Source organism: Physcomitrium patens, chromosome 14 (genome assembly GCF_059467195.1).
Source record: "Physcomitrium patens ecotype Gransden chromosome 14, ASM5946719v1, whole genome shotgun sequence".
In the NCBI taxonomy this organism is placed as follows: domain Eukaryota; kingdom Viridiplantae; phylum Streptophyta; class Bryopsida; order Funariales; family Funariaceae; genus Physcomitrium; species Physcomitrium patens.
Genome location: NC_143423.1, coordinates 17207678 through 17351856, shown reverse-complemented (window position 1 = coordinate 17351856; position 144179 = coordinate 17207678). Strand labels below are relative to the sequence as shown.

Here is a 144179-nt window from a genome sequence, read left to right as displayed (position 1 = left end):
GTGTTAACAAGCTTGTAAAGATCTGTAATAGTTGCAAATCTATTCACACTTCCACTAAGAGTAGCATCCATAATCTTTCTTTCTATAGATAACTCAAATATATTCAAAAAATTAAATTGAAGGAGAATAATCTATAACCTCTAATATTAAATAAAATTTTCTACCAAATCTTTTTAGAAAATATTATGAAATAAATTTACTTTTACCTTCTTCTACTTAATTATATAGGTAAATATTAGAATAGGTATGTCCATGACACACATGTATAAGGAATGATAAATTTCATCTAACCAAATTTATTTTATATTTTAAAAATGTACCTATTTATATATTATATAATTTTGTATTATAGAATGTTTTGACATCTCTTTTTTTTATTTTTATGTAAATTTTAGTTTTTATATTTTTTTGCAAAAATATCTTTTTTTAACATGATTTAATACTTTAGCTGAAAAATTACACACAAGTAAAATCTTGGCCCATTAGGAATCCAAAATTTATCCTTTTCTTGTTTGATTTCCACATGAATCTTGTTGTGTCCTTTTCAAGTGATTTTGTACTTTGACAATATTTCTTTTATGGAATATAAATGAAATACAGTATAAATTTGCTTAGTATATCACTTCAAAAATATATCCAGATTTAGAGGCATCTTTATGAAGCTTACGTGAACTATTGGAATTATTATCCTGTGTTACAAACATTTATTGTGAACTCAGGAAACACTAGTAAAAACATTAGTAAAAGTTTGACTAATGAGAGTCCTGTGAATGTCCACTGGGTCCTTTGTCATTTCTCTCATATGAAACCTATCTTTACTTGTTACATTATGTAAGAAGTGCACAGAAATACTAGAAACACAAGATGATACATAATAGTCAATATATAAGGATAAATAAACTTTGGATTTGATTACAATGATTTATGCAATTACGACAATCAGGTTCAAATATTATGTTGAGGTAACCATGCAAAATTTTAGCAGTAACCTGCTACACAATGGGCATGGTGTAAGCAGCTTATAGGCAACCCCTGGTGGAACAGTGACATCCTTATGAAGCAACTCATTATCAGCATTCTTGTGTTAATGCCACAAGCTTAATCCATTGCTCACTCATCAGATGACAACAAGATCTTCTGGTAGGAACATGATACCATACTGAAGAGACCAGAATACTTAAAAGAAACCATTTGGCTTGGCTCGACTGTAGAGTGTGCTGCAGTGCTGTGGAATGTGTGATCCCATTACACCTTGTCATTCATTGTATTGCTGTTAACGCAACATAAAATGACACCTAGCAGTGATGTAAGCTCAGTAAAAATGAAAGTAAACATCGCAAGAGTATTCATGATCCAGAAAACTTTAGAGTCTAAGACAATGTTGGCAGAGAACAGAAGGCCTCAGTTCTGAATGTTTACTCGAATAGGATAGAGTGGCACTTGTAATTGGTCTTAAATACAGAAAATGGGTCCTGCTTTTACCTACTTGCTAAACAGACAGCTTAGGGTACTGACTGTCAGAAGAGGTGAAGATATATCGTTGGCAAGTGCAACTACCGAATTTCCTACAGCTGCATAAAGTCTAAATGGTTGTCTGTTATGGTGAGCTTAAGGACAACAAAACGACTTGTAAAACAGCCATTTTCCTTTGCCAAGTACTAATCACTAAGTATCAATCAATGAAATCAGATCCGGAACTACACCAAAGTCACATGTCACTGTTCATCCGACTCTGCATCACCTGAAAAACCAGAGCTCTGAGAAAGCCGGTAGTATAACAGCATCGCAGTAGCCATACATGACCTGTTTAAAAGTTCATAAAAACAGAACGGTAAGCGATGCATTTAACAAAGTTTCTAAACTGTAAGGCTTACTAAACAGCAAGTCCAAACCAAAGTGAGATACACAAATACAACCGAAAACTTCACAAACATTAACATCTACTATCAAACGGTAAACCAGAATTTTAGTGACAAAGATGGAGGATGATAGAGCAGCTCTCTTATGCCAGGAAAAAAAGAGGATTTAGTTGTAACGTACATGATTGCAAATAAAAGAATCAATTTTCTGACATCCATTGTGGATGAGCGATACCGACGCCGTCGGCGATCATCCATTGCTTCTTCTCCATCAGCGGCAGTTATAGGTAAAGTCGGCAGTCCATTAGAGAAGAAGGGCACATACTTCAAAAATTGTCTATACGCTGGACCTGCACGTGTAAGCATGTTGGCAAGGTCAACGACCATGAAAACCAAAACGATTTACTGTTATTCCACACCATGCAATACTCACTCGCATGATCAGGTGTTACAGATCAATAACGACACATCCAATCCGAAGTGACATGTATAAAGTCAATGTCCCGGTACTATTTACCTCTTTTCGAATATTTATCGTCGTGCTCCTCATGATTTTCGAATTGTGATCTATCTACACGGATGGCATGCTTGCGTGTGGTGGCGCCTGGTTGGGATTGCTACACATAACAATTAGAAGATTAAGAACTAAGATGATGAACTCTTGATTCAAGCAATTGACTGCATTCAAATCTAAGAACCAGCAGCTTTTTTCGACTTGATATTATTTCATAATTCTCAATCGAAATGTATAATACTGTAGTACACATTATTGTTACGAAAATGACTTGGAGAGGAAAGCTTTCGAGCGCATTTACATTTGATGAAACTGACTTGGAAAATCGAGAATCAGGAGAAATTATATTAATGTTTGTTGATGCAAAGGTTGGGCCAGTGGTCTTGCTTGTTGGACCCGAATCTTGTGCCATGTTGGCCCCCGTAGACAACGGAACATCGCTAGTGTTAACATGATTGCTGTCAACAATGTTAGGAACCGTCGAGGAGCTTGCATCAGCAGCTGCAGCAGTGGGCACTCCGTCGCCCTCAGACGATCCAACATCAGAGATTGAAATTTCAGCTAGTGGACCGGTGGAGAACGCCAGAGGAGTTTCTCTTGACTGAACGGCTGCATCAGATCCAAGAAGCACTTTTGCTGAACTTACCTGTACCAGTCCAAAACATCAGCTCATAGTTGACATGACCTCATTTACATACTTCAAGTTAAGCTATTCAATTAAACGTGCACATCATCTTGTACTCGGTAGGGGCGGACCTCGAATGACATGCTAATTGGAAGAGCCTTGATAAGACACATCTTGATATGATATTTTAAAAGTAGAGGATCACAACGAAAATCATATTAGGCTGTACTAATCGTGCACACCTGAGTTATTACTTCCTTGAGATTACTGTAAAGAGCTGATCCAGATTCCTTAAAATACTTGTTTGGGGGCCACACCTACAACAAGAAAACATGTAGAAAGTTTAAACAGATGTCTCGAGAGACAAATTTCCCGCTCGAAATTTAGATGAACGAGATGTCAGCTGCAGAACAAAACTCCAAATCTAATGAAGCAGGAAAGCGATTAGACTCTACAATAAACATGCCACTGAGAACCGCACCTCTAACCTATTTGAATTGAAAAGTTCTAGCATAAAAGCCTGAAAATCGATTGTTACGGCACTACAAGTCTTTGTCGATTATAACAGAGAAAAAAACACATTAGCCATCCTAGCGTAACTTACAGCTGTAGGGCATGATGGGCAGACAAACCCAGCAGGGGCTGTATGCGGTGGAAAATTTCCCAAATGAGATTGCAGACAGCTGGTGTGAAGATTATCTGCGATCCAGTTAAAATTCCAGTCAGTTTGTAGCTCTCACCATGAAGGAACAATAAAAATACGTAGACATTGCAAGGTCTAACTATAGGGGATTGAAAATGTTAAAAAGGTAAGTTTCGGGAGTATACGTAAAACAGATACTAGATGATGCAAATATGAGGTCCAAATCGACCATTACGCCCACAAATTGGAAAAAACTTACGCAAACATCCAAGCCGTGTTGTAATTGTATCTTCATCCTTCAGATCATTCTGGCATGCGCCGCATTTTGGTGGCCAATCATAATCGCCATCGATGACCCAGTCTGAGTATGTTCTGATCTGCAAGGTTAGAAATACGGACTTGGAAAATTAATAGCTAACTCACCCAAGAAAAAATAGTAGCAAAGACTTTGCAACTATCACAATAAGGAAGGTCACATGTTCTTCTCAGATGATAAACTTGAAGAATGTTTTTAAAAAATTTATGGTCAATCACATGAGGGGTCATGTCATTCAAAGTCACTCAAACATTATCCAACAGAATTAGGTTTTCGATGACCTACATATACTACATCATATGTCAGTTTCACTAATGCAGCAGCAAAAATAAATAAATACCACGCAAAGTCGATGTTCGGGGAAGCATATACAATCGGCACATACTGGTGCCTTGTGAACAAAGCAGTACACCTTGGTAGCCTGGCCATCAACAGAACAAAGAACAGTATGGTTAATTGCTTGCAGAAGTCGATTCGGTAACTAAATAAATCCAGAAGACCTCCGTAACACTCCATGGTTAGAAGTAGGGTACAAGCTATCCAAAAAAGGAGATAATCTGAGGGATTGACACTTAAAACATGTTATCGATTCGCCTACTCAAGGTCCACGGAATTGAGAAAGCACAGATACAAACAGGATATACACAAAGAACTCTTTTGCCACACGACAATATTTACACCCCTTACACCAGTACAGAAACAGCGATAAAATTTTATGGAACATAAAAAAAGCAATGCGACACTGTCTTACAACGGGGAATTTGTTTTCAAACAAGACGATGCCTTGTAACTACATGTCGGAATTAAAAGCAAGGGTTTTCTGAATGAACATGCTTCAGCAAAATCCTCAGTAAATAGTTTCAATGCAAGTATCAAGAAAAGCCAGTGCGGACCCCCATCGGCGAATTTGATGAAATAATCGTCTGAAACCCGTCTCTGATTTGATGCAATTGCACATCAAATACGCAAATTAGTGGAAGGTCCAACTTCCTCATGTCAATGAAAACCCTCTCACAGTCCATTTTCTAGATCCGCTGTAGCGACCAACAGGATCAAATCGAAACAGTGTGTGTCCATGCCAAGAGATTCATTGCTTCAAGCATCACACGTTTATTTGGAAAGCGACGAAGACATATTAAAACTAGGGTTGGGGATGAACTAACTAACCTTGCGGCATCTACACACCACCATGACGACGTCGTAGCTCCAGATCGAAAGATCTGACCATCAGCAGCACTACTTCTCAAAAAGATGTGCTTTCCTTTGGAACCAAACTACTACTAGTGATGACGCAAACACAACATCCAAGCTGTTGTCAATGACGCCCTCGATCCTCGTGTCCTGGTTGCGAAAGGGAAGCAAAAATCCATGTTCGCTCGCTCGCTCTCATGCTGTGCTGGAGCAGAGAGAGGAAAGCAGTTCCACTCCAGAATGGATTCCTCTATTGGCCCTATCACCACAAGCCCACGTCAGAATAGGTTCAACTGAAAACAGTGGATGATGAAAACTCAACTCGACTGTTATTCATCCATGACGCTAAGGTGAGAGAGAGGGGGATACCCCATTCATTGGATTTGGCCATGGCGACCACGGTGAGCTTCTCTGCACAGACCGGCGTTGTCTGCAGCCGAACCATATGGAAATGGTCTTATGCCTCGCGAATGCAGTGCGCTTGATTGTCCACATCGCCTGTGGGAAGTGAGAGGATTTCTATCTTCGTCGGGACAGAAAGGTGTCGAGAGAGTTAGTTACATGTCAAGGCGGGTGGAGAATGTAGGGTTTTTAAGTAGACTTCGGTATCTTCATTATGGAATTATCCTACAAACTCTCTTTCTGGACGTCCTTCATAGGCATGTTCTACCTCAAACATAATTACTAGTGACCTATTACTAGGTATCCTTCAACGTCTTCATGATTCAAGTGGCTCTTCATCTTGGAGTCGTCTTTACGAGCTACTTGGTTGAAATTGTATGACAAACAAGGCGTCTATTTCTTGACTATCCATATCATATTAAGTAGACAAGACCAAAAGAATATAAATAGGCTATAGTCGTGAACTCAAACTACTCACTTATACTATTCTAAATATTTGACAACAACTCCCTCTTCAAAGGTAACTTCCTCCTCTTCTTTATGAGACCAAGAATTAAGAATCTTCATAGTGAAGCAATCTTACCAAGCTAGTGTTCTTCATTTTGCTGATTTTAATCTAGATGGATGTCGTTGATGGAACCTTTGAACCTTTATTTGTACATTTATAAGGTTGCTAGCTGGTTCCCATGTGCAATCATTGATATCATATCTGCGCTAATAAACTAGATATTCAAGCCTTCCATGTCTTATTCTTGAATCTAATACCTCTTCTACCTCAAATTCAACATGATCATTGATTTCAACCATAGAAGGTAGTAATTGTCTTTGACCTAATATGGTCAATTCTTTATACTTTTCTAAAAGTAAAACATGAAAGACTGGATGAATCTTCATGGATGAAGGTAACTCTAAGCAATAAGTTATGTAATAAATTTATTTCTGAATCACAAATGGTTCCAATCTTTGATAGTCCAACTTATCACATGGCCTATTGGTTTTTATATTATACTGAAGAAGCCATACTTTGTCACCAACTTGGAATGGAAGATGTTCCGTCCTTAATTCATCTACTAGTAGCTTATAATGTTGTTGAGTCCTTTCTAAGTGAGTCTTCGTGGTTGCTTGAAGTTCGGCCATCTTTGTAAAAAATTCCTGTGCTGCTGGATTTGCCGACTTTGAAGGCTCTATCATATCCAACTTTGGATAATGATTGTAGTTTGAGTAGAATGGCATTTGTTGCGTAGATACATGGATTGTGTTGTTATATGCAAACTCTACCAACAATAAGTAAGAAGTCCAATTATCTTGCTGATAGTTGATGGTACACCTCAAATATTGCTTAAGAATTTTATTGACTCGTTTTGTTTGGCCATCAGTTTGAGGGTGGAAGATAGAAGAAAGGTTGATGTCAATCTTAAGAATCTTGAAAAGTACCTTCTAAAACCTTGATACAAATTATGGTCCATGATCTGGCAGAATATCTTCTGACAATCCATGGTAATGATAGACATTGTCAATAAAGAGTCTTGCTATTTCTTCACCAGTAATTGACTTCTTGCAAGGTATAAAATGTGCCATCTTAGTCAATTGATTTACAACTACAAAATAGTGTCAAATGAGTTTGATGGTAGAAGATTTGTAATGAAATCTATAGAGATAGATGACCATAGTTGTCTTGGAATAGGAAGGGGTTGAAGAAGTTCATATGGCTGATGTTGAGGGTTCTTTGACCTTGAACAAGTATCATATGATAGTACAAATTCTTTAAGATCCTTCCACATTTTAGGCCACCAAAAGTCTCTAGATAGAAGTTCTAAGGTCTTGTTGAATCTGAAATGTCCGGCTATAGGGAAATCATGGCGTGTTTGGAGAATGCACAAGTGAGTTGGTCCTTTAGGAATGAACAAACATTCTTCAAAGAACAAGAGGTTGTTTTCATACTTGAATTTAGGAGATTCTTTAGAAATGTTATTAACAAGACGCTTGATATTAAGAATAAGAAGATTCATATTTGAGGCTTTACGAATCAAATCAAGAAATTATAAATCCACAAGCATTAATACATTGGTTGTTTAATGATGAAATTGCTTAGGTTTTAACAAGGTTGCCCATTATTGATCATATGTTGCCTTGCCTTCTTTTGGTTCAAGGTAAGAACGTCTTGATAATGCATTTAATAATTCTTATTGACTCTTGGATGGATATGTGATGTAAAAGTCAAATCGTGATAAAGATATATTCTAACGTGCTTGGCAATGATTCAATACTTAGGCTAACATGAAGTATTTAAGATTCTTGTGATCTGTATATACAATCATGTGATGAAAAGGGCCTTCAAAAAAATGGCACCATTCTTGGAAAGAATGTATGATAGCAAGTAAATCTTTATTGTAGATTTTATAATTAGTTTTTGCAATTGATAATTTTCTAGAATAGAATGCAATTAGATGAAGTTTGCCATCTTCTCCATATTGTGACAAAAATACTCCCAATTCAAAGTTTGAGGCATCCATCTCCATAAAATAAGACTTGTTGAAATCTAAATGTATCAAAATTGGAGCTATTGTGAAAGCATCTTTTAAGCTTTGAAAAACTTTCTCTACTTTAGAGCCATAGTCTAATTTATCCTTGCATGTCAACCGCGTAAGTGGAACAACAATCTTGGAGTAATTCTTAACAAAAATCTTGTAGAAGTTTGCAAATCCAAGAAAGCATTGGACATCACATATAGTTTTTGGCTTTGCCTAATTCATGATTGCTTGTACCTTCTTTGAATCCATAAAAAGACCTTTATTGGAAATAATATATCCAAAAAATTTGACTTGATGTGCATAAAATACACACTTTTTTAATTTTTCATATAGCTGAGTACTTCATAGCTTTTCCAACATAAGGCGGACATATTTTTTGTGGTCTTCTGGATTCTTGGAAAAGATCAGAATATCATCTAAATAGATTATAACAAAGTCATCAAGATACTCACAAAATATATCATTCATTAAATATTAGAATATGCTTGGAACATTGATAAGTCCAAAAGATATGACATTGCATTCAAAATATCCATATATGATGAAAAATGATGTCTTCCATTCATCTCCCTCCTTCATGCATACCAAATTATACACACATCATAGATCAATCTTTATAAAGAACTTTGCTTGGCTAAGTTGATCAAGAAATTTGGATATCAATGGCAATAGATATTGATTCTTTATCGTGATTTTATTAAAACCGTAATAATCGATATACATTTGTAAGGATCTATCTTTCTTCTTCACAAACAATATCGAAGCACCAATTGATGAATTGAAATGTCGAATAAAATTCTTAACCAAATTTTCTTCAATGTACTCTTTTAAAGTCACAAACTCATTTAGGAATAAATTGTAGATGGGTCCAAATGGTGGTTGAGCACCTTCTTGAAGGTCAGTTGCATAATTGTAAGAGTGATACTTCGGCAAAATATCTACATTTTTCTTTTCAAATGCATTTATAAAATTCTTATATGCCTTTGAAATTATTGTTGTAGCAACCACAGATTCCAATTGTAGATTTGCATAGATAACAAAAGTAGTACCTTATTTGGCTACCCTTACAAATGTTCTAGCTTCAATAAATAAATGTTGTTTAAATTTTGGCTAGTTGGGTGTTAGAAGCTTTTTCATTGATCTAGAGGATCCATGGTCTACTAAAAAAAATTCTAACTTTCATGATATTCAATCTATCTGTGGATTATATTTTGTAAGCCATGAGAGTCCTAAAATGATTGGACTTGGTAATGATCTAATGACATTGAATACTACTTGGTTGCTATGGTTGTCAAAGGTTATTTCTAATAGAATTATTTTATAAGTGACGTTTCGAAAGGATAAAGGTCAACCATCTATTACTTCTACATGTACAACTTTGGGTTTTTTGATCATACACATTTTGTGTGATCTATAAAATTCTTCATCAATAAAACATGCAAAGGCTCCCAAGTCAAGTAATGTATGAAACTCTAGTTTTGTGACTCCTAATCATACAGGTATAATAAAACAATGAGAAAGGCTCATAGAGAGTACAAGACCTTTTTTTAGTTTGTGATAGTGAAGAATCCAATCGTACGATCTCTATTGTCGCTAGACACCCTCATTTTCCTATAATGCTTTTAATAATGTGCCAATACTCCTCATTTGATATGTATGCTGGTATTTCTTTGAATTTTAGTTATTGAAAAATGAACCTTATCATGTTCACTAAATGCTTCTGCAAATGCTGTCAAAAATGCTTCAAAATTGTGCAATATAAGACAATTCTTTTCAAATAATGGGGCAATTTAAGATAAAGCTTAACTCTAGAACAAGGTTCCAATCAAACCAATACGAGATACTTCAGTGAAATATCATTGGAGTTGAAGCAAGGTGATTAGTCATACTTAATTTACAAAGCCATGAAATTTTTTGCAAGTGCCATCAAACTTTTTCAAAAGGCTGATCGTTGGTTCTTTTGTTGTTGTTATTGTCAAATCATTGCCTTGAATGGATGCACCTTCCATGTTTGAAGTAGATATAATTGTTTGAGAATTTAGAACCTTTATTATAATTTGATGTGGTGGATGAGGCACTCCGGCTTTTTGACCATTATGTATGGTTATATATAATTTTTTATTCTGATTTGACATAGTTTTTGTCCTAATCCACAATGCTTAAAGAATATTAATAATAGAATCTAACTTGATCTCTTTAGAATTTATCATATTGACTTTTCTACCTTCTTCTATAGAAAATCAGAGAAACACACGCCTTCAAAAGAAAAAAACCTAATCTATGATATAAAAAAAAAAACCAAAAGAATATTAAAAAAAGAATAATATTAGTCTAAAGAAAGGTAATCCGCAACCTCTAAAATACTATAGTACTTCTAAGAAGAGGGATAATCTACTCTTTGTGAAGAAAGACCAAGCTCCTAATATTATTTTATGGCAGTCTTAACAAACTGTTATAGACTATAAATAAGACAAGGATTCAAGATCAAAAAATAGAGTTGGCTTGACATTAGAACAACAACTAGATACAAGATAAGAAGGTCTTGGCTAGACCATAAGAAGTGAGTTGTCAAGATTAAAAATCCCCTTAGCATCAACTTCTATATATACTAGGTCCTAGGAAGCTTCTTGAAAAGTTTCTATGAAGCTTGAGAACAAAGCAAGCCTAAGATCCTTCTTTGGCAACTTCCTAAATCATCTAAAGCCTCCTAGAATCTTCTAGGATCTCTTATGAACTTCTAAAACTTTCTTAGAATCTATTGGAACCTTTTAGAATCTTCTAGAACTTCCTAGAACCTTCAAAAGTTCTTTTAGAACCTATTGGTACTTTCTGGAACCTTCTTCAACTATATATCAATAACAATGGGACATTAAAATGTTCTATGGATATTGATGAAAAATTAAAATAGAAATCAAGTAAAGTAGAAGCACAAGCATTGATTGCATTCAATATTAAGTTCTTGCAATTAATTCATATATGCAAAATATAATATTATAAAAAAAAATTAGGATATATTAGCTAAGATCCACAAGCCTTTAGGAGTTCTTACTAAGATATTTTTAATGAAGAAATTGTATAATCTTTGATATGTAGATAGAAAATCTATGGAAATTTTTCTTTGAGAGATTTTTGATATTAAGAATCAATACATTAAGACCAATGGTGAAATAAACAAACAAAGCATGATATTTCTTATACTTATTGCATTATCAAAATCTTGAAATCTACTTATTCAGTGGATTACATTGATGACGAGAAAAGAGATCATAGAATAGGAAGTACAATCTATTTTCTTCGAGGAAGAGATGTAAAAGACAGACAAGACTAGTTCTTCATTTTTTGCTTCAGTAGTGCATAAAAAAAGAAAGCAAATCTTAAAGCACCATCCACAAAAAAAATAAAAGCCTAAGATTGATAAGTCTAGAAGTATTTGTAAGACTTGTAGATAAAATAAGTATTAACAAGGTGATACAAAATATCCTAAAATAAACAAAAATAATATAATAAATACTGGAATTACTATTGTTCTTTCAACTCAAGAAGCATCATTTAATGCAAAAACAATAATTGGTCATTTTCTCAATTATGATATTATATATGTATTAGTAGTACAATAAATATACACATCCAAAGAGATAGGAGTAAGCTTCTCAATTTTGATGAAAATACAACTATCCAACTTCAAGACTATGATGGTGGCATTAGCAAATTACAAGGCTTAAGTGAGATACATCTTGTAGTTTTGGATCCTACACAAAAAACATTCTTGTGGTTGTGAAGGATGTCCATTGGATGCTTGAAGCACTTGATACTTTATTATTAGTTGTAGCTTTATGCAAGAAAGGTTGTAAATTTAATATATGTATTAATGGAATCAATTGGATTCTGTCCTCAAGTGACTTACTTATATAAGGTAAACTAGCAAGTAAAGCTTATCTTATGCCTTGTAAAATTGAAGAAGTTGCCACAAATTCTAACTCATCAATTTTAAATCATATACTTATTGAATAGCATCAAGCTTTAGCACATGCTTCAATGCATACAATATAAAAAGAATGAATTATGTTCAAGGATTAAAGAATAAAAAGAAAAGTATAAAATACCTATTTGTAAGTAGCGCATTGTTGGCAAGGCCCATAGGCAACCTTTTTCACAGAAGCATCAGTATGTAAATAGTATTTTAAATGTAATAGTGTTTGATCTTAGTTATTTTGATATAACTAGCTTTCATAGTATCAAATGGTTAGTTGTATAGATTGATGAATATTTTGGCTATTATAGCCTTGTATTTCTTCAAATTAAGGACCAAGTACATATTGCTTATAAGACTTGATAAGCAAAGTTACAAAAAAGAACTAAAAAAAAAATAAAAGATTTTCTCACTGATTAACGTATTAAATTCTTAAATAGTAAGGTTAGTTCTCACTTCAAAACTAAAGGCATTTAGCACATGATCACTCTTATATATATATACATGAAATTATTGATATGATAAAGCATATGATGTAGACTATTTTAAAAGGATAACAAATACTTCTTCATGATGCCAAGTTGGATTGTCAATGTTTAACATTTGTAGCAAAATTTGTGACTTGGACTTGCAATCACCTTTTACTAGCAAGACTTGGTAGTAAGATACCACATGAAGTTTTTTATGGTGAAAAACATTTTCTTCAATATGCTCATTACCTTGGTTATCTTTAAGATAAAATTAAAAAAGATATGAATCATAGAAATAATCTTGATATATTAAATTTTCAACATCCAAATGAATTAGAAATATCCTAACCTTAAGCCTCAAGATTATATGTGTATAATAGATTAAATAAAAAAATGGTTGAAGAGGAAGCAAATCCTATATCAATCGAAGTAGTAGAATTCTATCAACCAAAAGTAGAGGTAATTACTTAATCTCTACTATTAAGACGTCGTTATATAGGTGGCATTGATCCAACAAATATTATAAGCAGTATTAGGATGTACTATACATCTTAAAAAAGAGACAAAAAAATTATTTGAAGAAATTGTAACTTGCCAATTAATAGAGTAGATATGATTTATGTTGATGATTATGTAAAAATACAGGTTGTTGAATAAGTGTTATGAATATATATATTTACCACAATAATTACTTATATAATAAGGTAGAAGTAGATAAATATAGATTAATTTTATAAAGTCTTTTAGTAAAGCTTCCTAAAAACTTCATAGATGCGATTTTGACTTTAGATGTATTTGTAGGTCAAAAACTTGGCCAACAAGTTAACCATGTATTGGTGTCATGGACACAGAAATACAAACTCGAGATCTAACAAGAAGTTCAAGAAGAACTGGCAAGAACTAAATTAATCAGATGAATACAAGAACAACACCAAAGAGGTGAGCTAGAGCTCCAAGAGATGTGTTGTTGAGACTGAAGAACTCTTCAGCCTCCATTCCAATATAAATTCCTATTTAGGAAGCTTTTCAAGCAACTTCTATCAACTAGAAAGCTTGTAGAAGGTTCTAGAGACTTGATTCTAGAAGGTTCTAGAAACTTATCTCTAGAAGATTCTAAGGACTATGTCCCTAACATCTTCTACCAACTAAGAAGCTTCTAGAAGGTTCCAGAGACTTGCTTCTAGAAGATTCAAGAAACTTGTTTCTAGAAGGTTCTAAGGACTATGTCCCTAACATCACCCCCTCCTTTAGCTTCGAGGTCTCTGAGAAGCAATATTGTTATTAATCAGTACCAAAATAAGAAAATAAAGATCTATCGCATAACGTCTGCTATGAACTTCAATTGTTGTTCACGAGGCAAATGGTTCATCGGCCCTTGAAGCCAACGGTAGTGGCGTACTCCTTCAACTTCTGACCAAGCATGAACTTCTGTATCTTCATTGTGAAATTGTCCTGCAAACACGCCTTCTAGCTAACCATGATAAGTAGGCTCGAACTCAAATAAAATCAACAGTGATCGGTTACTCGGTATCCTCCGTCGTCATCATGATTTAGGCGGTTCTTCATCTTGGGGTCACCTTCGTGAGATAGTTGGTTGAGATAATTTGACTGACATAGTATCTATCTCTTGGCTATCCATATCAGAAGACCAAACTATGGCTACTGAAAAAATTCTATTTTATCTTGGAGAAAATAACTACATCAACTACAAATTTTGGTGGTGCTCTTTCCCTTCCTTATATTCTTAGGTGAACAACCTTCTAAAAGAAGCTATTGTCGAACCAGCTTAGGTTTATGAGGATATTGTTGATGAAACTCCTGTACCTTTTACGGCGTATTGGCGAGATTATCAGCTGGCTCCCACATTCGCTCATTAATATCGTAGCCACACCAATGAACAAAATATTCCAACTTGCCCAACCTTCGCCGTGAATTCAGCACCTTTTCAACCTTGTATTCCTCGTGGTTTTCGATCTCAATACTAGGTGGCAGACATTGCACTCTTCCAGAAAAAGACGACTCTCGATAAGGCTCCAACAGAGAAACATGAAAGACTGGATGTACCTTCATAGAAGCCAGTAATTCCAAACGATACGCCACTCGATTGATTTGCTTTTGGATGATAAATGGTCGCAATCTTCGATAGTCGAACTTATCAAATGGTCGCTTGGTCTTGATATTCTGTCGAAGAAGCCATGTTTTATCTCCAATTTTGAAAGTAGGTGCTTGATTCTGAAATCTATCTGCAGACACCTTGTAGGATTCTTCAACAGATTGAAAATTGAAGCTTCAACGTAGTTTGAAGCTCTGATAGTTGCTTCGTAAATCTTTCAGTTGCTGGATTGTTATTTGTTGACGGACTCAATAAATCAAGCTTCGGATGATACCCATAGTTGGAAAAGAATGGTGTGTATTGAGTCGACGCATGGAGGGTGTTGTTATATGTAAACTCGGCTAGCGACAGATATGTGGTCAAATTGTCTTGCTGATAGTTGATGTTGCATCATAAGTATTGTTCAAAGACTTGGTTCACCCGTTCCGTTTGGCCATCAGTTTGAGGATGAAAAGCCGAAGAAAGTTTGATATCCACCTTCAGTATCTCAAAAAGAGATCTCCAAAACTTTGATACAAACTGGGTTCCTCGATCTGATACGATATCATCTGGTAGTCCATGATATCGATACACATTATCGAGAAAGAGCCTTGCTGTGACTTCACTGGACGATGTCTTTTTGCAAGGGACAAAGTGCGCCATCTTTATAAGCCGATCTACCACAACAAAGATGCTATCAAATGAATTCGATGATGGCAGGTCCGTGATGAAGTCCATGGAAACTGAAGACCATGGTTGACGTAGAATTGGCAATGGCTGTAGAAGTCCATAAGGGCGTTGTCGAGGATTCTTGGATCTTGAACAAATGTCACTGGAGAGGACAAAATCTTTCACATCCTTCCACATTTGGGGCCACCAAAAATCTCGAGAAATAAGGTCCAAGGTCTTATTGAATCCAAAATGTCTTGTAGTTGGAAAATCATGGTGAGATTGAAGAACTTGGAGTTGTGCTGGTGCTTTTGGGATATATAACTGCTCCTCAAAGTATAAAAGATCTCCCTCCATCTTGAACTTGTCATCATTGGCACGCTACTTAATATCAATGGCTACTGAATCTTCAATGGTCACGGCACGTACCTGATTCAGGAAGTCAGCATCAATTGGCACAATAGTAGCGCAAAGCTGAAATTGCTCTGGCTTCAAGAATGTGGTACATTATTGATGAAATGTTGCTTCTCCAACCTTTGGTACAAGATACGATCTCCTCGATAAGGCATCGGATAGTCCTTACTGCTTTCCAGGTCGATAAGTGATAACAAAGTCGAATCTAGATAGCAACATACTTTACCAAGCTTGACATCAATTTAGAACTCAAGCTAACATGAAATACTCCAAATTCTTGTGATCCATATATATGGTCATTGGGTGTGCAGCTCCTTCAAGAAAGTGACGCCATTCTTGGAAAGAATCCACAATAGCAAGAAGTTCCTTATCGTGGATCTCATAATTGATTTCAGTAGTAGAAAACTTTGAAGAATAGAATGTAATTAGATGGAGCTTCTTGTCTTCTCTCATTTGTGAAAGTACAGCTCTCAAAGCAAAATCCGAAGCATCAGTTTCTAAATAGAAGGCCTTTGTAAAGTTTGGATGTACCAAGATTGGAGCCGTAGTAAATGCGGTCTTTAGGTCTTGAAACGCCTTCTCTGCTAGAGGTCCCCATTCCAACTTACCCTTGCATGTCAACCGAGTAAGAAGAGCAGCAACTTGAGAGTAATTCTTGATGAAGATCCGATAGAAGTTGGCAAAACCAAGGAAGCATTGTATGTCTCTAACTGTCTTCGGAACCTTCCAAGACATGATTGCTTCCTCCTTCTTGGGGTCTATCTTCAAGCCTTCTGTAGTCGCAATGAACCTCAAAAACTCCATCTCTCTTTGTTGAAATAAACACTTCTCCAACTTGGCATATAGTCCTCGCTCGTGTAGTTTTTTTAAGACCAAACGAATGTGCTTTTCATGCTCTTCCTCATTTTTGGAGAATATCAAAATATCATCGAAATAGATGACAACACAATCGTCAAGGTGCTCTCGAAAAATGTTATTCATCATATGTTGAAAGATCGTTGGAGCATTGGTAAGACCAAAGGGCATGACATTATACTCAAAATGGCCATACCTTGTACGGAACGTTGTCTTCCACTCATCTCCTTCCTTGATTTGTATGAGGTTGTAAGCTCCCCTTAAATCAATTTTTGTAAAGATTCTTACATGTCTAAGTTGTTCTAAGAGACCAAAAATCAAGGGTAATAGATAACAATTCTTCTTTGTTACTTTGTTGAGGCCTCGATAGTCCACGCACATCCGCAACGAACTATCTTTCTTCTTCACAAATAAGATGGGTGCTCCAGTTGATGATTTTGATTGACGGATGAAGTTCTTGGCTAGATTCTCATGGACGTACTTCTGCAACTCTGCCAACTCCGTCTGCGATAGATTGTAGATTGGGCCAAAAGGCGGTTGTGCTCCTTCTTGCAAGTCTATTGTGCAATTATGGTCGATGTTTCGGTAGCATGTCGGCATTCTTCTTTTGAAACACGTCTTTAAAATCCTTATATTGCCCACGTATACTTGTTGTCGAGATCTTCTTCCCGGTAGTTGGAGCCGCATAAATGACAAACGGTGTGCCTTCCTTAGACGATCTTATAAACGGTCTTCTTCCAATGAATAACGATTTCTCTATTCAGGGTTTTCTACTAGGCTTGATCTTGGGTGGTTTTGTGGAAAAGGTCATCTTCCGCAACCTCCAATCTATGGATGGATTATACTTTTCGAACCAAGAAAGACCAAGAATAACAGGATTTGATGGAGTTCTAATAATATTGAAAATAATATGACTACTATGGCCCTTAAACGTCACTTTTATAGGTTTTGATTCATGGGTGATATTACCAAACAATAAAGGTCGCCCATCTATGACCTCAACGTGAACAAGTTTGGATTTTTGTACTAAAAGGATCTTATGACACTTCACAAATTCTTCGTCTAAGAAACAAGCAGGTGCAGCTGAATCTAATAATATTGAGGTTCTCAGTTTCTCAGGGCCAATAAGCAAAGGGATTGTAAAGCAAAGGGCAGGTTCAGCGAAAAGAAAGGAACTTGGTTGTTGTTTCCATATTTCACTGTCCAGTCACACGGTTCCTATTGTGGCTGGGCATCCTTGTTTTCCTGAACAAACACGCCCCTAGTCCTGAGAATACATCGATTTTGCTTCTTGAAGCAGTTTCCAACTTTGTGGCCTTCTTTACCGCAATACAAGCATAGACCTTCCTCCATACACCGCTTTTTTTCTTCTAGAGTAAGAGATTTGACATGTACCGCATCAATTTGCATGTCTTCTACCTTTGAATATGAATTCACGCTGCTTGTCGACATAATTGGGGCATAGCGAATTGTATGTTGTCTTGAACATTAGTCTTAGCGGCGTTGGAATAGGCGATTATCGCACTTCACAGCTTGACTAATAGCTTTGTTGAGCATTTGTAGATCAAGAAGAGTTAACAGCAAATCCTTCACATCATCCCTTAAACTCCAATAAAATTGACTCGTCAATACTACTTCGTCTTAATTGATGTTGCATGCTAATTGCCTGAAGTCTGATGCATAGATTAATGTAGAGTGCATCCCTTGTCATAGTGACCGGATCTTTGCTGTAGCCCATCGAACCTTGTCGTGTTCACCAAATGCTTCCGCAAACGCCTCCAAAAAGGTTTCAAAGTTGTTTAGTATGGACGATCGTTTCTCAAACAAAGGAGTAAACCATGATAGAGCTTACCCTATAAGTAAGGTTCCAATAAGCCCAACATGGGACTCCTCCGTTGAATAGCGTTCGGGCTATAAAACTGTTATCAACCTGATTTGATTGACGAATCCTCAAAACTTGGAACGCGTACCATCGAACTTGTCTAGAAGACTCACTCAAGGTTCCTTATGTTGTAGAACCAACGGTGCTTGTCGAACCTGAGGCAAAGTTACTTTTCTAAGTATAGAAGTTTGAGGCTGGTGCAACCTAGATTGTGCCATTCCAGATGCTCCATCATTATGAAGCCTTGCCACGACTCCTTCAATATCTGCAGTTCTTTGCGATAATATAGCGAGGGCATTCATGATAGCATCCAACTTGGACTCCGAACTTTCCGTCATACTAATGTCTTGGCCTCTGGCCATTCTAAGAGAAGGACAGAAATGACTCTACAAGAAGACAATATTGGTTTAGAAGAGGGTACTCCGCAACCTCTAAAATGCTTTAAGAGTTTCAAGAAAAGGGATAATCCACTCTCTCCGAGAAGAATAAGACTCCAATATTGTAACAAAGAAGTATCAGTTTAGAGGAGGGTAATCCGCAACCTCTAAAACGCTAGTACACCTTCAAGCAGAGGAATAATCCACACTCTAACGACGAAGAAACTAGCTGTGATATCTGATGTGAATTTAGTCTCGATAAATTGTCACGGATACAAAAATACAGGTTCAAGATCTAACAAGAAGTTCAAGAAGAACTGGCAAGAACTAGATTAATCAGATGAATACAAGAACAATACCAGAGAGGTGAGCTAGAGCTCCAAGAGATGTGTTGTCGAGACTAAAGAACTCTTCAACCTTGATTCTAATATATACTCCTATTTAGGAAGCTTCTCAAGCAACTTCTATCAACTAAGAAGCTTGTAGAAGGTTCTAGAGACTTGCTTCTAGAAGGTTCTAGAAACTTATCTCTAGAAGGTTCTAGAAACTTGTCTCTAAAAGGTTCTAGAAACTTGTCTCTAGAAGGTTCTAAGGACTATGTCCCTAACAATTGGTAGCTTGTAGAATAAGTTAACTCTGTATAGTAGCTTGTTGAACAAGCTAACCATGTGGTACATACATAGATAACTTACCTTACAAATTAAGACATGTGGCTAATAAAGTCAACATGTTTTGGAGGGCCTATAGGACATCACAACGTAGCTCCTAGTTAAGAGTATAAATGGTAGCAAGAGTAAAGCCTTCTTCACTCTTGTCAATGCCGTTTTAGTCTTTAATCTTGTTTCAAGACTTTTTAGTCTTCTTGTTTTTGGCAATAGCCATTCTAGTTAATATTTTAATACCTTTTGAGTGAGTTTCTAGTTTTCTTTAATAACACAAGAATCTATCGAGGATTCTCTTTTTTGAGATTCATGTCCTTGATAATTTGACAAAAGTGCTAACATTTTATTTTTGTCTTGTTTTAGGAGTAAATTACCCCACTTTTATAATTGTATTTTGAAGGTTGTGGACTATCCATCTTTTAAACAAATAAAAAAAAATCTTATTTTCTAACATTGATCTTTCTTTAAAGAGAAAGAATTATCTTTCTTTGTAGAAATTTTATTAAAGGTTACAGATTACCCTCCTCTAATTTAACTTTTTGAATTTGTTTGAGTTGCATACAAAAGGAAAGATTATAGACCCTATAGCTAGTCAAAGTGAGAATAAATTTGCAACTATTGCAAATCTTCATAAGCTTGTCAATACTCTTAGAGTAAAAATATTACATGGTCGTAGTGTAAATACTTATAGTATGTAAAAATTAGTTAGAACACATTAAATGTTAATAAATCTAAATGTATGTTAGAGTGGATAATAGATTAAATTAAAAAGAGTTGGTATGAAAAAACTTTATTTTATTTTCCTTACTTAGTTTGATTATAGTATATAAAAGTTATAGAACCTTAATATTAAGTATGAAGTCTTGAGAGGAGATAGGGGCCTAAAGATGAAGATTTAAACTAATAGGAGGTTAATTGGGAGGGATGAAATCAAGGCATGGTTGGATGAAGGTAGAAATAAGGATCTTCATCCCCATTGGTCAAAATCCATGCCCAATGGGTTTTTAGGAGGCTGCCCTCTACCTTGATAAGGGTTTCGGCGACTTCAAAGAGGCCATTAGGAAATCAAAGGCAAGGGTTGTAAAGTTTAGGATTTTGGCTACAATTTTTGTGCAAATTTTATAGGATTTGGAGTTAGAGTAAATAAGTTATAGCCGTTTGAAGTTAAGGTGTCAATTTGAGACCTACTGTTACTCTTTTGAGTTTAAGAGGAGTCTTACGGAAGATTTTGGAAATCGGAAGGTACTGCTGAAAAGGCAACTTCAAGACATACATCTTTTGCGAAGGAAATTTTACATTTGGAGTTTATGTGAAGGAGTTATAGGAAGTTAAAGACAGCGCATTCAAATCAAAGGTAGTAAGTGAATGGTTTTGTGCAAAGTAGTGTTAGGAGCCATAACTTGAGTTTTCGAACGAAATTTTGGCTCAAACTTTAGGAGAATGTAAAAATTTGTGTTAAAAAGCTATCTATACAAGTTTCGTGGCATTTGGACTTATTTTTTGTGAGATATGAAGAAAATTGCGTGTGGGTATATAAAGATTAGGGTTTGAAGCGATTGCTAGGGTTTTGAAGACATCTCAAGATCCGCGACAAATTTGCGATTGAAATTTGTTGTACAAATTAATAACAAAATATCGGTAATTCATGTAAATTTTGAACTTGTTTGGACGGTTGGATCAAGAGTTATGAGATGTTGAAGTTCGAGAGAATTTCCACACAAGGATATACAAGGTTTTAGAGTACTTCTACCATATTTTGGGTGTTGTTGGCTATTTAAGACTTAAGTATTTGGTGTAATTGTCTCAAAAAGAGAACTTGTATATATAAAATTAGGATTTTCTTATTTTAAGCTTGATTGAGCAATTAGTGATAGCCAGAAGGCCAGCACTTTCTTGAGGCAAAACCTCTCTATCCCGACAACGTATTTCTAATATGAATCATAGAGGTAGTATGCCTACACCTATGGAAGAAGTTCAAAGTCTATGGCAAGAAGTTGTACAATTAAAGGAAACAAGTAGATTGACCTCACAACCAAATCCAAGGAGTTTTGCTTCTACAAGTATGATAAAGACAAGGATTAGTATGCTTAAGAAGTTTAATGGAACAAGATCAAAATTTCAAAGATTTTTGGAACAAGTCAAGCTCTATCTAAGATTGCACTCTTTCTAATATCCTAATGGATTTATTCAAGTTGAATTCATAGGCGCACTTCTATCAGGAAGTGCTCACTCTTGGTTTGCACATTTAATAGAAAAAGATTCACAATTCTTTTATGATTTGAATTCATTCCTAAAAGTGTTTACGGCCACATTTGAGAAAGTGATCAAAAAAGAGTAGCAGAGACCAAGTTCTTATCTTTATGATAAAGATCACGATCAGTGACCATATATACTGTTGAATTTGAAAACCTCGCTTGCGATGTAGACTGGAATAATAAAGCACTTATCAATCAATTTTGATATGGGTTGAAGGATAGCATCAAAGATTTAGTATTAAATATTCCAAAAGTAAAATCTTTAGATTAATTTATTATTCAAGCCATTGCATGCAATAATAAATTATTTGAAAGGTATTAAGAAAAAAGACTTAACTCGAGAGAAACAAGTCAAGTAATGGCAGCAAGTTTTTTGAAATATATTCATGAAGGCTTGAACCAAAAGAAATTGATACGATATGTTTTAAAACTTTCACAAAGCAAGAAAAGACTTGATGTTGCCAAAAGGATTTGCGTTTATATTATAGAAAAGCTAAGCATATTATTCAACATTGTCCAAAGAAGCAACGCAATTACAAAATGAGGAGCACAATTACCAAAAAAGATAATATGTCAAAAAATGAGTTTCTCTAGCTATAATAAAAACTGTGTATCTGGAAACATATGCAACACCTAATAAAGGTCCTATTCTCTCTTCACACCCCTCACCTTGTTTTATAATAGATGTGTGTTTAGGACCTAAAAATCAAAAAGTCTTTTTCTTATTAGATTTAAGAGCCTCAATCGATTATATAGATGAAGATTTTGTCAAAAATCAAAAAATACCTTTAGTCAAGAAAACTAAATCCGTATATGTAGAAGTCATAGATGATCATTTTTTGTCTTCTAGAAATGTTATCTATGAGATTATTCCTTTAGATGTAACAATTAAAGATCATAACAACGTAGTAGTATTTTATGTAATAAGATCTCTTTCTAATCCAATTATTTTAGGATTATCGTGGCTAAAAAAATATAATTCTCATATAGATTGGATTCCTCGTAATCTTAACTTTTTTGATGGTATAATTTAAGATCAAGTTAGTGAAGTAGAAGCACAAAAGTCGAATACTTCCAAACCTTTACTGAAAGTTGCAAGAGCTTTAATGCATGTTGCATAAGAAAGAACAACTTTTGTTATATATGATATGTTTATTTTAAAAGGTAAAAAAATATCAAGTAATATTCTTAGTCAATATAAATATTTCCAAAATATTTTTTTAAAAAAAAATGTAGGTATTCTTTTCAAGCATCGACCTCATGAATGTTCAACTGATTTACAAGAAGGAGCTCAATACCATTTGGACCAAACTATAGCTTATTTTAGAATGAATTGCTTGTATTAAAAGAGTACATTGATCAAAACTTGGCAAATAACTTTATATGTCATTTTAAATCCTCAGCTCGAGCTCTTCGCTTATTCATGAAAAAGAAGGTTGTGTGTGCATTATCAAGGACTCAATAAGATTACCATCTAAAATAGCTTCCCTTTGCCTTTGATTTAAGGACTTCTTAACTAATTCAATGAATTCAAGATCTATACTAAACTAAATCTAAAAAGAACATACAACTTAGTTCATATCAAAGAAAGAAATAAAAGCACGAGTGCTTTTTGAATTGGGTATGGACATTTTGATTATAATGTCATGCTTTTTAAACTCACGAATGCATTGGCCACTTTTCAATATCTTATGAATGATATTTTTCATCAGTTTTTAGATGATTTTGTCATTCGTAATTTAAATGACATTCTAAACTATTCTAAGAATACAAAAGAAAAATAAACTTCATGTTCAAACTGTGTTACAGAAACTTAGAGATGTAAGATTATATGCCATGTTGGAAAAGTGTGTATTCTACACTACTACTCAAGTTGAATTTTTAAGATACATTTTTTCCAACAAAGGCCTTATGATGGATTCTTAGAAGGTCCAAACTATCATAGATTGGAAGATTCCAAAAATAGTATGAGATGTGTAATATTTTTTAGGCTTTACTAATTACTATTGAATCTTCATGAAGAACTTTTTTCAAGTTACAGCTCCACTTACACGTTTGACTTTTAAAGACAAACTTGAGTAGAATAAAGAAGCAAAAACATCATTTGATACTTTAAAGAAAGAGTTTACTTCTGCACCAATCTTGTATCTTATCAACTTCTCTAAGGTATTTTTTATGAAAACATATGCATCAAACTTTGATATGGGTGTCGTATTGTCATAAATAAGAATAGATATCAAACTCCACCCAATAGCTTTCTAATCCAAGAAATTTTCAATAATCAAGATTAATTATGAGATCCATGACAAAGCGTTCCTTGCAATCATAGCTTCATTATAAGAATGGCGTCATTATCTAGCAGGCGCTTCAAGTCTAGTCACTATATATATGGATCATAAAAACCTCGAGTACTTTATGTCAGCATGTGTTTTGAATCATCGTGAAGCCCATTGAAACATGTCTTTATCCAGATTCAATTTCAAGATCACTTATCGATGTGGAAAACAACAAGGTCTATCAGACACCCTTTTTAGATGTTCTTATCTTGTACCAAAAGAAAGAGATGCATCTTTTGATCAACAAAGAACAATCTTCTTAAAGCCCAAGTATTTTCATCTTTAAGCAATAAAATCAAAATTGATTGTTCATTCAATCTTTGTCAAGTGAATTCAATAAAATATGTCTTCTGATCTTTTTGTTCATGATATCAAGAATACTTCCTCTAAGTCCTATGATACTTCAAAGTTTGAGTTCAAGAACAATCTACTATATTTCAAAGACCACCTATATATTCTAGAAGGTGATTTACGATTATGTGTCTTTCAAGCTCGTCATAATTCTTAATAGTCAAGATTAATTATGAGATCTATGACAAAGACCATATAATTCCATATTCGTAATTGTAGATTGTTTCACCAAAATGGCATATTTTATATCATGTATAAAATCTATTTTAGATGAAGAAACAACTAAGCTTTTTATTGACAATATCTATTGTTATCATGGATTGCCAAAGGATATTATATCAGATAAGAAGACTCAATTTGTATCAAGATTTTGGAGAACCTTATTCAAGATTTTAAAGGTGGATATAAAGCCTTCTTCAGCTTTTCATCCTCAAAGTGATGGACAAACGGAAGGGATGAATCAAATTTTGGAACAATATTTGAGGTATATTATCAACTATCATCAAGATGATTGGACAACTCTTTTGCCAATGGCAGAGTTTACATACAATAATTCAGTACATTCTTCTATTTAATAAATAACTTTTTTTGCTAATTATGGTTACCATCCATGACTTGATACTTTTGACTTTTCAAAAGTTGATAATCATGTGGCAGAAGATTTAACAAATCATTTGTCAAAGCTACATGCAACAATGAAGTTATAATTAAAAGAAGCTCAAGGATGGCAAAAGACCAACGCGGATGTCTATCACAAGGAGCAACCACATTTCAACATAGGTGATAAGGTATGGTTACTTTGTTGCAATATCAAGACTACTTGTCCTTATAATAAGTTGGACTATCATAGGCTGAGACCTTTTTCTATTTGTGAACAAATAAATTATGTTGCTTATTGATTATATCTACCAGAGTCTATGAAAATCCACCCTGTATTTCACATGTCTCTTCTTGAGTTATATAAAATAATGAATATTTTGAGAAGAAGACAAATGCCACCTCCTCCTACTAAAGTAGATAATAATCAAGAATTTGAGGTGGAAGAAGTTTTAGACTCAAGGTGGCACCAAAATAGATTAAAATATCTTGTTCATTGATACGGATATGATATTAGTGAATGCATATAGGAGCCATCAAAGAATCTTGCAAATATAATAAAGAAAGTTGAAGCTTTTCATCAATAAAATCTATCAAAATTAAGATAAAGAATAGCAAATCTTTGCTATAAAAGAAACAAGTTGAAAAGAAGATAATATTCTACCTTCTATCTTTCTTTGTAGCTTGGATGTATTTGTGATGCTAAGGAGATGGAGAACCAACAACCAGTAGATTCAACTTAAGTGCTTTCATTTGTGGACTTATCAAATGAGATATTGCAATTATTACAACCTTCAAGGTGACAAAATTGAGATGAAGATCCTCAAGAATGACATGTCTTTCTTCGAATAGATGGCGAGATATGACATGTTTGGTATCACGACCTTGGAAGAAACTCCTATTGTTTGGTGATTTTATTAGAAGTAGAAACAATTCTTGATGGTATTTTAAATTTTTTATTTGGAAGAAGTTACAAAGGCCTCAACAATGACTAAATAACAAGATGGTCTTCTCTTTGTGGTATGAGACACTATCGATGGCTGAGAGGACCTATCAACCATCTTTAAAAAGAATAAAGATTGGAGTGTGCGACAAATACAATTTGTTACGTCTTGGACTTTCTCAACATATAAAGACCACTCCTCATGGAACTTGTCCCTAAAAAGGGAGGTAATATCAAAGACATATATATTTATAACAATAATTACTTATATGATTAGGTAGAAGTAGATAAATATAGATTAATTTCATAAAGTCTTTTAATGAAGCTTCTTAGAAGCTTTATAGATGCGGTTTGACTTTAGATGTATTTGTAGGTCAAAAACTTGGCCAACAAGTTAATCATGTGTTAGTAGCTTATAGAATAAGTTAATTCTGCATAATAGCTTGTGGAACAAGCTAACAATGTGGCACATACATAGATAACTTACCTTATAAGTTAAGACATGTGATTAGCAAAATCAACATGTTTTGGAGGTCTTATAAGACATCACCACGTAGCTCCTAGTTAAGAGTATAAATGGAAGCAAGAGTAAAGCCTTCTTCACTCTTGTCTATGTCGTTTTAGTCTTTAATCTTGTTTCAAGTCTTTCTAGTCTTTTTGTTTTTGACAATAGCCATTCTAGTTAATATTACATCACCTGTTGAGTGACTTTTTAGTTCTCTTCAATGATATAAGAGTGTATTGAGGATTCTCTTTTTTGAGATTCATGTCCTTGAGAACAAGCTATGAATTTAGCTCTTTTAGAAAAAGTGGAGTCATGCCATGAAAGAAGAATTTAATTCTTTGAAAGATCATGGTATATGGAAATTTTCATTTTTATTCAATGGTAGAAAGGCTATCAATTCAAAATGGATTTTGAAGAAAAAGCTTGCTAATGATGGTTCTATTAAATATTTTAAAGGAGAATTGGTTGTTAAAGGCTTTACACAAGTGAAAGATCTTGATTATTAAGAAATTTTTGTGTAATTTGCTTACCTTACAAAAAATTGTATATTTGTTGCAATTGCCACTACCTTTAATTAGAATATTTTATGACTTGATGTTGTTTCAGCTATTTTAAGTGACAAAATTTAAAGAAGGAAATATTTATATGAAAATTTCAAAAGATTTGGAAGTTCTATTGGAATACAAAAGCAAAGTATTGCATTTATTGAAGACTTTATATGATTTGAAGCAATCTAGATGTAGATAGAATGAGAGTTTGAATAAATCTTTATTAAATCTTAGTTAAAAGTACTCAAAATCAGACCCTTAATTGTATACAATGTACATTGAAAGAATAGTTCTTATACTGATTATCTATATCAATAATATATTTATTAATGGTAAGAACTTTGAGAATCTTATGAAGTACAAGGATGAATTGTAAAAGTACTACAAGTTGAAAGACCTTGGTTAACTTAGTGATTTTTTTTGCACTGATTTTTTACAAGATTAAAAAAAAAATGATACTATTAATTTAAATAAAACTAAATACATTTGTTAAAAGCTGGAAGAATTTTGAACGAAAGATAAAAAAGCAATTGCTACACCAATAATACAAAGTTATGTCACTAAGCATGAAAATGATGATCTTTTGGATGCAAAAGATAAAGGTTTATGAAAAAGCTTTAAGTTCATTACTCTACTTTACAATTGATATAAGATATGATATTGCATTTGCTTGTCAATACTTTGCTCAATATATGGCACATCCATATGTCTCACATTGGCAAGGAATCAAAAAAATATTGTGTTACTTGTAAGGAACAAAATATTTGATATTACAATATAGAGGAAAGAAAAAAAAATTTGCAACTTGTAGGCTCCAATAATAGAAAATAGAGCAGATTGTATAGAGACATGCCATTTAGTAAGAGGTTATGTATTTATATTGGGCAGGGCAATTATCACTTGGTCAAACAAAAAGAAATCTTTAGTTTTTGTTTTGTCAATAGAAGTAGAGTATGCAGCAAAAGAGACTTTGTGACTTCATAAAGTACTTAGATATTATGACATTCATAATCTGAAAAGGATTTTGATTTATGAAGATAACTAGAATGCCATTGCTATTACCAAGAATCTAGTATATCATGGCTGTACAAAGCATTGAGATATAGAACATCATTTTACAAGACAATGTGTGCAAAAAGGACAAATTGATTTAGAATATTGTCCCATGGAATAGATGGTAGCAGACATCTTTATGAAACTTCTCTTTAAAGATAAGATTCTAGCTTTAAGATATATGTGAGGTCTTGTTTTAGTAGAGAATTGAGTCCCATTTTTGGAAGAAGAGTATTGAATGTCACTTATTATATGTAACAAAAGTTGTGACTTATTCAACATTTAATTAAGACATTAGAAATGCCCTTGCCTAGGCTTTTGGTACCTTTTATTAGCAACGAATGATATCCATCCAACTTTCATATTTTCATCTTATATTTAGAACAAATCCTTCTTTTTCTAGTCAATTATCAAGAGGAATATCTATAAATTTGCCTAATTTGTTAATAGACACTCAAGCAAATAATCTAATTTTATCCATGTAATGTCAAAGCTCATCACCATAATATATCAACGTAAGCATTTTTTACAATTATATACATAAATGAGAGGAAAATTATATTAAATATCAACCTGCTATTCTACACATTGAATTCACTTCGGCTTGATGTTACTCATATCTCATTTTGGTCTCAAAATGGCAAGGAAGATAGTATATAAACTTTTGAAGGACAATTCGGCATATTGAAATAACTATGACAAATCAAGGTATATTAGTTTTTATTGTTCTTATTTTTACACAAACAAATAATTTAAGATTGAGATCCAAAATTGACAGTTAGTTTCTATTCTATTCTTTCACAAGTATATAAATATTGTAATAAAATTTATTAATTAGTCATGTTGTAATTAAGGATTCAACAAATTTTGGATCAATTTGATAATTGAAAAATCTTCTATTAATGTATATCAATACTTCAATAAAAACATACTATACTATTAGAGGTATAAGTACATATATTTAAATGGATATTTATACCAATGGATTCAAATTGCTTTTCCTTCTCAGAAAACAATTGATGATTTTTTTTAAATCACAATTCTATTCGTTTAATAATGAGAGATAATATGACATAAGATTCTTGGATTTTAAGTCCACAGGATGCTAAGTACCTCTCAAAGAAGCTTGTTGAACATCTTGCTTGCAAGTGTTATAAACCTGCATTAGTTTTATGAACCTTCTAATCTCATCGTTATTTCATTCAAAATCTCTGATCAATAGTTGTACAGAAAGGAAAGAGCAGTATGCTGTGATTGCTTTAGAAAACATCTTGTGTAGCTAAGGTGTCATACTAATTGTTTTAAAATGATTGTTTATCCAGGAGGTGCTGCTAGTTCTTGATTGGACCAGAGGCCTTGACATGCTTCCACAAGCAAGAGAGTTCAACCAGGTACCTCCCTCTGTTTCCTATTGCATCTATTCATTGCTTTAAGAAGAATGTTCAAGTTTTGCGAGTATCATCTAAGAACCACTTCGTAATCGCTAGGGAGTTGGGTGAATATCGTTATGTGGAATTGGGGTTGGGTTCGTACAGGATTAACTACACTAAGCAGGAGTTCTTTTCATCCATTGTCACATGACGTGTAGACAAATGATGTTGATTATTTGGACCCAGCAACTGCATGTACAAAGAAGCAGTAGTAGTCATGTAGCAGTTGCTGAATAGTTCTTAATTTTTTTGAGTTCAACTAGCGGTTGGCGCTTACTTTGCAACGCATTAGTCCAACCATTTTAATGTAGTTTTTATATTACAAAATAGTTTAAAAGGAAGGTAACAACAATCTACATATATAAATATGTCTTCATGACCTAAGCATGAATTTTAAGAATGTAATGTAATAGAATAGAGTAATAAATTTTAGAAATAAAATGCATCTAAAGATGCATGCATTGGAAAATATCCATTCATTGAATAGTGAAATTCAAGATATAACCTTCTTCAATTGAATGGTAAGTTGTCTCAATTGAGAAAACATAATTGAACACCAAAAGAATGCAATTGGATGGAAGGGGACGTCGCCAAAGTATGCATGAATCCTAAACATGCAGAGTTTGAAACAAACTCTTAACTTTTTCATCCACCTGATTCAGGTGTAAATATATATAGGAATTTATATGACAATGCCATGTAAAAACCTCATGATAAACAATGTTTTTAGCCGTTCCCACGGCTTCATTGTTGTCATTGGCAACCTTAATGTTTGCAGGATGTCTACCACAAGACAATGCCACATATAATTGACCATGGCTAAATACTTCATTGCAAAGATAAATGCCAACTCGATCATATGATTGGCCCTGCGATTTGTTGTTGTCATGGCAAAAGCACCAGTGACAGGAAATTGTCTCCGGGAAAGTGTGAATGGCAAGCGGCTATCGTTGCAATGATGTGTGATTCTAGGAATCAATACCTCTTGGCTACGTTAGCGTCCTTCTACAATTTCACATAACAACACACTGGAAGACACTTGCTAAAGACGCAAACAACTACCATTGCACAAACCTTTTGCCAGATTCAAGTTCCTTAGCAACATCAAATATTGGCCACATTTAAGACTTAATTGGTGAGGAGGCAAACCGCTCAATTGTAAAGAATTCAAAAACTCTATTGAGTAATGATGGACATGTTCATCATTCTCGTGAACAAAATCAGCACTAAAACATTGATGTACATCACCAGGTATATGATCGGTGATTTTTCAGTTGATTTCTTGGACATCATCATTCCGTACAGCCAAAATGACGCGCTCAGAAAAATCAACCGGATCATCAAAAATAGCATCAATGAGACCATCAAAAGAATTTCCAAGAGCAACTAATCCTAGCGGTAAATCTACCTTTGGACCGGTTTTGCCGTCACCAATATCTAACAAAAATCATTGAAAGTTTGGTTGACTTTGGAAACGCATGTTAGTGGTCAAATGAAAATGTTGCATTAGTGGAAATAGGTATGAATGTCGCAAGCAAGCTTGAACAGTTTGCTTGTGACCCCCACGTACAACTACAGGCAAAGTTTGGCGAAAATCACCGCCATATAATACTACAACACCACCATTTGGACTATCTATATTGCGTATATCTCGCAATGATCTATCTATAGCTTCAAACATAAAACGATGCCTAGCACAAGCTTCATCAAGTACAATCAATTGTACTTCACGTAAGCTTTGACCTAATGTAGACTGGGCACTAATGTTACAAATTGATGCATCGTGCAACTGTAAAGGAATAGCAAGAGCTGAATGTGCCGTTCGCCCTTCATTCAAAAAGCATGCGGTAATTCCACTTGTTGCCATTGCCATACACTTGACATTACGACCACGAAAATAACCCAATATGGTGTTATACAAAAAGGTCTTACTTGTACCACCAGGACCATCTAAAAAGAAAAGCCGATCTGGAAAATCAGAATTTAAAACGGCACTGGTCACCGCATTAAAAACAATGTATTGTTCTTCGTTGAGCCTACCTACATCCTCCTCTAGAAAAGTAGTGTTTTGGTTATCAAAATCAATATTGTCATTGGAATCACCGCCAACATCAACAATGTTTGAATAACCAAACTCATTCAATTCTTCATTATTAAAAAAATCTGTAAGATGTTTGTCTGATGATGACAAATATTCTTCAATGGACAAAATTGCTTTGCAATAGCGATTTTGATCATTGCACCAATCATCAGACATAGCATCAAGATGTGTCTTTAGTAAGCTAAGAGGATCTAGCAGTTGTCCAAACACAAGAAGTGTTGCAAACAACCACCGAACTTGTTTAGGCAACGCAATGACAGTTGCCTCTTGCAGAGAATTTTTCCATTCAAAATCATCTTGTAAAAGTCTTCTTGCAATACAAGCGGCCTTGTACATTGGATGCACTATATCATGAAAACAAAGAAGGTCCTCAAATGAAGTTGGTGCCTCGACATGAGTCAACAACAAACGCAAGTAAAATACTTCGGTACCAATGGGAACCATGTTTATCTGACCAAAAACTTTTATCTTACGTTGTCGTATTACGTGCTTTCTTGCTCGAGAACGTGCCAAACGTCTGGCTGTAGAAGGTAGTATGGAGATTCGTCAATAGTCAAGCAATCTATCAGTTTTTGACTGTTGGAATATACACGACTGCAAGAATACACCATAAATCTATACGGATGTCCTTTGACTGCTTGTCAAAGTCCTTTTTTGTCCCAGCCGGTAGGTCTCTAGACGTTACAGAGAACCCCGAACAACCCAAACTGTTAATCTTCAATACCGCTTTGTACTTACGATCTTGTATCCACTGACTGTCTTGTTAGATTAACCCAATAAATTTCATTCACTCCCCATACTCAATCCTATAGACACCCTTTTAAATATTCATCACAGACGTAACTCGATTTCATAAAACAGTCAAGAGTAATCAAATCCACTTCATTAAAAATCCCGATTCACCATTACAACATTGACTTCAGCAACGATTGCCTCAGTCTTTCCAAAACCCTATGAAGAAGAAAAACCCAATTCTCTGTCTTTTCTTCCCCGACCCGAAGCATGAAGCTAGCTCTCTCTAATCCCCTCTCAAAAACTTCCCCCCCCAAAACTATATCTCTCCTCTAACCTTATCCTCTGAATTTCTTCAATCTTCCATCTTAGATCTGGAATTGGCTCCCACCGTCAAGCTTGGATCCAAAATTGGCTCTCGCCGTCAGAGCTTTCTCCTCCGTTTTTACCTTTAAGAAATCCATTTACTGAAAACAACGTTCCCTGAAACGACACAGAGAATAGGACAGCCTGAAACAGAATCGAACCTCGTACTTGGGTCTACATTGAGTCGCCCGACCAATTCAAGTCTCATATTGGATAAGAGTCCAGTAGTAAGACATGAATGTTCCCGTAATTGGATCAAATTGGTCCTTCACGTCAGATTGGCTGAGGCCCGTAGTAAGACCTGGATTTTTCCGTAATTAGACTGTATTGAGTTACCCGGCCAATTCAGGTCTCATATTGGGTAAGAGGACCCGGATTGGATTCTCGAAATTGGATCCAATTGGCTCTTCGAACCAGGCTCACCTGTCGTGTGAATTGGTCCTTACTCTTCTTGCTGACTCCCGTTATTGGAATCGAACAGAGCATTTCAGTATGCCACGACTGACTGTAATGGGGTGACAGAACCTGGCCACTCAATATTTGCACTGGAGTTAGTCGTTGCTCCCAATATTCGAGATAACTGAATATTAATAAAAGTCCCCTTTCTTTATATTTTCAAGGTATACTCGTGTTACAACACGACATCCACCCCCTCTGAACCTGTGCATCCTCCGGTATGCACCAATTTATCCAATTGTGGTTTGATTCAGAATATATCCTCTACGTCTTTTTCCAGTTCATCTTTGTCACCTTCATTATCCAAATCACTTTCATCTTTTTGCTGCGGAATCTCTATACCTACATTAAGGTCTTCCATATTCATCTCTGCATGTCTTCGTTTAAATATTTTTACTCGCTTCCCTGCAATTGGTATTTTCAATTTTGTACCATCTAACTCCCATAACGAGTAAGTCGCATTATCATGAACTGTTGTTACCACATATGGTCCAAACCAACGTTTTCAAAATTTTCGCAAAGTACTATGTTGATTATCCAGACTATTGTCATAAACAAGTACCTAGTCACCTTCCTCGATTGCTTTTGGTCTCAATCGATGTTGCTTATCGAATCGTGCCTTATTTTGTAACCTAGCTCTTTTTAACCTTTCCAATGCTATTTGGACATCTTCCGTTCTTTGCTCCAATTGTTGAATCCTAATAGCCAGAAGTTCTTTTCTTGTCAATCCATCTTTCCATGGTAGCATACTCCAAGTTAGTACCTTTTCTTCAATCGGCATAATTGGTTTTTGACCTGTCATAAGTTCTACTGGCAAATATCCTACCACCGAACTATGTGTTGTTCGATCAGCCCATAATGCAAATGACAAAAGCCGTGGCCACTCTTTAACTTTTCCATTACAAGCTTTAACCAACACTTTCATAATCGGTGGGTGACCGCGTTCGCTTTTTGCATTCCCTTCTGGATTATAAGCAGTAGTCATTGATAGTTTAACTCCACATCTTTCAAAGAACTTACGAACTTCTTGTGCATTTAATTCTCCACGATCTGCAGTGATTTTTCCTATGCATCCGTAGCGGCAAATGACATCTTCAAGCAAAAACCTACAAATCCCCTCTGTAGATTTTGTCCTCAATGCTCTTCCTTCTACTTGATTTGATAAATCTTCTCGAGCTAAAACCAAATATCTCATCTGCCATAACCTAACCGGCATAATAACCAAATCAATAACCCATTTAAAATAAATAGCCAGAGGATACGTAGGATGAAGACCATCTCGATGTCGGATATTAAAATACGATTGACAGATTTCACATGACTCTACAAATGAGAGCACATCTCGATACATATTTTTCCACCAATATCGTTCCTTGAGTTTAGCAAAAGTAGCCCAGATTCCTCTATGCCCTGCCCATAAACTATCATGAAACTCTTTTTATAATTTTAGTCTTTCTTCTTTTTTGCCTATCACTTGCTGTGGTATCCCAATTCCTTTCTTCGGTCTCTTCCATAAGAATCCATCTCGAAGTAAAAATCCATATGCTTTTTTTCTTATTTGTTTGAATTTTTCTGTAGACCAATTTTTCTGCTTAGTCAAGGTATTCAAGTAATGACCAATATCCAATAATTCTCCTTCATAAGATTCTTCAAGAAATAGCTTGTCTTCTCTGTTGAGATTTGATATTGAATAGAATTTCAATTCGACGTCATCAATGTCTTCAACCATTTTGTCCTCCCTCTCGTATCTTGCTCGAGATAGCATGTCTGCTACTAAATTTTCTTTTCCAATAATATGCTTAAATTCTGGATTTAGTGACTTAATATAAGCAATTCATCTCAACATCGCAATATCTAGCGTTGAACAGTTAATAATCATTCCAAGCAATGCCAAGCAATCTGTTTCAATTACTACTACTGTCCCAATCAAATAGTCTTTTTCAGCTTTCATAGCCGAAACGACTCCCCAAAGTTCTCTTTTGACTTGCGAATATGCACGCTAACGAATACTTAAAACTTTAGCCCCAAATCGAACTGCAAATCTACTCCCATTTGAATCATCTTGACCCACAGCCCATCCAATGGCAATTGGACTAGCCTCCACAGTAAGAATCACTGGTCTGTTGCACTTATAATCAACCTTCCTCAATATTGGAGGTGACATCAATAATTTCTTCAATCTTTATATTGCCTGAATATGCCTTTCTTTCCATTTAAATCGGTAACCCTTGCGTAGCAGTTCATATAATGGATCCGCTATGTGAGCAAAATGAGGGATCCAGATTCGATAAAATACACATGCACCCAAAAACCTGCGAACCTCTGTTAAAGAATCACACTCCACTTTCATCCTTCCAATTACATCAACTTTAGTCGGATCTGGTTTTCTTCCGTAAGATCCACATAAATGTCCAACAATCACAACCTCTCATACTCCAAATACGGACTTCATACCCGATAATGTAAGATGAACATCTCCAAGCCGAGTTAAAATCTTTTCACAATCTTGTATATGATCAACAACATATCTGCGACACCCCCTCGTATCTAAAGTTTCATCCTTGTCTCCTTCTCTTCACCCTTTTATAGGAACATCATCCAGAAAAGGCATAGTCTTTTCCGGAATAAAATCTCTCAATACCTTATTCATCTCATTCATCATATGCGCAACTGAGTTGGTCGCGCCTTGAGGAAGAGTGCACATTCTAACCAATCCAAGCAGTGCCCTCATCGTTGTCATATCTATACTTCCTTCGGCAAGTTGAAATTGATCATAACCTGAATACAAATCACCCATTGAATAGATCGCCCTTCCAGCAAACGCCTCAGCAAATTCATCCACAATAGGCCCAATTCCAGCATTCCTAACAGTTACTGCATTCACCGGTTGCATATATTGAATAAACCGTAGTGACCCATTCTTCTTAGGTACCGTAAACCATCGACTAGAATACGGCGCAAATGAAGGTTCCAATATTTTCATCTTTAACTTTTTTTTAATAGTTCCACCAATTTAGATAAATGAATCCTCGGTACTGGAATCGGTCTTAGATTCCAAGGTACATGCGGTACAGTGAAGATAACCATAGGTGTTATAATATTTGGATCCACACACCCAATTTCATGAGATTCGAAGGCAAACGATCTACCTTGTTTAGCCAACATCTTTTTGAAGCAAGTAATTTCTTCTGGCAATAAAGAACCATCAGAACCAATCTTTAATTCTTCAAAAGTCTCTTTAGTAAACTGATGTCCAATACTCATTGGATCTCTTAAACTTGCTTCTTTTGATGCTTCTCCCATTTGTTCTTTAGAATCCTCTGGTAATGGTCCGGCAACAGGCTTTACCTTCTTATCTGCCGTTTTATATCTCGTCTCTACTGTGACTTCTGGTGCTTGAAAAGATTCAAGCATGGTATAAACCTCTCTCGAATGAATCTCAACAATCTTATCATTATCCCCTAACCCAATAGATGTAATCAATTCCAATGAATCTTCCAGCCCATTTTCTTCATAAACACCCAAAATCCTCTCATCATCTTGCAATGTACCTATCTTGCGTAACTGTCCTTCAATATCATATAATCTTTTTCTTTCTTTTCTTTTAAAATCTTCAACTTTCTTATACATAATATTTCCATTCTCCAATATACCAATAAAACTCGCATCAAAGGCACCTTCATCTCGCGAGAGTACCTCCTCTTTTGTACCTCCATAATCTCGCTTTACAGTGGTACCTCCCCAAAATCCTTAAATCCTTCAACAATCTTTGGCAATGGTTTCTCCCTCAACCTATCTCGATTCCGTTCATGGTTAGGAGGTACTGTTAGAAATTGTACAGCTTTCCTCCCATCCTTGCTACGTACCCTTGTATAAACAGAACCATCGTCAAGTACTTTTGTTTCCATCAGTGTTGCCGTAATATAAGGTTGTCCTAAAATCAACGAATAAGACGTTGTAACTTGAACGAAGAAATGTTGCTCCGTCGCAACATCCCCAATCCGAATTTTGACATCTAGACAAGCTCCATATAATTCGCCCCGTGTGTTATTAGCTGCTCGTATTGCCCATCCATGTTCCATGTCAATTGGCCATTTTTGCTTCTTATAAAGATCTTTAGACATGAGATTTATTTCAGAACCATGGTCGACTAAAGCAACAACTAGTTCTTCTATATCTCCTACTTTCACCAATACCTCAGTAGTTGCCCTTGCCCAATGCTTTCGAGTATAATGGCTCAAAGTTTCCATTTCCTTGTCACTAGAATCTTCGAAACGTACTCGTTGATTATACCCATTCTTTTCATTTGTTGGTTGCTTATAACCAATATCAACCTCTTCTTCATCTTTATTTATTCTTGCATCAATAGCATGACTCATTCTAGTTTCACCCATTAATTACCTCTTTCGCTTAATGCTGTCAATGATGACATCATGAAACTCCTTCTTTGCAATTCTCAAGACTTCTTTCAAAGTGAATTCCACCTTAGCGTTTAATATACGTTCTTCCAGCACCCCTTTCAAATCTATTGCTGCTTCAATGTCAGAAAGTAGCTTATAAGCAATTGATTTGCCTTTATCTTTTGTCTCCTTTGTTTTTTCTCCCAATGATGCTGAGGTATCCTTTACAGGCAATTCTTATGAAGCTGCCTCCCGAGCCTTGTCTCCTCGAGTTTGCCTCTTAGAAGAATTTCCTTCTTTAGTATCATCAAAATTTCCTCGTCTCTTTTCTTCCATCAAAGCTTCATGTTGGCTCTTAGCAATATATGCATGAACTGAAAGAGACTCAACAGGATCCTCCCAACCTGTTCTACCTCGTATTGTAGCTGCAGTCCTCAATAACGCTTCTCGAGGTAATTTCCCTTCTTGCATTGTAGAAACGGCAGAAGCCCAAAACTCACTAGTTTCCGTACTTCCACCAATTTCATCATCTACTCTAGCACCATAACTTGCACTTTCTCGTGCTACTGTTTCATGCCCTTTTAAGTAATCTTGAACCAATGCTCTCATTCCTCCCTTACCAAAATTGGTTTGAAGAAGATCCTCTCTATTTTTCAATGCTATCTTCCCATCTTTCCAGTAAATAATTCCCTGCCGTATCATATTATTAAATTCATTGCAATTTTTTCTAGTGTGTGAAGCATCATCACACCAAATGCATCTTTGTACATATCCTTGTTTTGAAACATTCTTCGAATTATTTATAGAAGTATTCTCTTCAAGTCTTGCCAATTTGATTTGAAGATCTTGCATTCCTCGTATAATTTCTTCCATCTCCATATCTGCTTTCTTTGATAAGGATGTCGAAGGTTGAACTGTAGGCATTGTTGGTGGTGTTGTACGTATTGGAGCTTTGGGTGCTTGTACTGTTTTCTGAATATTGCTCCTATCCTTCCTCCTTTCTCTTTTTGTAAGCAATCCCACTGCATCTTCAACGTTCTTCCACTTCGTTGTCAATCCTTCATCTTCTTCTTTGCCTTCAAGAAGGAGTTCTAATTTTCCTTACAATTCTCCATCAGCAGCTTGAAGAAATAGATCAACTTTGTTCGGCTCCAATGTCAATTTTTCTACCTTCGATAATTGAGAGTACTGCCTCTCAAATTCCCTTAGTAGCTCTGTTGCTTGCAAATTCTTATTGGGCCGTTCAATCCATCCCAGAAACAGCTTCTTAGTAACGCGATCAGTATCTTCCAAGAAATATTCGTCTTTCAATGCATGTGAAAAATCCTCCCATGAATTCCCATAACGATCCATAATCGATGTAATGTGGTCTCTTATCTCCGGTATCGTGGCAAGTCCAAATAGTGCAACCATTTTCTTCTCAGAAACCTGATTTAATTCCATTTCACGAACATAACATCTTAAGTACCTTGAAATGTTCCTTCCATCAAATTGATCAATTTTATTGACCACTGCTTGTAATGCTTTGGTTGCCAAAGCTTCCTTTCGATCATTGCTTTGTTGTTGCTGCATTGACAATGAGAAGGCTTGAAACATACTAGCAATAGACAGATCCATGTGCATACCTTGTCCTTTAGAAGACTCCCCACTAGAAACTCCTCCCAAAAATCCTTCAAAATTTTTATTTTCATTTTCCATAAAATAAAGATAAAATCAACCAAAATCCAATACCTTCTACCTCAAGCTTTCACATTGGGTTCACCACTTTTTTCGTATTACGTGCTTTCCTGCTCGAGAACGCGCTGGACGTCTGGCTGTAGAAGGTAGTATGGAGATTCGTCAATAGTCAAGCAATCTATCAGTTTTTGACTGTTGGAATATACACGACTGCAAGAATATACCATAAATCTATACGGATGTCCTTTGACTGCTTGTCAAAGTCCTTTTTTGTCCCAGCCGGTAGGTCTCTAGACGTTACAGAGAACCCCGAACAACCCAAACTGTTAATCTTCAATACCGCTTTGTACTTACGATCTTGTATCCACTGACTGTCTTGTTAGATTAACCCAATAAATTTCATTCACTCCCCATACTCAATCCTATAGACACCCTTTTAAATATTCATCACAGACGTAACTCGATTTCATAAAACAGTCAAGAGTAATCAAATCCACTTCATTAAAAATCCCGATTCACCATTACAACATTGACTTCAGCAACGATTGCCTCAGTCTTTCCAAAACCCTATGAAGAAGAAAAACCCAATTCTCTGTCTTTTCTTCCCCGACCCGAAGCATGAAGCTAGCTCTCTCTAATCCCCTCTCAAAAACTTCCCCCCCCAAAACTATATCTCTCCTCTAACCTTATCCTCTGAATTTCTTCAATCTTCCATCTTAGATCTGGAATTGGCTCCCACCGTCAAGCTTGGATCCAAAATTGGCTCTCGCCGTCAGAGCTTTCTCCTCCGTTTTTACCTTTAAGAAATCCATTTACTGAAAACAACGTTCCCTGAAACGACACAGAGAATAGGACAGCCTGAAACAGAATCGAACCTCGTACTTGGGTCTACATTGAGTCGCCCGACCAATTCAAGTCTCATATTGGATAAGAGTCCAGTAGTAAGACCTGGATGTTCCCGTAATTGGATCAAATTGGTCCTTCGCGTCAGATTGGCTGAGGCCCGTAGTAAGACCTGGATTTTTTCGTAATTAGATTGTATTGAGTTACCCGACCAATTCAGGTCTCATATTGGGTAAGAGGACCCGGATTGGATTCTCGAAATTGGATCCAATTGGCTCTTCGAACCAGGCTCACCCGTCGTGTGAATTGGTCCTTACTCTTCTTGCTGACTCCCGTTATTGGAATCGAACTGAGCATTTCAGTATGCCCCGACTGACTGTAACGGGGTGACTGAACCTGGCCACTCAGTATTTGTACTGGAGTTGGTTGTTGCTCCCAATATTCGAGGTAACTGAATATTAATAAAAGTCCCCTTTTTTTATATTTTCAAGGTATACTCGTGTTACAACACGACAACGTACTCTTCTTTCCCACACGTTATTCTTCACATCCCACTTGTAATAGAGTGGAAGATCCATGTAACGAAGAAGCATATGGTTGCCTTGATTGCCAGAAGCAATTAAGGCACGAATATGACAATTAAGCTCAAAAAACTTGGTGAGTTTAGTCTCAGCATTTTGATCAATCACCGAGTGCAAAGATGTTCCTTCCTTAAAAGTAACATATTGCTGACCGGGAAGGTGAACAGGCAAACGACAAATACTATGGCTCTTATTATTAGTTTCAAAACCAAAGAGCCTCCAACATGCTTCTTGGGCAGCCACATAACGACCCTCCAAGAAATCCTTAATCTCATCTACCACTTCATCTGTTTCTACAACACCACGATCTGGACCTTTAAAAATATACTTGTGGAGGTATTTGACAGTTTTTACAGAACTGCAAATTTCCACATTAATGTGACAATTAAACCGACCTATCAAATATGGATTGTATGGCATAACCCATCGATTGTCTAAACGGAAAATTTGTCCACGTACACGTTTCTTGATATATCGACCTTGATTTCGACGACGGTACAAAACATATCCATCACCATCCACCTCGGTAGTATCTCGAGCTTGCATCGGATAGTTCTTTGTACATCTATCGTCTTCCATGCATGGACAATTGAGATTGTCCATACCACATGGTCCATGCATCATGTGCTTGGCAACCGTGGCATACAATTGCGGTTGTCTATCTAAATCAGGAATCTCCGCACATACTATCTTATCTACAAGGTCACAGTCATTGACCTTGTCTTTCAACCAAAGAAGAATGTGTGCATGAGGAAGACCACGTTTTTGAAACTCAATAGTGTAACAAAAAGCAATTGTCTCTCCCATGACATTCTTCTTCGTAATCTCATCCATCAATGCTCTTAACTTGAGCTCAAAAACACGCACAACAATATCTGGACGATCAGGAGGATTTTGACCTAGCTCAAGCTCATCAAGAATCTCAGGCCAGGTCGGATTACATGTCATTGTCACAAACAAATCGGGTTTTCCTAAAACTCTAACCAAAACCATACTATCATGAAAGAGTTTTTGCATGTATCGGGGGGAACCAATGAATGTTGCAGGTAAGACAATGCGACGCCCAATGCGTGCTCCATTGTCTTCCTGCAAAGCATCTACGACCCCTTGATAGCACTCTACACGAAGTTCAGTTTGATGTTGCCTAATGAAAAGCAAATTTTCATGTTCTACACGTAAATACTGATCCACTACATATTGCTGGAATAATCTACCAGCCTTATGTAATACATTAGATTCTGAGCGCTTTTGAAGCAAATATTGGACATATGACTTTAAAGTCACTCCAGTATCTACTTTAAAAGTTGGTGACCACCCACATCGTCCATCACGAAACAACAAAGGATAGGATAAAGCATCGTAAGCTGGATGAATTTCTTTTATTCGTATTAAATCTCCACCACGTTGGTGAAGAATAATATCTCTACCAAAATTCATGTATTGTTCGTCAAGAACAATAGCAGTAACTTCTGGAACTACTTGGCGATTATATCGACGGGGATGTTCACCAAAAGGAACCTCACCGGAGATACGAAGTCCCATGTTTTGTCCCCTTTGAAGAACATCACGCGAAGACTTAAAACCACGAACCAACGCATTTATGGATTCTAAAACTTCTTGAATGTTGTTAACAACATCACGATGAAGATCATCAAAAATCTCCATACGACGATTTGTTTGTAAACCATCATCCAAGAAATAAATTTGTGCAAATCTAGCACCTTCGTCTAAATCGGGTTGTAAATTTCCAATGTGATGGCATAACTCTCCGTTCACACGAAAAGTATATACCCCTCTACCTTCAACTTGGCCAGACTGAAACTTACTACGCATACTTGTAAATGCAAAAGCTTGATTATACTTTCGAATGGATTTAAGGAACTCTCGAGATTTAGGTGTTGTGCCTATATAAAGCTCATTGAGCATTGGATGGACAATGGGGTGATTAACATATTCATTGGCAATTTTGCCATTGTAACAACAAATGGTATTTTTTTCTTTTTTAAAACGAAAAGCCAAACATTTTGGACATTGGATGCACATTGATCCAACACTATCAACATTGACATCTACAAAATTATCAATGGTAGACAAAGCACGAGCCATTCTCTAGAAAGATGACAATATAATAAAAAAAGTGGAATTTAGGATAGGAGAATGAAGACCCTATCATAAATTCTAAACTCCACAAAGATAAAAAGATATATCAATAAATAGGATTTAGTGTAGGATAGAAGAAATCCTACCCTAAATCCTAAACTCCACAAAGATTGAAAAAATTGATAAGAAAAAGCAGAGTTTAATGTAGGATAACAAAAATCCTAACGTGAATCCCAAACCATTTCAAAACTCACAAAAGTAAGGTTTTTGATAGTACCTTTGTAAGCTTGTGCTCCAAGAAAGTTGCACCTTTTGATGAAGTTTCACTCCACTCTAAAAAGTTTACGTTCAATGCACTACTCTTCAAAGAAAAAAATAGATTAGGTTGGTGCTTGCTTTGCAACACATTCGTAGCCAAGAGGTATTGATCTAACACACAAAAAACATGCATGAAAATAAATGTGATGAACATATTCTCAAGCCATACTCTACCTCTAAAGTTTAGACTCTAAATTATTTTTTTTTGAAGACACTTAAAAATGTCGATTTTTGAAAACTTTTGTCACAAATCATTTTCTTTCCTACTAAATGAAAATGCACCTAAAAAGTCCAAATCCGAAGTCGGAATTCAAAAATAATTAATATTTTGGGAGATATTAACTCACTGTTAAATGAATTCTGCCCAAAATATAGTTTCATTTACAAAGGATGAAAAATCACGTAGCAGATGAAAACCATGCAGTAGATGAAAAATTGTGCAATGGATGAAAACTATGTAGTGGATGAAAAATTGTTGGGCAAAAAAAAAAGTTAAAAAAAGTAAAAGTAAAAGTTTCGGCGATGTGCACATCACAGAACAGCAGCTGCTCGTTTTTGAGTCCTTGATGTTTTTTGTTTGGTTTTTTGCAACTAAAACCACTAAATTTCAACTTGATTTGAAAGTTTAATGTTTGAAAACTTGATTTTATGATTACCCAAAATCAAAAATTACCAAAAATTTCAATCTTTCAAAACCTTTCAATCTTTCACAATCTTGCAAAAATTGCAATCTCACCTCAAATTTCTTGAACAATCTCCACAACTTGAACTTTGTAACTCCAACTCCAACTCCAACTTTGTATTCAAACCTCTAAGATCACATCAACCAACTCCAACTCCAATTTTGTATTCAAACCTCCAAGATCACATCAACCAACTCCAACTCCAACTTCACAACTTACAACTTCCAACTTACAACTTCCAACTTACAACTTACAACTCACAATTTACAACTCAATCTTGAAGTGCATAATCCAAAAAATGTTTTGAACATCAAATTTGTAATCAAGAGCTTCAAAATTGTAATCAAGAGTTTCAAATTTGTTTTGGGTAAGCTCAAATTGTAACACACACTTTGGATTGCACACACCCACAAACTCAACGTTCAAATTTCATAACCGTGCAGTAATAAACGGAGCAGTCAACCGCGCAGTCAACAAAAGTAAAAATAAAAGTCATAGCCATAGTAAAAGTCACAGTAAAGGTAAAAGTAAAAAGTCACAGTAAAAGGAAAAAGGAAAAGGAAAAGTATAGTTGACTTTTGATAGGGCTTATGATTTTAGTAGTATGATTATGTCGTGTTAGGATTATTTGCTGTCAAGTTTCGGGAGTTTAGTACGGAAGTTTCTGCGGCATCTTAAATACAACTATCGCAGAAATTTGCATCTTCTTCTGAGAAGGTCCTGGTTGCGTTCCGAGGCTGCAATGTATCGTCAACGTTTAGGAAGCCTCAACTGATACTCTTGGGATTTTTCTTTCCTCAATTCCTGCCTGCCGTGAACAGAAGCGGCATGGAAGCGGCATGACAGTGCTGGGCAGCAGGTGCGACGTTGGTGGGGGTGAATGGTAGCACGACAGAGCGGGGTGCACCCAGGTTTCGCCCAGGGACAGGGGTCGCAGCAGCGAGCGGGGGGCGTCGGGTCGGGCACAAAAGGGAGATGAGAAGAGGGAAGGCAAGTGCAAAAGCGGGAGGTGGATGAAGACCAAAACGAAGTTTTGACCTACTTAGTCGCCACCCCAGGGGCTCGAACCCTGGACCACAAGGTTAAGAGCCTTGCGCTCTGCCAACTGAGCTAGGACGGCTGTTGCAGTATCCTCCTCGGGCCGGCGCCAGGCCAAGCCCACCACTGTTGACATCACTGACTTCTAACACTTTTTTTCTATCTACCGCTTACCCTTCACCCCTTCCGCCTCCGGGTTTGCGAGTAACCGCAACTCATACCCTCCAGACTTCCGCTTGCAGCCGACATGGATTCCACAGCATTTGCAGCGACGGGATCTCACCCGACTTGCCCCTGCTCACGCGTCGCTCTGAACGCAATCCAACCGCACCTTCAACCTCCCCAGCTGCCCCACAGCCTGTGTCCCTGCAATCCCACCTCACTGCACTCTACACTTAATCGGACCCATCGCTCGGAGCAATCCCGACCAGCCATCCATCCCGCAACATGCAGGCTCGCAATGCGCTCTTCACCTATCGCCACCACAGGTGGCGCACACCACGTTCTCAAACCCTTCAGTTATCGGGGCAGGGTGTTCCACCGCCCACGGCTCTCACTTCTTCGCCATGTTCTGCTTTCCAGCCTTCCATTGGAGAGCCGCCGGTTGCGCGCCTTGCGTTTGGAGTCGCTGCGGGACATCCGTGACATGCTTGGCTTCCTGCGTGAAAACTGAGCCGCTGCTCACAAGCTCTCGTTCTGCTTGAAGGCATCATACTAGTCAACGTACTTCGCCTCAAATGACCCTATTCACGCCATGAAGTTCCCCTGGCGCAACGGGACATCGCACCACGCCCTCGGCATGAATGGCATGGGCCATGCGCATTTGGTCTCGTCGTGTAGTGCGGCACGCACGGGAGTCAGCCTCGCTGCGGATTCCACCGAATGATGCTGCGTGAGTACCGAATCAGGTCGCTAACTCCATTGTCTTGCGATTCCCTTCAAACCGGTGCCTTTTCTTTGTAGCTGGCTCTGTAGTCATTGTGTTCGTTTTGTGTTCAACATCGTTGCAGCTCCCGGTATATTTCGTTATGAAGGATCCTATCAACGTGTGTCCTCTCAATGTGCGATTGTGAGCTTCCCAACTGGCACGCACCAGGTGTTGCAATGACCGCTCTGAGTACGTCACGTTTTGTGGAGAAGGAAAGCAATTAATGTAACATTTTTATGTGGCATTAGCACATGGATTAGACAACCCGAAGGTGAGTGGTCGACATTCTGAAGCCCAAGGCCCAAATCAGAGAAGAAGAATAAGCCGAAATCTTGCTGGTGGAATGTACACAACAGCACATGAACCACTTTTGCTGCAAGAATCAAAAACAGTGGTCTTCGTGCAAAGGATTCGCCTCTAAGCATTGTAAGAAGCAATCGGTCACAGGATTGAAGCCCACCTTAGGTGGTGTCAATTTGGAGTAGTATCGTCAACGTTTAGGAAGCCCCGAAACGCAACCAGGAACTTCTCAGAAGAAGACGTTAATTTCTGCAGTAGTTGTATTTAAGATACCGCAGAAACTTCCGTAGCAAATTCCCGAAACTTGACCGCAAATAATCCTTACAAGACATAATTGAACTCAAAGTATATATATATATATATATACAAACTCACTTTACAAAATAATGCATATACCCTATGATTGTGAATTCTGTGACTTTAAATAAATCATTATGACTTTTAAATCTGACTTTCTGTTGGGCACATTTTGTTCCATGGCCTCTCTGCGTTTGGGGTTGGGAGGGGGTACAAGTTGCTCGAAATTGGTGATGGGAAAGGGCTCAGAGAGAGTTGTGTTGCAATAGTCACCGGACATCTTACGATTTGCTGACAAGAACATACGCAACGAAGAAGATCGTCTGTGTTCGGATGACCCTGACATGCAGAGACTTGTGCAAGCTCGGGGTATGGCACTTAAGGCCAAGCAAGCCTTCGCATGCGTCTAGATCGTTGCTAAATCTGAGGTTGAATTCGATTGGATTGAACATTCGTAGAATCGGTAGATATCCAGATTGCACTTTTGCAAATATCTGGTTAATTAAATTTTTCTCTGATAAAGCATCTCGTATGTAAAACAACTTAGGGGGTTAAATAAGAAGAGATAAAAACCCTCTCCAATTGGCTACATGCATCACTCAATAGTCATAGTTTTCATCAAAACTTAACTTAACTTGCCAATTCACAATGCCTTGACATACATAAGAATCTTCTGCTCACATTGTGGGACATCATGTGTGCATGTGAGTGCATCGTGTGTACATCATTGTGTATGTAGGACATCATGTGAGCATTTTTTTTGTTAAGTTCTTGCAATAAGAAGATTTCATGAGAGCAAATTGATACACATTCAAGGTGGAGTAGAATCCAACAACAAGGTTGCAATTCTAGAGTCCATTGGTTGAGCTGATGCAAAATAGCAACATATGTTTAGAGATGTGCTACATAGAATGGAATTTGAAGGCCCCAACCACAATAACAAAGAAAAGTCAGTTTAGTATTTAATATATAGTGTGTTTTTATTTTTTTGTTTTTGGTTTTGTTTTTGTTTGTTTGTTTGTTTGTTTGTTTGTTTTTTTTTGTTTGTTTTTTTTTTTTTTTTTTTTGCTTTATTAGAGCTAATCAATAGATGAGACACGTAGAATAGCCTAAAATAAAGCTTTTGAAGGATTTTGTAGAGATTTTCATGAAGAAGAATACCAAAGAGGATAAGATTAAACTTGGAGTATAATAATATAATTTATAATTCTATTCTATCAAGATATTTATAGGAGGATGTGCATACATATAAATTTTGTTGGACAATAATTACAAAATTTAATCAAATTATAAGTTGTAATTTGTGAAAAGTCCGAAATTGTTCACCAAAGCAAAGTTTCTTTTTGACAAGGGATATTATTAATTTATATATTAATTTATTAATTATATTATAATTTATATATTAATTAATATATTAATAAGTTTCACCAATGTATTGAGCAATGCCTTTACAATTATAAATTAAAGAATATCTAGCTATTGAATTGAATCTTATATGTTTAAAGAATATAAAAAATATTCTACTAGAATCTCATTTGTTGAAAGTTTTCTTCTTATATAAGAGCTTTTTAGGACACATGTATTTATTGTCTTAATAGTGTTTGTTTAGCAATAATTCTTTTGTATATTTTTTGCAACAATGACATAAATTCAACTATTTTTTTTAAAGTAAAATAGCTTAGTAGAATATATAAACGTGATAAATTAGAGAAGACAAAAACCATCTTTGATTGGTTGCGTATCTCATTGTTTTTATCAAAAATAAAGTAATAACTTAACTTTTGATCAATCAGAGATCAAAATATACATGTTATTGTTACAGATTGCTAAAAATAGTATAATCAAATTATTAGGCATAGAAAAGAAATAAACTATCAAATATTTGCCATTGGCCACTTTTTTGTAGTAATAGCATGGCTTTTCACTATTATTATATAAAAACTTATAAATTATATCCTTACAACATATTATAAGAAATAAAATTATATATGATTGGTTCAATCTTTATATACATATATGAACATATATTTTTTTAATGAATCTTTAATGGATAATCTTAGCATTAGTTTTTAGAAATTAGGAATAGAAATTTTATTTATAATTATTCAATATTAATTAATAACTTCATAATTCTTGTTTATAAAAATAAAATAAAAAATAATATTAAATAAATAAATAAATAAACAATACTTTATTTGTTGCAAGCATCTTTTATTTTTTGTTATAATTTTTATTTTGTTCTTTTTTTATTCTTTATTTTAAAAGTTGAATAAAATTGTTATCCAATTTAAACCTAAATATATTACTTTAAGACAAAAATTATATCTATAAAATATTTTTTTATGTATTTAGAAACAATATTTAATGTAATTATTACCATAATTATTCATTTATATTCCAAAATTTCATATATAAGATATACAATGAACTTTCATTTTCTAAAATTTTAAAAAATGTACTCATCAATAATAGTAATAATACATAATTTAGTTTAAAAAATAAAAATTATATTTTTTTGCTTAGATACTTATATAATTTTTAAATCTAAGCTTTATAATTAATTTATATATGATTTACTAATTTTCATATTTTACCATAAAAAAATTTAAAAAATTTAAAATCATATGGAAGAAATGTAGAATTTATTATTATAAAAATCTTTAATAAATTATTAATATTCTTATTGACAAACTCTATGATTTTTCTTGCTTTTATAATCAACTCCAATAATAACCACCATTCTAAAATACAATATAAAAAATATATATAAAAAAAAATCTAAAAATTAAGGTCTAATTTATGTCAAGAATAAAAACTTGATGAAAATAAATAAACAATTATAAAAATAAGAAATAAAGAAGTATGTATATTAAAAAAAAAATTGAAATGGCTATTACCAAAAGACAAGGAAACTAAAAACTCTTGAATCTATACTAGAAGCAAGAAAGGAGTTGATAAGAGTGAAGAGGGCTGTATTCTTGCTTCTATATATACTATCTAACTAGGAGCTATGTAACAATGTTCTATAGGACCTCTAATATGTATTGACTTTGCAAGATACATGCTTTAGCTTACAAGGCAAGTTTCCTATGTGTGCGCCACATAGTTAGCTTATTCTTTAAGCTACCAATATGTGTAGAACATGGCTAACTTGTTGACAACGTTTTTAACCTAAAAAATCAATTATAGATATCTATAAAGTCAAAGCTGTATCTTTGAAGCTTATTTATATAGAGACATTCAACAAGTTAATTTGGATTGCTATAGTGGTTAGTGTTATAGATTCAAAAAAATTTGGTGCATGACTTATAATACAAAGTCGTATACGGCTATATTATATTACGGCACTATAATCAATGCTAAAAAAATTTGATGTCATACATGAATGATTGATAGTACAAAGATGACATATATTAGTACAATAGTATTGTATTACTCTTCAGTGCAGCTAAGCCATCAAATTTGAGATTGTTCAAAACGTGAAAGTGTAAGTATTAACAAGACAATGCGGATTCATATTTTCAAAACTTACTAAGTCGATAATTAGTTCCTGGTTGCGTTTCGGGGCTTCCTAAACGTTGACGATACTACTCCAAATTGACACCACCTAAGGTGGGCTTCAATCCTGTGACCGATTGCTTCTTACAATGCTTAGAGGCGAATCCTTTGCACGAAGACCACTGTTTTTGATTCTTGCAGCAAAAGTGGTTCATGTGCTGTTGTGTACATTCCACCAGCAAGATTTCGGCTTATTCTTCTTCTCTGATTTGGGCCTTGGGCTTCAGAATGTCGACCACTCACCTTCGGGTTGTCTAATCCATGTGCTAATGCCACATAAAAATGTTACATTAATTGCTTTCCTTCTCCACAAAACGTGACGTACTCAGAGCGGTCATTGCAACACCTGGTGCGTGCCAGTTGGGAAGCTCACAATCGCACATTGAGAGGACACACGTTGATAGGATCCTTCATAACGAAATATACCGGGAGCTGCAACGATGTTGAACACAAAACGAACACAATGACTACAGAGCCAGCTACAAAGAAAAGGCACCGGTTTGAAGGGAATCGCAAGACAATGGAGTTAGCGACCTGATTCGGTACTCACGCAGCATCATTCGGTGGAATCCGCAGCGAGGCTGACTCCCGTGCGTGCCGCACTACACGACGAGACCAAATGCGCATGGCCCATGCCATTCATGCCGAGGGCGTGGTGCGATGTCCCGTTGCGCCAGGGGAACTTCATGGCGTGAATAGGGTCATTTGAGGCGAAGTACGTTGACTAGTATGATGCCTTCAAGCAGAACGAGAGCTTGTGAGCAGCGGCTCAGTTTTCACGCAGGAAGCCAAGCATGTCACGGATGTCCCGCAGCGACTCCAAACGCAAGGCGCGCAACCGGCGGCTCTCCAATGGAAGGCTGGAAAGCAGAACATGGCGAAGAAGTGAGAGCCGTGGGCGGTGGAACACCCTGCCCCGATAACTGAAGGGTTTGAGAACGTGGTGTGCGCCACCTGTGGTGGCGATAGGTGAAGAGCGCATTGCGAGCCTGCATGTTGCGGGATGGATGGCTGGTCGGGATTGCTCCGAGCGATGGGTCCGATTAAGTGTAGAGTGCAGTGAGGTGGGATTGCAGGGACACAGGCTGTGGGGCAGCTGGGGAGGTTGAAGGTGCGGTTGGATTGCGTTCAGAGCGACGCGTGAGCAGGGGCAAGTCGGGTGAGATCCCGTCGCTGCAAATGCTGTGGAATCCATGTCGGCTGCAAGCGGAAGTCTGGAGGGTATGAGTTGCGGTTACTCGCAAACCCGGAGGCGGAAGGGGTGAAGGGTAAGCGGTAGATAGAAAAAAAGTGTTAGAAGTCAGTGATGTCAACAGTGGTGGGCTTGGCCTGGCGCCGGCCCGAGGAGGATACTGCAACAGCCGTCCTAGCTCAGTTGGCAGAGCGCAAGGCTCTTAACCTTGTGGTCCAGGGTTCGAGCCCCTGGGGTGGCGACTAAGTAGGTCAAAACTTCGTTTTGGTCTTCATCCACCTCCCGCTTTTGCACTTGCCTTCCCTCTTCTCATCTCCCTTTTGTGCCCGACCCGACGCCCCCCGCTCGCTGCTGCGACCCCTGTCCCTGGGCGAAACCTGGGTGCACCCCGCTCTGTCGTGCTACCATTCACCCCCACCAACGTCGCACCTGCTGCCCAGCACTGTCATGCCGCTTCCATGCCGCTTCTGTTCACGGCAGGCAGGAATTGAGGAAAGAAAAATCCCAAGAGTATCAGTTGAGGCTTCCTAAACGTTGACGATACATTGCAGCCTCGGAACGCAACCAGGACCTTCTCAGAAGAAGATGCAAATTTCTGCGATAGTTGTATTTAAGATGCCGCAGAAACTTCCGTACTAAACTCCCGAAACTTGACAGCAAATAATCCTAACACGACATAATCATACTACTAAAATCATAAGCCCTATCAAAAGTCAACTATACTTTTCCTTTTCCTTTTTCCTTTTACTGTGACTTTTTACTTTTACCTTTACTGTGACTTTTACTATGGCTATGACTTTTATTTTTACTTTTGTTGACTGCGCGGTTGACTGCTCCGTTTATTACTGCACGGTTATGAAATTTGAACGTTGAGTTTGTGGGTGTGTGCAATCCAAAGTGTGTGTTACAATTTGAGCTTACCCAAAACAAATTTGAAACTCTTGATTACAATTTTGAAGCTCTTGATTACAAATTTGATGTTCAAAACATTTTTTGGATTATGCACTTCAAGATTGAGTTGTAAATTGTGAGTTGTAAGTTGTAAGTTGGAAGTTGTAAGTTGGAAGTTGTAAGTTGTGAAGTTGGAGTTGGAGTTGGTTGATGTGATCTTGGAGGTTTGAATACAAAATTGGAGTTGGAGTTGGTTGATGTGATCTTAGAGGTTTGAATACAAAGTTGGAGTTGGAGTTGGAGTTACAAAGTTCAAGTTGTGGAGATTGTTCAAGAAATTTGAGGTGAGATTGCAATTTTTGCAAGATTGTGAAAGATTGAAAGGTTTTGAAAGATTGAAATTTTTGGTAATTTTTGATTTTGGGTAATCATAAAATCAAGTTTTCAAACATTAAACTTTCAAATCAAGTTGAAATTTAGTGGTTTTAGTTGCAAAAAACCAAACAAAAAACATCAAGGACTCAAAAACGAGCAGCTGCTGTTCTGTGATGTGCACATCGCCGAAACTTTTACTTTTACTTTTTTTAACTTTTTTTTTTGCCCAACAATTTTTCATCCACTACATAGTTTTCATCCATTGCACAATTTTTCATCTACTGCATGGTTTTCATCTGCTACATGATTTTTCATCCTTTGTAAATGAAACTATATTTTGGGCAGAATTCATTTAACAGTGAGTTAATATCTCCCAAAATATTAATTATTTTTGAATTCCGACTTCGGATTTGGACTTTTTAGGTGCATTTTCATTTAGTAGGAAAGAAAATGATTTATGACAAAAGTTTTCAAAAATCGACATTTTTAAGTGTCTTCAAAAAAAAATAATTTAGAGTCTAAACTTTAGAGGTAGAGTATGGCTTGAGAATATGTTCATCACATTTATTTTCATGCATGTTTTTTGTGTGTTAGATCAATACCTCTTGGCTACGAATGTGTTGCAAAGCAAGCACCAACCTAATCTATTTTTTTCTTTGAAGAGTAGTGCATTGAACGTAAACTTTTTAGAGTGGAGTGAAACTTCATCAAAAGGTGCAACTTTCTTGGAGCACAAGCTTACAAAGGTACTATCAAAAACCTTACTTTTGTGAGTTTTGAAATGGTTTGGGATTCACGTTAGGATTTTTGTTATCCTACATTAAACTCTGCTTTTTCTTATCAATTTTTTCAATCTTTGTGGAGTTTAGGATTTAGGGTAGGATTTCTTCTATCCTACACTAAATCCTATTTATTGATATATCTTTTTATCTTTGTGGAGTTTAGAATTTATGATAGGGTCTTCATTCTCCTATCCTAAATTCCACTTTTTTTATTATATTGTCATCTTTCTAGAGAATGGCTCGTGCTTTGTCTACCATTGATAATTTTGTAGATGTCAATGTTGATAGTGTTGGATCAATGTGCATCCAATGTCCAAAATGTTTGGCTTTTCGTTTTAAAAAAGAAAAAAATACCATTTGTTGTTACAATGGCAAAATTGCCAATGAATATGTTAATCACCCCATTGTCCATCCAATGCTCAATGAGCTTTATATAGGCACAACACCTAAATCTCGAGAGTTCCTTAAATCCATTCGAAAGTATAATCAAGCTTTTGCATTTACAAGTATGCGTAGTAAGTTTCAGTCTGGCCAAGTTGAAGGTAGAGGGGTATATACTTTTCGTGTGAACGGAGAGTTATGCCATCACATTGGAAATTTACAACCCGATTTAGACGAAGGTGCTAGATTTGCACAAATTTATTTCTTGGATGATGGTTTACAAACAAATCGTCGTATGGAGATTTTTGATGATCTTCATCGTGATGTTGTTAACAACATTCAAGAAGTTTTAGAATCCATAAATGCGTTGGTTCGTGGTTTTAAGTCTTCGCGTGATGTTCTTCAAAGGGGACAAAACATGGGACTTCGTATCTCCGGTGAGGTTCCTTTTGGTGAACATCCCCGTCGATATAATCGCCAAGTAGTTCCAGAAGTTACTGCTATTGTTCTTGACGAACAATACATGAATTTTGGTAGAGATATTATTCTTCACCAACGTGGTGGAGATTTAATACGAATAAAAGAAATTCATCCAGCTTACGATGCTTTATCCTATCCTTTGTTGTTTCGTGATGGACGATGTGGGTGGTCACCAACTTTTAAAGTAGATACTGGAGTGACTTTAAAGTCATATGTCCAATATTTGCTTCAAAAGCGCTCAGAATCTAATGTATTACATAAGGCTGGTAGATTATTCCAGCAATATGTAGTGGATCAGTATTTACGTGTAGAACATGAAAATTTGCTTTTCATTAGGCAACATCAAACTGAACTTCGTGTAGAGTGCTATCAAGGGGTCGTAGATGCTTTGCAGGAAGACAATGGAGCACGCATTGGGCGTCGCATTGTCTTACCTGCAACATTCATTGGTTCCCCCCGATACATGCAAAAACTCTTTCATGATAGTATGGTTTTGGTTAGAGTTTTAGGAAAACCCGATTTGTTTGTGACAATGACATGTAATCCGACCTGGCCTGAGATTCTTGATGAGCTTGAGCTAGGTCAAAATCCTCCTGATCGTCCAGATATTGTTGTGCGTGTTTTTGAGCTCAAGTTAAGAGCATTGATGGATGAGATTACGAAGAAGAATGTCATGGGAGAGACAATTGCTTTTTGTTACACTATTGAGTTTCAAAAACGTGGTCTTCCTCATGCACACATTCTTCTTTGGTTGAAAGACAAGGTCAATGACTGTGACCTTGTAGATAAGATAGTATGTGCGGAGATTCCTGATTTAGATAGACAACCGCAATTGTATGCCACGGTTGCCAAGCACATGATGCATGGACCATGTGGTATGGACAATCTCAATTGTCCATGCATGGAAGACGATAGATGTACAAAGAACTATCCGATGCAAGCTCGAGATACTACCGAGGTGGATGGTGATGGATATGTTTTGTACCGTCGTCGAAATCAAGGTCGATATATCAAGAAACGTGTACGTGGACAAATTTTCCGTTTAGACAATCGATGGGTTATGCCATACAATCCATATTTGATAGGTCGGTTTAATTGTCACATTAATGTGGAAATTTGCAGTTCTGTAAAAACTGTCAAATACCTCCACAAGTATATTTTTAAAGGTCCAGATCGTGGTGTTGTAGAAACAGATGAAGTGGTAGATGAGATTAAGGATTTCTTGGAGGGTCGTTATGTGGCTGCCCAAGAAGCATGTTGGAGGCTCTTTGGTTTTGAAACTAATAATAAGAGCCATAGTATTTGTCGTTTGCCTGTTCACCTTCCCGGTCAGCAATATGTTACTTTTAAGGAAGGAACATCTTTGCACTCGGTGATTGATCAAAATGCTGAGACTAAACTCACCAAGTTTTTTGAGCTTAATTGTCATATTCGTGCCTTAATTGCTTCTGGCAATCAAGGCAACCATATGCTTCTTCGTTACATGGATCTTCCACTCTATTACAAGTGGGATGTGAAGAATAACGTGTGGGAAAGAAGAGTACGTTGTCGTGTTGTAACACGAGTATACCTTGAAAATATAAAAAAAGGGGACTTTTATTAATATTCAGTTACCTCGAATATTGGGAGCAACAACCAACTCCAGTACAAATACTGAGTGGCCAGGTTCAGTCACCCCGTTACAGTCAGTCGGGGCATACTGAAATGCTCAGTTCGATTCCAATAACGGGAGTCAGCAAGAAGAGTAAGGACCAATTCACACGACGGGTGAGCCTGGTTCGAAGAGCCAATTGGATCCAATTTCGAGAATCCAATCCGGGTCCTCTTACCCAATATGAGACCTGAATTGGTCGGGTAACTCAATACAATCTAATTACGAAAAAATCCAGGTCTTACTACGGGCCTCAGCCAATCTGACGCGAAGGACCAATTTGATCCAATTACGGGAACATCCAGGTCTTACTACTGGACTCTTATCCAATATGAGACTTGAATTGGTCGGGCGACTCAATGTAGACCCAAGTACGAGGTTCGATTCTGTTTCAGGCTGTCCTATTCTCTGTGTCGTTTCAGGGAACGTTGTTTTCAGTAAATGGATTTCTTAAAGGTAAAAACGGAGGAGAAAGCTCTGACGGCGAGAGCCAATTTTGGATCCAAGCTTGACGGTGGGAGCCAATTCCAGATCTAAGATGGAAGATTGAAGAAATTCAGAGGATAAGGTTAGAGGAGAGATATAGTTTTGGGGGGGGAAGTTTTTGAGAGGGGATTAGAGAGAGCTAGCTTCATGCTTCGGGTCGGGGAAGAAAAGACAGAGAATTGGGTTTTTCTTCTTCATAGGGTTTTGGAAAGACTGAGGCAATCGTTGCTGAAGTCAATGTTGTAATGGTGAATCGGGATTTTTAATGAAGTGGATTTGATTACTCTTGACTGTTTTATGAAATCGAGTTACGTCTGTGATGAATATTTAAAAGGGTGTCTATAGGATTGAGTATGGGGAGTGAATGAAATTTATTGGGTTAATCTAACAAGACAGTCAGTGGATACAAGATCGTAAGTACAAAGCGGTATTGAAGATTAACAGTTTGGGTTGTTCGGGGTTCTCTGTAACGTCTAGAGACCTACCGGCTGGGACAAAAAAGGACTTTGACAAGCAGTCAAAGGACATCCGTATAGATTTATGGTATATTCTTGCAGTCGTGTATATTCCAACAGTCAAAAACTGATAGATTGCTTGACTATTGACGAATCTCCATACTACCTTCTACAGCCAGACGTCCAGCGCGTTCTCGAGCAGGAAAGCACGTAATACGAAAAAAGTGGTGAACCCAATGTGAAAGCTTGAGGTAGAAGGTATTGGATTTTGGTTGATTTTATCTTTATTTTATGGAAAATGAAAATAAAAATTTTGAAGGATTTTTGGGAGGAGTTTCTAGTGGGGAGTCTTCTAAAGGACAAGGTATGCACATGGATCTGTCTATTGCTAGTATGTTTCAAGCCTTCTCATTGTCAATGCAGCAACAACAAAGCAATGATCGAAAGGAAGCTTTGGCAACCAAAGCATTACAAGCAGTGGTCAATAAAATTGATCAATTTGATGGAAGGAACATTTCAAGGTACTTAAGATGTTATGTTCGTGAAATGGAATTAAATCAGGTTTCTGAGAAGAAAATGGTTGCACTATTTGGACTTGCCACGATACCGGAGATAAGAGACCACATTACATCGATTATGGATCGTTATGGGAATTCATGGGAGGATTTTTCACATGCATTGAAAGACGAATATTTCTTGGAAGATACTGATCGCGTTACTAAGAAGCTGTTTCTGGGATGGATTGAACGGCCCAATAAGAATTTGCAAGCAACAGAGCTACTAAGGGAATTTGAGAGGCAGTACTCTCAATTATCGAAGGTAGAAAAATTGACATTGGAGCCGAACAAAGTTGATCTATTTCTTCAAGCTGCTGATGGAGAATTGTAAGGAAAATTAGAACTCCTTCTTGAAGGCAAAGAAGAAGATGAAGGATTGACAACAAAGTGGAAGAACGTTGAAGATGCAGTGGGATTGCTTACAAAAAGAGAAAGGAGGAAGGATAGGAGCAATATTCAGAAAACAGTACAAGCACCCAAAGCTCCAATACGTACAACACCACCAACAATGCCTACAGTTCAACCTTCGACATCCTTATCAAAGAAAGCAGATATGGAGATGGAAGAAATTATACGAGGAATGCAAGATCTTCAAATCAAATTGGCAAGACTTGAAGAGAATACTTCTATAAATAATTCGAAGAATGTTTCAAAACAAGGATATGTACAAAGATGCATTTGGTGTGATGATGCTTCACACACTAGAAAAAATTGCAATGAATTTAATAATATGATACGGCAGGGAATTATTTACTGGAAAGATGGGAAGATAGCATTGAAAAATAGAGAGGATCTTCTTCAAACCAATTTTGGTAAGGGAGGAATGAGAGCATTGGTTCAAGATTACTTAAAAGGGCATGAAACAGTAGCACGAGAAAGTGCAAGTTATGGTGCTAGAGTAGATGATGAAATTGGTGGAAGTACGGAAACTAGTGAGTTTTGGGCTTCTGCCGTTTCTACAATGCAAGAAGGGAAATTACCTCGAGAAGCGTTATTGAGGACTGCAGCTACAATACGAGGTAGAACAGGTTGGGAGGATCCTGTTGAGTCTCTTTCAGTTCATGCATATATTGCTAAGAGCCAACATGAAGCTTTGATGGAAGAAAAGAGACGAGGAAATTTTGATGATACTAAAGAAGGAAATTCTTCTAAGAGGCAAACTCGAGGAGACAAGGCTCGGGAGGCAGCTTCATAAGAATTGCCTGTAAAGGATACCTCAGCATCATTGGGAGAAAAAACAAAGGAGACAAAAGATAAAGGCAAATCAATTGCTTATAAGCTACTTTCTGACATTGAAGCAGCAATAGATTTGAAAGGGGTGCTGGAAGAACGTATATTAAACGCTAAGGTGGAATTCACTTTGAAAGAAGTCTTGAGAATTGCAAAGAAGGAGTTTCATGATGTCATCATTGACAGCATTAAGCGAAAGAGGTAATTAATGGGTGAAACTAGAATGAGTCATGCTATTGATGCAAGAATAAATAAAGATGAAGAAGAGGTTGATATTGGTTATAAGCAACCAACAAATGAAAAGAATGGGTATAATCAACGAGTACGTTTCGAAGATTCTAGTGACAAGGAAATGGAAACTTTGAGCCATTATACTCGAAAGCATTGGGCAAGGGCAACTACTGAGGTATTGGTGAAAGTAGGAGATATAGAAGAACTAGTTGTTGCTTTAGTCGACCATGGTTCTGAAATAAATCTCATGTCTAAAGATCTTTATAAGAAGCAAAAATGGCCAATTGACATGGAACATGGATGGGCAATACGAGCAGCTAATAACACACGGGGCGAATTATATGGAGCTTGTCTAGATGTCAAAATTCGGATTGGGGATGTTGCGACGGAGCAACATTTCTTCGTTCAAGTTACAACGTCTTATTCGTTGATTTTAGGACAACCTTATATTACGGCAACACTGATGGAAACAAAAGTACTTGACGATGGTTCTGTTTATACAAGGGTACGTAGCAAGGATGGGAGGAAAGCTGTACAATTTCTAACAGTACCTCCTAACCATGAACGGAATCGAGATAGGTTGAGGGAGAAACCATTGCCAAAGATTGTTGAAGGATTTAAGGATTTTGGGGAGGTACCACTGTAAAGCGAGATTATGGAGGTACAAAAGAGGAGGTACTCTCGCGAGATGAAGGTGCCTTTGATGCGAGTTTTATTGGTATATTGGAGAATGGAAATATTATGTATAAGAAAGTTGAAGATTTTAAAAGAAAAGAAAGAAAAAGATTATATGATATTGAAGGACAGTTACGCAAGATAGGTACATTGCAAGATGATGAGAGGATTTTGGGTGTTTATGAAGAAAATGGGCTGGAAGATTCATTGGAATTGATTACATCTATTGGGTTAGGGGATAATGATAAGATTGTTGAGATTCATTCGAGAGAGGTTTATACCATGCTTGAATCTTTTCAAGCACTAGAAGTCACAGTAGAGACGAGATATAAAACGGCAGATAAGAAGGTAAAGCCTATTGCCGGACCATTACCAGAGGATTCTAAAGAACAAATGGGAGAAGCATCAAAAGAAGCAAGTTTAAGAGATCCAATGAGTATTGGACATCAGTTTACTAAAGAGACTTTTGAAGAATTAAAGATTGGTTCTGATGGTTCTTTATTGCCGGAAGAAATTACTTGCTTCAAAAAGATGTTGGCTAAACAAGGTAGATCGTTTGCCTTCGAATCTCATGAAATTGGGTGTGTGGATCCAAATATTATAACACCTATGGTTATCTTCACTGTACCGCATGTACCTTGGAATCTAAGACCGATTCCAGTACCGAGGATTCATTTATCTAAATTGGTGGAACTATTAAAAAAAAAGATACAGCTTGTTTCTACATAATCTACATATTGAACTAAGCATCTTGTTATATAGCTTCTTTTTATTCTACTTTTTAGTTAGATTTGAAATGATACTTCTAGTGATCGGGACGTTTTGCCTTGTCTTCATATTTATTCTTTAAATGAGGCCTCCATGATAAACTGTATAGCACAATATATTGTTACCCTTGCTATTATTCAAGCTGAATATGAAGGAGGTGCAATAGTTCTTTCCAATAATGATGCCATAATTTTATGTTTTTTAGATGCAAAACATGAAATAAGGGCTAATGGTTACTCTATACGACCATTGGCTGTGTCAATAGATAGTGTTGCAATGCCTTGTAGCGTGCACAATCGCTTATTTCTCTTAATGACATATGAAGTTATTGGACTCTGTTCGTTTGAGCTTGCATGATTTATATGCCACAAATTGTAGGCCTCTACTAAATTCTTGTTGAAGGACTATTTTAATAGCAAAGTCGGAAGCATCAATGTCCAACATATAAAAGATATTATGATCATATGGTGTCATGATGTAATACAACTAATAGGTGAAAGAGTGTGGAGATTATTATAATTTAAGAGATCTTAGTTCAAAGTATTAGAAGAAATTATCTTAAAAATATAGTTAATAGTCAGAGGGGTAGAAAAATTAAAAGCTACCAATGCTCCCTTTTAGAAAGGTGACTTCTACTTACTTTGTAGCACCGTAAGTAAGACAAATCAAAGTAGATTGGAAAAATAAATAATATAGGCATCTTTAGAAAGAAGTTAAGAGTAAATTCTAAAAAGATTTACTTAAAAAAACTAGATATTGATACTCGGAGAGGGTTGGTTATGAACTAGGGCCGAAATCAGACCCAGGGGTACAAAACTCAGTCTCAACGACGATTCTAGGGTTCTTTTGGAGATCGAAGATTGAGATTTGATAGCAAATTAAATAGGATTTCTATGAGCATTGATTTTGGATGATTTGAAGTTATTATGACTTTGTAATAGCTTTACAAAGTCAAGGTTTGTTTCGGATGACTTCGATTTTATGAAATAAAATATTGATTACGTTTTGGATGATTTCAAGAGTTTTGTAATAGATCTATAGGTGAAATTTTGGAGGTTTTTGGTTATTGTTGTATTCAATATGTGTCATGAATTTGAGTTTGATCTAACGGTTGAATTGAAGAATATTGAGGTTTAAGTGGATCTAGGTTTCAAAAAGTAGAATTTTAGGTCTAGTGGAGGTTTTTGAAATTTCTTGCAATTGACTTGTTGGATTGGAGTGAAACTTATGTGAGAGGATATAAGACTTGTTTTTCTATATGTGTGAGAATTTTGAGATTAATCTAATAGTACAAAGGAGAGATATTGGCTCTCGAAAATAAGCATCAAGATTGGAGAAGGAGGCTAGCCAATACATGAGCTCATTTTTGAGGGTATCGTGAATTTGGTAACTCCGATCCTTTTCAATTTTTTTGTGTTTGTTTTTAAGTTTTTTTTTAAGAAGTATATAAAATTAGAGTTAAGATCAATAGTTTATTCATTAGTTATTGAGGTTTAAATATATTATAGGAATTATTAGGATTTTGTTAGGAATTAGTTTGGGGTTTAGAGTTTGGATTAGGGTTTGATTTAGGGTTTAGGATTTGGATTAGGATTTGATTTAGGGTTTAGGATTTGGATTAGGATTTGGTTTAGGATTTGGTTATGGTTTGATTTAGGATTTAGAGTTTGGTTAGGGTTTGATTTAGGATTTAGGATTTGAATTAGGATTTAATTTAAGATTGGGTTAGGGTTTAATTTAGGGTTTAGGATTTAGTTTAGGATTTAGGGTTTGGATTAGGATTTGATTTAGAATTTAGTTAGGATTTTATTTAGGGTTTAGGATTTGGTTAGGATTTGATTTAGAATTTAGGGTTTGATTAGGATTTTATTTAGGATTTAGAATTTGATTAGGATTTTATTTAGGATTTAGGGTTTTGATTAGGATTTGGTTAGGATTGGTTTAGGATTTGGTTAGGGTTGGTTTAGGATTTGGTTAGGATTTAGTTGAGATTTGGTTTAAGGTTTGTTTAGGATTTGATTTAGGATTTAGGATTTTATTAAGATTTAAGATTCAATTAGTTTTGGTATAAAGTTTGAATGAAATTCAATAGGATTTTAACTAGAATTAAATTAAGATTTAATTGAGATGTATTTGAGTGATATTTGTGTTCTTTCTAATGTTTTTTTAAGAATTCTTATTATCTGTTTGAAATTTCTTTCAGGGTTTTTTGAATTTGATTAAGCTTGCTTAATATTATTATGATCTAATTAGAGTATTGTTAATATTCTATTAGAATTAGGATTTTGTTATTACAATTTCCATTCTTTCTTCTATAGCCAAGTACCTGGAACATTCTCTAGGAAGACTTCACGTATTACGACAACAGTCGCAATATTGGAGCAATAATAAATACCTCCTTCAACTTATCAAAGGCATTTTTTTGCTCTAGTTTCTATTTAAATTGTGCACCCTTCTCCATTAGATTTTTCAATAAGGTAGCATTGTGAACAAATTGCCAAACAAAATGGAGATAGTATTTAGCAAGGCTTTAAATTGAGTAAACTTCAAAAGCATCTTTGAGGGTTGGCCAATCCTCCATTGCTTTTACCTTATCTTATTCCATACACATGCCTTAGGAGCACACTACATATCCCAAAAAGGTGACTTTCAATTTTTAAAGTTCTTATTTTGATTGCTTGCAATAGAAGCGACTATCTTGCAGCCAACGCATCATCTTTTGTTAGTATTGTTCTTGCTCTTTAAAGATTTTATTATATTTGAGGATATCATCAATGAAGGCAACTATGTACTTGTCCAAAAGGTCTCAAAATAATCTATTCATCTGACTCATAAAAGATAATGGAGCATTAGTGAAACCAAAGAGAAAAACCAACCATTTAAAATGTTTACAGCGCATACAAAATGCCAACTTTTCTACATCCTCTCTTGCAATAGGTTTTTGCCAATAGCTACTCCTAAGATCCAATTTACTGAAGATTATTGAATCTCAAGGTTGGTCAAAAAGATCATCTACGCGTAAAAGTAGATATGTATCTTTAACAATCTGCTTATTAAGGCTTCAATAGTCAATGCAGTTAAAAAGTTTACCATCTTTTTTGGATGCAAAGAGTACAAATGTTCTTGATGGTGATATGCTTTTTTGAATGAGGCCCTTCTCCAAGAATTTGTCCAATATTTTTTGCAGCTCTTCAAGTTTTTTTGATACTAAGTGATATATTGGTCGACTTGCTAGTTTAGTTGCAAGGAATAGTTCTTTTTGAAAGAAGGCACCTTGATCTGAAGGTACACCATTAGGTAGGTTGATTGAAAAGACAACTTGATATTCTTGTATGAGTTGCTCTGCTTATTCTATCTTTTTAGCTGTCTTTGCCACTAGTGATGCAAGATTCAAAACCACCATATGTACTGGTTTTTCATGTTGTAATTGCTTCTTTATAAAGGTCATCTCTACAAGTAAGTCTTTGATTGCAAGTTGTCTTTTTTCTTTCCTTGATGTGGAGGTACAAAGAATTACCTTGCATCTTCCATCTTTAAAAGAGATTGTCCTTAATATCCAACCAACTTGCTTATTTCTCATGTCTAGCCATAGTATACCAAGGATAACATCATACTTTAGATTTGTCACTTTAAACTTTTTCTTAAGACGTAGGTATCTATCAATCTCAAGGTTTCTTCTTCACATGTCTCACTCAACACATTCTCTCAATCATTTCCAAAGTATATACTTCCTCCTTTGATTGCCTTAGTTTTAATTTCAAGTCAATCGGTAATTTTAATTGAAATACAATTTTCTGTAGAGTTATAATCTACAAGCACTTGACATGGTTGTCCTCTTAATAGTTTCATTAGATATTTCAATTGACTCTTTTTATAGTTATTCGAGGCTATACTATTGGTCTCTAAGACACAATAGCTATCTCTAGTGCTAGCTCTCGACATCTTATTGAGGAGCCTTGTTTTCCTACTCTGACTTATTATCGACTTAGTGAGTTTTGAGAACATAAATCTGCCTTGTCTTACTTGTACTTACACTTTGACATTTTGGACAATCTCCAATTTGATGGCCTAGCTCTCGAAAATAAAAACATAATCTTTTTTGTACCAATATTTGTCATCTTTGTGGTGTCAATGATCTTTGTAGGGCATCAATCTCCATTGGCATTGGTTTTTGTATCATAATATTAGATAGTGGTATAGGACTTCGTGCTATAGGTCGTGCTCCATGATTTTTAAAATCTATAGCATCGATCTTCACAGCAATCCAAATTACTTCTTTGAATGTTTGTAGATCCATTAGTTCCACCTCTTGTTGGATTCCAAATTTTAAACCTTATAAGAATTGATCCATCATCTCCACTTCCAAAATATTCCTAATTTGGAGACATAAGGACTTGAATTGGGAGACATAATCTTGCACCAACTTAGCTTGTATAAAATTTGCCAACTGAACGTATACTATCTTTTCAACATTGATGGATTATAATTAATTCCTAAACTCAATCTCAAACTCCTCCTAGTTACAAAATCCACCTTAAGCTCTATAGCTTTGAACTCAATGTCGCCACCAAATGGTTGTCACATCTTTCAAATAGCTAGCTGCATATTTAATTCCTTCAATGGTATTTGCCCTCTATAGTTTGAGGTATTATTGTAGGTTGAAGAGCCATTGACATACAACTTCTTGTCTAAAAGTTCTAAAGTATGTACTAGGCTTATTCAATTTCAACCTAGTAGATGTCAACTCTCTTGTCCTCAAGGCCTCTATTTATCCTTGCAAAGTAACTATTTAGCCTAAAAGGTGTTGTATTCGAGTCTCCATTTGGGATGGCTCTACCATATATTACATATTATAATTTCTCTACTAGACTCCACTATTATAATGTCTTTTTACCTCTCGATTGATTTCTTAAGAGTAGCTCTTGGTAGCTTCAACACAATACCTAGTGGGACTACAACAATTGACCTTAGACTATATGATGACAATTGATATGCTACCAAAAGTAAACAATCTAATACTTACTTTGATATCAATGAAATAGGGCCAGATTATCTCAAAAATCTAAGATCCTTGTATTTCACAACAACATAAAACCTCATTACAAAATATGAAAAAACAGACCAAAACAAATTTGAACAAAAGAATACAAAACCAAACTTTATTAAGAGAAAGGGTCTGAAGCCCTATCTAACCATGTGCCTCAAAAGGCCCTAGCTAGTCCTATTTATACCTTGTTCTACCACTCTGGACTTTCTAGAATGTTCCTAAGTAATGGACTCCACCTATGTAACCACCCTAAGCCTTTTCTGGAAGGTTCTACAATGGATCTTATCTAGTATATTAACCTAACATTAATTCTAGAAACTGCCATGGTTCTAACTATATATACAATTATCTTATCTATACCATGTTATAGTTATCCTTGATGCTAATTTTGCAACGAATGGAGGGTATTCAAAGAATAATCACAACTTTGTCATCTTTTATTATTCATCTATAGATGAAGATTATAATTAAGTCAATACTATAATGTTGTTGTTGATATTCAAAATTATAAGGTCTTAACTTGTATATTTATACCATGTTGTTTTACAATGGTAGTGAATTCAATATAAGTTTTTAATTAGATTGTTTGAATTACTTTTTTGATTTTTTATAATTTTTATGTTGTATTTAAGTTTTTACTAATTATTAAGGATATAAATCACAAACAATAAAACCTCAATATACTCTTATGTCATTTGAAAAAAATAGATATTCACTTAAAATTAATAAGATATTGAAACTATAATGGCTATTGTCAAAGACAAAAAGATTAAAAACTTTAAAGGCAACATTAAGGACTAAAAAGGCATTGAAAAGTGTGAAGAAGGCCTTACTTTTGCCTCCATATATATTATTTAATTAAAATTTATGTAGCAACCTTCTATAGAACCTTCAATATATATCTAACTTATACGACACATGTCTAACTTTCAAGACAAGTTTTTTACATATATGCCACATAGCCAACTTGTACTACAAGCTACCAACATTTGGAACACATGGCTAACTTGTTGGCCAAGTTTTCAACCTATCAATCAACTACAAATACATCTAAAGTCAAATCCACGTCTTTGTAGCTTCTAAGAAGTTTCACCTCAAAATATTATCAAATCTACTTACATTTATCAACTATCTAAAACTTCTTATCAAAGTAAATCTATATATATTCATAATACTAACATACTTTGATTTACTGTCATGATTACAATGTACTTGCAAGAATTTTCTTCTACAAATTGTTTACAATCTTCATCGCTAATTTTGGACCAAAATTATCAACATTAAGGAAGCTTCAACTGATTCTCTAGGAATTATTTTATTTTATTTTTACTTAAGGTAGTATACTAGACAAGAATTTAGTTCTAGTGAAGTTTGTAGGCATTGGTGAGGGAATTAACAACTTACAGCGTTTTAATGCCTAATCATTTGTAGATGCTATTTTTTCTCAACTATTTTTTTTAATTAAAAAATCTCATATTAGTTAGTTCAATAAATTTTGACTTAAGTAGATTCAAAATAATGATTCATGGTCATCAATGGATACTTGGAGACATTTCATTGTGTTTATATGTGGAAAATTGATCTTGTCATCTTCAAATCACCTAATATACATCTTGAACACTTTTAATTTCCACTTGAGCATCATTTTCATGAATTTTAATGTGTAAATTTGTGAATGTACAACCTACTTTGAATAAGTGAATAAAATCTATTGTTAAATTGTATTGTGTTGCATTAGTTTTGTAGGATTTAGTTCTAATTTAATATTTTTAATTATCCTTTTTTGTAAGATGATCCTATATCTACTTTAAAGAAAAAAAAAACAAATAAATTTGCTAATTTCACTAATTTGTTTTTATAAATATATATATATATATATATAACAACTATAGTTGTGGTCTTTTGTTTAAATAGAATCATACAAGTTTTAATATTATCTACTTTAAAATAAACCAAAAAAAAAATTACACATACATATACATATACATATATATAAATACATAAACTTTAAAAATTCTAAATTTAGAAATAAAACCAATATTTTAATATATTTTTTGGAGAAATAATTCTTTTTCTGTTCTTTGGTGATTGAATTATGCATCAACAATTCATAAAAAAATCATTAAGAAATTAATCCTTTTAAGAGATAATTAATAAAAGGTTTATCAATGTAAACATTAATGCAAATACCAATCTATGATGCATGAAAAGGTTGTTGTGTAGTATGTATGTACATATAAAAGTGAGTACGTGTGTATATATATATGTATATATATATATATGTATACACGAACACAACAGAGAAAGTTAACTAGGAAGCAGCCGCCATGGCCCTGCCACTGATGTCGAAGCCTGGAAATGGGGTGGGCTCCATTTCTTTCCTTTCCTTTCCTTATCTTGCTAGGCTTAGGGTTTTAGGAGGATTTGGGGGACGGGGACGGGGGGTGGAGGAAGGCGGTGGAGGTGGAGGCCAAGCTGCTCTCTCTCCCTTGCAATCCAAAACCTCTGCGCACTCGATCCCCTCGCCCCGCCTCGCATTCCCTTCCCTCCCCTTCTCCTTTCAGTTCTCTACTTACTTCTATTGCAGTTGCTGCGCAGGCAAAGCGCGACGGCTCGCAGATCCGATTGGGAGGGAGGGGCTGCGCAGGATTGGTGTCATCTATCGATCATGGGTTCCAACGGTGACTACAGTTTTGTGAGCGATGGGTTTTCCGCTGGGTCTCTGTTCAAGCAAGGATTCTCCTACACGTACGACGATCTCATTTTCCACCCAGGCTACATTAATTTCGCCGTGGACGACGTAGATCTTTCTACGTCGCTCACGAGGAACATCAAGCTGCGGACGCCATGTGTTTCTTCGCCTATGGATACCGTGACGGAGGAGTCCATGGCTGTGGCAATGGCAGCTGTCGGAGGCATTGGCTTTGTGCATTACAACAACACGGCGCAGGAGCAAGCGGATATTGTGAAGAAAGCGAAGAAGCAGAGGGTAGGGTTTGTGGCGAATCCTGTGTGTGTTTCGCCTTCGGATACTATCTCTGTTATTGATTCGTTAAAGGCTAGCAAGGGTTTTTCGTCCGTAGTTGTGACGGAGGATGGTAAGGTTGGGTCGAGGTTGGTAGGAATTGTGACCAGTCGGGACGTAGATTTTGTGCGCGACCGGAGCACCCAAGTGCGGGAGGTTATGAGCACGGACCTCTTGATTGCTCCCGCAGGTACTACACTGGAAGAAGCGACTAAAATTCTGACTCGAAACAAGAAGAGTTTGCTACCCCTCGTTTCGGAGAGCGGAAGCTTCGTCGAGCTTTTGTGCCGGACTGATTTGAAGGCTTACCATGCGTTGCCGCCTATTGGCGCACCATCTCTTGGCTCTGATGATAAAATTCTTGTCGGCGCTGCAATTGGTACCCGCGAGAGTGACAAAGACCGGTTGAAACTGCTTGTGGAAGCTGGTGTAAATGTTGTTATTCTCGATAGCTCGCAGGGGGATTCCATGTACCAGAGGCAGATGATTGAGTATATCAAGAAATCACATGCTGGGTTGGATGTCATCGGAGGAAATGTTGTTACTGCGTACCAAGCGAAGAACTTGATTGAAGCCGGTGTGGATGGGTTGCGGGTTGGCATGGGCTCTGGCTCCATCTGCACAACGCAGGAGGTTTGCGCTGTTGGAAGGGGCCAAGTAAGTGTTACTCCACCACTACAGAATTTTATTATGGACTTTATAATTGGAGAGACGGCTCAATTTGTACTTTTCATGTCGTATGGCGAATGACCAATAATCAAGAAGTTCCTATGATACAAAATTGAGAACTTCACATCTAGATGTTCAGACCTTTGGAACTTCAAATACTCTCAATAATCGACTAACTGGTTCATGATGCACACAGGGAACTGCTGTGTACAAGACTGCAGCGGTGGCTAACGCTCTGGGAGTTCCTATTATAGCTGACGGAGGAATCTCCAACTCTGGTCACATAGTGAAGGCACTATCATTAGGGGCATCAACAGTCATGATGGGAAGTTTCCTCGCAGGCACAGATGAGGCTCCAGGCGATTTTTACTTTCAGGTATTTCTTTCTAAATTGTGCTAGGATCTGTACCTGCAGCCATACTTCTCTAGAGATGTCTGGCATGGCCATGAACAATTGGAGTCCCACCTCTTTGTTGCCGTTTTAGGGTTAATGTTTTTCTTCGTATAACCTACAAAATTTTGTCTGTCCTTGTTTTGGCTGCATCAGGATGGTGTAAAGCTCAAGAGGTACAGGGGGATGGGATCTTTGGAAGCAATGACGAAGGGCAGTGATGCTCGCTACCTTGGGGACAAAACACGCCTCAAGATCGCACAAGGAGTATCAGGTTCTGTAGCAGCTAAAGGCTCCGTGCTACAACTGCTTCCGTATACAATGCAGGCTGTGAAGCAAGGATTACAGGATTTAGGAGTTTCTTCTGTCAAGGCCTCCCATGACGGTCTCAATGCTGGAGCCATCAGGCTGGAGGTGCGTATTTTCTATTTCAAATGTAGGGGCAATTAATTTTTCACATTATTGATGTTGAATGTCATTTGCTCGTGTTGCCAATTTGTCGAAGTGACTCAAGATGGCTTTTACGGGCGCAGGTAAGAACAGGTGCTGCGCAAAGAGAAGGTGGTATTCATGATCTTGTATCATATGAGAAGAGAAGATTCTGAAGAACAGTGAATTGATGATTTTTAATATCTTGTGATGAGCTAACGTGAAACATTGTGGATTGCAACCTTTCTTGGGACACTGGTATGTGTTGAAAGAAGGTGCAGACCAGCACAAAGAAGATGCGTGAATGTTGATTTCGGTAGGTTGGGTGTAGACTGCTACAAGAATCTAGGCATGCAGACCTTTTAAAATCAAACAAGACCAAAGTTTTTGTACTGGAGAAACATGTCCTGAAGTCTTTTGGCATGTTGAAGCATTTGAAGCACTACTGGAATTCATACCTAAAGAAAGCCATCTCATTGTAAACTTTATTGAGATAAAAGTCGTTGAAAGAAGTCGAAAGCAATTATTACTTGTACACCCATTTCTTGCCGTCGATGACGTTAATGACCACACTTTTCCATACTCACATCTAGCTGAGATGGGTATTTTCGGTGCGCATTCAATTTTCCATTGCCACTACCAGTACCCACCATTTATGGGTGATTTGTTGTGTAGTGCCAGCGTATCTCACAGCAGACGAGAATGTAAATTTCGAAATTACATGTAATCTGGATGAGACGATGCATTGTACTGAACTCGTGGTCCGACCTGTAACATCAGTGTTGCCGTGATCTGTGACAAGCAAAACGTACACTAACGAGGATGAGGAACAAAAGACGAAAACTTAGGAACTGCGCTGGCACGAAGAAGAAAAGTTGCCAGGAAAGATATCCGTCAGACTCGGACGTACCGGTCCCGTAGTCGATGACATGGGTCCATCGTCGTCGTCTCCACCACAGGTTATCTGAAGCGCAATGTCACCACAACAAGGTTGCTCTATCCACTCACCAGCGGCTTGGTCTTGTACACCGCACCTCTCTCGGTTACAAACCGTCTCCATAATCCAGCACTACGGGGTTACAGCTGCGAGAAATCGCCAATTGCGTTTGTTGATGCTGCTGTCGTAGTAATGTGGGCGTCGAATGCCTCGATGGCTCTCGTCACTTGCCCTAGCCGAGCTGCTTGTGCCTGCACCTCCTCTCCGTCCATCTCATTTTTCTCGCAGTCGAATTCTTACTCTTCAACCGAGTCTCTCATTGTAAGGCGTGCCTCATGGCGACGCGCTGGTATTGCAGGCCCTGCGAGGGTATTGCGCGTCATGGCTACCGCAGATTTGGAGAAGAGTGGGGCAGGAGCTGTAGAGGCGGAGGAGCCTGTCAAGATTGATCGGGTGAGCGGGGTGGCCGGTGCCGTCGGGGTTTGGGATAGACCCGTTTTAGTTCACAATTTTATCTCGATTGTGCGAAAATTTTCCCGAATAGTAGAGGTTGCGGAATTTGAGTGCCAGTTAAACTTTACGCAGGACGCACGACTTGCCATTGCATTATCTTTAGCCTGTTTGTAGTGATTGCACGCGTGGTGTGTACAATCCGGATGCGTACGTTGCGTGCGTTGGCAGTGTTTTGGATCTATCGTATGAAAACGAATCCTCGAATTCTATGCAGATTTTTTTTCTATGAAGCATTGTAATTTGCGTTTTTCATCGGGGGCCTAGTCAGATATGAAGGGGCTGATAATTCAGAAGCCTCTCGATTCGACTAATGTAGTGCCAGTAGAATCTGGTGCAGAGTTAGTGATGAAAAATATTGAGAGAGTATCGTGCATCGCTTTGTGGGGCTCGGCAGCTTATGCCCAGCTGTCAATATCATACTGAGCATATCGTAGCTGAGTGTTTGATATGCAATAATGCTATGCCGATCTTGAAACTGTCTTACATTCGCGCTTTTGGACGTTCTTCTGCAGAAAACTGCAGACTGGCAGAAAGCGCAGAAGGTAATGGAAGACGGAACTATTCACCGGGGTCGTGTAGATGCATGTAACAGCGGCGGATTACTGGTCCGCTTTGGCTCCCTTCAAGGCTTCTTGCCTTTCTCACAGATGGACAGTGGCCGCATACCGAAAGGTGCTCGCTGCCTCTGTGATATTTGTCCAATTTCTATTTATCTGCCACCAACAGAGTAATAGTAGGCTTCAAGCTCATTCTTGATGAGTAAATTTTACTTGTAATTGCTGTGATTATGCTAAATTTGGATAGGGAGTTCTAGGCTTCCAATTAGGGCTCAAACGAAGTTTTTGAAAATGGTACTGGTCTGAACATGGCAATTTTCCTTCGCTGTGTGATCAGATGGTAGCAAAGCACTCGCCGAGATTGCCAAGGAGTTGGTTGGTGATCTTGTCTCCGTGAAGGTATTTCCGCCTTACACCCCTCGATTTCAACCTGTAATGACTTAGAACGGCTCTTTATTTGACCTTCTAAATTTTTTTGAGGGTGTCTGACAGGTGTGGAACGAAAGCATTATATAATTTATTTAATGTCCTTGTTATCAGATGATAGAGGTGAATGAATCAGAACGACGATTGATTTTTTCGGAGAGACAAGCTGTATTGGAGGAAAACCTGCGTTTGGTTGAGGAAGGTTCGGTTTATAATGGCAAGGTCAATTCTGTAACAGACTTTGGCGCGTTTGTTGATCTTGCACTACCAGATGGTACGTAAACTGATCCTTGCCGAATGTACTGCCAGTTTTTGTTGACTTTGCCTCTCGTCGACCAAATATTACCTCTCTGGGCAGTCTACAGAAATTTAGAGCAAGACATGAATCAGAGCGGAATCCTGGATCGACATACTCGTTAAATCTTTGCATACCAGGGCTTTGCCTGCTATTCAGTTAACGAATCATGCTCTCGCTAAGAGATGTTAGAAGCTTTGAGATTGCAGGTACATCATCGGTGAGTGGACTTGTACACATTTCAGAGCTCTCTTGGGATCCTGTCCGTAATCCACGCGATCTTTTAGAAGAAGGGCAGATGGTTCGTGTCAAGGTTATACAACTGGACAAGTAAGTTCTTCAAATTCATTGATTTTTGACTTGTACTCTGAATGCTAGCATTGAATTCAAGGTCGATTCGGGTTGTTATTGCTAGGCGGTAATCAACTGTTCACTCAGAACTTGGAGTTGAGGAGCTTATTTGGTACAGGACCCGCAATTGTAAACGCACAGATCTTTCTGCAAGCTGTCTCATTCTGCGTATGCCGATGAAATTACTTCTGTGGATTCTTTTTATGTGGCGTCTAATCCTGCTGTTGGAAGCAATAGTAGATGTCATGACTATCCATGAAACGACTGTATGATAGAAGCAGTCATGAATTGTATGAATCTGAAACCGTAAAGTCCTCGGACAGGTGCATTCCATGGAATCAGTGGGAACGAGCATTTTCGAAAGAATTGAACATGCATTTCCGAACGTTTATTTGCCACTTGTTCCAATTATACCTTCAAAACACTCAGAACACGGGGGAGCTAACAGTATTCAACGTTGCAGGGAAAGAAAGCGATTGGCTCTATCTATCAAACAGTTGGAGACTGATCCCCTTCTAGAAACTCTTGATACACTGATGCCCGTGCAGACTCAAGTAAGTGATTTTTTTTTCAACTGGAGAGTGACAAGTCGTTTAATGTGAGGTGTGTGTGGGACTAGCAGCACTGGAAGATTGGCAACTGAATATTGTTCTTCACAAGGCTGTAAATATAGCAGGGAGGATGTTGCTGATTCTTTTTACTTCTTATTCATCTAACAGGTAGCATCGGAGCCAATAGAGCAAGACGCTGAACTCATAGGAACATCATTGCCAGGGCTGGAGCAGATTTGTGAGGAACTGTTGAATGAAGAAGGGTATCGTTCATCTTGTACCTGAAACAAAACAAGCGTGTTTGATGTTCGGAAAGGCTCTTACAGTTTGAGTTTTGCATGTCTGTCTCAAGGATGGGCAAATTTAAATTGACAACTTAGTGTGTGGACTTGGCAGAATCACGGGTGTTACACTCGGCAGAACTAGATTGGAGAAGCGTGTAGTGTCTCAGGATTTGGAATTGTGGTTAGCCAATGTAAGTTTCTTTCCTGACCAACCATTAAGTGTCCCTGCTCGATATATTTGATGAACTCTTTAGATTTACATACAATCAAGCGCTCATGTACTCTGTATGCGGAGATAAAATCTTTGAACATGTTTTTTCTCGGAAAAGCTGAGAAAAACTCGAATAGCCCAGGACAATGGCTGCACAACAACAAATGAATCGAGACTGAGGGAACCTGCAACTTTTTTGTGTTTAGATTATCCACTTTAATTGGGGCTGAATCTGGAGACGCTGGTAGACTGCACAATTTAATGGATACCTGTAGTCGAATCTGGAGTTGTGTTTCCGGTATGTCATAAACGTTATCGAAATTACTGAAGTTGGGCAATCATTGTCATCATTTTTTGTGCAGGCACCTGTCGAAGGCGGTAAATTCAGTCTCTTAGCTCGTGCAGGAAGACAGGTAAGGCCAAGTAACCAGTTGATGATGTTTTTGAGAGATCTGAACTTCGTTTCCTTTTTGTTTTGGGACTCGTATTTCCCTAAACTCCGTGTTCATACAGAAATGTGTCATTGAAGTTGATCGCTATTGAACGGGCAGGTGCAAGAGGTACAATTGAACACGAGTCTCGACCGGGAAGGGATTAAGGAAGCTGTGCAGCGCGTGATAGGGAGGGTTCCTTGAGACTTTATTTAAAGGTAGTATTCTAGAGTAAAATTCAGATCTAAACATTGGGTTGCAACGTTGTGGATTTTAGCAAATTGCATCTTTTGTAGCCTTCGCTCGACTGTCCCCCATCTTCAATCCACATAATTCTGAGGATTGATGGCTTTTCCAATTTGAGTTGCAAGTGAGCGGTGAGTTTAAGATAGATCCCCTCAGGGGCCACTATTTTCAGGTGCGCAACAGAATTGTCATCATAATCCTGATTTAGTCAAGTTGCTGACTTGGTTAGCGTGTGCTTTAGCCCCTGGGTAAGTTGATATTGTGGCCCTGCATACCTCATGTCAGATGTAACAAAGCTTAATGAAGTGGTTGATCCTTGAAATTAAGTTTTATGAGTTGCCAGATGGAGGTGGATCAGCTGAGCAAGTAGGCATCAATCCTTAATTGCCAAGAAGTGTCTGGTTTACAGTATGCATTTTGTCATGTTGAATTTTCTGCTCTTACTGTGTACCTCAAAGCATCGTATGATTCGTAGTAAAATTTTTGAAGGTTTTGTTCCACGGCAGCAGGCGTTTGATGGAACTGATCAGCCTTGTCTCCTGTGGTGGTTATGATCTTGATTTTCCACCTCGACTCAAGAATCATTTTGTTTCTGCATCTTACAATAATTTTTTATTGAAAATCATTTATTCAATCAAGATTAATTGTCATCCCCTCCTTCATTGTGGAAAACTTCTATGTTCATTGGTTTTTTTTATTTTATTTTATTTCCAAATTTGAATAGGAAATAGGAGTAGAACTGGACACCCCAAGTCACTTTTTGCAGGGTGTCTTGTGTAGATGGACGTCCCTGTGGATTTGAGGTTCTGTCTTAACCCTTTTTCCCTCAAGTAGTCAACCCAACCCTGGGTGGCTAACTCATGTTGCTAGCCCCTGGTGTTAAATTATGTAGATAAACGGAACTAAGTTTTTCAGGTTTTTGTTTTGCTATTTTCGATCCTCTGCTTTCAGTTTGTGTTTGTGATTCTCCTCTATGCCGTGTTCCATTCCGCTCATTTTCACTTCTCCAGAAACTAATTGGTCTCGTACAAGTGGGTGGAATGCTATTGAGGGTTAAAATTCTATCTTGAGAGGAGGAAATTCATTGTGTGGCATTCGTTTGTCCCAACCTGGTCTTACATTGTAACATGAAGCAGGTACACAATGGCTAAATGCTCGGTGGGGAATCCCAATTGATACTCAACCTTTTCTTCACTAGTCTTAGATTCTAGGTGACTTATATAAATGATAACTCTTAGTTGATGCCAGTGTGACATTGTTCACCAGATGCACAACAAAGTGGAGATTGCCTTGGTCACTTTCGGCAAATCTTCTCTTCAATTTTTTTGAGTATTTTGAAAAAATTGATAAAATAAACAATTAATATAGAAAAAAAGAATATGCATTGCACATATCAATGTTTTAGGTGATGAAACTCATGACTTGTCTGCCTCAGTTGAGAGTCCATCTATCAAAGCATAAAATTATTTATTTGTAGGTTTGCATTCAAATTTAATATTATGATTGAGCACATGTTTGGAGCTTGTTTTTTGATGCTTGGATAGATTTGCACCCGTCTACTGGATGATGATCTATGCAAGGCATCCTGCAAAATACAGATAAGTAATATCTTGTTCAATCTTGTATAACAAGTACACAGTTTGCCCAATAAATCTTCCTTTTTTTTTCATTTTTTTTTGTCATTTATACTTGATAGAAGTGGACGTTGGATAGCTATGTCTGATTTTGTGACTAATGCATTGACAATATTATGAAGATACTTGTTCTAGTACAATATTATGTAGATACTTGTTCTAGTACAACTTGACTTGTCAAAGCAAATAATATATATATATATATATATATATCACATTTAGTTTAGCTAAGTATCAATGATTAAATTCTTATTTAATCACATTATTGTAAGAAGTTTTTTATATTCTTTGTTTCAAGAAAAATTCTAAAAGACATTTCTAAAAGTTTAGTAATATCATTTAATTAAACTCAATTCTAATGATATTCTACTGTTCAAAGAAATTATAGATTTTTTTTTTTTTCATCTTGCTAGTATGTTGTTGATTTAGTTCAATTTATATTTGAATCTAATACCAAATCAAATTAGTTAAGGATATGAACGGCATTTCTTACATATCCTACTTCTCATCTATTGGATAGAATAACATTATTTGTAAATTGACTTAGAACTTATTGTGTAGTTTCTTTTGTTAGTTTGATACCTTTAACCATACTATTTCTTAATGCCTCCTAAAATGCTATGTTCTTACCCCTCTAACTTAAAAACAATTCTTTGTTAGTATGAATTAATTGTAATTATAGTTTATTCTCTCTTGAAAAACTATACATTAATTCTTAGCCATTTAGATTAAATTAAGAATAAGAATAAGAATCTTAGAAATAAAAGTTCCATCAAAGAATTTCATTTGGAATAACTCTTTATTAACAACACATTCAAAAATTAGTTAGAATCTATATTAGAAGCCAACAAAAGAAAGAGGGCATGGACTAATCAACTAAAAAGATGTATATACAACACTTTTGAGAAAATGGACTGTAGCTGCTTTGTAATAAGGTGAGGCAGAAATCTAACAATTTCTTAGATATTGTTTAAAATGTATGGCTCTTTACAAGAAATGCAATTGATCAATAGACTTTGATTAGAGGTTCTTTATACATCAGTAACACATGAAATTTTAAACATTGGTTTTGAATCAAATAAGTTCTTGGCACTAAAAGGTTCAATTTTTAGAATTATACAATCTAAAATTATTTTGCGTGATATAAAGTAGGTTCCTATGGAAGGACTTTGTTATTCTATTAATTGGCATAAACATAAATCTAACAAAAGCAACCCAATTGCATTAAAAATAAATGCAATGTTGCAATAATGTATATGGTTGGAAAGAAGAATTTTTTTGAGTTTTAAAGAAGCTAAAGAAAAATGGTCCTCCAAAACTCAAAATAAACTTTCAAATTCTCTTAAAAAAATCTTTGGCTTTGAATCGAAAAAATTCTAAAGGGATAATTCACAACCACATTTTAAGCCACAAAGTTTTTTATAAAATGCTAAAGTGATTTTTTATATCAAAGGTAACTAAAACAATCTTAAGATTAATATATATTATTATTATTTATATTAAAATATCTCACTTTTACCTTGTTAAATTATAGATGGAAATAGATATAGAATAAATGACAAATAATAAAAATTTAGACCAATATTTTTTTAATTAAAGTTAAATAAAAATGTCAATGCAAAATAAATCCATTAGTAAAAACCATCGATCTAATTTGCAAGCACTATTGATAAGAAATTATCCAAAATATAAAGTTATTTTTATGTAGATGATTTGGCATAACAATATTAATCTAAAAATGTGGAGAGATCAATTGTATCCTAGGTTCTCTTTTCTGTGCCAATTATGCCTCTCAAAATTGCTAAAGCTTACATTATATAGATTTTGGAAAAAAAAAATGTAAAAAAAAAAAAACAAAAACAAAAACAAAACAAAACAAAAACAAACAAAAACAAACAAAACAAAACAAAACAAAAACAAACAAGAGTGTTGTTATGGATGTCCATTATATCACACAAATCATATTTTTGCAATGCTATTACTTCTAAGTACAATCTATTTAACATTGTCTAGATTTTATTAAGTATCCTATGTACAGGGCATATTTGGAGGCAACATATATTTATATATATAAAAAAAAAGTAGCCAAAATAAAATAATAAAATAATTAGATTTAAGTACTAGTTTTCTTTGTAAGTAAAAGAAGGTTTAGATAGCTAGGAAAATTTTAGGATATAGATTTGATAATACAATTAAGTAGAACTCAAGGCTTTTTCTCGATAGAATCATAATACATAATCTTTTATGAACAATAAGCACTGCTTGTATGTTGTATACTAAAACCACATAATATATATATATATATATATATATTGTTGTTCTATGTGCATCTAATCGAAAGGGTATTTAAAATTTTGGCTTCTCATGTTTTCAAGATTTAACATGACAGGCAAGCTCTATCGCATGTAGTAAAAAAAAAAGTTGATTATTAATTAATTTCTTATTAAGTATGTTCTTAACTGAAGCAAATAGAAATACATATAATTTAAGATTTAAAAAAATAAATTATTATCCTCTTTTGGATATTATCATTTTTATGATTTTTTAAAGCTATGTACAACATTCTACATGAAAAAAACTAAATTAGATTCTGTTGTCTTCATCACTAAGTCTTGTTATTTTATTTTTTTTACTTGGTCTTAGGATTTTTATTCTATTGACAAGCTTTCACACTTTTCAAATATGTATTTATGTATATATATATATATATATATATATACATCCATATATATAATTTAAATATTTATATAAAAATATAATATAATATAATTATATAATTATAAATTAATTTATTAAAATTATATGAAATTTCGTAAATAAATAAATTACTAGCTCTAAGAAATATACAAATGTTGACCTGGTATTTTTTACATTAAAATATTTATATTTTTAGAATAACATATAATTTGTATATAATATTAATAATTTTTCATCTTGGCAAATTCATGTTGGACTTGAAATTACAAAGAGAGAGAAGAACAAAATATGTCAATTTTTTATATTTTTTAAAATATTATATTTAAGAAGTTTGAAATAAAATTTAAAAATATTATTTATAAAATTCAACTAATAAGGTTGAGACTCATATGTCATTTTTAGACATACATGCAAGGTTTCTATATTCAAATGGATGCTACATCCAAGAGTCGTACTTCTGCTAGAATGTGGATTTATTTAATACATTTGCAAGTCTAATTAATGAATAATAAGAGCATTTTCAAATTCAAAAGGATAAAAAGAAACGGCAAAAAATATCTAAGTGCATATGAATACTAAAAAAGTTATCCCAACATAAAAACAGGAATTCTAAACATTAATACAGAAAGACCAAAAAAAAGAAAATATAATTAAAATATGAAAGTGATGTTAAACATGGATGGGACCATAGTCGTAAATTGTTTAAAACATTGATGTCTCCATGTGGCCAAATCATACAGCTGAACACCATCAATACCCATTCCACCATGGGAATTGAAAGAAAAAGAAAAAGAAAACATATATGTTGATATATATATATATATATATATATATTGCCTGGATCTGGGAATGAATCAAGGTTACAATCGAGATTTCAAGAGAGGCCCTTTCTTGTCAAGTGTGTTGTTTAGATGAATTCATTTTGCTGGTAGAGCGATGTGACTTTGGAGTAAATGCGATGTGTCCTGAGTAGTAATCTGCCGATTAGCATATTAAAATACTGTGAATGATTTTCGGGTAGAGCACTGGTGAATGGCTTCGGTGGTTACTCACTTTTGTCAGTAATCGCTCATTTGTTCCCAGTTAATCTTCTCATGTCGTCGTTAAGAAATCACTATATGTGTTGGCATCGGGGGACTTTCGTGCTGGCGATGGAGTTACTAGCGTCTACTTCGATATCATTCAACCCAATTGAGCAAAAGAGAGAATGTTGAGCATGAAGAGATGGAGTATTGGCTGCTTCTGTCCTCGTTGCAAGCCTGAGGACGCATTCCACACCTCGCTTTTCTGGAATCACTGATTTACTTCATGAGCTTGGTGAGTACATGAATCGATTTAGCATGATCTGGTTTCGTGTGTAGTGTTGAATGCTAGCCTCTGCCAGTTTGGGTCGAAATCTTCTCCCCGACTGTAAACGCCATTTACTTTCGTGCATAGAGGTTTGCCATTCTGTTTCCGTATTCCCGGAGATGGAACTGACAAGCAAAACCAAGTCAAAGTTTGATTCTAACGAGAATTTTCCATATACTCCGACATCAGCAGCACTCTAATTCTTTCACAAACTTGAGACCCAGTTGAGGGAATTCAAGCTGAAGGCAGCTGAAAACAAGTGGGTGCGTTCCTCGTTCTTACGTTATATTGACATGATCGGTGGCGACCATGAATTGCACATCCATTTAGAATCGATGCAAAAGGCAACCATGTTGCAGTATGTAGTCGATAAGAATGACCACAAATCGAACAAATGCTAGAATGCGCTTCTAAGCATTCCTCCTGCATCAGTGCTCAGTTCTTCCCTTTTCTTTTTCATTCAGGTTGCAAAGATGTGGTTTCCTTCGATCCCTCGACTCGGCTCTAGTTGGGCCCACTGATGATGTGAACCGTGTGAGAAAACTTGCCGCAGGTGATTGGTTAGTGACAAATACAGTTCAAGTTGTATCAACTTAACCAGTGCCGCATGAGTTTTTGTGAATTTGTTGATGTCATGAATTCATCAACTTCTTGTATACATATTTTTTTAATGATAATAATCAATAACCCAAGGCAATGAATATGAACACATCAAGCTACAATGCAATCTAAAAGCTCTTAATAAACTATATGGTGGTATCCATACACCATATACACAAGTGTACCAACTACCAATCTTGGTTTTGAATTTTTCAAAAAGTTGTAGCTATGTCAAAAGTTGTATTGAATTGTTCAGTATCCTATTTGTCATTTGTTCATGATGTGGCTGTTTCTACAAAGACTTCACAAACACTAGGATCTTTTTGAGAACTTGTGATGAATTGCAGTGATGAATTTGCACAGAATTTTTGTTATTTTATGCTCCAAATCATGCAGATCCAGACTTACAAAATATTGGAATTTCACTACCCAGTACAGTGCAATGTGATCACTAAAGGTCATTCGAGGGAAAAGCTCAGGAAGGCGAACAGTGTGCAGTGCAATAGCCTGGACCCATTTTCTGGGTAGACATATCTCAATTGTAGAAAATGAACAATTTAGCATTCAAATTTTTTAAAAATATATGAATTATTAACCATACACTTATATAGAATAATATATATTAAACTATGCAAGAAATAATCACTTTTACTTGGTCAACTAATTTAATTAATCTTTTAATAATTGGATTCTTTTTTTTAGTTTAAGTTTAAGTTTTTGTTAATGTATAAATGTGAATTTAAAATTTTATATTGTATTTTTAAATTAATTCATAAATAATAAATAATTAAGAATGGTTATATTTAGATGACTTTGAAGCATGTAATAATATTTATTTATTGTAAGACAATCAATATATTTTAAAAAATCAAAACAAAGATTTTTACTAGAAAAGATGAGGTGAAATACATTTTATATGACATATGCAGTGTTGTCTCCCAAAACATATCATAATTCTAGTTAAAGAGATGATTTTTATAAAACTTTCAAAAATGGCATAAATAAATCCCTAAATAATTATTAAAATAAATTAAAATAAAATATTTATATTTTTCACAATTTTTATAATCAAAATATGATTAAATCATGATATGACTAAAATTTTATATGTGCAAGTCTTTTGAAATAAACATCATATGTAAATCCATGGCTAAAGACTTAGAGGTTTAGAATTAATTTTCTTAATAAGAAACATAAATTGCTTTAAAAATTATATATCAGATTTTTATAATAAGGGAATGAGAATAGGAGACAAGTGCTCGAAACAGGGATAAAGATTGAGAATGGAGATGGGAGAAGCGGAGATTGGGATTAGGAATGGGTGGAGGGAGGGAATGGAGATTTGGAACAAGAGGTATAATGATGGTTTTGATAGGTGGGTTGATTTATCATTCTTCTATTTTTATGGCCTCGTTTCACTACGTACATTTTTCTAAACCCCAAAAGCTTCTAAAAGAGAATTTTTCTTCAACAAGTGAAAAATTTCTATAAGATTTTTGTATCATGGATTTCCAAAGTGGGCTTCTAAGCATAAAGACCTTCTAAGTTACATAATTGTGGTTGTACTAAAACAATGCAAATGTGTGTGTATTATGAATTATAAACCGAAAATCAATGTTATTTTATTAATTTATATTAGTGTATGTGAACTTGTTTTTAGATTTTGATGTCTTTCAATATCATTTCTTATTTATATATGAAAATGCAGTCAAAAGAAATTAACTGTTAAATAGAAATCACATCATAGTGCAGATCAAAATCAGACATCTAATAACAGCATCAGATGATAATTGTAGTGTGTGTGGAGGACCTCCACAACAGTTATGATCGCTGGCCTGTCCAATAATGCATGACAACAACTTTGTGTATATAATATATAAATACTCTCTGTATTATATTCATGAAAGAAGCCCCCTCCCCCTTCCCAATGATGATCCTTAGTTTCTGTGTGTTTTTTTTTCCCCCTTTCTGATGCCTGTGGTGAACATGTTTACCGTTGATTTGGATGTTGCACAGTTGGGTTATTTCCCAACGACCCCACATCATGACATCTTCCAACACTTTTCAGTGCTTTGTTACAGAAGTGGAACTCCTTTGAGTGCAAGTAAGTCTTCAACGTCCTTTCTACCATTGGAGCTAAAATGCTATTGTTCCTTCAGCCCTTCTACACTCACAGAGAGCCACTCAGATCATTGTAGCAATATCTGTCTACATACTACCAAATGTGGGTAGTACAGAATGATTTCTGGATCTGGTTTGCACCTGAGGCTTGAGTGGAACAGATGGTTTTTTCACAGCTCATTCTTCTGTCGCAACTCATGACTGCTTGTATTCTACAAGAAGCTCAAAAGAACAATAAATGTGCATAACCAGAATGCCACTTTCTTGGCCTAGAATTGGGAAGTGACAGAAAGTGGAAGAAGGAATGGGAACATCATACAAGGTCTAGAAGCATGGAAAGGAAGGTGGGGGGGGGGGGATCTGGCGCTGGTGCTGCCGAAAGGAAGGAGGGGCGGGGGGTTCTGCCAAATGGAGCAGACGACGACCCATTCATTCAGAAAAAAGGAAAGGAACGAAGGGAAGAAGAGAAGCAGAGAAGGGAAGGGGAGCGAGGCAGAGCAGAGAGACCCACTGAGAGAGACACACACACACACACACAGAGCAGAGAGATAGCAGCAGAGGGGGAGCGCAGAGAGCAGAGTGTAGTGGACAGAGAGCCCTGAGTCAGACAGACAGACAGGCCCACACGTACACACAGACAGAGCAAGAATGGCACACAGAAATATATCTATCTATATGTAAATATATCCGCGACGGACGGCCCCCTCCCTCCTCCTCCCCCGCGCGCACTCACTTGGGTTATTTTACAATTATTATTATTATTACTATTCTTCCAAAGGAAGAGAAGGAAAGCGAAGCGAGGGGAGGGGAATATAATATCATGAAGAAGAAGACATGGGAGTCGGTTGTCAGTTGGATGAATAATAATCAATCCCCAGTTTGGCTTCTTCTGCTTCTTCTTCTTTTCACATGGGTGTTGTGCCCTTTTTTGACTCTCTCTCTACCGTTCTGGTCCTGGTCCTGGGCCTTGAGGAGGTGCACACTCTACTTCCTTCCCTTCCTTCCCTTCTCTTCCTTCCCTTCCCTTCCTCCTCCTTATTGATTGTTTGCTTTGTGAAGAAGAGTATGTTAGTTGCACGATAGGCGATTTAGCGTCACTGCGAGCGTTCGGGCTGTGTAGAAGTATATCAATTCTGTTACCTCATTGATCGGCAGTCTGTTTTTATTTATGGTATCTGTATGGAGAGGTTTGTGTAGATTGTAGTTTTTAACAGTTTTTTTTAAGGTGTGCTGGTGATTTGAGGAGGTTGTGTTGCGGTAGAAGCGAGGGCGATGATGTGGGTGTGGTGTTACAAGGCTATGAAGAGGAGGATGCATTGTTGTGTTCAGTATATTGTGTTTCCCTCCGTCCCGTTTGATTTAGTTACTGGGTGTGTTAAGTAGTGTGGAATAGGTCTTTTTTTTTTTTTTTTTTTTTTTTTTTGTCTTTGTTTGTTACTCTCTCACCTTTCAATCTCCTTACGTGTGTTTCATCAGATTTCATTAGATTGTAGTACTAGGGGAATAATCTCTGGCACTTAACACGCTAAAAATTGGATTGCACTTCAGATTGGTTTTCTGTATTATTTGGAGAGGTTGAATCTGAATTTTCTGTGTCCGATTGATTTTAGTAGAAGCGAAGTAGGTTCAATCTCGGTGTGTCAGTGGGTTTGTGTCTGCATGCTCCTTTTACTTTCTTCCTTTCTTTTGTCTTCATTTACTGTCACCTTCCTTCCAATTATTCTATAATATTTTTTTCACGGCGCAGGGACCGATGATTGCCGTAGCAGGAGATTTTCAAGAAGATCGTCAACTCTGCGCATATGTGTGCCTCGGGGGTTTGAGTCAATGTGACTGATAACGGGGTGAATAAATATTCGGAAGTAGCATCTAGGGCTTCACCTCAATTAGGTCATTGCCAGCGCTACAGGAGCAATAAGAAAGGCCAGAGTAACGGAGACGGCCTACTTATTCTAGATATCATTCTACACGGCCTACTAATTTTCTGGTTTCTAGATATCTCGGTTTCAACACTGTTGGACTCATACAGCAAAATATACAACTGTGTGGACATTGTTTGTCTGACAAACAGAGCAATCTGCATTGAATGTTTGTCGGTGGCAGTGATACAGATGGTTGTATTTCTGAGGTGGTGCTTATTGATGGTGGAGGTGATGGTACAAATTATTGACATTGCATGAATATTATCGGGCTAGTTCGTGTGGAGATCATTCGGTCAAGGTTGAGCAATCATATGGCCAAGTGTTTGTAGGAAAAAGTTTCGGAGATGGCGCTTATGCAGTCTCATTGGGGAGGAAGGGGGGTGAAACTTCTGTGGGTCAAGAGAGTAGTGATACTATTGGTGTTATTGAATGTGTTCCAGCTCTTGATTTTATTGAATTCCGAGAATCGGCCGGTAAAACCATCGACAGCGCTGAAGGACACTCCTAGTTCACGACCTCAAGGTTTCAGTGGAAGGCAGTCACTTGGAAAACCCTGGCCTCTATTGGGTGCATTCACATCATGGACCGTGGACCCTGACCTTGATCCGGATTCCTGTGAGGCGTTCTTTGGCAATGGCTACACTCAAGCCTTTACCCTCCTCGACCCAGGGCCACACAGTCATGCTAGAGGTAGTGTGGTGAAGGAAGACAGTAGGGTTAGATCTAAAAGAATGCAAGAAATAGTAGAAAGTTGGAGAGAGCGCGAAGTGAAGCAAGGACTGGGGCAAGTTAAAGATGAAATCCATGGAGTTTCTTCTCAGACGGATGAGCAAGCAGCTCAAATGGGTAAGCAGAATAAAGTCTATCAGCCTTCACCTAGAGGTGGTCTGTTTCAGTGCTTTTACAGCCAGACATTGCGCACTTCCATCTGCGAAGGCACAAACATGATCATGTATCCTAAGAAGATAAAAATGTCCAAGGGTGGAGAGCTCCTATTTGCTGTTATGGGACGAAATGAAGAAGAAGAACTACCATATTTTACAACTGGAGCTTTCGAAATCATGGTCCCAGAGAAGGAGGAGAGGCGGGCTTTGTTTAACAAGAGTATGTTGGAGCGACTCATACCTGTAAAATCAATTACGAAGCACACCATGCATCATCTATTTGAACAGATTCGAACAATTCCAGTTGACGAAGTCATTTGTGCACAGGTAAAGAAGTATCTAAGAGGCGGCGTATTCCTTGTGACAAATAGTTTGGCAGGTTTTGACGGTAGAATCCATCTGAGACCCTAATAGAAGTTGGAGTCCTACAGCGTGTCCATTGTGCGTGTGAGGATCTTTGCTGTTCGTGCTTTTTGTGATCAGCGTAACTGAAACTTAATATCTTGGACGTGTTTCAGAGAGTGTCGACACCAACCATTGTTGTGACACGTTTTGAGTATGCGAATCTTTTCCACACTGTCACCGACTGGTACAGTGCGTACATAACCTCTCGAGTAACGAACCTGAAAAGAAGACCTCGTTTGGTTTTTGTGGATGGCCATTGCAAGGTGTGTATCGCTCTGACATATTTCTGGTCCCTTTCAAAAACTTTTCAGTACGTACAGGTGAGCTGCATGAGTGAGGCACCCCTTTGAAAGTGCCGTAGTGAAGAATGAAGTGATTAGTTCAAGTGGAGAAACCGATAAAAGTAAATGCAGTTCATATTTATGCAGACACTCATCAAGGCATCTTCAATTTTCGATATCCTTCAGTTTGTACTAGACTTAACTGTTCTACGTAACATATGTACTAGATTTAACTATTTTACTAGATTCAATGTGTACTAGACTGAACTGTTTTACGTAACATGAAGGTTATTTCTAAACTGTTTTTTTATTTTTTATTTTTATCATACTACTTATCAGAACTGAATTGCCGCTATCTACTTGTATGTTAACGTTGTGCAGTCCCCTATGGACGAAGCTTGGCAAGCAATGTTCAGTGGAGTTCATTTTGCAAGGCATTTAACAGGACCAGTGTGCTTTGACCACCTGATCTTTGCACCCTTGGGATATAATTCGCCTCTTTTCAAAGGCCTTGATCTTGGCCTTTCTTGCACGGGTTGTGCTCCTGAGGACATTCCAAATAATCCCAGGCACAACACTGCTCGAATTCGTGAGTTTGGTGAATTTTTCGTTGCAGCTATGAATACTACAGCTAATGTCATGCCTCAAAAGGCCATCTTTACGTTCAAGGTTTTGTTTGTGCGAAGAGAAGATTATCTAGCACATCCACGGCATTCTGGAAAGCCCGAATCCCGCCTTAGTAACGAAGTTGAAGTATTAGAAGCGCTTCAGGCTTGGGCCTCTTCGAGGTCTGGTATGAAGAGAGAAGATGGTGTCGAATTGAGCGTTACCATCGTGGAAGGGTTGTTTGCTCATTGGGCATTACATGAACAATTGAAGATAGTACGAGAATCCTCGATCATTATTGGAGCGCATGGGGCTGGCCTTTCACATCTTTTGTTTGCCATGCCCCGAGAGACGGTTATTGTTGAGCTGTCTAGCCCCTTCTTTGTGCGCCCACATTTTGAAGCCATGTCCCAATGGATGGGGATGGAGTACCATAAAATAGACATGGCGAGCTCCGAAGCAGATTGCTCGGAGGTGATTAGGGACCTGGATCAGATATTTCTGGGATTAATACGCCGGCGGGATTACAAGTTGACGATACCGTAGAAGCTCGTTTCCAAAGATTATTAGTCATTCTTTAAGTTGCTTCGATTGCTTAGTAGCAGAAGCGTCCAGATTTTGGATCGTGGGGGGAGAGTTTGTTCAAGTTGGATTACCAGAGTCGGCTAAGTCTACCTTTTGGAAGAGTATAATTGTTACCAGGTAAATATTTCTTACAAGGATAGCAGATGACATCTTGTATCGGCTCCGTCCACTTACACAAATATGTTTATAACAGTTAGAGGGTCTTGGAGTGTAGCTGAGAGTTGGCTTGACCTACAGAAGCTCGTGTGTTAATCAGAAGCAAGCTCTGCCATTGTGCCTAGTGAAGTGCAGTGGTGTTTCGGAATATTATGTATCCTGTCGTGCCACACGCTATTTGCTGAAGTGTTGCAGTATGTAGTGTCATTGATCACATGAGACCCTGAACAAGACTATCTAATTGCAGGGCATAACTCCATAGACACATTTGCATCACTGGTACGCTGGTCACCGAGATTTGCTAAATCTTATTCAAGAACAATGTAATGCTAGACGCACTTCATATTGACATGCTATTCCTGTATTTGATTTCAGTGATTGAGACATTGTCACTCTGAAATTTCGGGAGCATTAGATATTTCTTACACCTTTACACCTTCTAAGTACTCTGCACAACCTGATTTTATTCAGTGCCTGCAGTGGTGCCATTAAGGCAGTGATTCCAACATCAAATTCTCTTCTAGAGGGATCTTTGTTTACTTGTGTATTCTTTGAAATGATTTTAGACTTTTCACCAGTTATAAAGTATCATAACGAAAATCTGATTGTGATTCTTTGTTACACATGGCATTAATTAATGTGTAAGTTGATCATTAGGGAGACATTGCATTTAGTAAAAATACCATCTAATGAAAATGTGTATATTCAAGTTCTAAATTATTCTTCAAATCATTGAAAGTGATTTTTTCTAATTTTTTTTAATGAATCCTTGATAACTATGTTTGTATCAAATATTTATAATAAAATTAAGTAACCAAAAATAAAATGAAATAAATTAAACTAAAAATCTGACAATACTTGATTCCCAAATTTATCATAAGACTAAATTAATTTCTTTAAAATTGTAAGTATGGTGGTAAGAAATAGAAGCCTTTAAGAAAGTTGGATTCTTATATATGATTTTTTATTATGAGTATTTTTAAAATGGAATAGCTTTGTATGATTTAAATGCATTTTAAAAAGAAAAAGGATATTTAGTCTAAAAATCATTAATATATTTTCTTATAGTCCTTGCTACATATGAGTTGTTGACCATGAATACTTAGTAATGTTATTTATATTTAGGAAAATATTTAATAGACCCTTCTTTTAACTAAATTGATCTACCTTATAATATCTAGTACTAGAAAAATGGATCACTTCCAAACACTATCATTATAAACATGGCCTTCATTCCAACCCCCTCATTTTTAATTCCTACTTTCTCTGTTCTTAGCCTTCATCCCAATATCCCTCAAATCCAATCCCATTTCTCTCTGTTTCTATCTATTATTCCAATCCTCTCCTATTTTCATTTAAAGATTTTGTCATTGTATTGCAAAACAAGAAGGTTGATATAAACTTTGTTGATATGACCCACATGTTGTGTTGCTTGCAATTGGTTTTGATACAATTCCCATCCCTCCATTATTGTAGCTTCATCACACTATGTGGTAAAACACACAAGTTTATATCAACACTCTTGCTTTGTAATACAATAGCAAAACCTCTAAGTATGAGTAATGGAAGATTGGAATGAAAGCTAAGAACAAAGGGAGCAGGGACTTCGAATAAGAGGATTGGAATAAGGACCACAATTGTAATGATGATAATAGAGTGGGTTGATTTAGTAAAAAGATGGATCTACTTAACACTTCTCCTAAATATAAATAACATTACTAAGCATTTATAGTCAATAATTGTCAAAGATAAGAATTTCAAAGAAAATAAATTCTCAATACACTCTTGTGTCACTAAAAAAAAACTAAAAAGTCACTCAAAAGGTGATGTAATATTTAACTAAAAGGGCTATTGCCAAAAACAAGAAGATTAGAAAGTCTTGAAATAAGACTAAGGACTAGAAAGGTATTGACAAGAGTGAAGAAGGCTTCACTCTTGCCTCCATATATATCCTTAACTAGGAGCCAGATGGTGATGTCCTATAGGACCTCCAAAATATGTTGACTTTGCTAATGACATGTCTTAACTTGCAAGGAAAGTTATCTATGTATGTGCCACATGGTTAGCTTATTCCACAAGCTACTATACGGAGTTAACTTGTTCCACAAGCTACCAACACGTGATTAACTTGTTGGCCAAGTTTCAAAGCTACAAACACATCTAAAATCAAAATCACATCTATAAAGCTTTCAGGAAGCTTCACTAAAAGATTTTATAAAACTAATCTATATTTACCTACTTCTATTTAATTATATAAGTAATTATTGAGGTAAATGTATATGTCCATGATATTACCTCTCCTTCTAAGAACAAGTTCCATAAGGAGTAGTCTTCATATGTTAAGGAAGTCCAAAATGCTGCGAATTGTATTTGTCACAAACTTTGATCTTTTTTTTCTTTGAAGATGGTTGATAGGCCCTCTCAACCATCAATAGTTTTCCACCCCAAGGCAAGAAGACCACCCTGTTATTTGGTTGTTGTTGTGACCTTTGTAACTTCTTCCAAATAAAATATTTGGAACATCGTGAGGAATTATTCTTACTTATAATAAAATCACCAAACAACAGGAGTCTCTTCCAAGGTCGTGATACCATACATGTTATATCTTGCCATCTAATCGAGGAAAGACATGTCATTCTTGAGGATCTTCATCTCAATTTCATCATCTTGAAGGTTGTGACAATTACAATATTTCATCTAGTAATTCGACAAATGAAAGCTCTTAAGTTGAATCTGTTGGTTATTTGTTCTCCATCTCTTTAGCATCACAAATACACATAAGCTATAAAAAAAGATAGAAGGTAGAATGTTATCTTCCTTCGAACCTATTTCTTTTATAGTAAAGATTTGTTATTTTTCATCTTGATTTTGATGGATTTTGTTGATGAAAAGCTTCAACTTTCTTTGCTGCATTTGCAAGATTCTTTGATGGCTCCCATGTGTATTCACTAATATCATATCTATGCCAATGAATAAGATATTCCAACCTATTTTTGCACTGCCTTGAGTCTAAGTCTTCTTCCACCTCAAACTCTTAATTATTATCTATTTCTATAGGAAGAGGTGGCAATTATCTTCTTTTCAAAATATTCACTATCTTATATGGCTCAAGAAAGGACATGTGAAATACAAGGTGGATTTTCATAGACTCTGGTAGATGTATCGATAAGCAACATGATTGATTTGTTCACAAGTAGAAAAGATCCTAACCTATGATAGTCCAACTTATTATAAAGACACATAGACTTGATATTGCGACGAAGTAACCATATCTTATCACCTATGTTGAACTATGGTTGCTTCTTGTGATAAACATCTGTGTTTACCTTTTTCTTTTAATTATATCTTTATTGTTGCATATAACTTTGACAAATGATTTGCTAAATCTTTTGCAATAGTATTATCAACTTTTAAAAAGTCAAAAGTATCAAGTCATGGATGATAACCATAATTAGTAAAAAAATATATTTATTGGATAGAAGAATGTATTGAATTATTATATGTAAACTCTGCCAATGGCAAAAGAATTGTCCAATCATCTTGATGATAGTTGATAGTACACTTTAAATACTATTCCAAAATTTGATTCACTCATTGCGTTTGTTCATCAATTTGAAGATGAAAAGCTGAAGAAAGCTTTATATCCATCTTTAGAATCTTGAATAAGGTTCTTCAAAATTTTCATACAAATTGAGTCATCCTATCTGATATAATATCTTTTGGCAATCCATGATAGTAATAGGTATTATCAATAAAAAGTTTAGCTGTTTCTTCACCTGAAATAGATTTTGTATATGGTATAAAATATGCCATTTTGGTGAAGCAATGTATGATTACAAATATGGAATCATATGAACGTGAGACTAGGAGATTAATGATAAAATCCATAGAAACAGAAGACTGTAGTTGTTTTGGAATATGTAACAGTTGAAGTAGTCCATAAGGTCAATAGCAAAGAGTTTTGGATCTTGAAAAAATATTTTATGATTATGCAAAGTCTTTAACTACATTCTATATTTGAGGCCATAAAAAATCTCTTGATATTAGCTCCAAAGTCTTTTTGTGTCCAAAATGTCTGGCTACTGGAAAATCATGATGAACTTGAAGGACACATTATCGTGCTTTGCCTTTTGGAATATATAAAAAATCTTTGAAATATTTTAGGTTGTTCTTGAATTCAAACTTTGAAGTGTCATAGGACTTAAAAGAAGTATTCTTAATATCATGAACAAGAAGATTAGAAGACATACTTAATTGAATTTGCTTGATAAAGGTTGAATCAACAATCAATGTTGATTTTATTGCTCAAAGATGAAAATGCTTGGACTTCAAGAGGATAGTTCTTTGCTGATCAAAAGATGCATCTCTTTCTTTTGGTGGAAGATAAGAATGTCTAGAAAAGGTGTCTTATAGACCTTATTATTTTTCAGATCGATAAGTAATCTTGAAATTGAATCTGAATAAAGACATACTCTAATGGGCTTGACGACGATTCAAAACATGTGCTCACATGAAGTACTCGAGGTTCTTATGCTTCGTATACACAGTAATTGGACTTGAAGTGCCTTCTAGTTAATGATGCCATTCTTGAACTGAATCTACGATTGCAAAGGATTTTTTGTCATGGATCTCATAATTAATTTTGGCTGCTAAAAATTTCTTGGAAAAAAAGCTACTAGGTGGAGTTTTTGATCTATTCCCATTTGTAAAAATACGACACCTATAGCAAAGTTTGATGCATATGTTTCCTTAAAAAAATGCATTAGAAAAGTTGACACAATACAAGATTAATGCAAAAGCAAACTCTTTTTTTAAAACATAAAATGATGCTTCTGTTTTTTTATTCTACTAAATTTTTTCTTCATAAGTCAAATATATAAGTGGAGTTGCAACTTGAAAAAAGTTCTTGATGAAGATTTGATAATAATTAGAAAAGTCTAAAAAGCATTGTACATCTCGTACTGTTCTTAGAATCTTTCAATCTATGATAGTTTGAACCTTCTTGGGATCCATCATAAGGCCTTTGTTGGAAATGATGTATCCTAAAAATTCAACTTGAGTAGTGTAGAATATACACTTTTCTAACTTGGTGTGTAATCTTATATCTTTAAATTTTTGTAATATGCGACAAACATAAAGTTCATGTTCTTTTGTATTCTTAGAGTAGATTCAAATATTATCTAAATAGTAAATAATAAAATCATCTAAAAACTCATAAAAATCTCATTCATAAGCTGTTGAAAAGCGGCTGGTGCATTCATGAGTCCAAAAGGCATGACATTATATTCAAAATGTCCATATTTAGTTCAAAAAGTAGTCTTCCATTCATCCCCTTCTTTGATACGAAGTAAGTTATATGCTCCTCAGAGATCTATTTTAGTATAGATCTTTGATTGATTGAGTTGGTCAAGAAGTCCTGAAATCAAAGACAAATGATACATATTTTTGATAGTGATCTTATTGAATCCTTGATAATCCATGCACATTTATAGAGATCAATCTTTCTTCTTTACAAATAAGATAGAAGCCCGGCTGGAGATTTAGAATGGAGTATGAAGTTGTTTGCCAAGTTTCATCAATGTATTCTTTTAACGCAACCAACTCATTCTGAGACAAGCTATAGATTGATTCGAATGGTGGTTGAGCTCTTTCTTACAGATCAATTGAACAATCGTAAGGTCGATGCTCTAAAAAAATATTTGTATTTTTTTTTTCAAAAATATCTTGTAATTCTTAATATTGGCTAGGAATACCACTTGAAATTTTTCTTCCAGTAGAAATGGGCATAACCTATATAGTAAAAGATGATCCTTCTTTTGCAGCATGTATAAAAGCTCTTGTATCTACTTCTAAAGGTTTGGATATACTAAACTTATGTACTTCTACTTCACTGATCCGATTTTGGATTATACTACCAAAAAAATTAAGGTTATGAAAAATCCAATCTATTTGAGGGTTATATTTTTTTAGCCACAATAATCTTAGTATAACCAGATTATAGAGAGATCTTATTACATTAAATACTACTATACTGTTATGATCTTTAATTGTTATATCTAAAGGAATAGTCTCATTGATAACAATTTTAGAAGATAACAAACGACCATCTATGACTTCTACATGTACGGATTTAGTTTTCTTGGTTAAAGGTATGTTTTGATTTTTGAAAAAATCTCAATCTATAAAACAGGCTGAGGCTCCTAAATCTAATAAGACAAAGACTTTGTGATTTTTAGGTCCTAAAAATACATCTATTATAAAATAAGGTGAAGGGTCTGAAGAGAGAATAAGACCTTTATTAGGTATTGCATATGATTCCAGCCGCATGGTCTCTATTGTAGCTGGAGAAACTCGTTTTCCAACACATTATCTTCTTTGGTAATTGTACTCCTTATTTTGTAATTGTGTTGCTTCTTTGGACAATGTTGAGCACTGTGCTTAGCTTCTTCATAATATAAATACAAACCCTCTCGGTGACGTCAAGTTTTTTCTTGCTTCGTGAGAAATTTAAAATGTACCATATCAATTTGCATTGATTCTGGCCTTGATGAATATGTTTCAGAAAACTTCAGAGCTGCTGCCATTACTTGACTTATTCTTCTCCGACAAAGTCTTTGTTTTTGACGCCTTTCAAATAATCGATTGTCACATGCAATGGCTTAAGTAATAAATTGTTCTAAAGATTTTTCTTTTGGCATTATTAATAACAAATCTTTGATGCTATCCTTCAACCCATATCAAAATTGATTGATAAGTGCTTTGTCATTCTAGTCCACATTGCAAACAATGTTTTGGATTTCAATAGTATATATAGTGGCTGACTGTGATCCTTGTCATAAAGATAAGAGCTTGGTCTTTATTACTCTTTTTCGATTACTTTCTCTAAATGTAGCCGTAAACACTTCTAGGAATGATTTCAAATCATAAAAGAGCCATGAATCTTTTTCTATTAAAGGTGCAAACCAAGAAAGAGCACTTCATGATAGAAGTGTGCTTATGAATCCGACTTGAGTAAATCCATCGAGGTATCAAGAAAGATTCACTCTTGCCTCCATATATACCTTTAACTAAGAGTTATATGGCGATGTCCTGTAGGACCTCTAAAACATGTTGACTTTGCTAGCCACATGTCTTAACTTGCAAGGCAAGTTATCTATGTATGTACCACATGATTAGCTTGTTCCACAAGCTACCAACATGTGGTTAACTTATTGGCCATGTTTCCAACCTACAAACACATCTAAAGTCAAAACCACATCTATGAAGCTTCTAAGAAGGTTCACTAAAAGACTTTATGAAATTAATCTATATTTACTTACTTCTACCTAATCATATAAGTAATTATTGAAGTAAATATATATATGTCTGTGACAATAATACATATATAACAAAGATTACAAGAAAATATAATATTGATTTTTAGACTAGATACTCTTTAAATTCTTTTAAAAATGCATTATAAGCATACAAAGCTATTCTATTTTTTAAAAAATACTTACAATAGAAAATCATATGTAACAATCCAATTTTCTTTAAGGCTTCTATCTCTCACAACAAAATAATAACTTTGATTATGAATTGAGCACCAGAAAAGTGAGCATTGGAAAGTGAGCAGGCCAGAAAATGGCTGTTGAGGTTAGAGATGCACATGAAACGATGGCAGGAGAGCCTTAGGGAGTAGAGAAGAAAGAAGAAAATGGCTGTTGAGGTCAGAGATGCACATGAAACGATGGCAGGAGAGCCTTAGGGAGTAGAGAGGAAAGAAGGGGAGGAGAACACCAAACCTCCCACGAGGCTGATTGTACTCGTCTAAGAACAAAAAACGATGAGTGGATGTATACTCTCTCAGCAAGCAAGCAAGCAGCGAGTGAGCAAAACGACTGACTGACTGGATGGGTCACTAGACCAGACCGTTCGAAGCACGAAATAAGACAATGGAGAACCGCTCGAATAATGAGAGTCGTTTAGGATGATTCCGTTGCCGGGATTCGAACCCGGGTCGCTCGGGTAAGAGCCGAGTATCCTAACCGTCTAGACTACAACGGATGACATATGTCGCTCCCATACACTAGTTTTAATATATAATTTATTAATCTCCTGCACGGTTCTAACTCGCGAAGTCCTCTCACACAGTCGTGGCTTCCAAACCCGTGCTTGCCTCCAAGCAGTAGGCCTTACTCCTGAGCTTGCGGCTACGTCCAAAATCTTCTGTACTTTGCTTCTTTGTCCCTAAACACGACACCCTTCTGAAGAACACCCCTCCGTATGCATCCCACCAGCCATTCAACTCCCATCGCTCTCATGTACTGGACCTCTCACTCTCATCCCCATTGCACTGCTCCTAGGTTGGTTGCATGAAACAAACCACTGCCGCCTCATACTGCCCGCATGGACTTCAAAACCGATCACGGACCCCAGCAACCATGTCCTTCCTTACCTCACTTGAAAATCGCAACATCCAGAAAGTCGCCGGTCTGCACACCACCAACGGCCCCACCCGATCAGCCCCCTGCAACCTCTTCTCCGACCCACTTCAATCCCTCCCCAAACTCCACACTCCGTCACTTCCGCATCAATCTCAAAGGCAAGATGCTCGAAAATCCTCACCTCTTTTTGCAGATGGGGTGGAGTGCGTCGTGCCCACTTACCATTCCACACTTTCCCAACTGTCAGAACGACGCACCAACATGTATCCATGCAGTCACCGCACACGGTCACAGCGTCGCAACGCTGTCTCAATAAGTAGATCACACTGTACAGGAAGTTTTTTGCATGAGCTTAGATTTACACCTTAATATGGATGTTCAAGATATTATTGGTGCTGCTGAGACAGGATCAAGAAAAACTGTTGTAGTCGGCCTTCCAATGCTACGATGGCTTCTGGATGAGCATGAAAAGATTCAAAGGAAATCAGGTTTTGACAAGGCCAGCAAGAAACAATCTGGAGGTCCCTTGCGTGTTCTTATCGTTATTCCTACGAAAGAACTTTTACTATTTCCAAGGTTTCTGAAAGCAAATGTTTTCGAAATAGAAGCCGACGATGTTCAGCTAGATTTGTTGGGTTGGATTTTTGAACTGCTGCTGGTATCAGCTGACAATTTCATTATATCTTTCGATCTAAAAGTTCATTAATCTCAAAAATGATATTGGAGAGTAAAAAATCATTTATCAATTAATGTAAATACTGGCGCTCGCGCTCGTAAGTAGATCACTCAGTACAGGAAGTTTTGCCTTTGACTGCAGCTTCAAGTATGTGTGTGTGTCTCCGTGTCTGCCTATGCGTAGATTCACAACATCAAGAATGTGGTACTAGGGCCTTTACAAAAACACTGTGGAAGGTATGATCTACATGTTGCATTGCTTGCAGTTGGCTTCAACGCAACGGCTATCCCTCCATCATTGCAGCTTCACCACACCATGTGGTAAAACACACAAGTTTATATCAACCCTCTCTCTTTGCAATGCAACTGTGAAACCTTTGAGTGGGAATGGGAAGGGTTGGGATGAAAGCTATGAATAGAGGAAGATGGGATTGGGAGGAAGATGGGATTGGGAACTAGGGGTGTTGGGATGAAGGCCATAATTGTAATGATGATTTTTGATGATGGTTATGATAGGATGAGTTGATTTAGTGAAAAGGTGGGCCTATTTAATATTTTCCTAAATTTCAAGAAATTTCGAATTTATTATTATTATTATTATTATAGAACTATTTTTTAAAGTATTAATATAAATCTTTTTTTTTATTTATCTATTTGTTCAAAAAATCATTAAATTGATAAAAACTTGTAAATTCCTCCTTACTATTTTAAAGAGTATTTAAATAAACATATTTGAAACAAAAAAAATAATTAATTTTCAAAAGCATATCCATGTGGATTTAGGTGTCATATCCTATATAGAAGTTATGTCCTATTCAAATACATTATTTAAAAAGACCATTTTTAAAGCTTTTAAAATTTTATGCAAATTTTATAATGGAATAATTTAAATCAATTCAAAGTTTATAGAAGATTCTTAAAATTATGACGTATTATATGTTTGTGATTAGAGATGTCAAATTCTAAAACATTCTAAACATTATGACTTGCTAAAATGCTATTGCAAAATGATATAATATATAATTGTTCCTTGATGTGCAATATAACATATATCAACAATAAAAGTATTAATATAAAAGATGGCATATATTAATAATAAAAAAAATATGATGAATAAAAAAAATAATAATAATAATAAACATACTTGACATTTTTAATATAATTAAGTAATAATTTTTGTGAGTGTAAGTTTACTTATTCATACAAGTAAACATTGCTACCTTAACATATCAATTTAGTGCTTGAAATGTTGTTGAAATATTAATCTTTACATTGTTCATTAACTATTATAGTTTGTAAATTCTAACTTGTAAGAAATGCAATGGTTTATAGTAATGTACATAACAACTTATTGAATAAAATATACACTATTTGATTGCAATTAGAAACATGATTAGAAGCACCAAAAGTCACAAACAACAACAATGTTATGTGAGTTGTAATGTAACAAAGAATTATGAGTGACAATGAAAGATTTATTACAAGATGAAAATCTTAGATTTTAGCTTGTTAAAATCTTATAATATTTAAATTACTTGTATGCAACAGGTGGTTAAAAGTTGTAACAAAGACAAGTTGTAGCTAGAATTGTGAATAATACCTGTCAAAATTAAATAATGTTTTCATAATATTTGTCAAAAAACAACGCAACCCTAGAGTGAGTGAGTGCGTAGCAGAAGGTGTTTATCTGGCTGCCCTGACGTTGTGCTCTGTTGTGTTTGTGTTATGCCCTCCCTTTGCTCTTTCTTTCCACAAGCTTTCCATTCTTGCGTTGCGTTGCTGCTGCCGCGGCGTTGTTTGGGTTGTTTGCCCGTCTCTTGGAGGAGGAGGAGCCAGGAGACGCTTTCTGGACATGGCAGCGCAAGTTGCAGCACCGACTCCGAATTCGTAACCGCGAGATCCTCCGCGTAACGTCATGGGTGCTCCCAGTGGACAACCTGGCCCGCCTCGCAATATTCCGGTGGTGGACCGAGAGATGGCGAGATTTGCTGCAGCTCTACTGTGCTGTCATTACCTGGGTCAAGAATGCAAGCGCAAGCGATCAGGCTTCAGTCGCTCCGGAATTGTCTGCGCCATACTCTCCCATGGCGGAGTTACGAGAAACCGAGAGCGGTGCTGGTCTCGTTTTCTAATTCCTGACGCTCTTGGCTATTGTCAAACGTGCGGCAACGAGTGCAGAGGCAATGTGTCTGCCCGAAAGAGGTGGTCAGAGTGGCAGCACCCATTCATGAATGCGTAGGCCAATTTCAGCAGCGAACGACTCATTGTCGATCGGAGTTGATAGTGAGTGGTCGATGGTTGATTGATGACGGGCAAGGACAAGGGTGCAGCCGCAGGGCAGATGTGGGCGATTACAAGGCAGCCGTGTTGGATGTACAAGGCATCCGTCTCGCCCGTGTGCCAAGGCTTTCATGTGGTGTTCTGTAGGGTTCCGGACGAAGCGCTTGTAACTTGGTGCCCGGGGCACAACCTGAACGACGCAGCGGATTCTCTGATTGATGACCGAGGGCTCACCCGAGCTTGGTGTGGTGTGCCTATTACTGCAGTGCAACCTAAGAGTGTGGCTGGTTGATAGTTTTATTGGAGAGTTGACAGGAAACTATTGGGGTGAGTATGTGGTGCGACCTTGATTGTCAGTATCGGTCTAACCGCAATGAAGATTTTCCTTCAGCTAGTCCTGATCGGTTGTGGCGGGATGGATGCCGACTAAGGTCGTTAAGCGGGTTTGGCTTGATATGTCCGGCATGTTTGAGGTGAAGGAAGTGGTTCCATTGAATTAGTAGAAAGTGACTTGTTTTGTGTGACCCCGTCAACCCGCAAATGTTGCTTTGGTTTCAATTTTGCGACGTGTTAGTTTCAATTTTGCGACCTGTGTTATGGTAGTGAAGTTGATGCTGGCCCAACTTAGCAATGTCACATATGCCTCGACTTCCGTCATACTGTATATCGACGCCCAGTGCATGACTACAAGGCAGTGCCATGTTCACTGGGGGGAGTAGAGAAGCAAAAACATTGCTGTGGAAATTCTTGGAGCGAATTCTGTTGCAATATGGAGTGTCCTTGTCCGTAACACAGATCGTACTGTCCGTCGGTCATTAGTGATATGCTGTTGAAGCATGGGATGGCGTTAGAACTGTGCAGGGGATTCCGTATACTATATATAAATACAAGTGTATGAATGCTTAAAACAAGAGCCGAGTTCCTCACCATTGTAGTCTAGATGGTTAGGATACTCGGCTCTTGAGGAGCTTGGCCTAGGTCTCCGTGAAATTCGGATCCGCACTGTCAGGCCTAGATCCGATATTTTAGGAATGTCAACTTAAAGAGTTTCTCTGCATTTGGAGAGTGTTTTTAGATTTGTGCAACCATCAGTGATACAAAGTACGTATTTAGTAGAAAACTTCGTATCAAATACAAGTCATTTTCGATAAATTGGACTGAAGTTCAGTAGCTGGTGGAGCCAGAGCACCGTAGAAAGGCAGGCTTAGTGTCAGAATCTTACCTGGCGAACTTCATGGTCATAGGGCACATATCAGGACGAACGCCAGGTGCCCGAAAACTATCCGCTTGGCAAAGTCGAACCTGCATAGATCATTCCAGCAACTCACTATTAGATCCAACAACTACTTTGAAATTCAATTTACACAGGAGGGAAAGAAAAGTACGTCAATTCGCTCGAAGACCACCAGAAAAAATTAGCAGCAAACGTCCACAACATGGTACCAAAAGGCAACAGCTAGCTACCACCCCGAGCGAGGAAGACAACACCCAAATACCACCAAATAATCCCAATCAAACAGCGGGTGAGCCAGTCAAGCCACAGACATTTATTTGGCAGCCAAAAACAACCCAAAACAAGAGCCAAACAACTACAATAACACAACCGATTACAGGAGACCGAAGGTACCAAACCCCAAACCTTTACAATAGCTTCTGGTCAGCACTAGCGTCCAATAGAATCCCAGAAGCAACGACCACAAATCCAGTTAAAATACGTGTATTTTACAGAAAACGAGACGGCCTCCTAGAAACGTTGACAAAAATCCAAGGCCATTCACTAAAACAACCGGTAGCCTTCCAGCTACCACACGGTCTTGAAGAAAAGGCTTGAAAGAAGTCAGCCAGAAACCATATGACCAAAGAGACCATGCTACATATGCGAATCAAAATAGTCCTCAAACAAAAACACGGGAATCCACTCAGGATATGGGAAGATGCACACTGGCTGTATACATGGAACACAACAACTCCAAGGACCGCACTATGCATCATCACCGCCCTCCTGAAATACAACGAAGAAGTGTGCACAATACGACACTCACATGGGTTGCAATGGACAACAATCCCGGTGAACTTACAGAACTTCATCCCGAGATTTTTACCACATAATACGAAGGCGTGGGATATTGAATCGAATGAACTGTCATCCTATTAGGGATACAGCTCTACACGGTCTCCTGATGAACATACATTCCAGCACAGACCAACACCAACCACCCAAAATGATTCTGACAAAGATGGGGAGTCCGCCACCCCAGAAACGGACAAAATCAATGAATAATCCCTTAATCCTCGCGTCGCTCAACTTACCAGGATTTGGCAGAGATATGCTGGGTGTACGTAAGCGACGGGAGGTGAGGGACTTCTTCCAGGAATTCCATCCTAAGCCAGAAATCATTCTGATGCAGGAGCACAAGCTCTCTCTCGAGAAAGGAAAAAAATATCTTTTAGGAAAGGGTGGAGAATTGATCCACCTAAGCAATTTCCGCCCAATCTCCATTTTGGGATTAGTATACAAGATCATAGCCAAACTACTTGCTAAGCAAACAATATTTTTTGAAGATTGCTTTTGTCCCTAGTAGATAGAAAGATGTAGTGGAAAAACAATGATAAAGTGTAGAAAGATTGTAAAAAGTTTAGTTTTAATATTGTTTTTTATAGAAAGAAATTCTATTTATTTTGTAGAGGAATAAATGAGCCAAATCAAAGTAAATAAGATAAACAATTGATACAAACATATTAATAAGAGAGTTAATACTAGGTTAAAGCAAAACTTACTTTAAATTATCAAAAATTGATATCCAAAGAGAACTAGTTGTCAATCTAGATCAAAATCAGACCTCAAGGCACAAAACCATGCACCTCCAACAATTCTAGAATTCTTTTGCAAATTAAAGAGAGAAATTTGAGAAAAAAAACTTCATAGGATTTCTTTGAGCATTGGTTTTGAAAAGTTTGAATTTGTAATAATTTGTAAGAGATTTGCAAAGTCAAGGTTATTTTTGGTGAATTTGGTTTTGAGAAATAAAAAAAAGATTTACATTTGAAAGAAATTTATGACTTTTGTATTACGTATATGAGTGAAAATTTGTGGATTTGTGATCATAGTTGATTTTATTGCGTGTTGTAAGTTTGAATATAATCAAATAATTAGATTGAAGGATATTGAAGTTTAAGTGATTTGAAGACTTGGAAATAAGGTTTTGAAGGTCATGGAGGGTTTTTAAGATCTTTAGCAATTTGCTAATTGAATTGAGGTGAAATTCATGTATGTGGATAGTAGACTTGATTTTTAATATAAATGTGAATTTTGAGAGGTATTTAATGGTGAAATTAAGAGATTTTGGCTTAACGAGATTAGCGTTAAGATTGGAGAAGGAGGACGACCAACCCTCAAGTAGATTTTAGGATTTATCATCCATTTGAAATGTACAAACTTTTTCAAAACTTTTGTGCTTGTTGTTAACTTAGTTGTTATAAGATATACAAAGTCTAAATTGAAATCAATGATTCAATCATTTATTATTGAATTTTTAATATACTATAGGATTATTAAGAGTTTTTTTTAAGATTTAGGATTTGATTAAAGATTGATTAGGATTGGTTTAGGATCTAAGGTTTGATGAGGATTTGATTAGGATTTGAGATTTGTATAAGATTTAATTAGGACTTAGAATTTTTTTAGATTTGATTAGGATTTGAATAAGGATTGATTAGAATTTGTCTACGATTTTATTAAGATTTATTAGAGTTGCTTTAGGATTTAGAATTTCATTAGGATTTTATTAGGATTCATTAGAATTGGTCTAGGATTTAGAATTTCATTAGGATTTCATTAGGGTTTGATCTAAGATTTGATTAAGATTCATTAAGATTTTAATTAGAATTTCAATTAGGATTTGACTTAGAATTTGGTTTAAGTTCATTAGAATTTTAGTTAGGATTAAATTAAGATTTAATTAGAATTTATTTAAGATTTATTTAAGATTTCTATTTTTAATATTTCTTTAATATTTTTTATTATTTCTTTAAATTTTTTTATTTCTTATACTTCTTTAAGATTATTGTTATTTCTTTAAAGGTTTATTTTTATATTTCTTTAAGATTTTTTACTATTTTTTTTAAAAAAAATTTAAGACTTCTTTATATTTCTTCTATAAATTCTTTTAAATTTATTTTAGATTGATAAAGTTTGATTATGATTATTAAGATTCACTTTCAATTTATTTAAGTTTCTATTAGACTTGAAAAGACTGTTGTTGCATTTCTACTTACCTTCCACAACTAGGTACCTAGTACATTTTCAAGCAAGAACACACATAATATGATACTAGAGAGGTATATTTTTGACAACATTTTGATGGCTCAATTTGCAATGGATTGAGGAGAAGAGAGTGCTGTCGTGTTGTAACACGAGTATACTGTGAAAATATAAAGAAAGAGGACTTTTATTAATGTTCAGTTACCTCGAATATTGGGAGCAACGACCAATTCCAGTGCAAATACTGAGAGGCTAGGTTCAGTCACCCCGTTACAGTTAGCCGGGGCATACTGAAATGCTCCATTTGATTCCAATAACGGAAGTCAGCAAGAAGAGAAAGGACCAATTCACACGACGCGTGAGCTTGGTTCGAAGAGCCAATTGGATCCAATTTCAAGAATCCAATCCGGGTCCTCTTACCCAATATGAGACCTGAATTGGTCGGGCAACCCAATGCAGTCTAATTACGAGAAAATCCAGGTCTTACTATGGGCCTCAGCCAATCTGACGCGAAGGATCAATTTGATCCAATTACAGGAACATCCGGGTCTTACTACTGGACTCTTAGCCGATATGAGACTTGAATTGGTCGGGCGACTCAATGTGGTCTCGATTATGGGGTTTTGATTCTGTTTCAGGCTGTCCTGTTCTCTGTGCCGTTTCAAGGAATGTTGTTTTCGGTAAAAAGATCTCTTAAAGGTAAAAACGGAGGAGAAAGCTCTGACGGCGAGAGCCAATTCCAGATCCAAGACGGATGGAGCCAATTCCGGATCCAAGATGGAAGATTGAAGAAATTCAGAGGCTAGGGTTTGAAAGAGGGGAGAATTAGGGTTAAAGGGGAGGAAGATTAAGAAATGGAGGGGGGTTTTTTTTTTTTTTTTTTTCAGATCAGGGTTTTTTGGATCAAAGAGCTAGCTTCAAGTTCTTTTCAAGGTCACTAGGTTGGTTTCATTACGGTTTGTGAGGGGAGAGCAATCGCTGCTCAAAATAAGTGTTTATTTTGGTGTTTCAGATTTTATATAAAACATTGATGGTTTGCATTTTCAATCGGTTTGTGCAAGTCGTGTAGCATCTATGGATCAAAATTTGGTATTGTCTAGATAGTTGGGTGTGCTAAGTATATACAAAAATTTGTGTTAATCTAACGATGCAATCAAGAGATATCTGGGTTTTAGTACAAAGGGTTGTCGAAAGTTGGCAGTCTAGGATTGGATAGGATTTCTGTGATATCTGAAGATCTACTAGTTGGATCGACGTAATTTTTGGCTTGGTAATAGAAGATTTGGAGATCAAGCGGCTATTCAATTTTGAGCTGGAGTTAATGGTTGACAAAGGAGAAATCACTTTTGAAGTTTCTACATCAAATTTCAAGGTTGCGGCCGAGTGTCATCAGTGCGGTTTTTGGGCGTTTTCTTGCAATCTGTAAATTAGGTTGGGCTGAAAATTTTTGAGCATATAGAAGGCTTATACTGGTATTTGGGTGCAAAATTTCACACTAAGTGGACAGTTGGATCAAAAGTTACAACTTGTCAAAGCTCACTGGCTAGGGTTAGGGCTTGTTAAGAAAAACAAAAACAACTTAATTATAAAAGAAATAAAGCAATTGGAATATTGTACGGTTAAAATGACTATGAGGAGTGTTTTTAAATACTTGGAAATTGATATTTCAATTATATTCTTCATACATGGATAAAATCTATTAGGGTTTCTTTGTTATTTGCAAAAACAACTATACCTTCCACAGCTAGATACCTAGTGTATTCCCGAACAAGACAACACGTAATACGACAGCGCCCAACCACTTATCCTCCTTTTATTAGACTTTGAGAAGACTTATAACAAAATAAGCTAGAACTTCTTGAAATATACCATGTTGCATATGGAATTTTTGTAAGATTCGGTGAACTTAGTAATGTTGCTATATAATGAGGAAGCTACTACAATCATGCTAAATAAGATACTAAGGAGATACTTCTCTCTCCAACAATCAATGAAACAAATGTGCTTGCTAGCACCTTATCTCTACTTTGTAATATTTGATGTACTCAAACTTATGCTCTTTGATCCCACTAGATCACTAATCAATTTTATCCTCTCAGTCAATCACTCAACAACAAACTAAATGTATGTGGATGATTGAACCTTATACCTTAGTGCATCAAAAATTAATCTGATTACAACTTTGAATATTTTCACATTCTTGTATGAAGGCAATGGAGCCAAAATCAATTGGCAGAAGTCATATGGAATTTAGGCATACCACCAACCACATGTATGATAATGGATGAGGAACTCCAACATGATTTGGTTATCTACAAAAAATACCACATGATATCTAGGTTTTTTGATTGGCTTCAAGACTCTTGCAGAAACTATAGCAAATAAGATTATTCAGAGCCTCACTATTGGCCTAATAATATAGAGTGCATAGTATAAAATCTTTCATTGGCAAGGTATGTCATGCCAATAAATCAAATAATCTTAACCATAATCTGAATTTTATATTTATGTTTGGCATTTACAAACTTGATATTTAAAACAATATGTAGCATTATCAAAAACTTTACTTGGAGAGCTTATGCAAGCAAAACTACCAAGACAAAACTTAAATGATCTACTTTTATTCAAATAAAAAACTCAAGAAGTACTAAGATATTAGATCCTTGGCTATAAATACAATTACTCATGACTAAACTTGTAATTTGTACCTTGAAACTAAGCTATAAGTCCTAAAAAATCTTTATCCAATATTATATAAGTTGTACAAAACCAAGTAGAATAAGAAGGTGGCCACAACACCTTCATTGGATCTCAACAAGTTGTACACCAATCTATGATTCTACTCCTCTTTGAAGAGCAATCTTCTAAGCATAGTTCTCTGTGAAAGAAGGATTAGAACATGTTGCCCCGAGTCATGCTCCGAAGATCTTACGACAATTCTTATTTGATAATTCATTAATATAATAAACTTTGAGTGCTAGATTTGTCATTGAACTAACATCTACATATTTCACTTGGACAAAAAGAAGCATTTTTTAAATCAAAGATATCTTCTATTAACCATCTAGTCAATGGCCCACAATTTCTTTCATCAAGTCAGCTACTAAATTATACATAGCCAAAATACAATGGCTCGCAATGATTTAAGCTATTTCTTGGAAATTGCCACATATAATCCTTCTCAAAATTGGTGACTGGATCGCTTTAACAACGTCTAATATAGCTACAATTTACCACCTTCAATAATGATTAGATTCCACGTGGCTTTATAAAATCTTTTAAGTATTCTATTTAGAAGAAATCCTACTAGTAGAGACAAATCTACAAATGCTTCCATTGTATACTTTCTATTATGTTCAAATAATTTGTATGTCAAGGACTAAGAAAGAAGTTCTTTCCTACAATCTAGATACATATTACAAAGGCAACAAATTATGGTTATATAGAATGACCTCTATCAGTCTATTTTCATGAAATCCTTGAGATTGGCACTGGAAATGAGAAAGCTACTTAAAAGAATGTAACTTCTTTCAATATATGATAAAACACGATTATGAATTCAGCCTAAGCAAAATAAGCCATATAATATGAGGTCTCTAAGAATTGAAAAGTCAAACATATTTATTGAAAGAAAAAAAATTACTTATCCAAAGAATTTGGTACTCTTAACTCTTCCAAAATATTACAATTATATAATGGCTATATATAGTAAGAAGATTATCCATCAAGAAATCAAGGACCAAAGTCTCTTGGAATACAAAGTACGGATTATACATTTCAACAGGGATGGAAACATACAAACATGTACTATATAGCTATAAAAAAATCGCTCTTGTATGGCAATGCTTCATGGTCCTCTAAATTGAGTTCAACATATAAAACGGATATAATACCAAGCATAACATATATTATCGAATTAAAAATCAACCTAGCAGCCTTGATTTAGAATCAACTATGGCATGAAATGTAAGTTCTAAGGTATTAGTTAATAGTAATATATTATGAAATTTCCTTCAAGCTAGCTTAAAATAAAACATATGGTTCCAAAAATGTCAGGAAGAGATTTCAAGTCATGATTTTTCTCTCAGTAAGATACTATTCTATTGTTGAAAAATGGTTACACATATCAAAGCAGAGGTATAAAGAAGTATATGTTATTATAAAAAAAGTATCGTGAAGATCCAGTAGCTAATCACTATTTTTAATAAAATATGGATGACTTACAAAGTTTTTACCAATCCAAGAAATCTATAATATTGGAATTAGTTACCTCCATCATCTTTCCTACTACAAGAACTCATTATGGATATTTTACAATAAATGATATATTGTTAAGGATAAGAACTATATAAAAGTAAATAAATAAGTGAAGCTCTTTCAAAGAAATAGAAATAGAGAAGTATATACATTAAAAAGAAATTTGAAATGGCAATTGCTAAAAGATAAAAAAATTATAGACTCTTGAATTTGAAGTAGAAACAAGAAAAGAATTGGCAAGAGTGAAGAAGACTTCACTCTTAGTTCTATATATACAATCCACCTAAAATCTATGTGGCGATATTCTATAGGACCTCTAAAAACGTGTTGACTTTGTATGATACCTATGTTGATTCGCAAGGCAAGTTTTCTATATGAACGCCATAAAATTTAGCTTTTTGTGCAAGCTACCAATACATATAGCATGTGATTAGCTTGTTGACCAAGTTTCTAACCTATCAATCAACTATAAATACATATAAAGTCAAATAATGTCTATAAAGCTTCTAAGAAGCTTTTCTAAAAGGTCTTATGAAATTAACCTACTTTTATCTACTTTAACATATTCCTAACTAATCATGTGAGTATTTACAAGAATATCTATGTATGTCCATGACATTATTTCCTCTTCTACGGACGAATTCCACAAAGAATAGTCTTTATGTATTGAAGAAATCTAAGATTAGGCAAATTATATTTATCGCAAACTACAATCTTTATTCTCTTTGGAGATGATTGACAAGTTTTTTTAGCCATCGAAAGTATCCCATACCATGATGAGAAGACCACCCTATTATTTGGTTATTATTGAGGCCTTCGTAACTTCCTTCAAATAAAACATTTGAATCACCATCAGTAGTTATTTCTATCTCTAATAAAATCACCAATCATTGTGGGTCTCTTTTCAGGTCATCATATCAAACATGTTGTATCTAGTCATCTATTTAAGGAAGGACATGCCATTCTTGAGGATTTTCATCTCGATTTTGTTATCTTGAAGGTTGTGAAAATTGTATTGTTATTCGGTAAGTTCTCAAATAAAAGCTCTTGAGTTAAATCTGCTACTTGTTAGTTCTCTATCTCTTTAATTATAAAGACCTAATAAAGTAGAATACAAAATAGAGTGATATCTTTTTTAGACTTATTTCTTTTACAGCAAAGATTTATTATTCATCATCTTGATTTTGATGGATGTTATTGATGAAAAGCTTCAATTTTCTTTCTTGCATTTGCAAGATTCTTTATTAGCTCCCATATGCATTCATTGATATCATATCTATGTCAATCAACAAGATATTCTAACCTATTCTGGTGCCGACTTAAATCTAAGACTTTTTCCGCCTCAAACTTTTGATTATTATCTACTTCTATAGGAGGAGGTGGCATTTGTCTTCTTCTTGAGATATTTAATATCTTATACGATTCAAAAAAAGACACATGAAATACATGATGGTTCTTTATAGACTCTAGTAGATATAATCAATAAGCAATAAGATTGATTTATTCACAAATAGGAAAAGGTTTCAGCCTACAATTGTCCAACTAATCACAAGGACAAATAGTCTTGATATTACGACAAAGTAACCATATCTTATTACTTATATTGAATTGTAGTTGCTCCTTACAATAGGTATCTATATTGCTCTTTTTTCATTCTTAAGCTTCCTTTAATTGTATCTTCATTGTTGCATGTAACTTTGACAAATGATTTGTTAAATCTTTCACTACAAGATTATCAACTTTTGAAAAGTCAAAAGTATCAAGTTATATATGATAACCATAATTGGTAAAAAAAGATGTTTGTTGAATAGAAAAATATACCAAATTATTTTATGCAAAATTTATTAATGGCAAAAGAATTGTTCAATCATCTTGATGATAATTAATGGTACACCTCAAATACTGCTCCAGAACTTGATTCATTCATTTTGTTTGCCCAATAATTTGAGGGTGAATAACCAAAGAGAGTTTATATAAATGTACTTCTCTTTTTGGAATATATAGGTGTCTTTTAAAATAGAATAGGTTGTTCTTGAACTCAAACTTTGAAATAGCATGAGACTTAAAAGAAAGTTTCTTGATATCATGAACAAGAGGATCAAAGGACATACTTGATTGAATTTATTTGACAAAGGTCAAATCAACAATCAATATTGATTTCATTGCTCAAAAATGAAAATGCTTTGGTTTTAAGAAGATTATTCTTTGTTGATGAAAAGATACATCTCCTTCTTTTAGTATAAGATAAAAATATTTAAAAAGAATATTTAATAAATCTTGTTATTTTCTAAGTTGATATATAAACTTGAAATCAAGTCTTAATAATGACATGCTCCAACAAGCTCGATGATAATTCAAATCATATGTTGACATGAAATACTTGAAGTTCTTGTAATCTATATATACTATGATTAGACTTGAGGCACCTTCTACATGATGATGCCATTCTTGAAATGAATCCACAATTATAATAAATTCTTTATTGTGGATCTCATAATTAATCTCAGTTGCTGAAAATTTCTTCGAATAAAAAACTACTAGATAGAATTTGTTGTCTATTTCTATTTGTGACAATATTGCAATCAAGGTAGAGTTTTATGCATTTGCTTCTATAAAGAATGCTTTAAAAAAATCAACATGATAGAAAGTTGGTATAAAAATAAATTCTTTTTTCAAAGCAACAAACGATGCTTGGGCTTCTTATTGCACTCAAGTTTGTCTTTACAAGTCAAATGTGTAAGTAGGGCCGCAACTTGAGAATTTTTTTTGATAAAGATTTGATGATAATTGACAAAGTCTAAAAAGCATTTTACATCTCTTACTATTCTTAAGATCTTCCATTCTATGATAGTTTGGACCTTCTTTGGATCCATCATAAGGCCTTCATTGAAAATGATGTATCCCAAAAAGTCAACTTGAATAGTGTAGAATACACACTTTTTCATCTTTGTGTATAATCCTATATCTCTTTGTTTTGGTAATACATGAAAAACATGAACTTCATGTTCTTTTGTATTCTTAGAATATATTAAAATATTATCTAAATAATAGACAACAAAATCATTAAGAAAATCACAAAAGAAATCATTCATTAGATGTTGAAAAGTGGCTAGTGCATTTGTGAGTCCAAAAGGCATGACATTATATTCAAAATGTTCATACCTAGTTCAAAAAGCAATCTTCTATTCATCTCTTTTTTTGATGCTGATCAAGTTATATGCTCTTACTAGATCTATTTTTGTATAGATATTTGTTTGATTCAGTTGAACAAGAAATCTTAAAATCAAAGATAGAAGATAAGTATTTTTGATGGTGATCTTGTTAAGTCCTCGATTATCTATACACATCCTCAAAGATTTGTTTTTTTTCTTTACAAATAAGATAGGAGTGCCAATTGGAGATTTAAAATGGCAAATTAAGTTTTTGGCCAAGTTTTCATCAATATATTCTTTGAATGCAGTCAACTCAATTTGTGATAGGCTATAGATTGGTCTAAATAAAGTTTAAATTTATTCTTGAAGATTGATGGAATAATCATAAGGACAATGCTCTTAAAGAATATCTACATTTTTTTTTCAAAAACATCCTAGAAACCTTGATATTGGCTAGAAATACTACTTGATATCTTCTTACCATCAGCAATAGATGTGGCATGTATAATAAAAGATGGCCCTTCATTTGCAACATGAATGAAAGCTCTTGCACCTACTAATAAGAATTTGGATGTACTGGACTTATGGGTTTATACTTGCCTAGAAGGACCTTGGGCTAAAATATGGAAAAAATCAAGATTGCAAAAAATCCAATCTATTTGACGGTTATATCTTTCTAACCACAATAATTCTAAAATAATTAAATTATAAAGAGATTTAATTACATTAAATATTATTAAACTATTGTGACCACTAGTTGCTACTACTACAAGAATAGTTTCATCTGTAACATTTCCAGAAGACAATGAACATCTATCTTTTACTTCTACATGCACAAGTTTGATTTTCTTAACTAAAGGTATATCTTATTTTTTGACAAAGTTTTCATCTATAAAACAAATTAAGGTTCATGAATCCATCAAGACTAAGACTTTTTGATTTTTTGATTCTAAACAGACTTCTATTGTAACAAGGTGAGGAATTAAATGAGAGAATAGGACCTTTACTAGATATTGCATTTGATTCTAGCTGCATGATCTCTATTGTAGCTAGAGCAACTCATTTTTTGATACATTGTCTTGTTTGGCAATTGTGCCTCTCATTTTGTAATTGCGTTGTTTCTTTGGACAATATTGAGCAATATGTTTAGCTTCTCCATAATATAAGCATAAGTCCTCTTGATGTCGTTGACTCTTTTCCTACTTTGTGAGAGATTTAAAATGTCTTTTATCAATTTTCATTGATTCTAGCTTTGATAAATAAGTTTTTAAAAACTTAGGAGTTGTTGTCATTATTTGATTTAATCTTCTTTAGCCATATCTTTGTTCTTAACATCTTCTAAATAACCAATTATCACATACAATAACTTGAGCAGTAAATTATTTTGAAGATTTTATCTTTGACGTTGTTAGTAATAAGTCTTTGACATTATTCTTCAATCCATATCAAAATTAATTAATAAAGGCATTATTATAATCCACATTGCTAGCGAGATTTTGGAAATCAGTAGTATATATGGTGGCTAACCGTGATAAAGATAAGATCTTAGTCTTTGCTATTCTTTCTCAATTACTTTCTCTAATTGTAGCTGTAAACATTTCTAAGAATGAATTCTAATCATAAAAGAATCGCAAAACTTTTTCTATTAAAGGTACAAACTAAGAAAGAGTACTTCCTGATAGAAGTGCACCTATAAATCTTACTTGAGTAAATCCATGAAGGTATTGAAAAAGATGCAATCTTAAATAAAGCTTGACTTATGCAAAAATTCTCAAAATTTTGATCTTGTTCCATCAACCTTCTTAGGCATACTAATTCTTATCCTTGTCATACTTGTAGAAGTAAAATTCATTAGATTTGGTTATGAGGTTGTTTTACTTGCTTATTTTAATTGCATGACTTCTTGTTGTACACTCTGAATTTCTTCTATAGGCATAAATATAGTATCTCTATGATTTACATTAAAAATATGTGAGATTTTTACTCTTAGATTGTTGATAAGCTCATAAAGATCTATAATAGTTGCAAACCTATTCTCACTTTTGTTGAGAGTAGCATCTTTAATCTTTCTTTCTATCAACAACTCAAATAAATTCAGAAAGTTAAATTAGAAGAAGATAATCTACTAACTCTAAAAGAATTCCACAAAGAAGGTTAATCTACTCTCTTTAAAGAAAAGATCATTGTTAGAAAATATATATATATATATATATATATATATATTTTTAAAGAAGCTAGTCTATGTTAAGGACATAGTCCTTAGAACCTTCTAGAAACAAGTTTCTAGAACCTTCTAGAAGCAAGTCTCTGGAACCTTCTAGAAGCTTCCTAATTAATGGAAGTTGCCTGGGAAGCTTCTTAGTTGGTGGAATTTGCTTGAGAAGCTTCTTAGTTGGTGGAAGTCACTTGAGAAGCTTCCTAGTTGGTGGAAGTTACTTGAGAAGCTTCCTAGTTGATAGAAGTTGCTTGAGAAGCTTCCTAGTTGGTGGAAGTTACTTGAGAAGCTTCCTAGTTGATAGAAGTTGCTTGAGAAGCTTCTTAGTTGGTGGAAGTTGCTTGAGAAGCTTCCTAGTTGGTGGAAGTCGCTTGAGAAGCTTCCTAGTTAGTAGAAGTTACTTGAGAAGCTTCCTAAATAGGAGTATATATTGGAATCGAGGCTGAAGAGTTCTTTTGTCTCGACAACACATCTCTTGGAGCTCTTGCTCACCTCTCTGGTGTTGTTCTTGTATTCATTTGATTAATCTAATTCTTACCAGTTCTTCTTGAACTTCTTGTTAGATCTCGAGCTTGTATTTCTAAGTCCGTGACAGTTTGTCGAGACTGAACTCACCTCAGATATGAGCTAGTTTCTTCCTCGTTAGAGTGTGGATTACCCCTCTGCTTGAAGGTGTATTAGCGCTTTAGAGGTTGCGGATTACCCTCCTCTAAACTGATACTTCTTTTGTTACAATATTGGAGTCTTATTCTTCTTGGAGAGAGTGGATTATCCCTTTTCTTGAAGCTCTTAAGGCGTTTTAGAGGTTGCAGAGTACCCTCTTCTAAACCAATATTGTCTTCTTGTAGAGTCATTTTTGTCCTTCTCTTAGAATGGCTGGAGGCCAAGATATTAGTATGATAGAAAGTTTGGAGTCCAAGTTGGATGCTATCATGAATGCCCTCGATACACTATCGCAAAGAATTGCAGAAATTGAAGGAGTCGTGGCAAGACTTCATAATAATGGAGCATCTAGGATGGCACAATCTAGGTTGTACCATCCTCAAACTTCTATACTTGGAGAAGCAACTTTGCCTCAAGTTCGACAAGCACCGTTAGTTCTACAACATAAGGAGCCCTGAGTTAGCCTTTCGGACAAGTTCGATGGTACGCGTTCCAAGTTTCGAGGATTTGTTAATCAAATCAAGTTGATAACAGTTTTATAGCCCCAACGCTATCCAATGGAGGAGTCACGTTGTCATATTGTAACACGAGTATACCGTGAAAATATAAAGAAAGGGGACTTTTATTAATGTTTAGTTACCTCGAATATTGGGAGCAACGACCGATTCCAGTGCCAATATTCAAGGGCCAGTTCAGACACCCCGTCACAGTCAATCAAGGCATACTTATCAATAACGAAATGCTCCGTTTGAGTCCAATAGTGGGAGTCAACAGAATTGAAAGGACTAAATCAATGATTGAGTGAGTCTGACGCGAAGGACCAATTTGACCCAATTACGAGAACATCTAGGTCTTACTATGGGCCTCTTAGCCAATATGAGACCTGAATTGGTCGAACGACTCAATGTGGTCTCGATTACGGGGGTTTTGATTCCGTTTCAGGCTGTCCTGTTTTCTCTGCTGTTTTAGGGAACGTTATTTCCGAAAAAAGAATCTTTTAAAAGGCAAAAAATGAAGGAAAAAGCTCTGACGGTGGAGCCAATTCAAGATCCAAGATGGAAGATTGAAGAAATTCAGAGGCTAGGGTTTGAAAGAAGGGAGAATCAGGGTTTTTAAAAAGGTCGGAGAGCTAGCTTCATGCTTCGGAGGGGGAAAAAAGACAAAGAATTGGGTTTTTTTTTTCTTCATAGGGTTTTGGAAAGACGGAGGTAATCGTTGCTGAAGTCAGTGTTGTATTGGTGAATCGGGGTTTTAATAAAGTGGGAGTGATTACTCTTGACTGTTTTGTGAAATCGAAGTTACGTCTGTAATTGAAGAATTAAAAAGGTGTCTATAGGATTGAGTATGCGGAGTGAATGAAATTTTTTGGATTAATCTAACAAAACAGTCAGTGGATACAAGGTCGTGAATATAAAGCGATAACGGAGATTAGCAGATTGAGTTGTTCGGGGTTCTCTGTAACGTCTAGAGACCTACTCACTGGGGCAAAAAGGATTTCGGCGAGCAGTCGAAGGACATCTGTATAGATTTATGGTATATTCTTGCAATCGTTTATATTTCAACAATCAAAAACCGATAGACTGCTTGAATATTAGCGAATCTCCATACTACCTCCTAGAACCAGATGCCCAATGCGTTCTCAAGCAAGAAAGAACGTAATACGACAACGTGTTGGGCTTATTGGAACCTTACTTACAGGGCAAGCTCTATCATGGTTTGCTCTTTTGTTTGAGAAACGATCATCCATACTAAACAACTTTGAAACCTTCTTAGAGGCGTTTGCGGAAGCATTTGGTGAACACGATAAGGTTCAATGGGCTACAACAAAGATCCGGTCACTACGATAAGGGATGCGCTCTACATCAGTCTATGCATCGAATTTCAGACAACTAGCATGCAACATCAATTGGGACGAAGAAGCATTGATGAGTAAATTCTATTAGGATTTAAGGGACGATGTGAAGGATTTGCTGCTAACTCTTCCTGATCCACGAACACTCAACGAAGCTATTAGCCAAGCTGTGAAGTGCGATAACTGCCTATTTCAACATTGCCAAGACCAACGCTCAAGACAACATATGGTTTTTCATGCCCCAACTATGTCGACAAGCAACGTGAATTCACATTCAGAGATAGAAGACATACAAATTAATGCAGTACGTGTCAAATCCCTTACTCTAGAAGAAAAAAAGCGACATATGGAGGAAGATCTATGCTTATATTGTGGTGAAGAAGGCCACAAAGTTGGAAACTACCTCAAGAAGCAAAATCGACGCATTGTCAAGACTAGGGGCGCGTTTGTTCAGGAAAACAAGGATGCCCAACCACAATAGGAACCGTGTGACTGGACAGTGAAATATCGCAACAACAATGAGGTTCCTTTCTTTCCACTCAACCTGCCCTTTGTTTTACAATCCGTTTGTTTATTGGCCATCAAAAACTGAGAACCTTAGCATTATTAGATTTAGGAGCATCTGCTTGTTTCTTAAACGAAGAATTTGCGAAGCGTCATAAGATCTCTTTAGTACAAAAATCCAAACCTGTTCACGTTGAGGTCATAGATGGGCGACCTTTATTGTCTGGTAGTGTCACCCATGAATCAGAACCTATAGAAGTGACGTTTAAGGGCCATAGTAGCCATATTATTTTCAATATTATTAGAACCCCATCAAATCCTATTATTCTTGGTCTTTCATGGTTGGAAAAGCATAACCCATCCATAGGTTGGAGGTTGCGGAAGATGATCTTTTCCACAAAATCATCCAAGAGCAAGCCTAGTAGAAAATCCTGAATAGAGAAATCCTTATTCATTCGAGCAAGAGCATTTATAAGATCGTCTAAGGAAGGCACACTATTTGTCATTTATGCGGCTCCAACTACTGGAGAGAAGATCTCGACAGCAAGTATATTGGAGCAATATAAGGATTTTAAAGACATGTTTCAAAAGAAGAATGCCGACATACTACCGAAACATCGACCATATGATTGTACCATAGACTTGCAGGAAGGAGCATAACCGCCTTTTGGCCCAATCTACAATCTATCGCAGACGGAGTTGGTGGAGTTACGAAAGTACATCGACGAGAATCTAGCCAAGAACTTCATCTGTCATTCAAAATTATCAGTTGGGGCACCCATCTTATTTGTGAAGAAGAAAGATGGCTCATTGCGGATGTGCGTGGACTATCGAGGCCTCAACAAGGTAACAAAGAAGAATCGTTATCCGTTATCCTTGATTTCTAGTCTCTTAGAACAACTTAGATGTGCAAGGATCTTTACAAAAATTGATCTAAGGGGAGCTTACAACCTCATACGAATCAAGGAAGGAGATGAGTGGAAGACAGCGTTCTGTACAAGATATGGCCATTTTGAATATAATGTCATGCCCTTTGGTCTTACCAATGCTCGAGCAGTCTTCCAACATATGATGAATGACATTTTTTGGGAGCACCTTGACGATTTTGTTGTCATCTACTTGAATGATATTCTGATATTCTCCAAAAACGAGGAAGAGCATGAAAAGCATGTTCGTTTGGTCTTGGAAAAACTATGCGAGCGAGGACTATATGACAAGTTGGAGAAGTGTTTATTTCACCAAATAGAGATGGAGTTTCTAGGGTTCGTTGCGACTACGGAAGGCTTGAAGATGGATCCCAAGAAGGTGGAAGCAATCTTGTCCTAGGAGGTTCCGAAGACGGTTAGAGATGTACAATGCTTTCTTGGTTTTGCCAACTTCTATCGGATCTTCATCAAGAATTATTCTCAAGTTGCTGCTCCTCTTACTTGGTTGACATGCAAGGATAAGTTAGAATGGGGACCTCTAGCGGAGAAGGCGTTTCAAGACCTGAAGACCGCATTTACTACGGCTCCAATCTTCGTACATCCAGAGTTTATAAAGGCCTTTTATTTAGAAACTGATGCTTTGGATTTTACTTTGGGAGCTGTACTTTCACAAATGGGAGAAGACAAGAAGCTCCATCCAGTTGTATTCTGTTCTCGAAAGTTCTCTACTGTTGAAAACAATTATGAGATCCACGACAAGGAACTTCTTTCTATAGTGGATTCTTTCCAAGAATGGCGTCACTTTCTTAAAGGAGCTGCACACCCAGTGACCGTATATATGGATCACAAGAATTTGGAGTATTTCATATCAGCTCGAGTTCTAAATCGACATCAAGTTCGGTGGAGTATGTTGCTATCTAGGTTTGATTTTGTTATTACTTATCGACCTAGAAAACAACAAGGACTATTTGATGCCTTATCAAGGAGATCGTGTCTTATACCAAAGGCTGGAGAAGCAGCATTTGATCAACAATGTATGACGTTGTTGAAGCCATTGCAATTTCGGCTTTGGGCTACTATTGTGCTAATTAATGCTGACTTCCTGAACCCGATACGTGCCGTAACCATTGAAGATCTAGTAGCCATTGATATCAAGTAGCGTACCAATGACGACAAGTTCAAGAAAGAAGGAGATCTTTTATACTTTGAAGAGGACTTGTATATTCCAAAAGGACTAGCACGACTTTGAGTTCTTCAATCTCGCCATGATTTTCCAATTGCATGACATTTTGGATTCAACAAGACCTTAAAGCTTATTTCTCGAGATTTTTGGTGGCCCCAAATGTGGAAGGATGTGAAAGATTTTGTCCTTTCTTGCAATATTTGTTCAAGATCTAAGAATCCTCGACATTGCCCTTATAGACTTCTACAACCATTGCCAATTCTACGTTGACCATGCTCTTCAGTTTCCATGGACTTCATCACGGACCTGCTATCATCGAATTCATTTAACAGCATCTTTGTCGTGGTAGATCGGCTTACAAAGATGGCGCACTTTATTTCTTGCAAGAAGACATCGTCCAGTGAAGTCACAGCAAGGCTCTTTCTCGATAATGTGTATCGATATCATGGACTATCAGATGATATCGTATCAGATTGGAGAACCCAGTTTGTATCAAAGTTTTGGAGATCTCTTTTTGAGATACTAAAGGTGGATATCAAGCTTTCTTCGACTTTTCATCCTCAAACTGACGGCCAAACAGAATGAGTGAACTAAGTCTTGGAACAATACTTACAATGCAGCATCAACTATCAGCAAGACGATTGGACCGCATATCTGTCGCTAGCCGAGTTTACATATAACAACACCCTCCATGCGTCGACTCAATACACACCATTCTTTGCTAACTATGGGTATCATCCAAAGCTTGATTTATTGAGTCCGTCAACAAATAACAATTTAGCAGCTGAAGGATTTACGAAGCAACTATTAGAGCTTCAAACTACGTTGAAGCTTCAATTTTCAATCCGCTTAAGAATCTTACAAGGCATCTGCAGATAGATTTCGGAATCAAGCACCTACTTTCAAAATTGGAGATAAAGCATGGCTTCTTTGACGGAATATCAAGACCAAGCGACCATGTGATAAGTTGGACTATCGATGATTGGGACCATTTATCATCCAAAAGCAAATCAATCTAGTGGCGTATCGTTTGGAATTACTGGCTTCTATGAAGATACATCCAGTCTTTCATGTTTCTCTGTTGGAGCTTTATCGAGAGTCGTCCTTTCTTGGAAGAGTGCAATGTCCGCCACCTAGTATTGAGATCAAGAACCACGAGGAATACGAGGTCAAAAAGGTGTTGGATTCACGGCAAAGATGAGGCAAGTTGGAGTATCTTGTTCATTGGTGCAGCTACGATATTAATGAGCGAACGTGGGCATCAGCTAAAAATCTTACTAATGTGCCACAAAAGGTACAAGAGTTTCATCAACAACATCCTCATAAACCTAACCCGGTTTGACGATAGCTTCCTTCTGAAGCTTGCTCATCCAAGAATATAAGAAAGGGGGAGAGCACCACCAAAACTCGTAGTTGATAAAGTAGAATTTTTTCAATAACCTTCTGATATGGATAGCCAAGAGATAGATACTATGCCAGTCAGATTATCTCAATCGACTAGCTCTTGAAGGTAACCCCAAGATGAAGAATCGCCTATACCACGACGACGACGGAGGATACCGAGTAACCGATCACTAGTGATTGTATTTGAATTCGAGCCTGCTTACGATGGTTAGTCAGAAGGCGTGTTTGCAAGATAATTTCACAATGAAGACATGAAAGTTCATACTTGGTCAGAAGTCGAAGGCATGGGCTTCTATCGTTGGTTTCAAGGCCCGATGAACCACTTGCTTCATAAACAACAGTTGGAGTTCATAACAGACGTTATACGACAGATCTTCATTTTCTTGCGTTGGTACTGATTAACAATAATATTGCTTCTCAGAGACCTCGAAGCTAAAGGACGGGGTGATGTTAAGGACATAGTCCTTAGAACCTTCTAGAGACAAGTTTCTAGAACTTTCTAGAAGCAAGTCTCTGGAACCTTCTAGAAGCTTCTTAGTTGGTGGAAGTTACTTGACAAGCTTCCTAATTAATAGGAGTTGCTTGAGAAGCTTCTTAGTTGGTGGAAGTTGCTTGAAAAGCTTCCTAGTTGGTGGAAGTCGCTTGAGAAGCTTCTTAGTTGGTGGAAGTTACTTGAGAAGCTTCCTAGTTAGTAGAAGTTGCTTGAGAAGCTTCTTAGTTGGTGGAAGTTGCTTGAGAAGCTTCCTATTTGGTGTAAGTCGCTTGAGAAGCTTCCTAGTTGATAGAAGTTGCTTGAGAAGCTTCCTAAATAGGAGTATATATTGGAATCGAGGCTGAAGAGTTCTTTAGTCTCGACAACACATCTCTTGGAGCTCTAGCTCACCTCTCTGGTGTTGTTCTTGTATTCATCTGATTAATCTAGTTCTTGCCAGTTCTTCTTGAACTTCTTGTTAGATCTCGAGTCTGTATTTCTGTGTCCGTGACAGTCTACAACCTTCAAAATAAAATATTAGAAGTAGAATAATCTACTCACTTCTAAAATTAGACCAAAAAAAATATTAGTACTTTTGTCAAATTATTAAAGATATGAATCTTGAAAAAAGAAAATCCTCAATACAGTCTTATATCATTGAAAAGAACTAGAAAATCACTCAAAGATGTTACAAGATTGAGCTAGAATGGCTATTGCTAATAATTAGAAGACTAAAAAGTCTTGAAATAAGACTACGGACTAGAAAGGCATTGACAAGTGTGAAGAAGGCTTTTCTCTTGCCTCCATATATACTCTTCACTAAGAGCTACGTGGTGATGTCCTATAAGACTTCTAAAATTCATTGACTTTGGAAGACATGTATCTTAACTTGCAAGGCAAGTTTTTTATATATATGTCACATAATTAGCTTGTTTTGCAAGCTATTAACATGTAATTAACTTCTTCACCAAGTTTTTAATCTATTAACTAACTATAAGCACATATAAAGTCAAGCAGCGACTATGAAGCTTCTAGGAAGCTTCTCTAAAAAGTCTTATGAAATTAACATATTTTATCTACTTTTACCTATTCCTACCTAATCATATAAGTATTTACTAGAATACCTATGTATAGTCGTGACAAGTGGGCACTTCATAAAGAACACTTTAGTACAAAGAATAATAGTTCTTTAATACTAGATATGATTTTATACAATAATATGTGCTGGACTTAGATGAATTAAGCATGTCCATCAAAAGGTCATTGATTCATCATTTCCAACTAATGGTTAGATGTCATGTGCAAATGCACATGATGTAATGCACTTTGATACCTTTTTTTTATTCTTAGATAGGATTTCACATTTAGTATACTCAACTCTTATTCAAGCCACTCGAATTTGAGTCCTAACAATAGAAGCTCCTAAGAATAGAAGACTACTACTTTTGCTTCTTTTGTGCAGTTCTCCATTGTCTTTTTTTATACTTTGAATGGTTTGGTCTAGTGAACCATGCAGTAAGTCACTTGTTTTCCTCACTTGCCAATTGCATGGATTGATACCTCTAGTCTCATTCACTACTTGCTTGCTAATAGAGTATGTATCCACTTATTGTTTTTTGTCTTTGGATGACTTCAATCAATGTCACCTTACTAAATAAATAAGGAGGTTTGGCATTCTATATTCTCCTCTTCTTCTTTCTTCTCTACTCCATAAGACTCTCCTCCCATTGCTTCACATGCATCTCTAACCTCAACAACTATCTCTTGGCCTACTCTTTTTTTTAATGCTTACTTTTCTAGTGCTTAATTCATAATCAAAGTTATTATTTTGTAGTGCTTATACTAATCAAAATGATGGTTTACAATCTTGTCAAGGTTGCTCTTACAAATCATAGATTAAAGATCAAAAGGCTTTATAAGTTAAAATGATGTTAACTCTAGAATTGCATTAATTCCAAGTTAAGATACATGCATTGTGCATTATAGAAAATGATTTTATTTGAACAAAATGGTTTTTTTTGTCGATTTGATGAAATATATTTTACTTAGTGTTGGATGTTACATTAGAGCCATTATTATTTTCTATGACATATATATTTTTTGTGTAAACTATATGTATATTTCTAAAATAGTGTCAATATTAGGGTCAAGTATAATTGACAAAAAAACCTAAAATATAATATTACTTTGATACAATATTAATATTGATACTATTTATTTGTGTCAATATTAATATTAAACATATTATATATTATTTAATCTAACTTATAATAAGTTGGATTATCTATCAAATATTACATCATATAAAAATATAATAGAATAGATATATTAACTTAATATCAATAAAATAATAAAATATGTTTAAAACATTCTTTGTTTGCTAGCATGTACAAAATAGAGATTGTTAGTAGGACATAAAATAGATACAATTTTAAAATGGAAAGTTATTTTATTAAAAGATAGAATTATATTTATTTAATAATAAACATTAATAATTTTGTTTTGTTATCAATAACTATTATATATGTCATTGACTTGAATATAATACGCAATGATAATTGGATAAAAAAGAAAATTAATCCAATTAAAGTCCTTGTCAAATCAAGATTATTTGTAAGACTTTGTTTGGACAACAAGTGAATAGTGATAATAACAAATGATAGAAAAAATTACCATATTTTACAACAATTGTTGTTTTACACCATGCCACTTTCATTTTGCTAATGGTCACTAATAACTATCAATATAGCAATCAATAATTGCTATGAGAGGTCAAGTACTACCTTATGATAAGCCTTCACACACAATCTAAAAATAACTACAGGACCTAACATTAGAATACAAACTCATTGATGTAAATTAGCCAACAACTACCAACTATTGTTAACATTTAGAAATTGTCATGACAAATCTAGTGCTATATTGGGAACTTGTGGCAGGACTTTAGAGTAGAAAGGGAGGAGCAATTACTGCCGTGAATTGTTAAGGAAGTGGAATATGAGCTGAACCAAAATTGATTATTGCATCAACTGCAATTGTAGGCAATTTAACATGCTTCATTGCGGTGCTTCTCTTTTGTCCACATTGGTTAACAATCTGATGGACCAGACAATCATTCAATCTCGTTTCAATTGAAAAAAGGTTGAGAAGTTCAACTCAAATGAAAACAGTCCTCTGAAGGTAAGCCTATACAGCATTATCTTCCAAAAGTCCCACCTTCACAGAAGTTAGGCGCAGTTGTCTGAACTCCAAAAGTTTCCAGTTCAGGGGAAACACACACCAAAAATCGAGCAAGAAACATCCACGCTTCGTTACACAACACCCACCTGCCAGTCTGGATGAAAAACTATTGTATACCAAGGGTGAGTCGAGATGGGAGTGACTTGAAGTAAACCTTTCTGGAATACAAATCAAAGCCCATAAGCCTGGAATCCAGGTAGAGGTTACACCTGGTGAGATGAATACACTACTTTAACAATCCATAGATGGTTTAATGAAAACAGAGCTCTTGTCGAATTGAAGATACTTTTCATCACAGTTAAATTAACCTGGCGTATGCTCCTCCGCCTGCCCCAGCAGCAGCATCCGTGTCTTGAAGAATTCTAATTAGCTGGATTCTAAATGCATAGCGTGTTCTGCAGAAACGCCATCCTAACTCTGAAAGATTTACAAACAAGATGATGCAGAGCTCGACCTGCTCATGTTCATTGATTACTTGGGTAATGACATATTGCTAATGCCATACATCCTCAAGAGACGCTAGCAGAGCTGTTTTCCTTGTTCACATACACATTTGGATCGGCCAAGAGAACTGAAGAACGAAATCCAGCTCGTCACCTCATCTTCAGAGCAATCGATGCGTCTTATAGTATTTAACACAACTTTGCTGCATTGTTGAGCGCTGGTTTGATGTTAGGTAATTCTTCAAACAAATGCCCACAAGCATGTTGGCTATCGAAAGAGGCGGGGCCTGTTACGTTGAGGCACTTTACCCTCCAGCTTCAGTCGTCGATACGCTTCGCGTAGGTGTGTAGGTCGAATAGGCCCGGTATCATTCCTCTCGGTCATCACTATTCGCCCTGCAACCAAAGAAAGATTACGATGCACATATCAGAGGTCGACGCATAGATTATGGCAGACAGCTCAATGGAAGTGCTATTGTCTAGCTACTGAAACAGGTTATTCACAAACTTTTCGCAAAATTTTCACAATTATTGTAGCCACCCAAACCCTCAGGTAGTGTTCTTCTGTAAGAAAAAAATTACAAATTACCAGAGAAGCACAAGAACCTCAATAGACGGGATATAAAAGAAGCAAGTATCATAATACCACTCCCAAGTATGTCCTTGGCACTTCCACAGTACACCTTCACTTAATAGATTACGATATGAGCAGAATAACTAATTCTAAAAATAGCAAGTGCTGACAGCACATTCCAAGGTTTGTGGATAGCGAGTAATACCCATCTCCACAAGCTCCCCAACAAACATTTTGGCTATTCCAGATATGACAATGGTCATGGGAACCGACACTGGACCACCTGATACACTTTGAAGCAACTGTTTCCACCCTCCAATACACATGAGAACTTGTTAGAATATGTGAGAAACAAAAAAGTGGTCTATTCGAACTTTAAAGTCAAAATGATGCTGAGACGTAAGCATATACATAAGATGGCAGAAACTCACGCGCCGCATGTTGGCACGCTGAAAGCCAGAACGTCGATAGCATTCATACCGACTCATCTGTTCAGGGGTGAAGGTAGCTAGCACAGCCCTATAATACAGGGAAGATCGCACGTCAAAACACCGTTAAATCCAAAATCTGGAATGTAACATGGAGATGCAATTAGAGCAACCAACATTGCATTCGAAGCACAAGCGAAAAGCCTTGAAAAAGGTCGAACTCACCGCATTTTATCAGGGTCGACTGTCTGGTACTTCCCTAGCTCTTCATGGTCCATGTTCTCTTCTTCTTCCTCCTCATCATCCTTCCCTGCACTACCCTTGGCAACAGCCCTACCAGAAGGCCCATGCCCGTCATTCTCTTTGGCATCACCTTCGTCGTCACCTTCTTCGTCATTAGTAGGGCTTGGCTCTCTTAATATAACTTTCCTTGAACTCTTATTCCCACCAGCAGGCTTGGCAGGCCCTTTACCTTTCCCTGACGGCGAAGGCCCTGCTACGGGTGTGGAGACCTCCGCTTGCACAAATCCTCCTTCTGAACGTGGTATGAAGCTGCCACAATATGAGCAATACAGTAATAGGGACGTCTTATTTGAACCCTAAGAACCTCGATGTTGCACAATTCCGAGCAGTAAACCACATAAAAAAAATGCCCCCCAGCAAGAAACTAGAAATACCCACAAGTTATACCGAATCTCGTCATCGAAACAATCTGGGCAAACCCGACTCTTCCATTGTCGTAAGACAAAGTAGAGAGAACAATGCATCAACACAAATGTAGAAGAATTGAAAAGAATACCTGACTCCGAGTCAGTTAAATCCGCATCACTACCCATGCCGAACAACAATTTCGCGCCCTAAGTACTATGAGTAACAAAAAAAAGGGCAACTACATGCTCCAATCTTTCGATCTCTGGCCCACACACACCCAAGAAAAATTCAAGTTACAAAGTACATTAGGCGTTACACTAATCACAAGCCCAATGCAATTTGCAAATGTAGACACCACTGTCGGTGATCGATTGCACATAAGCTACGGGAATGAGGCACAAACCCTTACAGCAAGACATCTATACAAGTCCAATAAAAAGACAAGGTTGAGAGTTAAAACCATCCCCACCATTATCGAGTGCGAATCCACGAAATTGCGCCACTCGAAAATCCTCAGCGAAAACCCTAAACACGTGACCAAAGCATTATCACTACTTAATCGTAAGAGCTCCACCAATTTCGCTCGCTGCTAAGTTAAATTGCTAATTTGTGGATCATTCATTCAAAGTCATATTGCCATCAGTTAAGGGTACTTGACGAGGCGGACGAAGGGAGCGGAGAGCATGATTGAACTCCGGTACATCCGAAATTGTGCCTTCGGGTTGAGCTGAACTTGACTAACTAACTCAACTCAGAGAAACAAACACTCCCCCACAAGATGTGCGAGAGAGTGAGGGAGACTACTACTACTCTTCCTCCTCGAAGCATCCAGAATGCGGTGCTTCTACAACTTAGACCAACCTGCATGGATGAATAAATGAAGTCTATAACAACAATAACATGAGTTGTGGGAGGATAAATAGACTGTTCGTTGTTGTAACATATGGTGGCTTTAATGCGATGTAATAGTCTCTCTCTCTCCCTCATCATCACGGACCGACGGCTTTTTATTTGAACTCCAACTGAGTGAGTTGAGAAGGGTGGATCTATTTAATAATTTCTTATATATATATATATGATTTATCATTTTTAATATTTTACATAATAATATTTTACTTTAATTTAAAATGCTACTTTTATCATTTTCATATTATTTAAATTGGAAAAAATTAAATTACTTTTTTCATTATAATTAAGTAAAAATAAAAAAAAATTGTTGAATAGGTGGTAAGTTGTACTAGCAATAGTAAAAAATTGTAGGAGCAAGAGTAATAATTGTAGTAGGAAGAGTGATAATTGTGGTGGCATTAATAATATCCTAAATATATATGTATTTTCTTTGAATTTCTTCAAATAAATATATTTACATATTTTTATAGCATTTTTAGAAGAACAAATATTATAAAAATTATTACAGATAGAAATTCATTTCTGTCCCTATTTATGAAAAGAATCTCCTATCTTCTCTAAATATTAAAAAATAAAATATTCAAATATCTTTAAGTATAGATAACTTTGGCCTAGATTGTTTGCAATAGAGACATTACCTTCCAATATTTGTTTAAGATCTTTCTTCTAAATTTTGAGACTAGAATCTACTAATTTTCTACCTACAAAATACACAATAATAGTGTTTTGTCACAATTAGGCAACTTTCTTCTTTACTAGTTCCTAATTTAAATCTATTTCATGAGATTTGGTGCAAATAAGTAACCTTATGTAGCTTCCTAAAAAAATTTTAAGATAGAAACTCACAAAGAAAGGATTTCATTGGATGCATGGAATTTTGAAGGTAGTACAAGTTATATGTAATAAATATCTTATTCTCCTTTGTAAGGTCTATTGGAAGATTTTAACTTGTAATTTGGCAATAGATACTTCTCACATGTAAACCATCTAGTATCATTGACAAATATATTTACCTAAATAAGAAGTATTAGATAGAAGGTGAATGTAGGTAGATTTGATATTATCTATAGTGTAGCTTCTTAAAAGCTTCATAGATGTGTATTTGACTTTATAGATGTTTATAGTTGATTGATAGGTTAGAGCATAATCAAGAAGTTAGTCATGTATTATACATGTAGATAGCTTGTGGTAGAAGCTAATGATGTGTGACAAATATACATATTTATTTTAATAATTATCTAAGTAATATGAATAAATAGAAGTAGATACAAGTAGATTAATTTCATAATATTTTTTAGAAAAGCTTCCTAGAAGCTTTATAGACAATGTTTCACCTTGTAGAATAGGTAAATAAACTTTGTGGTAAGTTACTGGTTGGTTATTGACAATCTTGAGAATTAGACTGATGGTTAGGCAGTTTAGTTGGTAACATTAGGTTGTTAGTGGAATACATGGTTAAGAATTCAAAGGATCATAACCTTTGGAATCCGTTGGCCGACGGATCATCTTTTAGTAGGATAAATAGATTGAGGAAAGATAAGCCGGGAGCCAGACTGAGAGTCATAAATCGAGAGCCAAAGTGAGAGTCGTAAGCCGAGGTAAGCTTGGTACTACTTCTTTGTTTTTTTTATTATTTGCTTATGAAGAATTGTGATTGAGAGAAGTATTGTTGAATTGATAATTGTAGAATGGATTATAAGTTGAATTAAGACGGAAGTAGTAAGCCTCGGTGTTTTGTAGTTTGATAATTGATTTTAGATAGGCAGAGTACAGTCTATTGTAACACTAACAAACCCAATTCATATAACCAGTCTTTTCCCGTGTTCGAACCCACCTCTATTAGTTCAATTGCTTTGGTCTACTGAAGCTTGAACGCAACAAGAACAACATTTTGGCGCCGCTGCTGGGAAAATGTTAACAATATGAAATGTTAGAAATTGATTGTATGAGAGATGGAATTATATGCTGAATGAGAACGTGAGAAGAACTAGTTTTAGGATTACAAATATGAGAGTAATAATTCAAGGCAGTATTGATTTTATTAAGAAGAATGAAAGATTATGAATGACAATCACAGGAGGAGAGGATTATCAAAGAATTAATCGACAAGCAAAAGAAAGACAAGAGCGATTATGCATAAGAAATAGCCTACGGGAATGACAAAAAAGAATTACAAGTCCAAGTAAAACCAAAGGAAGAAATATTCAAATTCAAATAATAAAGAGACTAGTGATAACACCAATGGCCGCGAGAGTGCTAGAAGTACCAATTGCAGTACAAATGGGAGCAGTAGGAGACCGAACTACAAGTGTGGCACCATTACCTACTTTTAGTGGTTGACTGGGCTCTGATCTCGATCACTATATATCTCAATTTTTGACAGCCTGCGTAGCTAATAATAGTAGAATTAAAGACATTTAATTGAGATGGTTGCCAGTAATTTTAAAAGATACAGCTTTTGAATAGTATATTTGGCAACCAGTAGGTAGATTTCCCAATTGGGAGGCCTTGAGGAATGCCTTCTTAATCCATTTTAGACCAATTGGATTTGAAGATTGACTTCGAGAAAGTTTTATGAATAGGAAGATGTTTGCGGAGGAATCTGTAGAGTCCTATTATGGCCAGATCATGGATATATTTCGTAAATGGTCAAATAATCAAATGTCTGATGCGTTTATATTGTCGATATTAATTAACGGTTTGCATCAACCAGAATTAAAAATCTTTGTAAAAGAGGCTCGAGCAGCTACGGTAGAGACATCGTTGGCACAAGCAAAGGTATGGGAAGAATGTCATTATGACCAATTGTTAACAGTGGGGGCCACAATCATTCTAAGTTTAGGATGCCAACAAATACAATTAGAAAATGTGTCGATGGATAATTATTCACAAATGGCTGCCTTCAATGTAAAGAATGTTATGTTGCAACAACCAATTAATGCTACACCACTCCAAGCAATAGCGCCAATAATGATGACACCTTATTTTACATCGCCAACCTATCAACAACCGAAGTTGTTCACAAATGTGACTGTTAAAGATCCAAATGAAGCCTTATTATTAAATCTAACAAAAAAAATGGAAGAATTGGCCATGAATTCGGCTAAAGATAAGAAGAAACGACATAAGACGAGACCTAATGTATGATGTAATAATTGTAAGGGACAAGGTCAATTTGATACGAAATGTCCATCACCTAGACAAATGGGTGTTCAATGTACATTTTGTGGAGGAAAGCACCCTATCCAAAACTGTTGGCATTTACAAAGGCAACAACAATTCAGTAATCAGACAATGATTCCACCGACTCAATGGGAAGTCAATCAAGTTCAAATAGAAAATCCATATGGATGGAATGGAAATTGATCTAATTAATAAAATTAAACATTCAATAATTTTTAAAGTTCCAATTTTAATCATGGGTCTGCATCAAACCCTCAGAACTATAGGAAGGAACAGCAAAGGTATCAGCAATATGTTCCATTGACATCATCGAACCAAGTATCCTCCATACAAACGGAACAACTAAGATCATTTTCTAATCCTACATGGAACAAGTCTAGTAGGTATATATCGATGGAGACACCCAATATGCCGGATGGGAGTGCAAGAAGACCACTTCATTGTTTTCATTGCAGACAGATTGGTCATTATGCTAGTGAATGTCCTAATCCCAAAGCCAATGACAAGTATGCTCCAATATGTACGAATTACAAGCAGTCGCGACATACTTATCAGCAATGTAATGCTCCGTTCAATTTCAATAATCGAGATCAACAAATCCAAAGCCAAGGCAAAATAATGGAGATAAATCAAGGTCTTCAAGATTCACCAGTTCATCATGTAGAAGTAGTCCAAGCTATCCTTACAAGAAGTGAGCAAAAGGAGAAAGGATCAATTCAACATTTGGGTGATTTTGAAGCGAAGGGCCAACTGGACTCAATTATGGAGACATCCAATTCAGGTCCTGACATGGGTCCCTTACTCAGTATAAGACCTGAATCGGTTGTGCACCCTAATGAGGTACCGATTATGGAGGCTTCAATTCCATATTGAGCTGTTCCATTCTCTACACAGTTTTAAGAAACGTCCTTTCCATTGAAAGATCCTCTAAGAGGCGTGAATTCCAAGGAACCAATATCAGTCCAATTGGGAGAACAATCTTATCTGTTGAAAGAAACGATTGTACAATCTGTCAAATTTAGTTACAGTAGCTCTATCAATTTTCAATATAGAGAAAACTAATTTACCTGCGTCGATGTCTAGGATTAGGAAGAAGAAATGGACATTGGAAATTACTACTAATACAGAACCATGTGATATTCTAAAATATTTGGGCATCATATAGCCCATGTTCTCTATGAATCAACTATTGGCGGTAGCATCTGAGTCCCGAACTATCTTAAATTCCTCATTAATTTGTTACAGATCTCAAAATAAAGAAATCCGAGAAGTAAGTTTGAATCCCGATCTAGGTGCACCTACGATTGATGTCTCAATTGATGGAGTGTTATTATTGAGAGTGCAAGTAGACAGAGGATCTAGTGTAAATCTTATGAATGCCACTACAATGGAGGAGTTGGATTTGGATCACTTATTGCCTACTACAGTAGTTTTGAAAATGGCTGACTCTAGTTGAGTTAAATCTATGGATATTTTACAAAGTATTGATACAGTAATTACAAAAATTATCTACAAAATTGATCATATTGTTTTTCGATTGCAAAGCTCTATATCGTCATACCCAATTTTATTATGGCGACCATGGTTGTATCAAGCTAAAGCTCGAAATGACTAGCGTCATGGTACATTGACCATTGGAAAAGGTAATGATAAAATTGTGCTTCAAATCTACTCTATCCAATATCACGAAGAAACTTAAGTTGCGAGTTCAGAATTCACGTCGAATTGTAAAGATGAGTCTACAAAAGAAGAAATTGGTGCACCTACCTTAATTTATATTGATACAAGGCAAGTTGTCGAGCACACTAGAATGAACTACCAGTGGAGGGGACTGGAAGAGTACTTAGTTCCTCCAGATGTTATTGATGATTCTGATCATATAATTGCATATTGGATGAATAGACAGGATGTTTATCATGTTAGTGCTATGGAACTGAAGTTGGAAAGTTCTAATATATTAGATTTTATGAAAGATTTTGGAATTGAGTAGAACATCAGTTCAAAGACACCTAAAATTCCATGATGTCAACTAATTAATTTAGATACAGGGAAGGCTTTCCAAATCATTCAGATTTACAACAATATAAAAGGCAAGGAGAAAGAAATTTGGGTGGATTACTTTTTAATGCATAAAATAGCTTTTGCATAATCATATGTGGATTTGAAAAGAATTCCAGCTGAAGTTTGTGAGCATCGAATTATATTAGAGGAGAACGCTACACCAGTACGCCAAAGACAACATCAACTTAATCCAAAATACTCACTTATGATAAAAGAAGAACTAGATAAACTCTTGGAGGTTAGATTTATCTATCCGATTCTTTTTAGTGAATGGATTTTACCAATTGTTATGGTGCCGAAAAAAAATGGAAAAGTTTGCATCTGTCAAGATTTTTGAAAATTAAATGCGGCTATAAAGAAGGATTATTTTTCTTTATTATTCATGGATAGTATATTGGATGCTATCGCTGGACATGAATGCTATTCATTTCTTGATGGATTCTCCGATTATAATCAAGTTAAGATTGCAAAAGAAGACTAGTTAAAAACTACTTTTATTATGGATTGGGGGACCTTTGCCTATAAGGTTTTGTCGTTTGGGCTTTGTAATGCATGAGCTACATTTCACAGAGTAATGATGCAAGCATTCCAAGATTATCTATGAATTTCAATGGAAATATTTCTAGATGATTTCTATATATTTAGTACGAGAGCCATGCATTTAGAATGTCTTAGTCAATGTTTGAGTCAATTTGCCAAATATGAAATTTCTTTAAATTTGAGAAAGTGCCAATTTGAAATGCCTTTTGGTAAACTATTGGATCATATAGTTTCGATGGTAGGCATTGCTATAGATTCGGATAAAATAAAGATTATAGTAGAATTAAAGCAATCAGACACTGTTACGGGTATTTGAGCTTTTGTTGACCATGTCAATTATTATCGGTGATTTATCTATCTATTCGTAGTTATATGCCTTCTCTTGAGAAATCTCTTGAAGAAACCACCAACCGATGAGACCAATCCATTTTGGACAAAGGAATGTACAATTGAATTCGAAACATTGAAACAAAAATTGGTTTCAGTACCAATATTGGTGGCACCTTGTTGGACAAAACCATTCCAAGTTTATGTGGATGCATCTAATGTCGCGATTGGTTCTGTGCTAAGCTAGAAAGATGACTAGGGTTTTGATCACCCTATTTATTATACAAGTCATTAATTGGTAGCAATTGAAAGAAATTATACAACAATCGAAAGAGAAGCATTGGAGATGATTTATTCCATACAAAAGTTTCGACATTATCTTCTTGGTTATAAATTTGTTTTCTATGTCGACCATGATGCTTTAAAATATATGATTAATAAACCTTAATTAAGTGGTTGTATTGCACGATGGATTCTACTCTTGCAAGAATTTGACTTTATTATTCAGATAAGCCCAAAGAAATCACATTCCAATACAGACCATTTATCTCGATTATCCAATATATTGGGTAATGAACCCATTAACGATGCACTACGCGATGCGGAACTGTTTGTAGTAGATGTAATTACTGTGGAATATAATGAAATAATTCAATACTTGATATTTCAAACCTTTCCACCCAATTTCAATGAAAAGCTTAAACGTCGCTTAATATTAAAATGTACACCTTATACAATGATTGGTGAAGCTTTATATAAACAAGGCAAGGATGGAGTTTTGTGATGTTGTATTTATCAGATCGAAGTGCTTACTATATTAGAAGGTTGCCACTTAGACAATTGTGGTGGACATTTTGTGGAGGATAGCACGGCTTGTAAAGCTTTATAGGCTGGTTATTGGTGGCCAACAATGTTTGCAGATGCCCACCAATTCGTCTATCATTGTGACCCATGTTAGAGAACAGGTCGACCTACTTGAACTTCAGCAATGCTATTGATATCAATTCTGGCTCAAGCGCCTTTTGAAAAATGGAGAATTGATTTTGTGGGACCAATTGCACCAGCCTCAAGAAATGGAAAAAAATAATATATACTGATAGCAACGAATTACGTAACAAAATAGGCTGAAGCAGTAGCTACGAAAATCGATAGTGCAAGTACAATAGCAACCTTTTTGTATGAAAATATTATTACATGGTTTGGTTGTCCATGAGAATTAGTTAGTGATCAAAGAACTCATTTTATAAATAGTACAATCGAAGCACTCATGACTAAATATGAGATAAAACATCATAAGACTACACTGTATCACCCTAGAGCCAATGGAAAAATAGAAAAGACTAATGGGATTTTATGTAAAATCTTAACAAAAATAATTTCAAGAGCGGGAACAGATTGGGACACTAAGTTGTTCGCAACTTTATGCGCATACCGTACTGCAGATAAACTTACTACCAATGCTACCCCTTTCCAATTGGTTTATGGCCAAGAAGCAATATTACCTATTGAATTGAAAGTCCAAAGTTTACGAATTATTATAAATAATAGATTGGGAGATCAAAATTCATTACGGCACCAATTAGAAGAATTAAAAAAAATTGGATGAAACTAGAGCCAATACATTAATGATAATGGAAACTACAAAAAAATGAAGGAAGACTTATTATGATAGTAAACTTAGACTAAAGGCTTTTATGCCAAATGATTTGGTACTTCTTTATGATAGTTGATTTAAAAAAAATTTAGAAAAATTTCAAGTTCGATGGCATGGGCCATATCGAGTTATTGACAGATTTCCAAATGGTTCAGTATAATTGGAAGATTTTATAGGTACTAAATTTACGACATGGATCAATGGCAATCGACTTAAATTTTACTACACATAAACCTGGGACGGGTTTTTTGTTACAAAAGGAAAAGTCGACCCAATTGATTGGACCATAGTAAGACGTAGAAGGGGGACTCTTGACAAGCATCGTGTTTTCTTTTGTGATTAAGGAGAAGATGGTGAACATGGTATTTGAGAAAGTAAGGATAGAAACCGATTAGAAGGAATGACAAGAACGGTTGTAGGTAGAGGTTGCGATGTTGCAGACTAAACTAGTTGTATTAGCAAAGGAGGCCAATGATTTAGTGTGGATCAATACGCTGTCGTATGGCGTGATTTACTATCTGGGAATACACTGGGTATCTAGATGTAGAGAGTGTATCTTAAACCTTTACATGATTCTTTTCTTAGCTTCCAAAACTCCTTTATTTTTGTATAAAACTCCAAATATAACAAAATCCCTTGAAAACATATTTTTTCTGTGAAGGGTTTTCTCGCCCCAAACTTTAGAAAATCATAACTATTGATCTAACCATTAAATTTGTTTCAAATTTACAAGATAGGTAGAATTTATCCTTAAATTTTACCACAAAAAAAAATTCAACTGCAAATTCACTCTCGATCTTTTGGCATCTAAGAAACCCTAGCAGACACTCCAAACCCTAATTTACAAACACCCGAATAACTACTTTCCTTATATCTCAAAAACCCGAACTTCAAATGTCATAAAACTTATGCACAAAGTTTACTAACATGAAATTACACATTTTTTGAAATTTTGAGCCAAAACCTTGTCAAATTGCTCAAGATATAACTCAAGAGACAAACACTAGTAAATCGGTTTACTTACTACCCTTAGATTGCATGTGCTGACTTCAAAATCCAATAACTCCTTCACTCCAACATAGAATCCAGTAAGCAGTATATGAAAAGTATAGCCGCAAAAGTGCTCTCTCCAGTCGTGGTCGCCGATCCTCAATTGCTATCCGTACGCGTGCATCTTGCTCAAAAGAGTGACAGTAGGTCCAAAACTAACATCTTAACTTTGAGTGCCTATAACTTCTTCATAAAAACCCCAAATGACACAAAACTTGCACCAAAACCTTAACCAAAAACCTAAACCTTCTGACCTTCGCCTTCAAAGTTCGAATGCTTCGAGAAACTAACCCTAATCCCTAATATGGCCTCGGGCAGTCTCCTCAAAGCCCATTGGTCATGATTTTTGACCAATAGGAATGGAGATTTTTATTTTTTATCTCCATTCATCTATATTGGTACCCTAATTACTCCCTTTGCTACCAAAATCCTTCTTCAATCTTTTTTCTTATAAGACTTACATAATTTATGCTCTAAACACCAAATAAAAGAACCAAAATAAGTTTTCAAATGTCACCAATGTCTAACTAAGGTGACTCTAAATATTTAGAAGTTACTATCAACCAAAACCAATCTTAAAAGCTACTATCAAAAAGAAATTAAAGTTATACAAATTCTATAGTAATCTTTTTAAACAACCTCTTCTCAAAGTAATAATCAAATTATATTCTACAACCAACTAAAATCTATTAACATGGCTCTCACCATGTTACTTAATAAATTATATATTAAATACATAATTACATTATTTTCATATAGTGATCGAATCATAACATGACAACGCTAGTTTTAGCGACAACACCTTCAAAAATACCTTTGAAATCGACAAAAGAATGACAGAAGATGTTGGAAGAGCGTGACAACCAAATTGCACGACATGAGTCTTAAGTATGGGAATTGGGTTTGTTGAATAAAAATCTGATGGCACATTTGGATGAAAAATCCTCGAACACTGAGGCAGATGATGAAAATATAAAGAAGAGAAGGTCACCAATTCAAAGGGTGGTAAGCCAACGCTGCTACGTCTTTATAAGTTGAGGCTAAATAATATTTGGAAGGATGCTGCACAATTAGGAGTGGGGCTATGTAGAATAGGTAAATAAACTTTTTGATAAGTTACTGATTGGTTATTGACAACCTTGAGAATTAGACTAATAGTTAGGCAGTTTAGTTGGTAACAGTAGGTTGTTAGTGGAATAAATGGTTAAGAATTCAAAGGGTCATAACCTTTGGAATCCGCTCACCAAAAAACCATCTTTTGGTAGAATAAATAGATTGAGAAAAGGTAAGCCGGGAGCCAAATTGAGAGTCGTAAGCCGAGATAAGCTTGGTGCTACCTCTTTGTTCTTTTTATTATTTGCTCATAAAGAATTATCATTGACAGAAGTATTGTTGAATTGATAATTATAGAATGGATTATAGGTTGAATTAAGATGGAAGTAGTAAATCTCGATATTTTATAGTTTGATAATTGATTTCAGATAGGCAGAGTACAATCAATTGTGACACTAACAGACCCAATTCATATAATCATTCTTTTCCCATGTTCGAACCCACCTCTATTAATTCAATTACTTTGGTCTACTGAAGCTTGAATACAACAAGAACAACACACCTTTTTACATGTCTATAGGAGATTGGTAGGTAAAAAACTTGACCAACAAATTAGCCATGTATTGCATGTATTGATAGATTGTAGTACTAAATAATAAGTGGCACCCATATAAAAAACTTGTCTTGCAAGTTAAGACATGTGTTTTACAAATTGAAGACATATTGAAAGTTCTATAAGACGTTGCTATATAATTCTTAAGTAGAAAGTATATATAGAAATAAGAACAAAGCCTTCTTTATTGGTATCAAAACTTTTCTTGCTTCTAGTCTAATTTCAAGGATCTTTAGTTTTCTTGTCTTTTGTCAATATCTATTATAGTTTTTTTAATATATATATATTTCTACTTTATTGTATTTCTTTAAAAAAAAATCACTTATTTATTTGCCTTTATTGAATTCTCATCCTTCACAAATTGACATGAGTATACTTAAAATATCAAAGCTTTGTCTTTTCTTGATTAAGAGTGGATTATCTCTTTTTTTTATAAGACATACATATATTAGAAGTTGTAGATTATCCACTTTTAAATTGATATTATTCTTAGAATTTCTTTTGTTTTTTAGTCCTCTCTTTTATTTATCTTCAGAGATATTAAACATCTTCTTTTTTATTGTGTAATTATAGAAAAGTTCACTAAAATGAAGAATGCAATGGCACAAATATAAGAAAATTTGAAGGAATTAATGTTTGTTATACATCAACTTAATTTACTACCATTAGAAGCAAGAAGATTGGCAAGTAGTGAAGATATAGAGATGATTGGAATTACTTCAACATCTATATCAAATCATATGATTCATCCTATAATAGAATAGTGTTCAAGCATTAGAAAACCAAGAATCGCCTTATCCAAGAAGTTTGATCGTACAAGATCAAAATTTTGAAGATTCATCAATCAAGTATAATTAATAATTGAACTTCAACTCTAAAGCTATTTAATTCTAAGATCACAAGAGAATTTTATTAATACATTGCCTTCAAGTTCTACATTATCATAATTTTTACCTTTTTTTAAATAACATGATTCAATATTGGATAATTTAAAGATTTTTTTTTACAAAATTTTGATCCATATATGAAAAACATGATGTAATTTGTGTTGCAACAAATAAGATCTATATTTTATAAAAAAAACAATTAATTTGTAACATTATATTTTTTACAATTTTAACAACTTATAATTGATATCAAAAAAAATGATTTTGCTTTCATTGGCCAATATCATTATAAATTATAATATATGCTAAATAAATTGATTGTAATAGGATATAAATAAGATATTTATATTATTGATATATAGAAATAGATAGTTGGAGCCATATTTGAGAAGTTGATAGAATTTTTTAGAATTTGAGCTAAGTTAATAGACTATATAGGATCTACTATAGAACATTCTAAAAAGATCTTAAGATAGTTATCTAGGTGGGATTTACTATTAAGAACATTATAAAAAGTTCCAAGATAGTTGATCAAATTATAAATAGGATTAGCCATGGCCATTTGGGCATTTAGTTAGGTATGGCTTTGGACCCTTTTTCTTAGTAAAGTTTGGTTTTGCATCTTCTTATTCATTTTTATTTTATTTTATTTTATTTTTTTGTAGTTTAATATATCTTATATTGTTATAGAATTTATATTGTTGTGGATTAGAGGAGTTGTAGATTTTTGAAATAGTCCGATTTCATTTTATTTGAATTAGAGAAAATATTAGATTATTCTTTAGTAGCATATCAAAAGCATCCATGTAGTTTGAGGTTAAATGTTGTGGTCATACTAAGTATTATGTTGAGGCTATTACAAGCTACTCTTAAGAATTCAATTGAAAGGAGAGAAGGTATTACAATAGTGGAGTCCAACAAAAAAAATTACAGTATAGAAGATATGGTGAAGCAATCCCAGATGGAAACTCAGATATAACACTTCTTAGGCCAAATATATACTTTGCAAGGGCAAATAGAAGCTTTTAGAATAAAAGAGTTAACATTTTCTAGATTAAAATTGAGTAAGCTTAGTGCATATTTTTGGAGTTTAAGGCAAGAAGATATATGTCAATGGATCTTTAGCATGCGACAATATTTCCACCTATTTTGGACAAATATCACTAAAAGAATTATGTATGCAACTAGCTATTTGAGGGATGCAGTAGTCATTTGGTAGCCACATTGAATTCAAAACTATGGAGTTCAAGGTGGATTTTGTGATTGGAAGGAGTTTGAGAGTGATTTTAGGAATCAATTTTGATTTATCAATGTGGAGAAAATAGCATGTGATTAGTTGGGAAATCTTATACAATCTAAGTCAGTACAAGATTATATCTCTTTATTCAAGTCTCTATGTCTCCAAATTTGCAATGTTTCAAAGGCAAAGATGATGGATCAATTTCTATGGAGGTTGAAACTTCAGGCCTAACAAGAAGTAGAATTAAGAGATCTACAAAAATTTGAAGAGACAATTAGGACTATAGAGAAGGTCAATGCTATAGATTTTAGAAATTATAAAGTACAACCTATAGCACAAAGTCTTATGTTGCTATCTAATACTATGGCACAACAACCAATACTAATGGAGATTGATACCTAACAAGGATCATTGATACGACAAAGATAACAAAAATTAGTGTAGAAGGGATTAAGTTTTTATTATTGAGAGCTAAGCCATCAGATTGAATATTGTCTAAAACATCAAAATTCAAGTACCAACTAATCAAGGAAAATTTACAATCTCAAGACTCACCAAGTCAATAACAAGATGGAGCAAGGAAATGGAACTCCTTAGTAAATGCCCTCAAGGCTAGTATTGGAGATAATTGTTGTCTAGAAGCAAATTACATGGCTTCAAACAACTATAAAAAAGATTGACTAGCATATCTAATGGGTTGAGTAAAAAGATAGCCATGTTGAGTGCTTATAAATTGTGGCTCTATACAAAATTACATCTCAACTAAAATTATTAATTGACTTAAAATTAAAACTAAAGTAATCAAAAGAAGGAGTATATGACTTGCAGATGATTAAAAAAAAAGCAAATACAATATAAGCAACTGGTAGATACAATGGTTCTAAATCTTTCGTAAAAGATAGAAAAGTATCATGGATATGAATCTCAAAGAAAGAAAATCCTCAATATATTCTTGTATCATAAAAAAGAACTAAAATTCACTCAAAGATGTTATAATATTATACTAGAATGGCTATTGTCAAAAATAAAAAGACTAAAAAGTCTTAAAACAAGTTTAAGGACTAAAAAGATATTGACAAGAGTAAAAAGGCTTCATTCTTATCTCCATATACACTCTTAACTTAGAGTTATATGGCAATGTCCTATAAGACCTCCAAAATGTGTTGACTTTATAAGACACATATCTTAACTTACAACGCAAGGTAGTGATATTAAACACATTGTATCTTACCATCAATTTAAACAAAGACATATTTTTCTCTAGAATCTTGATCTCAATTTTGTCATCTTGAAGGTTATAACAATCACAATGTCTCATTTGATAAGTCTGCAAATGAAAGCTCTTGAGTTGAATTTGCTTATTATTGGTTTTCTATTTCTTTTTGTTACAAATATCCAGAAGCTATAAAAAAGGATAAAAGGTAGAGATTTATCTTTATTTGATCTTATTTCTTTTATAGCAAAGATTTTCTATTCTTCATCTTTGTTTTGATAAATGTTATCAATGAAAAGTTTCAACTCTCTTTACTACATTTACAAGATTCTTTATTGGCTTCTATGTGCATTCATTAATATCATATTTACACCAATAAATAAGATATTCTAACCTATTTTGGTATTGTCTTTAATCTAAGACTTCTTCCACCTCAAATTCTTAATTATTATCCATTTTTATAGGAAGAAGTGGCATTTGTCTTCTTTCTAAGATATTCATTGTCTTACATGGCTCAAGAAAGGATATATAAAATATAAGGTGGATTTTTATAGACTTTAATAGATATAATTAATAAAAAATAGTATTGATTTATTTTCTAATAAAAAAAGGTCCAAGCCTACTATAGTCCAACTTGTCACAAAAACAAGTAGTCTTGATATTGCGACAAAGTAACTATACTTTGTCACCTATTTTGAATTGTGGTTATTCTTTGCAATAGGCATTTACATTGTTTATTTTTTGTTCTTAAACTCCCTTTAATTGTGCCTTCATTGTTGCATATAGCTCTGACAAATAATTTATCAAATCTTTTGTTGCATAATTATCAACTTTTGAAAAGTCAAAAGTATGAAGTTCTAGATGATAACCATAATTAATAAAAAAAAAAAATGTGATTATTGAGTGGATGAATATGCCAAATTATTGTATGTAAACTCTGCCAATAGTAAAAGGTTTATATAATTATCTTGATGATACTTGATGGTACACTTGAAGTATTATTCCAAAACTTGATTCACCCGTTTTATTTGTCCATCAATTTAAAGATAAAAAGCCAAAGAAAGTTTTATATCTATCTTTAAAATTTTGAATAGGATTCACTAAAATCTCGAAATAAATTGAGTCTCTCTATTTGATATAATATCTTTAAATATCTAGTCTTTCATATTTTACAATTGAAGAAATTTTATAATAAGTCATAATACTTTCCAAATTGACATTAATCTACACCACCACCAATTACAGTTAGTGACGAATAAGAATATAAAATAGATAATATTTTGGCACATTGCTACCTTCGTTGTGGTAGTAGATGTCCACAATTTTAGTACAAAGTTCTTTAAAAAGGTTATCCCATTCACGATGCAATGTAGGAATCTACTTAAAACCTCACTCATTGCCAAGAGATAATTCAGAGATATCATGGAGAGCAAAATAAGGATGTTCCATATTAATAGAGGGAAATAAACAACAATAAGATATAAATAAGATAATTATATGGATAATTAAAACCATCTAAGTTTCTAGAATTGATTTTAGGTTAATAGACTAAGTAGGATCCACCGTGAAATATTGTAGAAAAGATTTAGGATAGTTTCTTAGATGAAGTCCACCATAGAACCTTCTAAAAAAGGTTAAGGATGATTATCTAGGTGAGGCCTACTATAGAACTTTCTAGAAAAATACTTTAACGCAATTATCTAAGTAAGGTCTACTACCAAGAAATATTCTAAAATGTTCAAGTTGTAGATACAATAAAAATACGACTAGGCAGGACCTTTTGGAGTATCTAGTCAGCTATGGCTTCAGACCATTTCTCTTAGCAAAGTTTGGTTTTGTATTTTTCTATTCACATCTATTCTAATCTATTTCTATTTCTTTAGTTTGTCTTTCATGTCTAATTTTGTTTAATTCCATTCAATTTAGTTTTCGTCTATTTTGTCCTATTTTGTAATAAGGTCTTATATAATTGTGGATTAGAACAAATTTCAGATTTTGAGGTAGTCTATTTCTATTCCTATAGTTTAATAATATTTAATGTAATTAAATCTCTTTATAATCCAATTATTTTAGAATTATTGTGGTTAGATAGATATAACCCTCAAATAGATTGGATTTTTTGCAATCTTGATTTTTTCCATATTTTAGCCCAAGGTCCTTCTAGGCAAGTACAAACCCATAAGTCCAGTACATCCAAATTCTTATTAGTAGGTGCAAGAGATTTCATTCATGTCGCAAATGAAGAGCCATCTTTTATTATATATGCCACATCTATTGTTCATGATAAAAAGATATCAAGTAGTATTTCTAGCCAATATCAAGGTTTTTAGGATGTTTTTGAAAAAAAAAAATGTAGATATTCTTTAAGAGCATTGTCCTTATGATTATTCCATCAATCTTCAAGAATAAATTTAAACTTTATTTAGACCAATCTATAGCCTATCACAAATTGAGTTGACTGCATTCAAAGAATATATTGATGAAAACTTGGCCAAAAACTTAATTTGCCATTTTAAATCTCCAATTGCCGCTTCTATCTTATTTGTAAAGAAAAAAAATAAATCTTTGAGGATGTGTATAGATAATCGAAGATTTAACATGATCACCATCAAAAATACTTATCTTCTATCTTTGATTTTAAGATTTCTTATTCAACTGAATCAAGCAAATATCTATACAAAAATAGATCTAGTAAGAGCATATAACTTGATTAGCATCAAAAAAAGAGATAAATAGAAGATTGCTTTCTGAACTAGGTATGAACATTTTGAATGTAATATCATGCCTTTTGGACTCACAAATGCACTAATCACTTTTCAACATCTAATGAATGATTTCTTTTGTGATTTTCTTAATGATTTTATTGTCTATTATTTAGACGATATTTTAATATATTCTAAGAATACAAAAGAATATGAAGTTCATGTTTTTCATGTATTACAAAAATAAAGAGTTATAGGATTATACACAAAGATGAAAAAGTGTGTATTCTACACTATTCAAGTTGACTTTTTGGGATACATCATTTTCAATGAAGGCCTTATGATGGATCCAAAGAAGGTCCAAACTATCATAGAATGGAAGATCTTAAGAATAGTAAGAGATGTAAAATGCTTTTTAGACTTTGTCAATTATCATCAAATCTTTATCAAAAAAAATTCTCAAGTTGCAACTCTACTTACACATTTGACTTATAAAGACAAACTTGAGTGCAATAAGAAGCCCAAGCATCGTTTGTTGCTTTGATCCTTAGAAGAGACTCTCAATATTTAGTAATTTTATTAGAAGTAATAACAATAGATATTATCACATATTCTCTCTGTCTTTATCAATATAAAAGAAAGAAAGAAAGAAAAAAAAAAAAAAAAAAAAAAAAAAAAAAAAAAAGGGGAATAATATCACGTACATATTTACCTAAATAAGAAATATTAAGAAGAAGAAAAATAAAGATAGATTTGATATTATCATATAGCGAAGCTTCTTAAAAGCTTCATAGATGTGTATTTGACTTTATATATGTTAATAGTTGATTGATAGGTTAAAAACTTAGCCAACAAGTTTGCAATATGATGTACATGTCGGTAGCTTGTGCTAAGAATTTATAATTAAAATGGTTCAAAGTCAAATTGGTACTAATGTTAAAAATATATATATTAATATTTTTTTATTAATGCATACAATTATATTATTAATAAGATTCTAAATTGAGATTTTTCAAACAAAATTTTAATATATAAAATTAATTTAAATTTTAAATACAAATTCTTTTGTTTATTTTGTTTTTCAAAATAAAAAGAAGTACACAACATAGATAAAAAGATATCCTATTACATGTCACAGACATATGCATGTAAGCCAATAATTATATGTAGAAATAGATAGAAGTAAGTAAAAATAGATAAAAGTAAGATAATTCTATAGTATTTGCTATGGAAGCTTCTTAGAAGCTTTATAGATGCTACTTTGACTTTATAGGTAACTTTAATTGACTTTTTGAATTAGAAACGTCGTCAATAAGTTGGCCATGTGCCACACATGTTGTTAGCTTGAAGACCAAGCTAACTATGTAGCCCACACGTAGAAAAACTTGCCTTGTAAGTCAAAGCATGTGTCCTATAAAATCAACACACATTACAGGTCCTATAGAAATGTCACCACATAGCCCCTAGTTAGATAGTATATATAGAGACAAGAGTGAAGTCCTCTTCACTCTTGTC

The 144179-nt window shown here is 35.4% G+C and overlaps 7 protein-coding genes, 1 long non-coding RNA gene and 3 other non-coding genes across 16 annotated transcripts; 5 read left to right on the top strand and 6 right to left on the bottom strand.

The window, feature by feature from the left end:
* Window positions 1-1381: 1381 nt before the first annotated feature.
* LOC112291036 (uncharacterized) lies at window positions 1382-5398 on the bottom strand. Of its 2 annotated transcripts, XM_090256097.1 has the most exons (10): window positions 5125-5309; window positions 4851-4893; window positions 4298-4378; window positions 3901-4018; window positions 3603-3697; window positions 3241-3315; window positions 2675-3019; window positions 2377-2476; window positions 2041-2209; window positions 1382-1803 (listed from the first exon to the last, which is right to left on the bottom strand). In XM_090256097.1, exons 2-10 carry the CDS (start codon window positions 4854-4856, stop codon window positions 1716-1718), a joined length of 1077 nt encoding a protein of 358 aa, XP_090112223.1. In that variant the 5' UTR covers window positions 4857-4893; window positions 5125-5309; the 3' UTR covers window positions 1382-1715. The 2 variants fall into 2 exon arrangements, with proteins under 2 accessions (XP_090112223.1, XP_024393741.1); XM_024537973.3 differs by lacking the exon at window positions 4851-4893 and having other exon boundaries at window positions 5125-5398.
* Window positions 5399-30760: 25362 nt separating this feature from the next.
* LOC112291853 (uncharacterized) lies at window positions 30761-42479 on the bottom strand. The gene is made up of 3 exons (XM_024539767.1): window positions 40587-42479; window positions 31061-32041; window positions 30761-30898 (listed from the first exon to the last, which is right to left on the bottom strand). Exons 1-3 carry the CDS (start codon window positions 42477-42479, stop codon window positions 30761-30763), a joined length of 3012 nt encoding a protein of 1003 aa, XP_024395535.1.
* Window positions 42480-44794: 2315 nt separating this feature from the next.
* TRNAK-CUU (transfer RNA lysine (anticodon CUU)) lies at window positions 44795-44867 on the bottom strand. The gene has a single exon. It is a non-coding gene; the product is annotated as a tRNA-Lys (tRNA).
* Window positions 44868-51228: 6361 nt separating this feature from the next.
* Window positions 51229-51301, top strand: TRNAK-CUU (transfer RNA lysine (anticodon CUU)). Its single transcript has one exon. It is a non-coding gene; the product is annotated as a tRNA-Lys (tRNA).
* Window positions 51302-53616: 2315 nt separating this feature from the next.
* LOC141046217 (uncharacterized) lies at window positions 53617-60335 on the top strand. The gene is made up of 2 exons (XM_073538891.1): window positions 53617-55509; window positions 60288-60335. Exons 1-2 carry the CDS (start codon window positions 53617-53619, stop codon window positions 60333-60335), a joined length of 1941 nt encoding a protein of 646 aa, XP_073394992.1.
* A 7046-nt stretch (window positions 60336-67381) lies between these two features.
* On the top strand, window positions 67382-70118 carry LOC112291295 (uncharacterized). Its single transcript, XM_024538484.3, has 4 exons — window positions 67382-68751; window positions 68960-69139; window positions 69311-69568; window positions 69688-70118. The coding sequence occupies exons 1-4, from the start codon at window positions 67738-67740 to the stop codon at window positions 69757-69759; spliced, it is 1524 nt and encodes a 507-aa protein (XP_024394252.1). The 5' UTR covers window positions 67382-67737; the 3' UTR covers window positions 69760-70118.
* Window positions 70119-70181: 63 nt separating this feature from the next.
* LOC112291297 (uncharacterized) lies at window positions 70182-74711 on the top strand. Its single transcript, XM_024538485.3, has 11 exons — window positions 70182-70287; window positions 70543-70973; window positions 71546-71705; window positions 71928-71989; window positions 72131-72290; window positions 72521-72641; window positions 73126-73216; window positions 73382-73476; window positions 73610-73688; window positions 74071-74121; window positions 74260-74711. The coding sequence occupies exons 1-11, from the start codon at window positions 70182-70184 to the stop codon at window positions 74341-74343; spliced, it is 1440 nt and encodes a 479-aa protein (XP_024394253.2). The 3' UTR covers window positions 74344-74711.
* Window positions 74712-83637: 8926 nt separating this feature from the next.
* Window positions 83638-88203, top strand: LOC112291590 (beta-1,2-xylosyltransferase RCN11). Of its 4 annotated transcripts, none has more exons than XM_090256096.1 (4): window positions 83638-83762; window positions 84535-85920; window positions 86112-86261; window positions 86661-88000. In XM_090256096.1, the coding sequence occupies exons 2-4, from the start codon at window positions 85054-85056 to the stop codon at window positions 87429-87431; spliced, it is 1788 nt and encodes a 595-aa protein (XP_090112222.1). In that variant the 5' UTR covers window positions 83638-83762; window positions 84535-85053; the 3' UTR covers window positions 87432-88000. The 4 variants fall into 4 exon arrangements, 3 of the variants coding, with proteins under 3 accessions (XP_090112222.1, XP_024394977.1, XP_090112221.1); XM_024539209.3 differs by lacking the exon at window positions 83638-83762 and adding an exon at window positions 83784-83909; XR_016506471.1 differs by lacking the exon at window positions 83638-83762 and having other exon boundaries at window positions 83827-85920; window positions 86661-87587; window positions 87874-88203.
* Window positions 88204-95599: 7396 nt separating this feature from the next.
* Window positions 95600-95672, bottom strand: TRNAK-CUU (transfer RNA lysine (anticodon CUU)). The gene has a single exon. It is a non-coding gene; the product is annotated as a tRNA-Lys (tRNA).
* A 3189-nt stretch (window positions 95673-98861) lies between these two features.
* Window positions 98862-101014, bottom strand: LOC112291141 (uncharacterized). The gene is made up of 3 exons (XR_016506470.1): window positions 100961-101014; window positions 100230-100309; window positions 98862-99833 (listed from the first exon to the last, which is right to left on the bottom strand). It is a non-coding gene; the product is annotated as an uncharacterized LOC112291141 (long non-coding RNA).
* A 22217-nt stretch (window positions 101015-123231) lies between these two features.
* Window positions 123232-126123, bottom strand: LOC112291951 (transcription initiation factor TFIID subunit 11b). Of its 2 annotated transcripts, XM_024539985.3 has the most exons (7): window positions 125886-126045; window positions 125702-125757; window positions 125381-125494; window positions 124807-125116; window positions 124585-124672; window positions 124359-124455; window positions 123232-123975 (listed from the first exon to the last, which is right to left on the bottom strand). In XM_024539985.3, the coding sequence occupies exons 3-7, from the start codon at window positions 125415-125417 to the stop codon at window positions 123848-123850; spliced, it is 660 nt and encodes a 219-aa protein (XP_024395753.1). In that variant the 5' UTR covers window positions 125418-125494; window positions 125702-125757; window positions 125886-126045; the 3' UTR covers window positions 123232-123847. The 2 variants fall into 2 exon arrangements, with proteins under 2 accessions (XP_024395753.1, XP_024395752.1); XM_024539984.2 differs by having other exon boundaries at window positions 125702-126123.
* Between the last annotated feature and the right edge of the window lie 18056 nt (window positions 126124-144179).

Excerpts from the sequence above, each read along its gene's own strand:
- LOC112291036 (XM_024537973.3), bottom strand. The coding sequence starts at position 5,148 with ATGGTGGTGTGTAGATGCCGCAAG. Across the intron at positions 4,379-5,124 it reads TGGTGTGTAGATGCCGCAAG|GCTACCAAGGTGTACTGCTT; the intron begins GTTAGTTAGTTC and ends GTTGATGGCCAG. Across the intron at positions 3,316-3,602 it reads GCCCATCATGCCCTACAGCT|GTGTGGCCCCCAAACAAGTA; the intron begins GTAAGTTACGCT and ends TTCTTGTTGTAG.
- LOC112291853 (XM_024539767.1), bottom strand. The coding sequence starts at position 42,479 with ATGCGTAGTAAGTTTCAGTCTGGCCAAGTTGAAGGTAGAGGGGTATAT. Across the intron at positions 32,042-40,586 it reads ATAACGTGTGGGAAAGAAGA|ATAAACATGGTTCCCATTGG; the intron begins GTACGTTGTCGT and ends GTTTTTGGTCAG. Across the intron at positions 30,899-31,060 it reads GCCAAACTTTGCCTGTAGTT|GTAGATTTACCGCTAGGATT; the intron begins GTACGTGGGGGT and ends ACCGGTCCAAAG.
- LOC141046217 (XM_073538891.1), top strand. The coding sequence starts at position 53,617 with ATGCGTAGTAAGTTTCAGTCTGGCCAAGTTGAAGGTAGAGGGGTATAT. Across the intron at positions 55,510-60,287 it reads ATAACGTGTGGGAAAGAAGA|ATAGTGTTGCAATGCCTTGT; the intron begins GTACGTTGTCGT and ends CTGTGTCAATAG.
- LOC112291295 (XM_024538484.3), top strand. The coding sequence starts at position 67,738 with ATGGGTTCCAACGGTGACTACAGTTTTGTGAGCGATGGGTTTTCCGCT. Across the intron at positions 68,752-68,959 it reads GCGCTGTTGGAAGGGGCCAA|GGAACTGCTGTGTACAAGAC; the intron begins GTAAGTGTTACT and ends TGATGCACACAG. Across the intron at positions 69,140-69,310 it reads CAGGCGATTTTTACTTTCAG|GATGGTGTAAAGCTCAAGAG; the intron begins GTATTTCTTTCT and ends TGGCTGCATCAG.
- LOC112291297 (XM_024538485.3), top strand. The coding sequence starts at position 70,182 with ATGGGTATTTTCGGTGCGCATTCAATTTTCCATTGCCACTACCAGTAC. Across the intron at positions 73,689-74,070 it reads TGGAATTGTGGTTAGCCAAT|GCACCTGTCGAAGGCGGTAA; the intron begins GTAAGTTTCTTT and ends TTTTTTGTGCAG. Across the intron at positions 74,122-74,259 it reads TAGCTCGTGCAGGAAGACAG|GTGCAAGAGGTACAATTGAA; the intron begins GTAAGGCCAAGT and ends TTGAACGGGCAG.
- LOC112291590 (XM_090256096.1), top strand. The coding sequence starts at position 85,054 with ATGGCGCTTATGCAGTCTCATTGGGGAGGAAGGGGGGTGAAACTTCTG. Across the intron at positions 85,921-86,111 it reads ACGAAGTCATTTGTGCACAG|AGAGTGTCGACACCAACCAT; the intron begins GTAAAGAAGTAT and ends GACGTGTTTCAG. Across the intron at positions 86,262-86,660 it reads TTGTGGATGGCCATTGCAAG|TCCCCTATGGACGAAGCTTG; the intron begins GTGTGTATCGCT and ends AACGTTGTGCAG.
- LOC112291951 (XM_024539984.2), bottom strand. The coding sequence starts at position 125,417 with ATGGGTAGTGATGCGGATTTAACTGACTCGGAGTCAG. Across the intron at positions 125,117-125,380 it reads TTTAACTGACTCGGAGTCAG|AAGGAGGATTTGTGCAAGCG; the intron begins GTATTCTTTTCA and ends TACCACGTTCAG. Across the intron at positions 123,976-124,358 it reads TGGGGAGCTTGTGGAGATGG|GGCGAATAGTGATGACCGAG; the intron begins GTATTACTCGCT and ends CTTTGGTTGCAG.